We start from the raw sequence: 141,934 nt of genomic DNA, 5'->3' as shown, positions 1-141,934 counted from the left end.
AATAAATTATATAATTGTAGTTTACGCGTCAAGTTTTTGTCACGAACCAAGTTACAAAAATCTTCGAAAATGCTCGAAGGAACTATACACGCTGCTAGGAAATTTTTTACACGGTCGTAATCATTGTGAGACATAGTACCGCGACTTACATAATATTTTTGATATATATCATTCATGCGTTTTACAATAGCTTCGTACATGCATTTAATAACTTCGGCTTGATCATTTAAAAGCTTGAAGTGAAATCTCATAAAACTAAATTTCTCGTTCAGTTTCCCTGCCTCGGCCTTTGTTAGAGTGAATACGCTGCCATCGTCGAATACTATACTCCCCTCCATAACGGTTATTTTTATTTTCAAGTTCAAGTAACGATAATTACCCAGGTCGCCAGTCTCCAAAGCTGAATAGATCTCCGTCCACTCCTCCATAAATTCCTTCAAAACGTCTTCCGAGATTGTGAGAATAATCCCGTCCTTCTTTGTCAGAAGTAAGCTTGGCTCGAATCCATTTACACCGAAAACGGCATAGCAATCAGCCCCAAGTCTAACACGGGCGTTCACGCGGTAATCTATGATCTTGGCGGGCATCCTTACGGCAGGTCCTTACGGTTTAAAAGCTGACGACTGAATGATTTTTATTGCGTGATTTTCTTGAGTGCGTACTTGATAATTAGCCTGAGGGTATATTGACTGGTGCTTTTCTTTTTTATTGCCCTTTATGGGCTACATACCACCCCCTAAAGTCGCGATGGTTTAGTACCTTAAAGGGGGGCGAGGGTAAACCTTTTGTATATCAATGGAATCTGAGTGATTTATGACTCACACAAACGTGTTAAGACATTCCATCGGCTTTTTATTTATACGTAATATTTATACGTATCATCGTTCAGACTGGTCTATGGCCATAAAAAGGGACAGAACTTGAACAAAAGAATTTATCCCCATCCGTTTTTATTTTTACTATAAAGACGTGTTTTAATGGGTTTAGGGGTATGGTCGAATCAGTTGTATTGTTATGAATTGAATCTATTTTCGGATTTATTGCTTTGTTAGTCGGTGACTCTTCCTACCACGAAACATTTAATTGTTTCCAGGTGTTTGCCCCTAAGGCATTATCTTGACAAGTCTCAACATGTTATGTCTTTGTTGCGTTACCCGAAATTAAAGTAATATTTTTAAAATACCAAAATGCAAATTCAACTAGGAATACAGTTACGAGGATGAAAGTAACGGCCACTATTTTCCCTGGCTATGAAAGAGCTTCGCGAATTAACGTCTGCTTAGTAACAGCATCCATTACAATCTAACCTTTCATCCCCTTATTTGGGATATAAATAGCGTCTGATTTGGTCCGGACCTCATTTGATTGTTAGACACCGCCAGGATAAGATGAATCGTGAAATTACCCGTCTAGAAACGTTTGGCGCATTTGCGAGTACGTTTGTAAAACCGTCAGAACTAGCCCGTCATGGGTTTTACTATTTAAGTTCGGGGACGGACGCTGTTAAATGCCATTTTTGTGACTTAACGCTACGAGGATGGGAACCTAACGACAATGTTTTCGAAGAGCATCAGAAATTCAAGGCAGACTGTCCACTACTTCAAGGATTACCGACTAATAACATGCCTATATTCATCCAAAACCCATTGTCTGAAGATATACCACCAAACAGAAAGTACAGAGATGTCCCTCAAGAAGAGTGGGAGAAAGAAAAAGTCATTCCGCCAACTCAACCCATACCAACAACACTTACTCCGAATGACGATATTGTACTAAGAATTAAACGCGCGAATCTCGAGAAAGCTATAATTGAAATGTTTATTCAAGAACTTTTGCGACATGAAAGTTAGATCCAATTGTTGTAATATATTCCATACCTTATTACGTTTTATAAATTATAAAAGAACCAATCAAAAAACTTGAAATGTAACTCGAAATAAATATAATTTTTTCCTTAATTTGTTCTTTGTATTGCTATTATATGGGGTTGGGGGGGGGAAAGGGGGGGGGGAAATTGATGACGTCACGTGTTGGTGTTTGCAGGGGGGGGAGGAATTTGGGGGGGGGGGGTTGATGACGTCACGTGATGGTTTTGGCGGGAAATTTGAATTGTTGAGCCACCTGGTGGTGGTTTTCTTGATGACGTCGCGTCTAATTTTTGATGACGTCACTTGGATGATACCTGTAGGGATAGGCTTATGCTAGGCTTATGCTATGGTAGATCCTGAAAGATAGGCTTATGCTAGGTTATTCTAGGCTTATGCTAGTTGTAAAACAATCGGATTTTAAATCAAAAACATTTAATTAGCGTGATAATAACATACATAATTAAGTTAAATTAATAATAAATTGGTTAAATATTTAAAAAAAAACCTCCTTAAACTTGATTCAAGCCGTATCTGAAGATGTTTTTTTCTATACCGGACTAATAAAGCGCCGTTGGTAGGAAGTCGAACCCTGGAATGGAAACTCAAATGTTGTTGAAACAACACAGAGCTGGACGCATTACCACCAGGCAACCACACGGTTTGTTAATAAGCTCCTTTTACACTTTTTTAGTCGCCGTATATGATTTTGAAATTGTTTAGCAATTTTCATATCGTTAATTTTTCGATTTGCGGTAAAAGCTTTTAGGAAAGCTTTCGTACTTTTCTTCTTACTTCTATGAATAAGATAGAGGGCGCTATACTGCCCACATACGCTACTTTCTAACCTCTGAAGTTGTCGCTTACCAAAAGTCCATTTTCTGCAGTTTAAAGATAAAAATCTTGTTATACTAGGCAGAAATGGTGGCAAACCGTAGCTATCGAAATAATAGCCTACACGAGCTCCGTCTATAAAGACCGATACCCAGTGAGACCCCTTTTCATAGTGCTGATCTAAATTTATAATTAACGATGCGGGATATTTGGTAACCTTAGGTAACCTATTTGAGGCGAAAACACCCAAAAAGTTGGGCGTATCTGATAAAGCGAGAATCAAGTCTACGGTGGTAGTTGCTGACATTTTTAATAATCTACAATTACGTTTCTATTTTTATCGATTTGAATCATGCTTTGAAATTCGGCGTATACAATGCAGACTGCGGCTTCGGGCAAAGGTTTAGCGAATCCCATGTCCAATCTTAATTGTCCTTGCTTAACGGGGTTCCAGTGGTTTGTTTCGCTAGCCGATAGGTCCGGTGTCAGATCAAAAGCGTAGAGGGTTAAGCCGTTGGCAAACTCGTTGGGAGTAATATCGTTACCGTCGTCTTTATAATGAATACCCGTGCCCGCGAACAATGTTTGATAAGCTTGTATATACAAGTTTTTAGCGAAATCAGGAGTCAACGGTTTCGAAGGTATTTGTTCGTTATCGAGATACAGAGACAAAAAATTTAAATCCCAAGTTTTAAAGTTAAAGGGATTCAGAGCGTAACTGCCCTTGAACGCCGCGTTGGAAACTATTCCAATAATGACGCGATTAGGCTGAGGGCCTAGATATATATTGTTAAAACTCTCGGTGCTACTTCCGGTAGAGATAGTTTTAGTTTTAAGTTCGGTGCGCGTAAAATTATATTTGGCAGTGCCGTTATTAAGCGCTGCTTCGTGCGCTAACAATATTTTAGGACTGAGTTTAACTTTGCGTACCGCGAGTGCAGCGTCTAGTATCTTCACTTTACAGTTTTTGAGAGTGGCTGTTTCTTCACACATTAAGGCAAACTCGTCCTTGTTGCGAGTAAACACGACTTTAAGGTCCACCCCGTTTAAGAGATATTCGGGAATATTAAACACGTCACTAAACACGGGTGTAAAAAATTCAATCACGGCTGATTTAGCAGTTTTAGCCATTCGAGCGACGAAACCTTTATTTGAAAAGTCGTCGAACTTTCCGGCTTCGTCCTTTTCCCATCCGGCCATCATAAGGTGAGATGTTTTGGCCGAGGGTCCGTAATTTGAGACAGTTTCGATAAAAGAAGTGAAGGCGTAGTTTTGAGCGGCTGAAGAAACTCGGGTATTGTTCAAGAAAACATCGCAAGTTCTCCACAATGCGTGGCCAGCGTTGTTTACGAAAGCTACCACGGCGGCATCAGGAAGATCACTTCCATCTTCGTTGGTGATTTTGACTTTGTTGTAATGCATGGTGTGGGCTACATCGATGTAGCTATCTCCATTGCCCGAGATGAGGTATTCGAGGGTAGAGCTATCACCAATGGCCGCCAAGGGTTTGGCCCATACACCTTGAGCATGTTCGACACTAGTTTGAATCGGCACAGGGGCAAAAATGTCCAATTCACTCTTAAGAGCTTGGAGAGAAAACATGATTTTTTTCAGGAGCTAAATATATCGCGTGGCGTCTGCTTTGAATGACGGTGATAAACTGACAGGCGTTTAACTTTGCGTCTCTTTATCTTTAATCCTGAACCTTGCTGTGCAGCAGTCATGTTCTCATAAGTTTCCTGCAATCTCTTTTTCGCGGCACTTTTCACATTCTGACCTTGCATTACGTCACCAAGAATCTTTTGTCCCGTACTAATGGCTCTAGGTGCCAGATACTTTGCACCTCTAATTAATAAGGGGCGTGCCCATCTAAATAACCCTTTCAGGGCGCTTCCTATTCCGTGTCCTTTTTGGTGTGGTGTCCCGACAAATACTTTTGACACCCCTCCACCCCCTACCTGATCTAAATAATACCTCCTATACTCGCAACGAGACTCTAATGTTTGGGGTTTTGGCATGGTCTAAAGTGTAGTTTACAGGTCGACGTTCCAAACTCGAATGACGCGGCTTGGCCTAAACTATTCCTTATATCAATGTCTATAGTATCAAAGTAACGTTTAGCAACTTTAACGTAATGGGGAGAGTTAAATGATTTAGTTATAGTCGAACCGTGAGGCTTTTCGCTGTCAACGCCTACTATACGAAGTAGCGGGGCTACCGTATCGCCTATAAATTCATTAGCTACTATATCGGAATAAATAAACAATTGGTCGGGAATATAATAATTTAAATTAGCGGGAACAGAGCTTCTATACGATTGGCTGGTTTTATCTGAAGGGCAAGAGAAAGACGTACTTTGGCCTTTTGGGGTTTTAAATCCTAATATCCTTTTCAAAGTGGGAGAAAGAGCCAAGATACCGTTAGGTTGAATAGTTAAAGAAATGTAATCAGAGAGGGGATCCGAATCAAATTTAAACTTTGAACCGTATTGAAAGCCGTTTAACCCGGAAGCTATTTGTTTAAGTAGGGCTTCTAATGATTTGTAATAACCCCCGGGAACTATAAAGGCCTCGGCTTTAACAATAGGCTGTGATTTTCCGTCCCGACCTTTTTTATTTTCATGCGAGACCACCTGCACATGACCTTCCTCACTGGGTATGTTAAAATAGGACATTGGGTACAAAACTTCTACTAGAGCAACCTCCCAGTCATCCCCGATCAGTTCTATAGCCTGGGGCAACTTGGTAGTGTACGAAGACGTCTTGTTGTTGTCATAAATTTTCATGCTAGCGTTGCTGGGGAGCGTTAGGTAAAAGGGAGACTGCATCTTTAGCCGGAATCCAAGAATTCATAGAAGGGGGATAGCCTAGCCACTTTACAAAGAGCTCCTTTTGTCCTCTACTAGTGCGCTTGCGAATTACTTTCTCGATCTTGTACGTCTCGGGTCTAACTACCGACTGAAGTTCCATCCCGTAAAACACCCCCTTTATTGGTTCCCCGTTTAAATCTTCTAGTTTGAATACCGGAGGGCGTCTGTCAATTTTCCCCACTATTTTAAAAACCTCTATTGTGTAAGTTCGCTCGTACCCTTTTTCAAAAATCATCTTATTCCTACTTACTCGGACGTATTCGCCCACCTTTAATTTTTTCCCGTAAACTTTCTTTTCGCTAAAGTACTTTCCGTATACATTTTTAAAAACCTGAAGGACATTGGTGCCAGTAACTTCCAAAGGAGTCATTTTTATCGCGGAATGCACCGAGTTATTGTAAGCCTTAACCAGGTCATCTAGAACATCTATATATCTATTGGTATTCTTTTCTGTAAAATACCTGTACATGCGTGACTTTAAAGTTTGATTTAATCTTTCTACCATACACGCTTTTATATCGTCATTCTCAGTTGTAAAAAATATAACCCCTTTCTCCTTCAAGTATCCTTGTAATTGGGAATTTCTAAATTCAGTACCCTTATCCGTTTGTAGTTTCCTAGGAACCCTCTCTCTAAAGACAGACTTAAAAGCCTCAACCGTTTCAACACCGCTTTTGGATTTTAAAGGTACGGCCCAGGCTTTTCTGCTAAAGCAATCTATTACGGTTAATATGTATTTGTACCCGTCGTTGTACTGACTCAAAGAACGCATGTCGTTCAAATCCGCCTGATATTGATCTCCTATGTTAGTTACAACCACCTTGTTTCTTTTAAACTTTCTAAAAACTCTCTTATGTAGAGTGTACGCGTCTTTTCCCTTTAACCAATCTAGTACCTGTTTCTTACTAATACCCTTTAATTTCACTGCTAAATATAATTTTTCAGCACCCCCGAAACTGGCAGGGTGGGAAGGGTTAAAGTAGATACCTTCTAAAATTTTGGAGATTTTACGTACGCTACCCATTTCGGAGACTCAGTTTTAAGTTTTTTAGCTGCTGTCTTAAGACTTTTCTCAGATTTAAGTTTTTTAGCTGATGCCTCAAGACTATTCTCAGATTTAAGTTTTTTAGCTGCTACCTTGACACTAACTTTGGGAGCTCTAGTTCTTTTGATTTTAATTTGTTGGGGTATTGTATACGAAGTTAGAGGGGAAAAACTAGAAAGTAGGTTTGTAAATGCGTAAAAACCTCTAGGTTTTGGGTCTTTGTTAGAGGAAGGCTTGACAAATTCTAAAGCTATATCTCTAATATTCGAGCCGGGTATTAATGAATCATTAACTATAACTTCCCCACTATCTGTCCACCTAAGCTTTTCAGGGTTAGTTGAAATCTGATCAACGATACTATGTACATGCCCTATACATTTAAGGGGGATATCGTCTAACCAAGCCAAGTTAAAATAGTTGGATGTTGGTTGGGGGACCGTGGGTATAGGTTGCCTAGCGATATTATGTAAATTATTATATCTCTGTACAGTCTGTTCGTATAAGCGCCATTTTGAAGCTTCGTCTAAATCTTTACGAGCTAAAATAACATTCATTTCATTGTCCAATTCCGAAACTACTTGTTGTTGGGGGTGTGGAAAGGGGTCGCTTTTAAAGGTAGAGCTAGGGACAAGGAGCATTTTCTGAGCGTACTGCATATTTTACTGACTACCTCCTGTTATAGCGCCGATAATAGAGGAAACTAGAGGGAAAAGGAAAGAAAAGAAACTACCACCTTCCTGAACTAATATATCACGTTTTGTTTTCCAAGATATTCTCTTATTAGCAATTTTTCTAAGTTTTGCGGAATGCCTAGCTAATCTAGCTTTTTGACTTTTATTTAATTTAACGTTACCGTGTAAAGTATTTTCAACACACTCTGCGATGGCGTCAATTAAGGGCTTCTTGGCGTTACGTAAAATGATTCTACGTTGTTTTCGAGGGGATTTGGCAATAACGGAGAGCAAATTTCTTTGTGACCGAACGGCATAAGGCATAGTGACTAAATGAAGAGATGGCTAAACACCCATCTACTATTATAATTATTTGGGGATGTAAACTTCGCAAGGGTTGTCGGGAAATATTCCTGTCCTAAGCATGGGAAACAAGATGCTCGGCCACTGTTAAGGCGTGGACCGGGTTTTACGTACTCCCCTCTTTTTTTCTCAACCTGTCAATATTTGATTGATTGTGTAGGCTTATAGTTTTGTAAGCTTATAACAAAGGATGCTTCTGTAGGAATAAATTTATAAAGACTATGATATAAAGTAAAAAGTTATTTATTTTCTTTAAAAGTATAGGTTCTAACAATAAGGATATTTTTTCAGTTTTCATTTTAAATTGCATTTGATTTAACCTATAGTAATTTCTTCTATCTTCGTAAGGAAGATGATAAATTTTAATATTATTTGTAAATCTTACGTAAGTCATTAAGTTTTTCTTTGATATACAAAGCGTTTAGTTGTTTTTTAACGTAAAGTTCCAAGACTAATCTTTCGAGATCTGTAGTTTTAACTTTAAAGGTATGATAAATTTCTTCCTTGTTTTCTTGGGGTTTTTCAGGTGTTTTTTCCTCGGTCTTGATTTTGTTATTTATTGACTTGGTGTACGTCTCTGTTTCATCTATGCTAAAGGGTATGTTTTTTGTGTGCCTACCTCTGATAAAGTTGCACTTGGGGAAATGTTTCAAATGTTCTTCGTAAGGATTATCGGTGGGTTTCCAGGCTAATAAAATGCCGTTGCATTCGAAGCACTGTACTAGATCATCGGTATGTAACGAATAAAACCCCGCTCTACTTAAAGCTTTTTTATAGTTTCCATCTTGTGGCCAGGAGTAAAAAGTATGATATCTCTGCAGCTCCGAGTTCATGATGATGAATGAATATGATGATAGAAATATTCGATTTATTTATCACCAATAGTTCCTACCCCTCTCTTTTACCCCCCCCCCCTCCTTTACTTAATATATGAAATAAAAGAAAACAGTATTAAAAAGGTGACACATTTATTTTTTAAAAATACAAAAGAGATTACAAAGAGTATTTCTTAACAAAAGGATTAAGTTATTCGTTACGGGCGCGTTTTAACATGTTTGTAAGATGACGTCATTCTTCAAACAATCTCGTCCAAACTCTGAAACCAGCCAGGGATTAAGGAATTCCAGCATTCCCAAGATCAATGAAATAAATAGTACAATAAGTAGTTTTTAGGGGGTTGATCTCCAAGATCTGGCGTATTCTTGTCAGCCTTTGTGTACTTGCCTCCATAACATATCAAAACATACAATGAGGATGGGGAGCACGTAGCAACCTCCCGCACCTAATGGTAACGGACCCTTCAGCGTGTCAGAGTGAGTTATTTTTACAATCATGCCGTTAACATCTTTGTTGATCTCCTTACCCCCCCTCCCCCCCCCTTGGGTGGAGTATTTACCGTTAAGAAATGTATCCTAAATTCTTAATCGGTGCTAAATTAAAAGTTTTTTTGGTGAAACATAGAGCAATTTTGATAAATTTAGCTAAAATTTATCGAAACGTTTTTAACAATTTGAAATGTTTTTCAAATGACGCTTTTCGTGTCGGTAGAATGTATGCTAAACGACTGATTTCGTTTCGGTGATCTATTCATTTTCCCATGTATTCCTATGGGATTTTAGGAATTTTAAATGCTCAATTTCGTTTCGAAAAAATGTAACGTAGTTGATCAAAAACGTTTCGATTGTTTTTTACTTCGAACACGAAATGCGTTGTGAATGATGCTTCTTTCAATACCGTTTTATGTTTTCCACAAATTTTTGATTACGAGGTTGATAATTTTGATAAATATAGTACGTATTAGGTTAATGCTTCGGTTTAATGATATGTTGTATCTCAGCTAACGCTACAAAAACATAACATGTTGAGACTTGTCAAGATAATGCCTTAGGGGCAAACACCTGGAATCAATTAAATCTTTGGTGGTAGGATGGGCCACCAATTAACAAAGCAATAAATCCGAAAATAGATTCCATTCATAGCAATACAAATGGTACGACACCCACCCCCAAAGACCCTAAGATACGTCTGAACGTGTTTACTTATAAATAAAAAAAAAACAGATGGGGATAAAGGTTTACCCTCGCTCCCCTTGTAATGTCATAAAACCTGGTGGGTGTTCCAATTAAAGAAAGGACAAAATAAATTCCATTGATAACAATACAACTGGTTCGACCACGCCCCCAAAAGCCATTACGACACGTCTGAACGTGTTTACCTATAAGTAAAAAAAAAACACATTGGGATAAATTCTTTTGTTATGAACCATGTTCGACCCCCTCCTCCCCCTTAATGTCATATAACACACACCTGGGTGGCCAAAAGGGGATTTTGTAAACTATAGAGAGTCATTTCACTTCCGAACTCTGGAGAGAAAGGTTGGTGACAAGGTTAGTTAGAAATCACGTGTTTCCTCCTTTGCACCTTACGTAGTATGTAATTCTTGTTTTGGCAAAAATGTCCCTTAAAATGTGTGCTAAATAGAAAACATAAGAGACAGTCTAGCCATATTCGTGTATACTTTACTCGGAAATGTTAAGATCGGTAAAAGTTTTAGCATAATAAGTAATATTCCGGTATATTTCATTCATCTGACCACATCTCTTTCGGTATGGCCGAAAATGTTCATGAAAACCTCAAAAAACTAGGGTATGCCCCCATGCCACGTACGGGTCATCTACATTGCCCTCATTGTGCTGGGACTTTAAAAGACGTGCCTGACTGCGGCCAATTAAATTATTTCTGCACATCACGTGACTGTGCGCACTTCAGACGTTGTGTTTTAGTTCAATCTAAAAACCTTATCCGTATGTCGACCCATAAAGAGCGAAGACATCTTCTTGACGAGCGAAACTTTTGTACTCTGTGCGGTGAGTTTAAATACCGGATTAAGGACTTGTGCCCGTGTTACAAATGGACAGATGATTCACCAGAGATTTAAATCAGGTACGGCAGTGACTTTCGAGATGAAATAGAATTGTGGAAGCATCATAGTTAATACAAATCAACTTTTGCTTCATAAAAAAGGGTATGTTTCACTTTGCATCATAACAATGTTTGTATTTTAGTCGATATTCATGTGTACTTAGTATTATTCGTACGAAGTTCAGTATTAATTTCTAATAAGCAGCTTGTGCATGGTAAAATTGGTGTTTTTGAAGGTAGTATTATATAAATGCCAGTATTTTAATCAATATTCATGGGTATTTTAGTAGTAGTCAGCTATAACGTTTGCATGTATTTTATATAAATCACGTGTAATTTAGTATTGTTTGTAATAAGTTCAGTATTAGTTTCTAATAAGCCACTCGTGCAGGATAAAATGGGGTGATTTTTTAGGTAGTATTATATAAATGCCTGTATTTTAATCAATATTCATGGGTATTTTAGTAGTAGTAGTCAGCTATAACTTTTGCATGTATTTTATATAAATCACGTGTAATTTAGTATTATTCGTATGAAATTCAGTATTAGTTTCTAATAAGCCACTTGTGCAGGGTAAAATTGGTGTTTTTTTAAGGTAGTATTACATAAATGCCAGTATTTTATTCAATATTCATGTGTATTTTAGTAGTAGTCAGCTATAACTTTTGCAAGTAGTTTATATAAATCACGTGTAATTTAGTATTGTTTGTAATAAGTTCAGTATTAGTTTCTAATAAGCCACTTTTGCAGGGTAAAATTGGTGTTTTTTAAGGTAGTATTATATAAATGCCAGTATTTTATTCAATATTCATGTGTATTTTAGTAGTAATCAGCTATAACTTTTGCATGTATTTTATATAAATCACGTGTAATTTAGTATTATTCGTATAGAAAATCGGTATTAGTTTCTAATAAGCCACTTGTGCATGGTAAAATTGGTGTTTTTTAAGGTAGTATTATATAAATGCCAGTATTTTATTCAATATTCATGTGTATTTTAGTAGTAGTCAGCTATAACCTTTGCATGTATTTTATATAAATCCCATGTAGTTTAGTATTATTATTCGTATAGAAAATCGGTATTAGTCTCTAATAAGACACTTGTGCATGGTAAAATTGGTGTTTTTTAAGGTAGTATTATATAAATGCCAGTATTTTAATCAATATTCATGTGTATTTTAGTAGTATTCGTATGAAAAAAACTGTAGTAATATTTCTATGAAAAATCTTTCTTGCTCATTAAATGTTCTAAACCTAATACAATTTCTGATTCTTCCGCCTATACAACTAAAATAACCTAGCATAAGCCAGTGTTTCAGGATCTATCATAGAATAACTTAGAATAAGACTATATTTTTCAGCATTTACCAAGAATAAACCTAGCAAAAGCCTATGTTTCAAGAATTACTATAGCATAAGCCTAAGATTTAGACACGTGACATCATTAAAACGCGTCTGGTCGTGTTTACCTATAAATAAATAAAAAGCCGATGGGGATAAATTCAATTCGTTACGCTTTAGCCACGCACCCTTTTAAGGTTCTAAACCACCTGGTATGTAGCCAATAAAGGACAATAAAAAAAAAAAAATACAAGCATCAGTCAATATACCCTCAGGCTAAATATCAACCCGTACTCTGAAGAAAACCGCGCAAATGCACTCGTTAGACTATGGGCATGAATGTTATGCCGTTTTCGGGGTGATACGAGCCAAGCCTAGTTTTGACAAAAAAAAAAGGAACCATTGTTAGCATCTCGGAAGACGTTTTGAAGGAATTTATGGAGGAGTGGACGGAGATCTATTCAGCGTTGGAAACTGGCGACTTGGGTAATTATCGTTACTTAAACTTGAAAATAACAGTAACCGTTATGGAGGGGAATATAGTATTCAACGAGGATAGCGTCTTCACTCTAACAAAGGCCGAGACAGGGAAACTGAACGAGAAATTTAGTTTTATGAAATTTCACTACAACCTTTTGAATGATCAAGTTATAAAATGCATGTACGAAGCTATTGTAAAACGCCTAGGATCTACCATAGAATAACCTAGCATATAAGTATATTTTTGTAGCATTTACCAAAGAATCTAATACAGCATAAACCTGCCAGGATCTACCATATAATAAGTCTATCTTTTTCATGATCTAATATAGCATAAGCCTATCTTTCACGATTACCATAGAATAAGCCTATCATAAACCTATATTTCAAGATCTACAATTGCATAAACCACCCAGGATCTAACATAGAATAAGCCTAGCATAAACCTATATTTCAAGATCTATAATTGCATAAACCACCCAGGATCTAACATAGAATAAGCCTAGCATAAACCTATATTTCAAGATCTATAATTGCATAAACCAACCAGGATCTAACATAGAATAAGCCTAGCATAAGCCTATCTTTCAAGATATTCCATAGAATAACCTAGCATAAGCCTACCAGGATCTACCATAGAATAAGCCAACCCTAAGCCTATCTTTTTCAGGATCAACAATAGCATAAGCCTATCCCTACAGGTATCAGCCACGTGACGTCATCAACAATTAGCCGTGACGTCATCAAGAAAACCACCACCAGGTGGCGCAACAATGAACAACATGTACCACCAAGGACGCTAAAATATGCCCCCAAAACAACCACAACCAAGGACGCTAAAATATGCCCTCAAAGCATCCACAACCAAGGACGCTAAAATATGCCCCCAAAACATCCACAACCAAGGACGCAACAATTCAAATTTCCCGCCAAAACCATCACGTGACGTCATCAATTCCCCCCCCCCACCTAGAGGTACCAGCCACGTGACGTTATCAAAAAAATTAGCCGTGACGTCATCAAGAAAACCACCACCAGGTGGCTCAACAATTCAAATCTCCCGCCAACACCATCACGTGACGTCACCAATTCCCCCCCTCTCCTCCCCCGCAACACCATCACGTGACGTCATCAATTCCCCCCCATCTCCCCCCCACCCCAGGGATGTCGGTATAAACCAAAAAATTTTACCCCCCCCCCCTGAAAGGGGGGAAAGAAGGGGGGTAAAATTTTTGGGTTTATACCGTCATCCTTACTCTCTGTTGGAGCACTGATCGCCGGTGACTACGTTATGTATGACTTTATCTGGAGCCAAGAAGATGAAATAAATGAATTCAATCGAAAAGTATACCTTGGAAAAGAGATTGTTACACAAACAGTCGGAAATGCCCTATTCAACCAAAGGCTTCCTTTGATTGTTCGTGAACGAGTGAATTACTTGTGAGTTTAAAAGAAACATGCGCAATAGAGCCAATAGGGTAGAGTTTACACGAAAAAGTCCTCAAAAGAACTCACGTGTTTATACACACTTTGTTGAAGATAATTGTTGCAGTGTAGTCCAGGAAAGGTTAACAATTTCCTGCTTAACTAGCGAGTGTAACACATGCGGTCTTTTGAAAAATGAAACAAAATCAACATATTTCAGTCGAGCTCAAGTCCAAAAAACCATTTACAAAAGCAAATCAAATTCTAACATGATGTTGTTAAAAACAATAGAACCATTTTCTGTTTCAAATATCAAAATTTTTAAAATTTTACGTGAAGAAGAGCCTATTCCCATTTTGTAGTAAACTCGTTCCTGTTGCTCGGTTTACGTTATAGTTTTATTTAAGAAATTTCCCTAAATTAAACTTCACATAAGGAAGGATACAAGATTTGAAATCATAAAAGTATCAAAGTTGTATAAACCATTTCAATACTATTTCAGAACTCTACGGTTTGTCGAGACGAGACTAAGTGAACCGAAGTGTAGAGATGATGTTTGGAGTGCCAGAAAAGTAATGTTTGGAGAAAAGTCTCAGCTTCAGAAGATTGGACCGCTCTCCGTTCAATTTCTCTCCCAAGTTTTTGGCATCGTTGCATGTGGACTTTCTTTGTCATTGCTGGTGTTGTTTTGCGAAATTATCGTTAACGCAACTAACTTATCGAAGCGGAAGGAGAAAATTCCACGCCTTTTCGAACTACGATAAAACTTGCACCAGTATTTCATTCTAAATATTCTTATCGGATCATGGGTCAACGTCATTTCACAATTTATGGACCTCGATAATATTTTGCACAATGATTTTATCCGTATGTTTTCTGAAAACATCTCATGAACCTGGCTTTGAACATTCTCTTATTATAAATTTAAATTCTATTTTTTATCAACGTAAGTATTTAAACGTATATTTTACAGAAATATTTCACAATTCTAACGGTATTATCCACACATGCATTATGGAATTGACCTCTAAGTACCCTTGCACCACAACGGCGTCGGGCCGACTAGTTGTTTGGCAGTTTAGCCAACTTTCCACCAACTTGTGCATATTGGGTCAAGTGGAAAACCAGTGCCGAGTTTCAAATGTCCTACCACGCCCACAGTCTGTCAACTTCTTTTATCTTGAACAGAAACAGGGCATTGTCCTTCTCTTAACAGTGATGAAGGCAGGGTGGCAAATAAGAATTTTTTTAAAACTGGACATTGAGCCAGCAACTCCCCTGGTCCGGAATAAATAAAGTGGTCCATGACCATTAACCAGGGAACGTCGTCTGCTAAACTAAAGAGGTGGATAATTAATATAGCTGAGATGTCTGGACTCTGGCTACCCTTGAATTTTATTAGTGGTCAAGTGGACCACTGACCCCCTCCGATTTAATTTTTAAACTGGTCATTTGCCCTATGCCACCGCCTTATTTCCCACGCTGCATGCAGGCCGATGAGAATTGTATTTGTTAAAGGAAAGAACAACGACTTTTGCGTCTAAAATGTGCTAGTAGTTTGTGTTTTTGAATTAATTTTAGTTAATTATAAATTGTAAACCAAATGTGACACTTTCGACACTTCGTAATGCTAGAGACTGAGAACTAGTTGAAGAACGACACGAGAATACATTACATTTAGTTTTGTAGTCTATCTTCCAACTTAGTCTGTACTAAGTCTTTGACAGCGCCTCACCAGGCGTCGTTTTAATAGAATCCATGAAGTTCACCTACGTCTCTCTCAGTAACTAGTGACAAACTTATGGAACATATTGAGATATGAGTAATTAAGTTAATTTACAAGTGGAAAAGAGTTGTTAAGCAAATCCATCCATTGGTACCTTAGTCGTCAAAAGCATATTATAAACCAACCAACGTTATCATCTTATGGATAGGCATATTGGGCTGAAATTAAAATCGGTTTATATCAAATGGCATTTTATTAAACCTTTAAAATTGTTGCCAGCCGCGAGCTGCAGGACATTCCTGGTTAAAGGACGGCCCTTAGTGACGTCACTACGATTTATTTTGTTTTCTATTTTAAATTTTTTTGTCGATATTCTAATAACAATCTAACTTAATAGGCTCAATTTTCACATTTTCCAACATTTACAACTGCTAAAACCTTAGTAGTTGTATTTAAAGGCTACTGTTTCTTTAACGCTTTAATTTTTCCTGTTAGATAGCGCAATTATATTAAACATTTGCGTTATGAGCGTAATACTGAAAACTTAAAACTATTGTTATCAAAAATGAATCACAGTACCGGTTAAGCGCGCCCATTACTAGTCCATGAGATGTGTGGTTCCAGACGAAGTTTCAGTGTCTGGTTGTTAGGTCATGTGTGTTCCAAATGACTTGGAAAGATTTGAGTATAGATACAAAAAAGCATATGTTTAACAATCAATTACTACCTTTTCATATTATTTACGGTGTAGTAAATTGTATCACAGCCGATTAAGACAAAGAAAAACATTGTTGTCAACTTAACGATGCTTCTGTTAGTGGCAACAGTACTCCGGGGCTTACAAAACATCAAGACTCGGATTGCGGCTTGTCGATCTTGAAATCCTATTAATAAAGCAAGGCATTCAGCCATTCTGTTTACAAAAAGAAAGTTCTTTCAATGTGTGTGTCTCTCTCCCTCTCTTTCTACGCGTATTACAATAAATCCTTCTATCGAATAGAAAGTAAACCGTAACAGTTGTACATTTTTCTTCATTTCTCGAAAGCCTTCGTCTAGAGACGTTCTGTCGAGCCTCTCCATCCACGATGATTGCCAGTGGAAAGCGGCAAAAAATTAAGGTAAACGTTTCTTGTATATTTTCATTTCCGTATTTGCTTGTAGTTTCTTTTCACTCTTGCATTTTAAAGCTTAGATCCGATTTTGTTTTTAATCTGCATTGTAAACGATTTCTGACCTAAGTCTGAAACTATGTTCAAATAACTTGTAGTCATATCATTTTCCCAGCCTATTCATTCTCAGTTAAATAAACAAATAATGAATAGTATATGGCATAATTATTTCAAGAATGACTTTGCTAAAAATCTACGGATTTTGTATTTATATTAATATTTATAATTTAGAACACTTCTTGACAGGATAATTATTGGCCATTAAATAGTATAAAACTATTTATAGCTTTTTGCTTGAAAAGTTGTACAAAGACATTTGACAGCTGATTCGGTTCTTTCATACATATTTTAGGGGCTAGATATTCAAAATTTCGAAGGAGGTTATGAATGTTTTTTGAAGTAGTATTGACTTTTGGGAATTTTTAACTAAATTTTGAGATACCAGGATAACATTAGAAACTAAATTTCGAACCCATAAAAAGGTGTGCTATCTTTGATCTCTGGATCTGCTATTGAGATATTTGCGTATACAACCAGCTTCTAGAGCATTATGCTTAAAGGTTTTTTAAGTTTTTAGAGCTGATTTTCACGGTTTTCGCTAGCAATAGAGCTCGATCTTTTCACATGAATTTAAAAATATTGACGAGTGAAGATATAACTTGATCTTGGTAAAAATTTTGTTAAGCCTAATGTTTTCAAACTTGTGTTAGGCCTAATTTTTTTAAAACTTGTGTTAGGCCTAATTTTTCGTATTTATGTAAAACTTAAATAGCAGTCACTGCTGTCAGGCAGTCATAATGACGGTTGTTTTGTGAGAGAACCTCGCGTATTCTAAAATAAGGTGGTTAGGTTCATTCATACCATTTGTCTTCATAAAAAGCATAACGTCAATAAGATCCATTTCCCGTTTGGATGTCTCCAGGTACATACAGTATATAACTTATACCCATTTAAATATATAAATACTGAATTTTAATTGATGGTGGTAGCGTTTCTATCAAAGATCCAAATTCGTTTTGGTCGCGGATTGAGCCTGTTGAAAACCAAGCTAGCAAAGCTACAAGCAGCCACGTAAATGATTGAGCTTGAGCAGAAACGTGTTATTAAATTTTAGTCTTTTAAACCATTTAATTCAAAAGAAGTTCTCGAAATAGGTGTTCCAATGAGAACATTATATAATATATCTGGATATTTAAGAAAAAATCACTAGTGATAAAATACCCCTTTTCCAAATAAAATAGAAAATCAATACAAAGCCCAAAAGTCACCTTTTCCACGGGGAACCCTCATGCAAGGGGAAAAGAATAGAGACCGCAGAAAAGGTTTCAATATCATAACTCAAAAATTGTTCTCTTTGACAGAGAAAATCCAAAATAGCGTATTATTTGACTGGATTGGTTTTTCTGGAGGCCTCGAGGTATTGCGAGCCCGTGAATGAAGCTAACAATGTCATAGAAAAGGACACGGCTCCTTATGTCCATAACGCCTACATCCAAGGAATCTTTTTGGCTCAAGAAGATTTGTCCTATTCATATCAAGTAATGAAACCGGCGTTGGAATACGCCCGTGACACTATTGCCAAAGAATACAAACACATCAATTTCACCGTCGACATTATCCAATCAAGTACTTCTTGTCACGCCAATCTCGCGCCTGGTCAGGCGGCTGCCGCTTATTGTTCCAAAAATATATCAGCCTTTATTGGCCCTGGTAACAGTACACATTTTAATTGCATTGAAACTTCAATATCAAATTAGTCAAATTCCTTAGCACTTATGCGAGAAAATAACCATTATGAACACCGGGAATAAATAAATCTGTCCTTGAAATCTTCAACAAGCCATTTTCTGGGCCTTTCTGTTTGAATTAAATAGGAGTTGGTGTTGAATCCGTCACCCCTGACGTCATACACAATGCATTTTAACTTAGAAGACACCTGACATTGAGGTAGCTAGCGACCTCTGCGCGCCGAACCCGAATGCAAACAAGTTGTTTCTGCGTATTCTGAACGAGTAGACGACGGATTCCCATGTATATTTGAATAACCAATGAGGACTTAGCAGTTTTACAAAGTTTTAAGCCCTTCCCTTTACCTTTGAGCAGATATTTGTATGAAATATGTTGCCCCTTAAAGATTTCATCTATGTATTAATAATACATAGATTAATAATATTATAGTTTAGTCTTACATGAAAAAATTAACTGTTATGGGTTTGTGCATGCGCGTGAGATACATTTATAACACAGTGTTCTAACTATCCGTGTTGTTTATAGGTTGCACAAAAGCCCTTGATCCAGTGGCTCGAATGGCGACCTACTGGAACCTTCCTATTTGCACGGCGGGTGGAATTGACATCAGGCACCTGAACACGTCCGTCTTCCGAACTCTGATCAGAATTTCCTTCTCCTTAGACAGAATGAGTGGCTTTATGCTCAAAGTGTTGGAGTTCTTCAATTGGAAACATATTGTTCTAATCGCGGATTTGACCGAATTCCTTCAAGCGAGAATAGCGGAAAGTTTAGAGGAAGCCTTTACGGAGTCCGAGTACTTTGAAGTTCAAGTTTATAAGCTTCATCAGAGAGAGGGAAGGCGACTGAAATTCCGCAAGTTCCTTATCAAAGGAAAGCAAATGGCCAGAAGTATATTATACATTGTGAACGGTTTGGTTTGTTCTAAAATTATCATAGAGTTGTGGCAGCTGGATGTATGTACAAACGTAAATATTGTTACCGTGAACTAAACAGTCACTAGAGATCTTTCCGAGGGGCTAACCAGTAAGAATTTGCCTATACACTGATTACGTATTCATTGCGTACAATAGTGATTACGCCATGAGAACTATAGCGAGTACGCCATGAGTACAACAGCGAGTTAGACATGAGTACAATAGCGAGTTAGGCATGAGTACAATAGCGAGTTAGGCATGAGTACAATAGCGAGTACGCCGTGAGTACAACGGCGACTACGCAATGGGTACAATAGTGAGTATGCCATGAGTAAAAAGGCGAGTACGCCATGAGTGCAATAGTGAGTAAAATAGAGAGTTGCCATGAGTTCAATTAATTACCCTGATTACGAATGTTTATTCTGAGAACGAAATTATTACTGAAGTACTGCGGTGAGTACGAAATGAATATAGTGTATGATTACGATGAATATGACATTTTATAGTAATGTATTAAAGATGGCCATATTTTAGATAAGACAAAATGATAACGCTTGAGTAGAGGTTAAGTCAAGTTATTACATAATTATTACTCATGATTATGGATGATTTTACTTGAGTACAAATTAAATCAACTAATTATATAATTATTATTTAGGAATACGGTTGGCTTGATGACTTCGCTTGAGTACAAGTGAAGTCAAGTAACTATTTCCTGTGTTCACGTGGATTTTTAACTGATTGTTAATTGTTATTATGCGTGATTACGGAGGATTACAGGATTACGAATGATTACAGAATAATTTCGAATGTGTTAGCAGAATTTTAAACTGATCATGTAATCGTTACACCTAGTGTGAAACTGGTTGGCCCCTCGGTCCTTTCGTCAATTGCCAAAAATCTAAAAAATGTTTTAAGCAAACAAACCAAGCCGTTCATCATATCCTACGGTACCAAGAATTCAGGGTTGTAGCAAAAAATGTGACAATACAGAAATTTAAAGCAGTAATGAGATTTATGCGGCATTTCAATTTTAACTGAATAAGAAAATTATGAACTAGATTTGATTATTATGAGATGGAGGTTATTACGTAATATACTTTGTATCTGTTAATAGTCAAGCCCCTCGTTTGAGGGTACTAGCTGCGCTGTACAGGACCAAAAAGGCTGAAATATCATTAAGGATAATTAGTACTACTTTTACTAGTACAGATTAGATTACATAATTAGCCTGGCTTTGCGCTGTTTTATGAACCTTGAGACGTTCCATTTAGAGTCCCGTCCACATTATAAAAATCAGCGTAACACAAATAACTATTTTGAGACATAACTGAAAATTACAGACAATGAAATCTATATCGCAGTATACCTAGCCCTACAACGTTGAATAGAAAAATATTTATACTATTATTCAATTTGAGCATCTGAACCCGCACATAAGTTTGAAGTTTCCTATGAAAGTAAATTTCACCAAGATATTTTGACTTGAGTTCGATAAGAGGCCTATTTCAATGTTATACTCTATAGCGAAATTATGCCATGGCCATTTTTGTCTCAACTGAAATTAACATGAAAAATGTATAATATTTCTTACATTTTTGATAATATTATTTTTCCGTATTTTTCAGTTTTTCTTCTGGTCGGAAAAGGTGATGCTATACGGGAGCTTTTGTTAGAGGCTTACGAGTTGGGAATGGATGGTGGAGACTTTGTTTTCTTGGGTGTCGAACTCTTCAAAAGCAGACAGTTCTTTGGTGATTTCTCATGGTTTAAAACAAATTGCACGAACAATGATGTAAGTTTGCAATATAATATTAATATTGTTCGTTCAACATCTATAAGGTTGTACAAAGAAGCGATATCTACTTTACTAGGGAGAAGTTATAAGATGCCTAATTATTCGCGCGCCATAGTCCCAGTCCCCTTTCAAAATACAAAGGGGGGACGTAAAAGGAGGCTGGGATATTTTGCCTCTCCTCAGTCGGAAAACACGTAATTTTCGTCATTCATGTCGCGCTGACGTGAGTTCTCAAGAACCAATAAGATGCTGGTTGTAATTTAGAGGCGGGGATTAACTCCGGACCTACGTTTGGACTGGAGATAAAGCTGGAAATGTGGCGAATTTTTACCTTCTCCCTAGTAAACTAGCTATCGCTTCTTGATTGTACCCAATAAATATCACACAACTTATAAAGTACGCGCATGGCTATTACTCCTATAATTTCATTGAAAACCCATAGTTTTTTAATTCGAATTTTTGGACAAGCTAAGACGCTTAAGATATTAGTTGAAAAGGTCTCAAATCTTAAATGCTTCATTTGTAGATTGCTAGAAAAATGTACGAAGCAATGATGGTAGTTTCGGTAAGAGTTCCAACTGGAAACGCCTACGATACTTTCGTGAAAAACGTTATTGATAAATCTTGGGAGTTATTTAATAAATCACTTGATGAAACAGAGGTGAGTTCTCCTTAATTATACTAAACTTGCCTTAAAGGGATTGTAGCTTATAATGTTCCTTGAATGGCCCATGTTTGGAGAAATATCAATCGTAAAAATAGCTGATTTAAAATCTATTGCGACATCCTAAAACAAACGACTAAGTTTCGTACGATGTCGTCTGGTAGCTTTAGTTATAAGTTTCTAACATCCGACAGGCACGCTCTATGGAGAGTTAAATTAACAACAAAATATTCGAATTTTATTATAAGTCCAAGATTGGCCAAATTCGAGTCATGAACTACAGATCGTATTCACCGGAAGACGACACAGTTATGACGATATCAGCCAGATTTTATTTTCCATTTTTGATTTTCAAATAACAAAACTGAATATTTTGGATTCGTTTGAATCACATTTTCAATTATATAAAATCTACCAAAACCATATGTAGTCAAATATTAACCTACTATCCCTTTATTTATACAATGACAACTCGTCTATAAAAATAACAGAATTTTGTTAAACCTTTCAATAGGTAAATGTAATTGTAGCTGGTTTTCACGATTGCCTTTTACTCTACGCTTGGGCTCTGAATGAGACGCTTTCGGAAAATGGGAATCCGTACAATGGCTCAGCGATAATTGAGAAGTTACTCAACACCACGTTTAATGGCGGCAAGTCTTTCAAATATAACTGTTAGAGTGAGGTTAAGTTTTCTAATAGGGGAGGGGAAAAGAATTTGGAAAGTGGGCCACAAGTGTTTCTTGAAAAAACTATTAGACAAGTTAAGGAACATCTACATGGTGTTTCTGATAAGTCTGGCATAAATTAAGAGGGATGTTCTTTGGGCGATTTTGAGTCGAAAATGTTCAAGTTAAGTTTGAAGTATTTTACGGAAGACCCCTTAAATTTAACTAAGAAACATAAAGACAAATCTAATTTAATCAAGGGGTCATCCCTAAAACACTCAGTCATAACTCGAAAACAGTGACCACCCTTATCACAATCCAAGGGTGGAGGACGAAGAAACCACTACCACCCTAACTCTACCACCAACACCACTTCCATCTCATTACAAACTATACCCACATCGTAGATATTGTGCGTAAAAAGCTATGAAACTTTGAAAATGGAATCAAAGGGTTATTAGTAAAACTATAGAGGTGACGCAGGAATAGGTTTTATCAAAATATTTTTGTAATATTGATATCCTGCTGGAAAGATGCTAAACGTCACAAAGTCACATGATTTAAAGGTATTTACAGGATAGAGGAGATAAGAATTCCTATGTCATCTCCATAATTTACCACTATTATTTGAGTACATTTATGTATCAGGAAAAGACTGACCTTTAAATGATATGATAGCAAATGTCTTGCTTAATGTAATTATTAGGTTTAACAGGACCAATCTACATTAATGAAAACGGTGACAGAGAAGCTGACTACACTTTGAATGATTTTGACTTGCCGAGCAATTCAATGAAGGTATTCAATCTTCTTATTAGTATGGCGGAATAATATATAATTGCAATATTACAAGATAACGATGAAATTATGTCTTCTACCATATTAGCCCGTACTGGTTTACAGTGGAGCGCGTCAATTGTTAAGCACTGTAAATGGTAGCGTTATCGTTTGGCCTGGAAACCGAGCATATCCACCTCCAGACATTCCACCTTGTGGTTTTACTGGGAATGAAGACGATTGCTTAGTTAAAGGTACTTATATTTTATGAAAATATCTTCTAGCTTTGATTTACAAAATTAATAAATTATGTTCATGAATTCAACTTTTGCAGAAGCCATTCCAGTATTCTTAGTCATAATTGTAATTGGATTCATCATCATTTCATCAGGCTTCGCTGTGGGAGTCATAGTATACAGGTATAATTTGAATACATTTTTGAACAGTTAAAGGGATACTCTAGGCTAAAATATTTAAATTTTTATCGAAAGACTGTATAATATAAAGAATATTTCAATTGAAACCATGTTTCTATCTACAATATTAAAGAAGATACTAGCAATTAAGTTTCCTTAATGAACACGGCGCGTCACGCTCCCCCGAAGCACTTGGGAGTACTCCTATTGGACGTCAAATACCACCTGAAGGATTCACCCAATAGGGGTAGTCCCAGTGCTTCACGAGAAAGCTTAACATGTAGTGTCCATTACGGAAACCTAATTGCTTATACCTTCTTTAATATTGTAGATATAAATTTGTTTCCAATTGATAAATTTTATTTTATACGCTCTTTTGATTTAAATCGGAAAAAAAAATTCTAGCTCGTTGCATCCCTTTAAAGGTTAAATCAATAAAATGTGTTCGACTATAAAGGGTGAGACAAATAAGTCGAACACTGATTTTGAGTTAAGTGTTGCTGATCAGCGGACGGAATAAACATTGGTATGATAAATGTCACACCTATGAATCAGTGTTTGAAGTTAGAGATAAGAATAACGAATCTGATTTCATAAGCAGTGCAGCGACACTACACTCATAATAAGTGTTCATCTGATATGTTCCACCCTGCAGAATTTTCAACGCTATGAGACGATATTTTTTGGAGTTACTCTTAAGCACATGAAGTGATATTAAAATCACGTAATTGTAATTGAACAATTGTTTAAACTGAAACAATTATTTATAGGCCTACGTGTACTATGTTATTCAATCAAAGTGAGACATTTTTCACTTTCTTCGGTAACATCATTCTCGATTGTGATTATTCAGACGGCTAAAGCTAGAATCAGAACTGGCCAGTCTTTGGTGGAAAGTGCGATGGCAGGACATAACATTCCATGAAAAGCTACCAAAATCGGTGATAAGTTTGCCCAGTACAGACGAAGACTTAACTAACGTAAGATATTGAAATTATTTCACTTCACGTTGGACTTAAATGTATTAGAAAGTAGAAGGAAATTTTTCCATGTCGAAGTGTCTCGTTAACATTCGGTATGATTTGTAATGTGTTTCTTACATTTTAGAAGCAAGACAATGAATCTGCTTCAAGTACCACAGTTGAACCCGTTACTCCTGGAACCAGAGCAGCCGTTTATAAAGTAATCATTTAAATTATCTCTAAAAACAGGAACAATATCTCCCCATATCCACTGTCTAACGGTGATACTTCGCGATGGGGGCGGGTACTTCTGTAAGTCCACCAAGCTTGATGCCAATGTTTGAAGCTCCTCCCTTATCTATAAAAATCATAGCTTAGCAATGAAAATTTGGTGTGCCAAGCCCAATTCTCTCATTTTCTACTGTTATTTATAAACGTAGAAAATTTTCAGGGAATGAGAGTGGCTGTAAAATCATTGAATACAAGAAGAGTAACCGTCTCTCGCACCGTCCTGCTGGAAATGAAACAGGTAAACCAGAACGTTTTCCTACTATACTGGTAATATTTTCAAAATCTGCCTTATTTTCAGCTTAGAGATCTTACTCACGGAAATCTCATACGATTTATCGGCTTGTGCATTGACTTACCAAATGTGGCTGTCCTCAATGAATACAGTCCAAGAGGGTGCTTACAGGTAAGTCTTGTATGTCACTGTTTCCCACACAACTAATAGCACCCAGTTTTCCAGCTAATGGATCCATGCTAGGCTTACAAAGTACCAAGTGTCATACTTATAAATTAGTGGTAATTTTTACTTCACGCACTATGCCACACCGATTACTTTGGTGAAATTAACCATTCATTGTTCATTCATTTCAGGATCTTCTTCTAAATGATGAAATTAAAATGGATTGGCCATTTCGTTTTTCCGTAATCGGTGACATTATTGAGGTAGAACCTTTTGATCATGAATTCAAAAAATTTGTAAACTAGTTTAAAACATAGAAAACGTTATTAAACCCCATAACTGTTAAGACCTTTATAAAACCATTAAAACTTGTATAATAGTTAAAAAATCATAAAACGTGTAGACTAGTTTAAAAAAAACCCATAAAACTTGTTGACTAGTTTAAAAAAAACCATAAAACTTGTAGACTAGTTTAAAAAAACCATAAAACGTGTAGACTAGTTTAAAAAAAACCCATAAAACTTGTAGACTAGTTTAAAAAACCCATAATTTTGTAGCGTTGTTAAAAATCCAGAAAACTTGTAGATTATTTAGAAATCCATTAAAATGTGGCTTGTTAAATCTCCTGAAACCTGTAGACTAGCTAAAATTCCACAAACCTTGTAGACTACCAAAGAGATCTAGAACCTTATGGTGTACTTAAAATATCATGACACTTGTAGACTAGATTAAACATGTTAAACATGTTAATTACAAAATAAACAATGCAGCGTTTTAATCCAGGGAATGTGTGTTTTACACGAAAGCCCTCTTGGATTTCACGGCCGATTGAAGTCAACTAACTGCGTCATTGATGGACGGTTTGTCGTAAAACTTACAGATTTTGGCATCCGATCACTAATGGATCAGGTTTTACCGGATGATTCATTTAATCCAAGTAAATACTTCGTAAAATTATGAAATATTCAAATTTGAAGATCAAGAGTAAAACATTTAGCATTAGAAGTCCATTTGATTCATTTATTGCTTCCAATTGAAAAATCTACAGAAGCATAGGTTTATAAGATATGTTCCATAAGTATGACACTTCCTAAACTTCGTAATGCTTAGAGACTTACTGAGAGCTAGTACGAGAACGATGCGAGAATTGACTACACTCGGTTTTGCAGTCCATCTTTCTATTTAGTCTCTACTAAGAGTTTGACAGCGCCTGACCAGGCGTCGCTTTACGAGAATCTATGATGTTTCATCTACGTCACTTTGTGACATGCTCTCAGTAACCAGTGACAAACTTATGGAGCATATCTTATGAACTTATGATAGAAGTAAATTGGTCGTGTCTCAGAACAGAGTTATGAGGTTTAGAAAAAGGTTATTGGAGTAGCTTATTCGAATACGTACAAAACTACTGGTTTCCAAATTGGGTTTTTATAAAGAATCAAATAATGTTTCAAAAGTAATCACTATCAACCGCACGTATCTATAAAAAGTATATGTTATACCTAGAGTCTCTCTTTTGGACTGCACCGGAACACCTTCGTGAGTTTCGACCAGAACTGAGAGGATCTCCTAAAGGAGATGTCTACAGTTTATCCATAATATTGCAAGAGATTATAACTCGATGTGGACCATTTGAATGCTCTTATAGACCAACAAGGGTCCCAATGGAAGCTGAAAGTAATCAAATTCTTATAACATTAACTCTTGTTCAAGCTTCAACTTTCGCTATTTTTTTATTACGCAAATAGATATCCTTGAGCAGTTAAGAGTTGGTACTTCACCACCTTTTCGACCAGAGGTCTCGCCCGATGAATGCCCTTCGGAGATTATTGAAATCTTACATTTATGCTGGGAAGAAGACCCGAACGAAAGGCCAACTTTGTACAACATTAAACAGTTACTAAAGAAAGTTACAAAGTAATTTTTCCAATTGGAATACTGATAATATTTTTTGAGGATTTTTCTAAAGACCCGTTGACACTTGCAGTTCAAGTTTTAATAGAGGGGGTTTCAAACTTGCCAAACTACCTATCTCAATTTTCGGAAATGGTGGGTGCCTCAGCGCCGCTATTCATCCATTGAGAAAAACTAGCTCATGAGTTTGAAAAAAAAAAATTTAACTGAAATTACGTCATGTCAGTAACAAGGCTTAAAATAACACGCTACTTCGACGTGAAACTTTTTAAGGCTGCCCGGAGAAATGGGTTTAAACGAGGGTCTCAAGCAAATTAGGATAAAAACCCTAATAAGGTCAAAGCTAATTTAGTTTAGCTTTGTTATTCTAGTAATTATTTAGCCTAAAGTATCTGATTTTAAAATTATCATCCCTAAAAATACACAAAGGGTATTCATTCCATAAAAAGGACTCGTGCCCAAAGATATCAGCTAAACTGGACCAGATTTTTGTTACCTTTCCGTTTTGCCTTAATAATATCTCAGATGTTACGATTTCTACGCTATGAGATTCATGTTCTCTCATTATTTGGGCCCATCTAGAAATTAATGTAATCAAATCAAAAAAGAACTCTAGAATTGACTCTAAACCTCATGAAATTCACAGTAGGTGTAACTAAAAATTATCACCGCTTTATTTCACGGGAAGTATAGTTAATGAAAAAACTTCAATGTTCGTACAAGCAAACGAATATCTTGGAGTTGGTGTGAGAGGCCCTCGTGCAAAAATTAGACGCCTTAACTGTTTACAATTTTTTTCAGAGGAATGGGCAGCAAAAACTTCTTGGATAATCTCTTGTCAAGAATGGAACAGTACGCTGATAATTTGGAACAATTGGTCGAAGAAAAAACAGCCGCTTTCTTAGAAGAGAAGAAAAGAAGTGAAGAGTTGCTGTATGAAGTCCTGCCAAGGTATTATTTCCAGGAAAAGAACATTCCTCAAATAGTAGGTGAAATAAGCTTATTTAATGAAAAATAGGGTAAACCTTGAATGAAATGGAAGTCAAAAATGACACTTCAAAAGTTCAAAGATAAAAACAAAAAGTATACTTCGTTCTTAGTAAAATGAGAAGCAATCGACCCTCCTCTCAACACCTACACAAACCAACCAATCAGAGAAGAGTTTTTTTAGATCGAACGTTAATTCTTGGTACTAGAATGTGCTCTTATTTTTCTTTCAACCTCTTTTACATTACCAGCTTAGTAGCTACCTATAAACGTACACTAGTACTAGATAAAGGCTCATTAACGTCCTAAGAATGGAGGCTATTGAAATTGTTTAAACAAGATAGGCAGGCTGATGTATTTTACTCCCCATGGGTTAATTTCCATGTTTGGGGGCCCGTACCTCCGAAACTAAATGTTTTAGACCCCATATTCTTCGACACTTTTAACTCAGTCCGACCCAAAGAACACACCCTTTCATTTATGACATACTTATCAGAAACACACTGTTTATAGTAATAGTTATTGACTCTATTGGTCTGGTTCCTCTAACATTGTACGGAGCAATTGGGACTGCGCTTTTAGGAACTACTCTTATGGCTAAAACTATTTTGCTTCACCACCTATAGGTACGTAGCTGAGCAGCTGAAAGCGGGAAATCATTTCCGACCCGAAGCATTCGAATGTGTAACAATTTACTTCAGTGATATAGTTGGTTTCACCGAAATATCTGCTAACAGTACTCCAATGGAGGTAATTATTTTTTCTATCAAAGCTCAATCTAAAACCAAAGTACATTAATACTTTTTTTTGTAAGGTTGTGGATTTATTGAATGATTTATATACTTGTTTTGATGCTATAATTGGAAATTATGATGTTTATAAAGTAAGAAAATGAAATCTGAACTTTTGAAATCGAAGTTTCCTACCAAAAAATTAAAATGGTTTCAGGTTGAGACTATAGGCGATGCTTACATGGTTGTGTCTGGTCTTCCTATCAGAAATGGAAATGAACATGCCCGGGAAATAGCTAGGATGTCTCTTTCTTTACTGAATGCTATAGGACAGTTCAAAATTCGACATAAACCAATGCACAAACTAAGACTAAGAATTGGAATTCACTCTGGTACATACACTATTACATATTACCGATGTTTAATTTGTCCGTTTTAGCTTTTGAGTATTTTATCATGCCTAGGGTTTTCAAAAGTACTGCATTTATTCTTTGTAGCTGCCTGATCACGAGTCGCTTTCATAGGTACCTTTGACTAAACCATTACATTTTACAATTTTTCGCCAGGTCCTTGCGCAGCCGGAGTGGTTGGCTTGAAGATGCCACGCTACTGCTTATTTGGTGATACGGTCAATACAGCCTCGCGAATGGAAAGCACTGGAGAAGGCATGTAGTTCCAAAAAAGATTATTCACATCACAGTTCTCTAAGATTGGAGTATTTTACGGATGACCCCTTAAAGTTAATTAAGAAACTGAAAGACAATGATTTCTAATTTAATTAAGGGGTCATCCCTAAAACACTCAAATCATAACTCGAAAACAGTGGCCCGTACGGCAAAATATCATAAAACATTTTCGACTTAAAATCGCCCAATGAAAATCCCCTTAATTTATGGCAGACCTATCAGAAACCACTGAATATCTCTTAATGTTACTTTCCTTTTCAGCTATGAAAATACACGTTAGTTGGGTAACGAAACGTATTCTTGATAAATTTGGCACTTTCCTGTTGACATTACGAGGCGACGTTCAAATTAAGGTGAGCTTAAATGTCTTATGTCTTTCATTGGCTTGGGAATACTTTGTTAGTGATGAGGGTAATGCTATATGCAGTTTTGATTAATATTGTTGGGTACTATACAAGGCCTCCGAGAATTTTAGTTCCATGATTAAAGTTATTAACTTCCGGTATCAGTCGAATGGAACTTCGCTTTGTGCTCTAAATAAAAGATACACGCTTGTTTAAATGGAATATTAATAGAAATATACAGAGTTTTAATGCCTTCTTGCCTGACACAAGCAACAAACTAAGGGATTTTCATACAATTAATAAAGTGATTTCATTTTTTTAGGGGAAAGGATCGTTTAGGACATATTGGTTGGATGGTGAAGAAACAAAGTAAATTTCACCAACAGAACAAAGAAACGTGCGATTCTTCTGCCAGTCTCACATTAGATTAAATAAATGTCATTATCTGTTGAAAACAAAAACTCTTTCGAACCGTGGTCGTTATCGATAGGTCTACTCTGTACAATTATTTAGCTAGACTTAATTTCTTTAGTTTGCCTTTAAAATTTAAAAATTAGCATTGATGTTTAATTTTTTGGTGGCTAATTATAAAAAATTCAACCTTAGACTCTTACTAACGTAGAAACGGATGTGATGTAACAATAGGGAAATTAAATTAATAGTTCAGCGTAAAGGGTGTTTCTAATAAGTCTTCTACGAGTTAAAGTGTGTGTTTTCAGACTCAAACTGAGTGAAAGTGTCGAAGAATTACATGGGGTCTACAAAATTGAGTTACGGAGATATGGGCTCCCACACATTTGCCCCTAAAACGTTTGTGTACAGTCTTCAATCAAAGATGAACTTTTATTTTGCAGAAAAGTGCTATTAAATGGTTAGAGGTTTTGCGTACGCTGCAAAAGAATTACTCCACATGTTTGAATATTCCCTTGTTTAAGGTGCAAATGTTTGGGAGCCCGTATACCACTGTAACTAAATGTTGTAGACCGATGTTCTTTGACAATTTGCCCTCAGCTTAACCCAAAGAACATACTCTTTAATTTATGACAGACGAATAAGGAACCACCTGTATATAAATCTACAATTTCGATACCTATAACAAAAGTAACTTAGTACGTTAAATTTTTGAAGTATATGTAACACTAATAAAATCTTGAAAAAATTTAATGACGAAGTTTAAATACCAATAGACCCAACCAACAAATAAACAAGTTGGCTTCGTCTAGTCTCCATCTAAGGGATAGGATCACGTGACTAACAAAGTTGACTGTAGTACCATCTGTCGTTGAGCGACGAAAATAAATCCCTTATTTTTCTGATTAGTTTAGAGTCTGACTCCTGGCGTAAAACGGGTTCTGCGCATGGCAAAATCAAGCCAATCAGGTTATCCCTTTCTCACCACCAAACCCGAGCTCGAGATCAGAGCCGTTAATTCAAAAGATTTGTTGGTTGGGTCTATTGTCAACAATTATTTATTCGTGTGTTATTACAAGCTATTTATTTCTCAATAAATAATAAATATCAATGGGTTAATTGGTGAAATATGTTCATTTATAATCAGATAACATGATTTAGGCTGACCTTTATAAAACGTTCATGTTCAAAACGTGTTTCGAGTCTATTGATGTTGCGAATTTGTCAATCCAATTGCAGAGCTTTTCAACTTGAATTAACTAACAGCGTAATTAACTTAATAACAATGATGGTTCAATTTAATGGTGTATTGGATTATTTATTATTATTATTTCAATTTAAGGAAAGTGAAGTTATGCATCGAAGAGAGAGCACTGGCTGACCTTAGTAATATAAAGGACCCCATTTATTCTCGATTTCTAGTTTATTCATTTTATATAACTCTTTCTATTTCTGTTTTTCAAATCAGTACATGTGGGTGTTCAAAATAGAGACAAGTGTTTTCAGTTGAAACAACTGTACTGTATGTTGAAGGTGAAGTAGAGACAAATTTTCCCTGCTCTAGGTAGGCCATACACAGTGTTTTTGTTATCGCGTTCGGAACGTTACTGCTTCGGTCGTGAGTACAACTAGACTAATATTTACAAAGAATAATTTTTATCAAAAATTATTTTCGAGAGAATTTTTTCTTGCTTTTAGGATATTATTATTCGAGTAATGAAACTAATGCTCAGATTCATTACATTTAAAGGCGATGTAAAAATATATTTGCTTCATTTCTCCTATTAATATAAGTTTCAGATTTCAGAGTGTTGCCAGTCTTTCTAGTCAAAATTCAGGAAAACAATTTTAGGCTGACTGAGCAATATGATGTTGGACTATGGCACTGCCGAGTTTTCGTTAGAATCTTCAAATTGCGTATCCAGTATACCAACTTCGCCCGGCGAAGAACGAAAGAAAACCAAGATTGTTCTTTTGATTTTGTCACTTTCAGTTTCGCAGTATTTCAGCTACCAATCTTCCTTCATATTATCTTCATTCTATCCCCAATATGTAAGAATAATTCGGTTTGAACTATGAACTACCCATCTTTCTTTTCAAAGGCAACTCTGCAATTCGCACATAAACACCCTAAGGTGACTAAGGATGATGGTTGATATTGATACATGATAATTGTTTTCAGTGCCAGGCCAGAGGAATATCGGGACTTGTAATTGGTTTTGTCATTGGAGAAAGTCACGTTTTAGCCATTGTTATGGTATATGCTCAGGTTTGGTTGGTAAGTGATAAAATAAGTTAATTACACGAAGTATAGATCTATTAGGCACTTCTCTCTTACATCCGAGTCAGAATCAACCTCTCAATTTAGCATGTGATAGCTCTACTTCTTCCCTATCCAACGTTGTAGTATTTGAGATTACAACAATATAAAATCGCGTAATTAAGCAAAATAGCAAACAATGACATTTAACCTCTGAAACCCAATCCTTCGTCACAAGTTGTGTACGTCGTTTTGTCCCATATCACTGCCTCGTTTGTCAATATTTACGACTTTCTTTAATTAACATTAATCTAATTAAAGATGAATTACGTATCGCCAAAAAATCAATTAGTTTCCGGGATGTTTATTACTGGACTCACCTCTTTGGCATTTGGGTATTTACACTAGTGATTTAGAAATCTAAACAATGTAAATAATCATCCAATTCCTTTCCTGACACAGTTTCACCGATGAAATCGCAGACAACACTATTTTCATTTGGAGTTGCGTCGTTTTAAGATTGCTTCAAGGATTAGGTATTGCGGCTACTGATTTATCCGTATATGTCATTGTCAATGTGGAAACTCCAATGAAGCACCTCTCCACAGCCCAGGTACGCATCTTTATACAAAATATGGGTTAACGGTATTGAACAAAAGTTATTTTAAGGCCATTTTAGAAAGTCTGGCAGCTGTCGCAATCGGCATTGGAGCTCCGTTAGGTGGAGCTCTTTACGAAGTAATGAACTGCCATGAATGCAGGCTTTGAAATAAGGATTTTTTCCAAACTCGTGATCCAGGCTTGTGACCCCTGGTGTCTTGGAAAAATTACACACTAAGTTGAATTTTTAAGTAGTCCTTGGGACCAGTGAGGGACGGGGTTTGAATTAAAAAAAAGTGGTCCAACGAATTAATGAACTAGTTTTGGAATTATAGACATGTCTTATCTCGAAGCCTGCATGAAACCATGCCAGAACGTTTCTAGTTAAGCTGACGTATTTTATCATTCATTAGGAACATCACTTTTACATACCGTTCGCTGTCTCGGGCAGTTTGTGTTTAGTCCAAGGTGTATTCATGGCTTTATTCTTAACCAAAAAAGGTAAAGGTCCTCATAAGTTATATAAATTTATGAAATTATCAATATCCATCAGTAAAGGGACCCGGTGTTGACCGTTGAGTTCGTAGGTGACAAATCGGAGCAAACGTGTTCGCAGAAAGCAATTTTGGCTAGTATTGAGAAGTACGCGGTGATCGGCTAGGGTTACGAGAAACGCTAGCCCCCCCAATAGCAGGGTTTCCACCAAAGGTTCACGCAACTGGGGGTTTTCTTGTCAATTATTGTGAATCAGTCGCCTACCCTAAATTTCCAAAATTTCCAAAAATTGTTAAATAAACCTCTCCAAGTCGAGACGAGGGCTATCTACTTACTTAATTTTCTCAATGTGCTATTATCGCTATCGTAATAGGATCATATTTAAGCGAGCTCTGTTGGGATCGTAAAAAAGCTCAACTTTATAACTTTCACAACTAGAGGCTATGGCAAAAGCCTGATACGTTAAACTTGTTGTTGTATCATTCCCTTTGATTTCTCGTCATCTTTTAAACTAGCAGCCCGAAAAGTAATAAATTTTCCCAACAGGCTGACTGGCAACGTTGGGTGCCTTTGATGCAAGTGTATCTATTTTTAATAAGGAGTTTTTTGTTACACTTGCAGACCATAAAGAAGAATTTACAGTATGTGGCCTTCTCTCGAAGACATTCGCTGTATCATTGATACCCTATTTGTATCACATGACTTTGTGCGGTTCGTTAATTGGTTTCTTTGGTGGAATAATCGAACCTCACTTGAGAAAGGTCAGAACTCTTAAAGCGGATGAATAGATAGCTACATTTTATTTCTAAGGATTAAGTAATAATGGTTCCAGTTTTTACCTCTCCGAGTCACGATGATGTCACGGAGAGGTATCACACTGGACGTGTCTGTGTGTGTGTGTGTGTGTTACCGCGTTCGCAGCTGGCAAATCGGTGCAAGTGTAATCCCAATATCCGAACCGTGTTCAAAGAAAGAAATATTAACTTCTGCTCCATTATCATAGTTAGTGTTAAAATGTATGCGGTGATCGGCTAGGGTTACGATAAACATCTAGCCTCCCAATGGCATGGTTTCCACCAAGGTTTCACGCAATTGCGGGTTTTCTTATCATTTACTGTGAATCAATCGCTTAATATACCCTAAATTTACTAAAATTTTTAAAAAAGTGTTCGCTAGAAGTCAAACGTTAAAAAGAGATATGTTTAAAATTATTTTAGGAATGATGTTTCTTAAAACGACTTGACTAGAATTAAGGTTAACTACTGACGATTAAAATAATTAATATCAATCATGTTTAATTAATTATTTAGGTATATATATATTGGTTTCCCAACTTTTAAGAATTTAGTTTTCACTAGTTTTGATTATTTCAGTTCAATTTGACTCCAGTCGCTGTTGGAGGCATAATTCTATCTACAACTGGGGTTCAAGCCTTAACATACCCTGTGTGGGGTATCATATCAGACAAAACAGTGAGTTAACCAACTGAGTCCTAAGAAAATGATTATATTTCATCAGGGATGAGTAGAAAAGGCGCCGTACTGTACTTTGGAGTAATATAGTATAGACCTTTTGGATGCAAAAAGAGGGTAATACAAGGAGGTTTATCCCTTGCCGCCTCTGTGCACTCTGATGATCCCCCCAAGCCTACAGTGCTAGCGCCAAAAACCGAGATGGAAGGCAATGTTTTACATCTGTGTCTTCCACTATTAGTTACATCGAAGGGGTTAATTTGGTTGCTTCTTGTCACGTGGGTTGCTGTTTGTATATTAATTGAGCTACTACTTAGCGCTCTCATTCAAACACAAAGTGAATTGTTTTCAAAACGTGTCGTACTGAGTGCGCAACTAGAGCCAACGGACTTTTTTCTTTTCAAGATTCTCGCGAGAGGGCAGTTCGTACTAGGAATTTTCGGGAACTCAAATGCCTCGATAACCAAGTTTTTTCATCCTACCGTTGTGGGAGTTAAGATTCACGGTTGACAATCTAAAAAGCACGTACAAACACCTCATTTTCTACTACTCCCTGATTTTATTAACCAGTTCATCGAACAACTTTTGTAAAGTCAGTGTTTCGTTATTTCCATATTCAGAGAAGGTATAACACAATTCTGTTTATTGCATATGGTCTTATTCTTTGTGGATTAGTTCTGTTTGGACCATTTCCTGGACTTCCTAAACAATTAATGTAAGTGACAGCCATTGAGTAAGAGAAGACGCTTGGACTGTTCTGAGATCGCTCGCGATTTGTACCAGAGAGAATTTATAATAGGGAGTGAAACTGAGGAATATTATGTAGCTCAAAAATCACGTGATCAACAAAACTGACCAGGTCTATTTCCGGTGCTATTTTTTGTGGCCCCTCCCTCTAGAGTGGGTCTAGAATGTTGCGGGAGGGTCTAGGGGAGATGGACACTACCTTTTTAGGGAAAGGCAAACATCTGACTTAAAGAAACTCCAAATGGCGCCAGTGGCACTCGAAATCGCGAACCCTTATTGGGTAATTGTACAACCAACAGTGATTGAGGGCAAACTTTAAAATTAAAGGAGAATCATGTGACCGGAAATTTACCTGGCCAGTTTTAGCGTCGCAGCCTACTTGTTTGAGCTACATTGTATTTAGCACTGTCAAAGGCAAGAGCTTACACTTACTATTATAAATTCTCTCTGTTTGCACTATTTCGTCATCAAAATCCGACAAAAAGGGATCAGATCGTGTTCAATTCGATCTTGAAGAAAAATAGGCATTATTTACAGAGTTGTTTTAATATAGGTTTTTACTTTCGCAAGCCATCTATTGATGGGGCAAAAGCTTTATTTTCATGAACGGGAAACGTAAAGCCAGTCGACCGTGCTCGCGTTTCTATTGAAATATACGGGGCCCACAAGAAGGAATACCGCCTTTGGATTGCTGACGTCATGGTGTTTCCAAGAATCTTATACCCATACGCGAGCTCTAGAGGAAAACATATCTGTAAAATAAACGCATCCAGCTATAGTTAGAAGGCCGACGTGGCATCACTGCGTTTTGTACGGTGGAACCACGGGTAGTGAGTTCGAATCCAGCCGAGGAAATTAGTTTTTTTTCTACGAAAGTTTCATTTTAATTCAAAATGCTTCAGCGAAATTCAGTTCTAAACAATGAGTGCAAAGTTAGAAAAACAATAAAATTGGGATAAACTATGAAAATTAATTAGTTCCGTGTGGACTGACTAGTAACAGAAGCCTATTAGGCTTTACACACGAAGTACGTAACATGTGCCTTGGGGAGCTACACGATATTCTCTAAGCTCCTAGGAAAGAACCTCCCCTTACGCGGAGGGAAATAGTTCAGTAACGCGGCTCCTTCGGATCAATCGGATTCTTCCGCCTAAAGAACCGATTTACCACGTACCTAAATTCGAGAACTACTATAAAGACTGAGTAGGGTATGTAAAATATTCTTTAGATAAAACTGTTCACAATACCAAAGATTATTTGGGAGTAAGGCGTTAAAATGTTATCAATCTGGGTAACTTTTGCTTGGACTATTTAAGACGCCGTGCATCTGTTTTTTACGAGGAATGTTTTCTGTTCTCGCGGTTACGGCGAGCTCAGCCGCCGGCGGCTCGGGAATCGGGATACCGCTGTTACCTAGACAAGGCCTAGTGTAGTTTTAGAGTCTATTATTATTCGCAGAGCTATTTTTCTGTTGAAATTAGGGAACTAGTATAAATATTGAGTAGAGTGTCTGAAATATTCTTTAGTTAAAACTATTCACAATACGAAAGATTATTTGGGAGTAAGGCACGAAGATCCTATCAATCTGGGTAGCTTTTGCTTGGCCTATTTAAGACGCCGTGCATCTGGTTTTTAACGAGGTATTTTTCTGTTCTCGCCGTTACGGCAAGCCCGGCCGCCGGCAGCTCGAGATGCGCCGCTCGGCCTCAGCCGCTGATATCTAGCCAAGGCTTAGTGTAGTTTTCGTGTCTAATTTTATTCGCAAAGCTATTTATCTGTTGAAATTTAAAGAATATCTTATCATATTTAGTTGAAGACTAAGTAAATGTCTCAAAACATTTCGAAACTTGAGCTTTAAAACGTTGAATATTTTATAACGACTACGGAACGGTACCGCAAATTCGCCTTCCGGGCCTCCCGGTTATGTCGACGGCGAGGTCGAGTCGAGGTCCCATGCAAGAAAATAGTAATAGCCGTCGCCTATTGGTCTGGCATTAAAGAGGTTATCTATGGTTAGGGGGCTCATGATTGGTTAAAAGCTTTTTTGTTCGTCTGCTTAGTTTTTACTTCGGGAATATCATGAAATCCATGGTGAAAGCTATGGAAAAGTGGGACTTACGTACTTTATGTGTGAAGCATAATCCGCTTTTGCTAGTAATGATTCTAATATCACTACAGATTATTAGCCTTGACAAGTTTATTTTACGATAATAAGAACAGAGTTTCTTTAAAGGGAGAAATTGTCCAAGTCAAAATGTTAGCCACATCATCTTAAAATAATAACTCGACCAGTGCCGTGCAAAAGTATAACCTGTGCCACGCCAGGCACATCTTGTTCCCTCCCAAATGTCTCTGCTGATTTACGGAGCGATCCGTACTGATCTGTATTTTGATACAAAATGGCTCCGAACGGAACTTGAGCCGAGCGTGCGACCTTTGGAAGACGTAAATCCTAGTGTGAGGTGATCTCAATTTAACATACGGACGCAAAAACCATTCAAAATACTCCTAGAGCGCACCAAAAAGTCCATTGGAATTCTTTATAAGATTGTAATATTGTTCTTTCGTTTATAGAATGCTACCCATCGTCATTTTATCATTGGTCTTATGTGGTCTTGGATTATCTGCAATGTCTATTTCAGCATTTATGTTGTGCAAAATTCAGTTACTGTAAGTATCAGACGTGGTTTTAATCGTATATTAATATTTTACGCCATTGACTGATATCAATCAGCCAATATGGAGCAATAATTTACGAGAACCAACTGGAAAATCCCACCCCCTCCCCCACCGCCCAAAAAAAGATAGGAATTATACTGCCAACTGTCAAAAAATCTATTCATTTGCTTTTCATATTATATTCGATAGTTTTTAATTAATTGCGTGTCTCAACAGAAAATCATGTCCATCGGAAAACATGGCAATCTCAGTTGTATCAGCGGCTTACGTTGGTTTCTTTAGTATAGGGTAAGCAATTTTCCTGATTGAAATTACAGACCCTTTAAGTTTCATTGGTTTTATGTTTTTTTTGTTGTACTTTCATTAAAGCATGACGATAGGAGATTTGGTAGGAGGATCATTTATTGATTATATAGGATATCGCAATGGTGCAGCTGTTTGGGCAGTTCTCGTCTTAATAGGGGTAAGTCTAATATAATTTTTTGAATGAATTGATCCTGATTTCCAAAGTTCCGCTGAGTCTGGTGTCTGACCATCATATTGTTTTAAGATGAAAAATTCGGTATGTGGATACAAAGACGTTAGATATGACTTTGGAAGACTGGTAACAATGAAGCCCTATCTTACGTCTTTGTTGTCCACATACCGGGTGTTCCGTTTCAACCCTATATCACGCGGACGATACTGAGGACCCTTCTTTAGAAAAGGGTCCATACATTGTCATACATCAGATAAAATCGCAATATTGCCGACGAAAGAAACGGGTATTGCATGCTGTAGACATATGAAACTGGATGTTTAATTTTCCAGTAGTTATACTGGGTCAAATTTATATTTACAGACAATATTGGGGGCAATTTTCCAACTTTTTAAAAGGAAAATCAAGTGATTTTTTTATCGATTCTTCTACTAATTAGAAGGCCAGTCTGCATAGTGAAACATTCAGGAAATACTTGCGAAACATTTTAAAATTCAAATTAGGTTCAGATAATTTTAAATAAGGACCTCCAACCAATCGCGTGGCACCCTGCCTATTTGTTAACAAAATGCTCGTGGCACGTTCCATGTCTCGCGCCACGGTTACCACATCGCGTGCAAATTTTATTAAGTCTCGCGATAAATTTCATTCGACACTGATCGTGTCACGAGAATTTTGTTAACAAGAAGGTAGGGCGTTACGCGATTTGTCGGAGGTCCTTATTTAAAATTATCCATGAAATTTCAAACTAATTGGAATTTTAAAATCATTCGGTGTTATTTCCTGGATGTTTCACTATGCAGATTGGTCTTATGATAAATAGAAGAATCGATATAAAATCACTTTATTTTCCGCTTCACCCTCCCTTTAAGCGACTTATCGCAAGAGATAACTATCGTCAAAAAAGTTGGTGACAACCTCGTGCCGTCTATGAGTGCGCGAGATCTAAATGTGATTGGTCTTAGGTGTCATCAAAACTTGAACGAAAAGTGGCGGATGTCTCGCGAATTCCCCTGTGCTAATAAAAAATAAGGTGGCCAAATTAAAATTTTACCGTTCTTAATTTTCAGGAGACTGATAACTTAGCAAAAGGGTTAAGTTGGTTGATAAGTTATCGCTCGCTTTATAACTAAAGACGGTAAAGTATTAATTTGACTACCTTGTTTTTTACTAGCACAAGGGGAACAGCGAGACATCCGCCGCTTTTCGTTCAAGGTTTGATGACACCATAAGTTTATAATGCCTCTAAGTAGAGAAATGGCTGCTACTCCTATGGCAATAGTGTTTGTCTGGCTCCCTTTAATGAAACCAGGAATGTATGGAGTGGTTGGAATGGATAAGGTCAAATCCTAATCGGCGTGAAATGATCTTGGAAACAACTGGCGTGGCTTAATTTACGCTAGTGACGTCATAGTCTGACGTAAAAATCGTATTTACCACTTAAATTATTTTCATTCATTCATTGGCTGCCAAAAAAAACTTTTGCTATAATTTTCCACCCTCTACCCTATACTCTGCCTACGCTGAGAGAATCGAATATGAACGCGTACGGCGGCGAATCAGCGCATTTAACTTTAAAAAATCTAAAAGGTCACTTCTGCCATGCCTTTTTTAACGAGTCATGACATTTTTCGCCTTCGGTAGACAGCTAAACAGACGTAGGGGGAGGAGCTACACTCCTGAAAAAAAGGACTCGCCTTTTGTTTCCACCATCAAGGGTACCCCTTAGCCATTCCAGCCCCTCCATACATTCCTGATGAAACCCTATACTCTCTCCGTATCATTTATCACCTCAACTTCAATACAAAATTGTACCGCCTAGCCTAGCGTTTCTTTTATCCCTTTTAGAATGTTTCAGGACTGAAACCGCCTCTATCTCACGAGAGAGAGAGAGGGATTTGGGGTTGCTTAAGTAAAATTCGTTCCCCCCCCCCAGTGCCTGCCTATACGAAACGTAAAAATCTCCTTTATTCCACTGGATGATTTTTTTTTCGTCTCGACCGCTTGGTGGCTGCACCGCGACAGAAATTTCAAAATTTTCTCTCTTCGGATCTTAGTGCTATACAAGTTCTGACGTCACAGTAGCCTGCAGAAGATGCCCAGTTGTAACCCGTATTTGTGTACTTAGAGACATTATAAACTTATGATGACCCCTAGATCTAGCTCTCTCTTAAATCACGCGCGATTTTCACATCAACCCTTTGGATGATTGTTATCATTTGCGATAACACGCTAAAAAAGTTAAAGAATTGCCCCTATGTAAAATTAATAATAAGGGGACAAGGCTTGAAATTTATACGTTAATTGTTTCTACTAAATTGTTGTTTTGAAGATTTTCCTTCAAGTTATTTTCAACATCGTTGCTAGACGTAAGGAATAAGAAGATTTCTGTAACCGTTTTTTAAAAATAAACATCTATGCTCCAAATGCTTCTTCTGTTTTGTTTGTCCTATCGCAAAGATTTGGGAATATCGAAATTACCTTATCAATCCAAAACCATTGTAACCCTCCTTAGAAAATTACTAGATAAAGGGAGATTCTCCCGAGGGCCATAAAATAATTAAAGTAGAAAGACAACTTACTGTTATATCCAATGAATATCAATAACTTTAATTTAATACTGTATAAAGGGATAAACCCGTCGCGGTGGTTACAATTTAACTCCTTCTTTGGAGAATACAAAAAAGGCACTGGCCCGCGAGGTACAGGAGCAAACTTCAACTGATTACGACTGACAAATATTCCACCAGAGAGAATTTATAATAGGGAGTGAAAACTGAGGAATATTATGTAGCTCAAAAATCACGTGATCAACAAAACTGGCCAGGTCTATTTCCGGTACTATTTTTCGTAGCCCCTCCCTCTAGGGTGGGTCTAGAATGTTGCGGGAGGGTCTAGGGGAGATGGACACTACCTTTTTAGGGAAAGGGAAACATCTGACGTAAAATAACTCCAATGGCGCCAGTCGCACTCGAAATCGCGAATCCTTATTGGGTAATTGTACAACCAACAGTGAATGAGGGCAAACTTTAAAATTAAAGGAGAGTCATGTGACCGGAAATTTACCTGGCCAGTTTTAGAGTCGCAGCCTACTTGTTTGAGCTACATTGTATTTAGCACTGTCAAAGGCAAGAGCTTCCACTCCCTATTATAAATTCTCTCTGGTGTTATTCAGCCTTATCCGGCAGGTGAAAAAATTCGGCCAATCACAGCTTCTTTGCTATTGCTACGGTCGACGGTTTCTTGGGAGTGGGGACTGGAGAAACGCCGGAGCGGTGTGGTTCACAACCAATCACAAGGGATATTAACCGGATGCGAGGAACCACTTTATAATTATCAAGAATTAGTTCCTCTTTGACGCGTTTTACATCAGCTGCTGACGTCAATGATTGAAGGGGGATGACTTTTCTAAACTCGAAATCCCTTAGACGACGTGAATAAGTTAATCACGAATTAACAGCACCATTTATCAACATAAATTTTTTCATGTGTTTTAAACTATTTATTTCTCGTCAAAAATATCGCGTTAATTGGTATAAGATGTTTATCGGATAACATGATTTGGGCTAATGTTCATAAAACGTTCATGTTCTAAACGTGTTTTGAGTCTATTGATGTTGCGAATGTCAAAACAAATGCAAGCTTTTCAACTTGAATTAACTAACAGCGTATTTAACTTAATAACATTAATTTTTAAATTTATTGAAGGTGAACCGAGTGGAAAAACTGGTACTATTGATTCGGGTTTCTCATTCAATATCGAATTAAATTATTTCAATTTGAGGAAAGTGAAATTATGCATCGAATAGAGTGGCTGACTTTAGTAATAAAAATAACCCCATTTATTCTCGATTTCTAGTTTATTTAAGCCAGTCGACAGACTGGCTGATATATACGGGTCGTTCGAGTTTCCTGCCTTTGTACGGGCAAATTTTTGGAACGGGAGAGTAGATAATTTTGACGCCAGAAATGGCAGGCCTATGGCTTCAAGCGAATAAACGCCAATTCATTTTTAACCCTTGTGTCGCAAACAGCCCCCTTTAGCGTAAGTATTTCTGAGGTGCAGAAATGGCAACCCTACGGCTACACGCGAATAATTGACAATTCGGTTTTAACCCTTGTGCTGCCACGAGCGTATAGGTCGCGTAGGTCGCGTAGGTTTTTCTCGAGGGTGGGCTCTATCTAGCTCTTAGGTCGCGTAAGTCGCGTAAGTCGCGTAGGTTTTTCTCGAGGGTGAGCTCTATCTAGCTCTTATCATGGTGGGGGATCTTTTAACGACGTACTCACAGGTTTACAGGTTTACAGGTTTAATTGTTCGCCGTACAATGGTACGCCCTTTTGAAACAGGGCGGCTCCCTACAATTGGGGGAGCGCAGCAGAAGTTAATAAGTCCAACAAAATGCGCAAATGTTTGTGGTGGCAGCGGGGGACGGAAGTCTTGAGACCTATCGGTCCAGATAATGTGGTATGGACGAGTCAGGGTGGGCGCGTCGCCAGGCTTCATTTTTGGTCCACCAGGTCGTGAGGATGGCCCGAACGGCGTCGTGGTCCCACACGGAGCCCTCCAGACCTAGGACGACTTCCAACGGGCTACCACGATTGACATGTCGCCAATCGGAAGTCGCGGGGGAGGCACATGTCTCTGGACACGCCATTAAGACGTGCAAGACATCTTCGTCCTGGAGACCACAGAGGCGACAGGTGCGCTGGTAATCGCCGAAGTCGGCGCGGCGGACACCCGTAAGCAGGGACCCCGTCCGTGCCTGGAAAAGGAGGCCTCCTCCGTGAGAGCCATCATAGCAGGCCTCCACGGAGGGAAGCGCTTTAGCCCCGTAGTGCCGTAGGCTTTGCTTGGCGGAGATTGCGGAGCGCGGAACCTGAGTTTGGAACGAGCTGAGTTCTTATCATGGTGGGGGATCTTTTAACGACGTACCCGAGTTCAAAATTCTTGTAACTCCAAGGCATTGAGGTTAAAATGCACGTATCTCCGATTCGTTTATTGAGACTTGGACTCTCTTTGAGTTACAATGCACGTATCTCTGTCGTTCTCCGATTCGTTTCATTATCAGTAAGACCAAGCCTTTCTTGGAAGGGACACATAAATATCCATTCCGTTTGAAATTAATCATTTCATATTTCATTATTAGTAAGACCAAGCCTTTCAAGGAAGGGACACATATTATAAAAAAACCGTTTTTACAAACGGAAAAAACCTGATATATACTACATCGTTCATTTTGGGTCGCCACTCACTGTTCTTGTCACAGCTTCTAAGGGACAGATATTATTTATTCTAACCGTTTCATATAACACCACCATTTATTAAAGCGGTAACATTGCGTCATGACAATTAATATCACATGTCATGACAGCACCAACTATTAAAGCGGTAATATTACGTCATGACAATTAATTTCACATGTCACAGCTAAAAACTGTCGATTCTTATCAGGGGCGTCAACTTCATTATCTTAACACATTTTCTTTACTTTTTATTTCGGCTGACATTTTTACCATAACTTCGTTGTTATGGTAAAAATTATTTATTTTTAGCTTCAAAAAATGTCAGCCGAAATAAAAAGTAAAGAAAATGTGTTAAGATAATGAAGTTGACGCCCCTGATAAGAATCGACAGTTTTTAGCTGTGACATGTGAAATTAATTGTCATGACGTAATATTACCGCTTTAATAGTTGGTGCTGTCATGACATGTGATATTAATTGTCATGACGCAATGTTACCGCTTTAATAAATGGTGGTGTTATATGAAACGGTTAGAATAAATAATATCTGTCCCTTAGAAGCTGTGACAAGAACAGTGAGTGGCGACCCAAAATGAACGATGTAGTATATATCAGGTTTTTTCCGTTTGTAAAAACGGTTTTTTTATAATTCATTTTATATAACTTTTTCTCTTTCTGTATTTCAGAGCAGTACATGTTGCTAATCAAAATGCAGGCAAGTGTTTTCAGTTTAAGGTACTCATAAACGCTAGATCTCTAAAGGGACTGGAAAACGGGATAGATTTCTCTCTATAGAACGTTTGCTTTATAAAAAATAAATAATAAAACGGGTATGGCCTAGGTCGTTCATATATTTTTTTTTTTCAATATGTTTATGAAGAATCACGAAAGACCAAATGGCATTGAGTGTTCCCAAATTCACAGCCCTCATCCCTTCCCCCGATGCTATGCTAGAGAGGACTCGGTTTGTACATTGGAAAGCGGGTGTTTTCCGGTCCCTACCTGTACTGTAAGTTGAAGGTTTAGTAGAGACAAATTTCCCTGCTCCAGGTATATGGAACGATTCACTGTGTTTTGTTATCTCGTTCGGAAAGTTACTGCTTTGGCCGTGAGTACAACTAGACTAATATTTATAGAGAATAATATTATTTTCGAGATATTTTGTTCTCGCTATTGGGATATTATTCCACGAGAAATTAAACTAATGCTCAATTTCATAACTATTAAAGATGATGTAAATATTTACAGTAGATTAAAAACTATATAACCATAAGCGGATAATGTTCCTTTTAAGTGACCATCATTAGGTCTTCTCTCCTGCCAACTCCATTACGTGAGTGAGTTAGTGAAATCGGGCACCCGAAATACAAAAGAGATTTTTCTCTCCGTGGTAGCGCCGCTCGTGGCTAAAAGAAGTATACACAGTGCCATCTTAAGGCATGGGCTATATGGGCTATAGCCCAGTGCCCCTCGTGAATCGGGGGCCCCAAAGTTCTTGTTCAAGAAGTAGGCAATACATAACTCTGACCGTCACGCTTCGAGGAAATATTAAGTTGGGAACAAACTTTCTAGCCAAAATCTCTGCGAACCCCCTTTCAAAAGAGGTTCAAAGCCTACACTAGGTATCATGTCTACAACTGTATACATGGGGTGGCTAGACTCTCTAGAGTGGAATTTTTAGTTTACTGATTTACCCGAATCACACAACTCATACTCTACTGATTTTAATAACGTCGAAAAAAAAAACAGGACACAATACGAACAAGTTTTTACCACTGTTTTTGAAGCGATCGCGCACTTGAATAAACAAGAAAGCTAATAATTAGCAGTCATAATATTGATTGTTTCTGTTTAAGTTACCATTTCGTCTCACTGACGAAAATAGTCCCACTTTTGAGGTATTCAAGGAATTCGTTAGGATATTTTGGATCCTGGAGTTGATCATAGATTTCATAGTACAAAAGAAGTAAATGTAATTCGAGTTGCCTTCGTTCTCGCGTATAACTTGTATTTATATGCAAGATTTCCCCAAGTATAGCACGTGGGGTTGGAAATATGTTTTCCGACTCAGATGCAACGTAAATTATCTGCTCCCTCCTTACTTTCTTACTATCTGTTATTTCTATTTGCTTTTAATAATAGCTCTTGGTGGAGGAAAGAGTTGAAAATTGTAGGAAATCTTCCTCTAATGAATATCAACGCTTAACGAGATATAGACAGAAAGAAACATTTTTGGAAATGCAATAGATTTATTTAAGATTGAATAATATTTTACGTAGCCGAAAGCTTACTTTTCGTGATATGAACTGAAATAAATAATTTTCCCTTGTTAATTTCCGGTCTTTCTTTGTTAAAATTTAGGTTGGACTGAGCAATGAAATTGGACTATGGCACAGCGGAGTTTTCGTTGGAATCTTCAAGTTGCGTGTCCAATATACCAACTTTGCCCGCCGAAGAACGAAAAAAAACGAAGATCATTTTCTTGATTTTATCACTAGCAGTTTCTCAGTTTTTCAACTTCCAATGTGCCTTCATATTAACTTCATTCTATGCCCGATATGTAAGGATAATTCGGTTTGAACTCTGACTTACCCATCTTTGTTTTCAAATATAATTTGCACATAAACAGTGGTCGAGGTTTTTTCCTTGGAAGGAGAATGTAAAAGAGGGGAGACTAGGAGTCAGATAAAATGCGCGTCGTCTCCCGTTCCTAAAACGGTACTGTGCCGTTCCCCGGTTACCATGGTTACCGCTACTCCCTCTCGGAAAGAGAGCGTACATTCTCACGCATGCGTTCAAGCCTCCTAGCTCTAGCCTCATGAGTTTGTTTATAATTTTGACTACGCCTCGTTTCCAACAACGAACACGTGACGCGCGCCTTTACCGACTGCTTGGGCGTCCAAGTAGCGCGCCACTGTATGCGGTATCTGCCTCTATTTTTTTATCTCCCCCTTTCCAGAAGGAGTCTCCCCTCTTATACATCCTCCTTGCCTAAGATGACTGAAGTCGATAGTTGATATTGATAGTAGATAATTGTTTTCAGTGCCAGACCAGAGGAATATCGGGACTTCTAATTGGTTTTATCATTGGTGAAACTCAGCTTTTAGCCATTGTTGCGGTATACGCTCAGGTTTGGTTGGTAAGTAATAAAATATGTTAATTAGACAAAGTATAGATCTATTAGGCATTTTTATACGACATCCGAGTCTCTGTGATAGCTCAACTTCTTCCCTTTCCAACGATGTCTAGTATTTGAGATTACAACAATCAGGACTCTCGTAATTAAACAAAATAGCAAAGATAACCGCGCATTGTTACCTGCATTTCATTCCTTACTGCCGCTCCAATTTGGAGTGTCATAACTCGGGTTATATAAGAGAATTAGGAAATTCCCTTTTCAGTGTGATAGATCTACTTTTTCCCTTTCCAACAATATAATATTTGAGAAAACAACAATCATGACTCGGGTAATTAAGCTAAATATAAAACGATAACATTTAACCTCTGAAATCCAATCCTCACAAGTACGTCGTTTTGTCCCATACCACTGCCTCATTTGTCAGCTACCGATATCCTGTACCACATGTAATGAACTTCTGATGACCTTGTAACCGATTACCCAAAAAAAGGAGGTAATGCGATAGGCAAAAACAATAAGAATCTTATAGATTGCTTAAATCAATTATTTAATATGCGGTTAATTAAAGTACAAACTTAAAAAGGTAAAGGATTTTGGGGGTTTAGCCAACGATAATAAAATATAAGAAATAAGGGAAGCAAGGGTGCCAATTCACCAGGGTGTGAAGAGCCATTCGGTGTCGATTCAAGGTCCACAAACGAAGCACGAACTGAGGAACGAAACGCGCGGACGTAATAATATAGTACTAATTAGTAAAGTAACCAGAAACCCTTTACTTTAACCCGCAACTTAAGAAGGTCTAAGCTTAAGTGGAGCGCAACATAAACAGTACGTAGATGGTCTACTGTCCTGCACTTCCAATTAGGTCTCAACTTAACTCCTCGCACTAACTGAACTCGTTACAACGACTGTCAAAGGTTTTTATACGCCCGCGCCCGAACCTACTTCCTACTAGGGCAAAGTACTAATCACCCCCTAGTCCGCTTAAAAGATAAGAGTAGGCCTACAGCGAGGTCTACATTAAGCCTACAGCCAGGCCTATAACCAGAGTAATTGACTGAGCTCCTGGCCCATTGGGCCGAATCCCATTAGACCGAATGTCCCATTGAACCGAAGCCCGTTGGACCGCATATAGCCAAAATGTGCGGGTTTACTATCTTAAAATTTTCATTGCTATTAAAAGATATATTTTTAACGCCGTAGTTTAAAACTGAATTAAAAAATACCTCTATTGGTTTAAATAAAATACCCTTGTCCTTAAGCTTGCGTCTATCAATACACTTTCCTATATAAATAATTATACTGTGATGGTCAAATCCCAAGTTTAAAAGGATGCCTCTATTGTAACCGAGCCGAATCAAAGCCAACGTGAAATTACCCGTAAAACAATCAATATTTTGGAAAAGGCATATATATTTATTGTTCAAATAACTTAATAAATGCAGCGTTAATTGCTCCAGAATCTTTTTAAAAATAATTTGTTGGAAAAGGCCCGCATTTATTATGCAAAGATCTCAATGAAAATAAAAATATTATGGAAAATCGGTTATCCAACCCAACCTAAACCTAACCTAACCTAACCTAACAGTAATGTTTTGGAAAAGGCATATTATTTGAGAAATTAATGAAGCTAAACATCAATATTTTGGAAAAGGCATATTATTTGTAAAGTCAGGAATACATAGATTTACTACTTGGAATCTTTAAGAAGCCATTTTATGGGCCTGGGTGTCTGACTGAAAGGGGAGGAGGTGTAGAAACCATCACCGTTGACGTCATTCATAATTTATTTGACGTATTTTGCGTCCTGCGCCGCGACTCCCGCGACGTATGCGCGGTGAACCCGAATGTAAACATGATACGTCGTCTGAACAAGTAGACCTAGGATTACATCTCTAAAAAAAGGCAAAAATACTTGCTTTCAGTTAAGAACTCGATATTACTATTCTGACTGGGTGGAGTAACAATTTAATTCCTTCCACTCTTCACCAAAGTTATACAAAAACAAAACATCAGTATCCCTATGCAAAGACTTAGGGTTTAAGGGGAGGTAAACATCATCTTTTCTCGAAATTATTATAGCTTTCGTTTTCAATACTGAATTTCGAGCTACACTAACTTCTAAATCGTCGACTGTAGTTACAGTTAGAGAAATTTCCGCCTCAAAAACGTCGTTAACGTCAAGCTGTTCCAAGTTCTCGCACTTCCCGACCATTTCGGAGCCGAAACTGATGCAGACGACAGCTTAAAAGGTCATGATCTCGATTCTGTACCACACATTCGCTTAACCAATGAGACGCGAGGAAGGAGGAGCAGGTGGTTTAAAAGTTTTTAGCGCTTCCCCTCACAGTCAATCAGTTATTTGTGTGGGGGTCTATGGCCTCTTATAGATTCCAAGTATTAAATCTATGTATTCCTGGTGAAGTCAATGAAGCTAAACATCAATATTTTGGAAAAGGCGTAACATTGTTAAATGATTTATAAAACTAATATACTTTCGGTTGAAGGGAATTCGTTCCAATGGGATTCGATGGGATTCGATTGAATGGGAAAAAATTCCCTTTTTTATAGAAAACCGCCATTGGGCTAGATTTTAAAATACTGGCTAGAAATTTTCGGACGAATGGGATTCGTTCCAATGGTATTCGGTTGAATGGGCAGACTCCATTGACTGAATGAGTTATCAAAATTTCTGACTTTGTTTAATTAACATTAATCTAATTAAAGATGGATTACGTATCGCCAAAAAATCAATTAGTTTCCGGGATGTTCATTACTGGACTCGCCTGTTTGGCATTTGGGTATTTACACTAGTGACTTAGAAATCTAAACAATGTAAATAATTATCCCATTCGTTTTCTGACACAGTTTCACCGATAAAATCGCAGACAACACTATTTTCATTTGGACTTGCATCGTTTTAAGATTGCTTCAAGGATTGGGTTTTGCGGCAACTGATTTATCCGTATTTATCATTGCCAATGTGGAAACTCCATTGAAGCACCTCTCCACAGCTATGGTACGCATTTTCATACAAAATACGCTGTATTTAACTAAAGTTATTTTAAGGCCATTTTGGAATGTCTGGTATGTGTCTCTGTCGGCATTGCAGCTCCGTTAGGAGGAGCTCTTTACAAAGTAATGAACTGCCAAAGAAAGTAGGCTTCGAAATAAAGATTTTTTTTTTTTCAAACTGGTCCTCCGGACTTGTAACCCCTAATAATTACACTAGACCCAAGGACAAGTTCCCCTTAAGCCTGGTTTTCACTGGCCCAAAACGCAGGAAAAACCGCGTTCCGCGCCGTTTTTTTAGAGGTAACTTGCCGCAAAGTATCGCGTTTTCTGTGCGGCAAGCACGGATTTGGTTTTCTATTTTTCCGCAAATTTTTACGGAAAGGAAAGCGGTGGCCAATAGGAATCGACGAATGCGTGACGTCATAGGCTTGGTTTTGGTCAGCTCGCGAGGCTTTTTTTCGACGCCATTTTTTTATTTTCAAGGCGCGCTTCTGTTGTCAAGTTAAATGTCTAAATATTTATTGTTAACGATTTGCCAAAGAAATTTGGCTTAATCGTTATTTATATGATAAAATTGAACGTTTTTACAAAGACAATAAAGTCTAAGAAAATAGATAGGTTGCTATTGGTGCAGATAAGCCTTGGTCTCCACGAGCTCGCACTCTTTCATATTACAAGTGAAAACGTTTTGCCGCCGCTTTTTAAGGCCCCTTCTGAGTTTGGGTACTCCGTCGATGACCTTGAGGTTTTTACCAAGGAATATACAGTTTTACTTGATATACTATGTAGTCCTTGCAGTTCACTTTCGCGAAGAAGTAAGTGGGAGAGAATAGTAATAAAAAAGGGAGCTCTTAACAACCCCATACCCCTAGGGCACGGCCACCTTTTGTCCGGTTGTCCCGCTCGTCGGAGCCTTATCTAAACATCAATAGATTCAGTATCTTTCTTCCTTCTAATTTTCAAGAATAGCGAAAGTAGTTTTACTACAATAAACGAGAAGCTAAATTACTATAGAGCATCCTGCATGTTTAGACGATATGGGACGAGAGAAATTGAAGCACTACTTTCGCTGATTCACCGATCTGTGATTCAAACGAAATAATATAATTTGGTATAGTTGCAGATCCTAACTTGAAGTTGAGCCAGTTTCAGTAATATATAAATAAAAATAATTCAATGTGTATTATTCGAGCCGCGTCTAGGTAAACGTCACACCCGATATTTCACTTCACAACTTAGTATCACTTTTAGAGGCTTCTTTCTTTAGTTTCAGTTTATTTTGGGCCTCGATTATGTAAAGCGGATCTTTACAAATCTGACCTTTCGGAATTTGTGGGTCCAGAATTTCAGGCAAAAGGCAATCGTTAAAAAAAGCACAAAGTTTAGGAAGCATTACGTTTTGCCATAAATGCCCATCTCTCTCTATCTCTTCCACAAAAATTGGGTTATTTTCGTCTATGTACACAACGAAGAAACACTTGTTTTTATCAGCGATATTTAATTGCCCCTGAATTTGATAAAAATAGGCGTGTGATCTCTTCAGTGTAATGTTGGTTTTCCCGTCCTCATCGGTTGTTAGGTTTAAAAATTTTATTTTTTTGTTTTTTATGGCCTCAGTTAAGTTTAGGCCTATTGCTGATGGTGCCGTTTTCACTTCAACCAAAGCTTGTTCATCGTCTATGACGCCTGTAAAACCGAGACATATTTTTAAAAACCCGCTGACCAACAAATATTCCTAAAAAATTAACATACCATCAGGACTCGCTGCTAGGTATCCGTGTTTCAGGTCAACGTACAGACCGCTTGGTCTAACAAAATAGCCCGTTTTGTCCATGAAACATCTAATTGCCACAGTTTCGTTGGTTTTTCCGTATTCCGTACACTCTGATGAAAACGTTTGCTTATACAGTATGCTCTTGACAAGGTTGTGACACGATGTGGTCGCTTTACGTTTCATGCAAAAGCCAAAAGTGGAGGCAGTAAGGCGATGCTCTCTGTGCGCGACATAGACTGGGTTTGCGTGTTGACCGCGGGATATCTTTTCGATTTCAATTTGTTCAGAAATTGTAACCTGTAGAATACGTAATATACATGAAATATTACATTTACGTGAAAAATGTACGCCACCAAAGCTTTAGGGTCATTGTTGACCAAATTGACCTACCTGAAAATTCTCCAGTCTACTGGCTTTCTTTGCCTCAAACTGGTCCAGAGTTAATGGCACCGTATCCGCTTTAGGTCCATAGTCTTTTTCAATTGGTAGTAGAGTGGCCATCACTTTTCTGCGTTTCTCTTTTGGAATGTCTTCTTTTTTTCTGTCAACTTCTCTCTTTCTTTTTCTCTTCTCCATGAAGGTTTTGAAATGAGCTCCAGGACTCTTTCCCATAGCGTTCTTCCACGGACTTCCGTGCCAAGAAGAACCTTTCTGGTAGTTGAGTCCAGATAGCAACGATCTTCTTTGGTAGCTTCCTTTTTGAGAAAAGTTAATTCTTTTTCCCGAGTTAATTTTGGCTAGGATGCTCATAAATAGCTCGGCTCGATTGCTCGTCTCGTTGGCGTATAGGCGGTCAGCCTTCGCGGCCAAGGAATCGACCGACGCCATTATAAACGGGAATATCCCGTTCTTCTTTAACTCGGGTAAAATGTTTTCTTCTCCTTCTTTGTCACCTTGACAGAAATAGGGACGACATTTAGCATGATCGCCAAATACGTGTGCAGGTCCATTATGTAGGTCAAGACGTAAGTTAGCCACAGACGAATCGCCTTTTGAGTTGTGCGTGATTGCTCCCCGTGCGGCAGCTGTTAGTTTGTGTATTTTACCTCTCAACCTTTTTCTACCATTGCAAGGAAGCTTTGTGTTGAGGCTAATTTTGTGCAGTGCCTTAGTATAATTTTTAACCGCGTGGTTGGCACACTCCAGTTTTTGCACTTTGCGTCCGTAAGGCACTTTTTCGATTATTCGACACTGAACGCTGGAGTCACCATCAGCTATAAATTTTAGGTACCGAACACCGTGCATAGCCTCGCTACATTTAAATCCTTCAACTACGATGTCGGCTTCCATAGCTGAGGAAGATTTGTCCCAGTTTCGATAGCAAAGGTGTTCTTTAGGCGTCTCATTTCTGTTGGCAGATAAGGCGCAGGCATAGCAATATTTATTACGTACGCCTAGAAACAGAAGCTTTTTCGTCGCTCGTCCAATAATACAAGCCTTTCAAATTTATAAATGATTAAATATGATGCGAGTATTACTCTTAATTGTAGTATTTTAATTATTACCACGCCAGAGGCGGCGTTGTAGTTATGACCGTAACTTCTTTTGCACCAACCACCATCAAGATAAACCGTTATACATGGAACACCATCATCGTCTACGTGGTTTTGGGCAAGAGCTAGCTCCCTTTCGTCGTTCCCAGCTTCGGTCATGGAACGAAGTAAAGATTCTTCCCAATACTTGGCAATTATACGAATGGTTTTTCAATTTAAAATTAACCAATGCGTGGAGTAAGAATTAGTACCTTTTCGAGGAAGCGTTCTTGACCAGAAAACTTATTCCAAGTCATGGATGGAATGTCCATTATTCCAAACCATTCGTCAAGTTGGGAGTATCCGTTACCAACTGAAAGAGTGGCCCAAACGGCTTTTGAATTTATGTCAGTTTTCTTTCGGGTGGACATAGTTTTTTCATTGGGCGATTCGGATGTTTTTAAAAATCGTTTTTTACAAGTTCGGCATTCGAACACGAATGTGCTTTGAATGCCACGTCTCTTTTCTTCTAATAAATCAAAATACCCCAGAGTGCAAATCAACCGATGATCGAAATTTAGCTTGAGACACCAATTTAAAAAATAATCTATTTCAACTATTCTATATCCTTTAATAATTGACTTTTCATTGTCTTTGCAAGGGCTACCAATGACTAACTGGTAGTTGTCGAGATCATTATTTTCCGGTCTAAAAGATTTAATTAGTTTTACAAGCCTTGCCTACATTTAAATTTATTTTAATTACTTACGATGAAATTTCGATTCTCCTCCTCGCCAAGCTTTTCGCTGATGATTTTGGCGTGCTATGAATTCTTGATGAATTTTGACCGACGGAACAGATCGCGCCTGAATTATCTAAATCATCACTAATCACTGAACACGACACGCAATCAGAAATCGTTTTGCAACAGTTGTAACATGTCTGTGTCGATGTGGACACGAAATGTATTGGGGAAATGATTTTGTTTTTACTAGAAAGTTGGGGGTCAAGCGGTTCTTCGAGTTCTAATTGTTTTCTCTCGGCGAAAAGTTTTCTATGCGTTTTAGCGCGTTTAGTTTTAGCTTTCTTATTACGCAGAGCTCCTTTGCTATTACCCATTTTTATGTTTTAGCGAAAAGGTTTTTTCAAAAATAAACAGACAAGCGATGCAGTTCGTTTCAAAAATAATACTGAGCCTCTGAGCTTGAAAAGATGTAGGTCTATCTATAGATATTCGTATTTCACCCCGTTGTCTTGAACATATTTCGACGAAAAAAAGTCAGAAACTGCATAGGGTGTTATAATACGGTGGAGTGATATATAATGTGAAACCCCATAGAATTGGTATACATTGGCTATAGACGGGCTGGGGAGACGGCAATAGCTTTTACGACCTGTCGATGAATCTTTGTTGTGCCGCGGACCCATTAGGCTGGGGGTGTTAAGGGGTGTCATAATTGGTAACAGAGGCCGACGGATGCCACTGATTTTGAAACTACCCCCCTTTATTTTTTTTTTCTTGACGTCATTTGTGGGTCAGCGACGTTTTTTTGACAACGGCGAACGCTTGAACTTCTTTTAATTGAGGGGGAAAAGATCATACAACTTGAAACCTTATTTACTTTCAGTAGGAAAGAAAGGGCGGAACAGGGTTAACTTTATACTTTTCAAAGAAAAGGCCTTTGGTATTGTTGGCGCTGACAGGCAACATCAGTTCTTGAATAGAATTTGTATTACGTTGGATTTAGCTCAATAATTTTTTGACTTAAAATTTTTTTGAAAATGATATATAAGGAACAAAAGCATTTTCTATGGGATATGAGGTTCTCAAGAGGATCGGAAGAAAAAATAATGTTCTACGGTCAAAAAAGCAAAACAAAAACACCTCGAATTACAATTAAATGTCTGTTAAGTTCATAAGTTTTAAAACTAGAAATCTATAACTTTCAGAGGCCGTAGCTCGAAAGATACTTCAAATTAAGACACTTTCCCTGTTGAAATAGGATTACTTCCGTAGGAGATGTTTCCAACGGAAACTTTTCAAGTTTGAACACTTTATAATTAATTTATAAAACAACTAACCCATTAAATCGCGAGTCGATTGTTTTATACGAAAGAGAAATTTGTTTTCTTCATTGGGTAAAATTCTTATAGCTTTTCATAACGATCATCGACGTGAAAATATGATTTTGGTTAAAGTAGTTTTTGAGTGAATTTTCGACCAGCTTGTTTTTTTATTCTCAGAAGGGGCCTTAAGGAATTTTCCGCAAATTTTTGCGGATTTTTCTTTTCTGTTCCGTGAAAATTTCGGCAGTGAAAACCAGGCTTAACCCATGAACGCTGGATCTCTAAAGGGACTGGTAAACGGAATAGATTTTTCTCTATAGCACGTTTGCTTTGTAAAAAAATAAATAAAAAAAAAACGGGTACGACCAAGGTCGTTTAAATTTCTTTTCAATAGGTTTATTCAGAATCACAAAAGACCGAATGGCCTTGAGTGTTCCCAAATTCACAACCCCCATCCCTTCCCCCGACGCTATGCTAGAGGGGACTCGGTTTGTACAGTGGAAGGCGGGCGTTTTCCGGTCCCTTTAGAGATCCAGCGTTCATGCCCTTACCCTATGCGTTTAATTTGAATTTTAAAGTAGTCCTTGGGACCAGTGAGGAACGGGGTTTGAAATAAAAAAAGTGGTCCAACGAATTTATAAACTGGCTTTTGTAATTGTAGACTTGTCTTATTTCGAAGTCTGCATGAAACTGTACCTGAACGTTTTCAGTTAAGCTGACGTAATTTAATATTTATTAGGAAGATCACTTTTACATACCGTTCGCTGTCTCGGGCAGTTTGTGTCTAGCCCAAGGCGTATTCATGGCGCTATTTTTAACCAAAAAAGGTATCGTTTTACAAAAATCCTGTCCCCACAAGTTATATAAAGAACGAATTCAGGATACCATAAGAACGTTGAAACAAGGCAATGCTGGCGCCATGAAGTCATACTTTTCATTAAGGTTTCCCACAGTTCGGTTCAAATCGGTTTTGGTCTAAAACTGAAACTGAACTGAAACTTTTCAGTTAAGATTTTCAAGAACTGAAACTGAACTGAAATTATCAGTTCGGTTCAGCCAGGAAACCGAACTGATCAGTTCAGTTTCAGTTATAACTGAACTGAACCGAAAACCCCTTCAGAGTCTATCAAGAAGAAAAATACGGTGTCAGAGGCCCAAAAGTAACTATTAACCGCTAACATTTTCTACTACTACTAAGTATTTTGGAATCGTGAAGTGCCATACCTTGGGAGTCATGTTTATTTCACTAACTACTAATTATTAACATTGAACAATTTAACTTTGGACTAATTAACTAATTATGATACCCTTTTTAGTTACAAATTATTGGTATTCTTTTAGCCTGTGTCTCTCTGCAGAGGGTTCAAGCTAATCACGGGACTTAAATTAATAGCTTATTTCTATGCATAATTAAATATACGCGACATAAATGATGAAATATACGCGACACTAATAAGGTAACTTTACGCGACACATCCCCCAAAATATCATACAGCATGCATTGGTCGGCTTCTTTGGTGGAATAATCGAACCTCACTTAAGAAAGGTGAGAACTCTTAAAGGGAGAGATAGTTAATTTTGGTTTTCAGAGATTACGTAATAAATTAATAATCGTCTCAGTTTTAAGAATTTTTTTTTTTTTGATGTATTTCAGTTCAATTTGACTCCAGTCGCTGTTGGAGGCATAATGCTATCTACAACAGGGGTTGAAGCCTTAACATACCCTTATTTTGGCCTTAGGGGTAAACTAGCCAGAGAGGTATTACGCGGAACGTGTCTGTGTGTCTGTCACCGCGTTCGCAATTGGCAAATAGGAGCAAACGTATTCGCGATATCCGGAACGCGTTCGCAGTTCATGGAAAGTAATAGTAGCTTATACACCTTTACCATCGTTAGGGTTAAGATGTAGCGGCGATCGGCTGTAATGTTACGAAAAACGTCTAGTCTCCCAATGGCAGAGCTTCCACCAAAGGTTCACGCAAATGCGCTATTTTTTACCACATATAGGGAGTAAATCGCCTTATAAACCCTAAATTTCCAAAAATTGCAAAAGAGGCATACCCTAGAATTCAAAGGACATCAATAGCTATGTTTAGAATGATTTTAGGAATAACGTTTCTTAAAACGACTTAACTAGAATTAAGGTATATTACTGACGTTTAAAATAATTAATATCAGTTACATTTATTTAATTATTTAAGAAAAACCTCTTAATTGGGTAGATAGCCCTTCTCTCGATTCGGAGAGGTTTATTTTCGTTTCCCAACTTGTTATTTCTATTTTCAGAAAAGGTATAACACAATTCTGTTCATTGCATATGGTCTTATTCTTTGTGGATTGGTTCTGTTTGGACCACTTCCTGGACTTCCCAAGCAATTAATGTAAGTATTGATTAAGAAAATACGCTTTAGTAACTGCAGAAGTTTATGACTTCTTATCCTGGGAAGTATTGGACTCTAACCATATCCGGAACCATCTCCGTTAGCCAACTTCTTATTAGGTCCGATCACCACGCCACCAATCGGCGTTAACCTCATTTTGAGCTGGCAGGCTGATTTGCGCAGCGGGCAAGTAACGAAACTTTAAGGTGTGTCCTGTAGTTTGAGGTAACGAATCAGAAACGGTGACAAGAACAGCTGTTAATAGTGTTTGCTAGAAATTCCGGTCAGACTAGTGTGGGGTCCTAGGCCCACGGATTGTAATGGATATAACGCAGCTTTATATTCATAGTTATATGGATTCATGATTAGAAGATACAATGCTCAATGCACTATACTTAACAGTTTTCGAAGAAACAACAGGTGAGCTCCCACAGATTTTCGTAAAAGATTGTCAACTGAGAACTGACTGTCGTTTTAAGGTTTTCTTCAAGGTGTGAGACGAGAGCCACCGCCACGATAAACAGGATCGAAATTAGCCAAATACTTGAATCGAAGCCTTGTATCAATAAACGTTCAGCATCGTGGTTGTTGTCGGCGTTCACGGTAGTGATTACATAATATAGCGCATGTATAGCGGGAGGTGATACGTGATAGAGTTGAGGATAATTTTGTTTTAGAATGTAATAGGCCATAGCAGCGTCGGCAATCTATAAAATTAATAGCACATTATAAGGTAACCAATGGTTTTCCTTCACCAAGCATTTTTTTTTTTGGAACCCTACGGAGCCCTTGGGATCATTTTCTAAAGGAACAATGTCACTATATTTCTCTTTGCCACAGCCATATAGGAAACGAAAAATCTTACCCTAAATCGTACTGCTTGATACAAAATTGATCTACTCGCTTTATTTGTTATTCTATGTTCGTTATAGAGAATCGATTTCACATCGCGATACTTCAACAATTTTAGGCTGAAAAAATAAACCGGAAATGAGTTATTAGTAGAAGTAGCGTAACAACATTAAGTACGACATTCAATATACATTAATGAAATCTTCTATATCTATATAAATCAAAGTCCTGACTGACTGATAATCAATGCCCAGCCCAAACCACTTGCCCTAGAAGGCTGAAAATTTGCAGGAACGTTACTCATAAGTAGTAAGCGCGTACTAAGAAAGATTTTTCCAATCCTCTGCCATCTTAAAAATGGCGCCCAGAAATGTAAAAAATCTTCTCTATGAAACAAAGTCCGAGCGTTTCAACCGATTTCAAAAATATTTAGTACACTGGTTTCCTTTAGATGGGCTGAATGGTCTTTTGCACTGATTTGTTGCCATCTTTTTAAATGGCGGCCAAAAACTCAAAAACCCTTCTTTATAGAATAATCTCCGCTGTAACGTAATAAAAAAAATGTTCCCACGGGCTGACGGGCAACGCCGAGTGCCTTCGCTCCAAGGGTGCTGCAAAAATATTGGTCATCAGTAAAATCTACCCATTCTTTATATCCTTTTGATGAAAGTTCTTATTACACGCGAGCGACGCCGCGGGTAACAGCTAGTCAATATATATTTGCGCATATTTCAAGTACCTGATCTCGCAGTATAAAATAACACTAAAAAACTGTGATTTTATTTAGTAATGCAACTCACGTCATGTTTGGAATATTTGTAAAAATGTACGGAAATTGCGCGTATAATTGCGTTTCATAAACATCAATTGTTTTGTTGTGATGCAAAATATCTCCATTGTCCGTTATCCCTATGTCATCCTCCTATTTAGAAAAACGAGAAAAATATACTTTTTTTAATGTAGTATTCACCGACAACAACTACAGGGTAGGTCAATCCACAGCATACAATGTGGCTAAAAATTTAGGCCTGGAACAAGAACAATGATATCAGAGATGTGAGTCGGTGATTTGACGACGGTAAATATAGATTTTTCTATCCGAGAGCCAGATTTATCGGTATCCTCCCAATGGACCGAATTCCCAATGAACCGAAATCCCATTCAACCGAAATACGCCAAACTAGATAAGAAACTAGCGGAACGGCGGGTTTTCGAACCACTGGGATTTGCGTAAGATAAGGAGATCCCATCGATTCGAATGCAACGGGGCGACGTTGATTTAGGACAGGTTAGGTTAGTAATATTTTATAAATCATTTAACAATGCTACGCCTTTTCCAAAATATTGATGTTTAGCTTCATTGACTTCTCAAATGATATGCCTTTTCCAAAACATTACTGTTATGTTAGGTTAGGTTAGGTTTGTAATATTTTATAAATCATTTAACAATGCTACGCCTTTTCCAGAATATTGATGTTTAGCTTCATTGACTTCTCAAATAATATGCCTTTTCCAAAACATTACTGTTATGTTATGTTATATTAGGTTAGGTTAGGTTAGGTTAGGTTAGGTTAGGTTAGGTTTGGTTAGGTTAGGTTTGGTTAGGTTAGGTTTGGTTAGGTTAGGTTTGGTTAGGTTAGTAATATTTTATAAATCACTTAACAATGCTACGCCTTTTCCAGAATATTGATGTTTAGCTTCATTGACTTCTCAAATAATATGCCTTTTCCAAAACATTACTGTTATGTTATGTTATGTTAGGTTAGGTTAGGTTTGGTTTGGTTTGGTTTGGTTTGGTTAGGTTTGGTTAGGTTAGGTTTGGTTAGGTTAGGTTAGGTTTGGTTAGGTTAGGTTAGGTTTGGTTAGGTTAGGTTAGGTTAGGTTAGGTTAGGTTTGGTTAGTTTTGGTTAGGTTAGGTTTGGTTAGGTTACTAATATTTTATAAATCATTCTTCACTCGGCGAAAGTGAATATTCTTGATAACACACCAACGGTTAGCCCTCTGGTGTCGGTTTCAGAATTCCCCCTTCAAAACGTGAGACGCTCGCGGTGCCAGACGGCCGAACTAGATTCAAGCACCCGCGTCCGGGTTACGCGGCTTTAGGTTGAGGGGAAGGGGGTAAGAAATGTTTTTGGAACTCGACCAATTTTTTTCTCTCTAGTGTAGGCGCGATGGAAGCGGCATAAAATCCTCAAATTTATTCCCTAGTGCCAGGATCTACTACCAATGCTAGAGCCCTTCACTTCTAGTCTCATCTCACTTCTGCTGTTATGTTATGTTAGGTTAGGTTAGGTTTGGTTAGGTTTGGTTAGGTTAGGTTGAGCGACGTAAATGTTTCGTACTTTTCATGAAAATACCATTGGAAACTTACTTTAGAGTAACATTAAAGAAAATGTTACGGTTTACGGGTTATTTTAGCTTTCCCTTAAATTAACATAAGCCTTTAAAACCGATTCCACGGTTAACTCATTGCTACTTCGTTTTTATCGGAGATAACTAGACAGTGTACACTAACGTTAAGTGCAGCCATTCATGGCTATCTCCACTTTTCGTAAACCGCCCAAGGTGCGGGATTTCGGTGCAATGGGACCTCCCTTCTTTGGTTTCGGTTGAATGGGATTTCGGTCCAATGGGAGGGAATCGATTTATCCGGGGTATACATTACAACGGATATCTCAAACTTAAGGCCAGAGAAGCTGAATGTGATACTAGCCACTTTAATTGATTTATAACCCACCGATGGCGCTAAAAACGGATTTCAAGGCGTTACCTAGAACGAAGGCGGTAACGGTTTTCGAAAGAAGTATGACTTCACGGTCATACCATTCCACGTTCTTATGATATCCTGAATTCGTTCTTGTATAATTTAATGGATTGTAGGTACAAGAAAATATAAATTACCAAAAATTACCGACTGAACGGTTATTATTGTTTACCCGGTAAACACTGTTTTAAAAAAAAACGTCAATTTCACATCTCCAAAAGTGGGGGAGCGTGGTCGAATGGGAATTCGGTCCAATGGAAATTAAGGAACCGAATATTTAGGTTAGGTAATTTACGTGAATTTAAATTCTAGGTGATAACAGAAGTTTAAGTCATTAACTTCTGGTGATAATAAAAATAATAATATTAATCTTGTTCTTGGATTTCACTCTGCCGGTAATTTTACTTATGATCTTGAGCTTTATACGTTACGTACTGGTGCCATTAAAATCCTCAACGTCTGGTTTCTGTAAATAATTTAGTAATTTCATTAGAACGTTTGTTAGTTTGATTAGAAATGCATATACTTCTTCTATCTACACTATATTACCAGAAGTAGGATAAGGGACTAGAAGTATCGAGGTAACCAAATTCTTCACTCGGCGAAAGTGAATATTCTTGATAACACACCAACGGTTGGCCCTCTGGTAGCGGTTTCTAAATTTGCCCTCGAAAACGTGATGCTCGCGGTGGTAGACGGCCGAACTAGATTCAAGCTGTGTTTAATGGTCTTAGATTCAAGCACCCGCGTCCGTGTTGAGAGGAAGGGGGTAGGAAATTGTTCTGAAACTCGACCAATTTCTTTCTCTCTAGTGTAGGAGCGATGGAAGCGGCATAAAACCTTCAAATTTGTTCACTAGTGCCAGGATCTATTACCAATACCAAGAACGGATTCATGCTGATAAGAACATAGGGCAATAGCTCTATCCTCTGGTACCATCCTCGCATACTTGGTTGAGAAGATTCGTCTGCTAATATTTTTGTCACGTGTCTAAAAGCATACATTTCTATAATCTATTTAGTTGCTGCAGACCGTCATAGATGGCGGAATGAAGTGACGCGAACCTACACCAAGTATGCTAGGACGGGGACAGAATATCTCGTGCCCTATGTTCTTATGAGCATGAATCCGTTCTTGCCAATACACCCTTTCGGCAAGTCTAAGAGGGAAAGGCGCGGGGGTAAAACTCTGCCTTCCATTTCGATTTTAGCGCCTGCGCCGTAGGCGTTTTTGATCTGAGAGTGCGCAAACCCGGCACTGGAGCAACCCCCTTGTAGCCCCCGATACTAAGGGTTGCCTACCCCCCTTTTCCCGTCGAAAAGGTGTATGCTAGAGCACTTTAATTCTAGTTCCTTATCCTACTTCTGGTATTACTGGTTTGCTATATGGTTTTTTCGTGTGTGTTAGAAGGTGGATTGAGTTCTGAAACGTTTCTCTACAAAAATCTAAAAGAAATATAAAACAAGTTGGGAAAACCGAAATATGTACATCAGGGATGACATGGTGTGAAAGACCTTACATTAGGGCTACGTTCAGAAACTCACAACGGGGGAAACCCGTTTTTACCTCTCCAAGTGACGATGACGTCACGGAGAGCTATTACACTGGACGTGTATGTGTGTGTGTCTGTCAGACGATTAAAATAATTAATATAAATTATATTTATAATATCAAAGTCCTGACTGACTGACTGATAATCAACGCCCAGATCAAACCGCTTGCCCTAGAAGGCTGAAAATTTGCAGGAACGTTACTCATAAGTAGTAGGCGCGTACTAAGAAAGATTTTTCCAATCCGCCGCCATCTTAAATAATGGCGCCCAGAAATGTAAAACATATTCTCTGTGCAATAAGGTAAGCGCGTTTCAACCGATTTCACAAATATTTAGTACACTGGTTTCCTTTAACCTTAAGACGGGCTGAATGGTCTTTCGGGTTCAATTTGTCGCCATCTTTTAAAATGGCGCCCAGAAATGTAAGAAAATATTCTCTATGCAATAAAGTCCGCGCTTTTCAACCGAGTTCACAAATATTTAGTACAATGGTTTCCTTTAACCTATTGACGGGCTGAATGGTCTTTCGGGTTCGATTTGTCGCCATCTTTTTAAATGGTGGCCTAAAATTTAAAAACCCTTTATGGAATAATGTCCGCGTGAAAAGTAATAAAAATATCCCGACGGGCTGACGGACTGTGCCGAGTGCCTTCATTTTAGATGTAAGTTCTTATTACACGCGAGCGACGCCGCGGGTAACAGCTAGTATTTTATATATCGTAAATAGGCTTATTGTTGATTTGGCTAAGAAAGTCGTTGTATTGGGGTGTGGGTAGTAGGCCTAGTTTTGGTGTTGTTGCCCGAGCTAGGATGTTGCCGATCGAATAGAGGAAGTAGTAGTTGTGAAGGGATGTGTATTTATTGATAATATGCCTAACCATTTTAAGTTTAATGACGAAGAAATTGCTAAATTGCATTAAGTGTAATGCAAAAATACCCGAGGAAACATCTCTGAAAAACATGTTTTCCTTGGCTATACCGTTATAAACGACATTTGTATTTTTGAATGACACAAACGCTCGCCGAATATCATATGTGACTTGCTGATTGCGTGTAAGTGAGCGTGTTGAACATTTTTCTCCTCTATCGCCGCTAGCTCCCAGTGTTCTCAAAGCGAAATATTACAAAGTGTGGCTAGGCTATTTTGTTGGCGTAGTTGGTGAGCTTCGCGTAATTAGCTATGGCGGGCGAAGATTTTTGCCTAGTGCGAACATAGCTTAACGGTTCCCGTGAGGCATCGTTAACCGTACGATATGCACATGATAGGGGGCTGCGGTAGTCTGGTTCCCTACTCTCGGTTTTCACAATTAGGGGAGTTTTTGTTGACGTTGCTATGACGACGGATTTGTCATGACAACAGATGGTAGAAATGTAAGATCTAAAGCCTAGGATTAAGCACATATTAGGCCATATAGACCATTACCGTAATTACTTGTAGAGAAACCACCGGGCAGGCATGGACCAACCAATGCTGAAGGACGGATGGCAGAGGGAGAAAGTTGAAAAATACTTGTTAATTCGCCATCTAGCGGCAGATAGTAGCAAACCGGATAGTGGGGGGCTTATGGGGGAATCAATGTTCTAAAGAGGGAAGCATCTAAGGTCTTATTTTGTCTAGATGGCGCTAGCTTTTTCCGGGATTTGACTCAGTATTTTTCATAGCCCCCCTCCACTTTGGGGCTGAAAAGGGGGAAGTAAGCTTAACATTGATTGTTTAGGCGCTTAGTATGGGGCTCTATGGGCTGCCATCGGTCCTTCAGTATTGGTTCGTACATGGGGCAGGGGTCTCATCCGACTCGTCAAGAGGCAACGCCAGATGGAGCCAGAGTTCGCTACACGCGGGAGGCTAGCCGACTCGCACTTCCTCTGGCGGTACTTGTTGAGGTACCTCTAAGCCCTGTAAAGTTCTCTTCACCCATTTCAATAATGGAATGGTCTATAATTTCGGAAGGGAATTTATACTATATGGGGACTCGAACAAGCATAGTAGTCCATTAAAATTGAAATTAATTCTCTGGAATTTGGAATGTGACAATTTTATGGATTTTTGCTTACATCTATAGTATTTAAATGTCGGCGTATGAACATTAGATTCACAGAACCTTAAGTTTTGCGAGAAATGAATTCACACTTGCATTTAAAATTTATTTAGAATACACCCGACAATTATAGATGTATACGTATTATATTTTTGAAATACTGGCGTTCTATAGGTGGGAATACGCTGTTCCCTTTACTATTATCAAACTTTCTATCAATTCAGAAAAAAACGGAGTATTTCGACCGAACAAAGTTTGATTATGTAAAACATTCATTGTACAATATAGGGCCGAAGTTATTTCTAATGATTCTTTATAAACCGGACACTAATATAAATAATTTAGTTGTCAAATCCTTTCATCTACATCCAACCCGTAAATGTCCCAAGGATGAAAGTAACATACCCGCGTAGGTAAAATAGTGAATTATTTTAATATGCTGAAAAGGGCTTAGCTAGAGTACTTTAAATTTTAGGTGTATTATGCCTCTTTAAAAGTAATGATTAATGCCTTGGATGTTCAAATTGTAATGTATAATTTAAATATCTGAAACGTCTATTATTGCACCAGAATTATTTGCGTAGAAATTATGCTGTTCATTTAGTAAATGAATTCATGGTTGAATTGCATTTAAAAGTTACTTTTCATGCAGTATAATAATAAATTCAGCTAGCTAGCTAATTGGACCAAGTCATCTTGCGACTTATTGCCACTTATCTAACGCCTTTACAATGCATAGAGGGGTGGTGGCTAGCCCCTATGCCACAGCTAACCGACAGCGCCCTATACTAACTATTACCGTTAAAATACATGCACGTCATGCAGCTGTGACGTGAAAATTAGGCGTAGTTATCATTGAAGTAGAAAAGCCATCGAAGCACAATACCTTTCATGACTCCAGTAGTTAAACCCTGTACTTTAAGAGAAAAGTAAACAACCACGCCCCCAAAATAAACAAGTGTCGTGTTAGCGAGCCCACCTCCCCGGGGTAGATATTTTTCCCGACTATAAAGTATGCATTTTATATGTAAAACAACAACACCGAGAGGATCTTAGTCGACTATCTATAATAACCTTTGCTCCTTCATGTTTATTTAAGCGACGTTCGAGATATATTTACTTCCTGAATTATGTAGCTTGTAAGATACGAGTCCAGTTAATTTTATTAGCCAATCAGTGATCAAAAAATGTCGTAGGTATTTGTACCACAATATCTTTACGTCTAAATATAATTACTTCAATTTCTTCTTCTTAACTATGTGATAAACAATACACAAATGTAATATTTTAGATTCATTTAAGAAAAATACGCATATAAGTTCAAATTTACTGTTAACATTATTCAACATGGGGAGAAACCGCGCCGCAGCGCGCCGCTGGGGGTGAAATGGTTAAATACTACTACCCCGACTATAAAACCTTCACTCTTTCACCATTCTGACTCAGTATTCTTCAAATCTCTTAATTATGGAAGACTCGTTTTACGTCACTTTGCCCAGTAATGCGTCTATGGACGATTTCCCCGAGAACAACCAATCATCTTTTAAGGTGAAGTTGCCGCAACCTATTAAACTCTTATCAAACTGGAAGGTTGGTTTGGCTGAAGTGGTTTTACCACCAGTTTGGGATAATGTTACTCAGGGTTATGATAGATTTTTAACCATGGCACCCTCTATCGACGATGATGCTAATTGGTTTACTTACAAGTTAGAAATACCACCAGGTGATTATGAGTGCAAAAGAACGAAAAAAGGTCATACGGTTAAATATTCTTTACATAAAACTTTAATTGATATCCTGCGCGATCAAATAAAACCCAAATATAGAGATTTATTGCAAATGAAGGTGGATCGCCATCCGAATGTCGTTGGTCGAAAATCGGAAGAAAGGTTTCTTTTGATGAATATACACCCGGATGTGCAAGTAAGAATCCCGGAAGGACCTCTCTCTCTCGTGCTAGAGTTTCGAGAGAAAAATTTCGTCTCGGGTCGGTACGTTTCCCGGTTCCCCTTATCGCGTCACGCCAAAACTTTATCCATTTCTTACAAGGATAATTATATCGAAATAAGGTCCAGAAAAAAGGATTTCAAAGCCGTAAATCTACAAAGAACGGGAAGCGTAGACGATGAAGATGACAATCCGATTAATGCACCCAAAACTGTCGATGACGAGCTCAAAGCGATTGATATTAACGTAATACCAATTAGAAATAGAGGTCTTAGAGAAAAAGATGTAGCTCTTAACGATGCAAAAGGTGATCTACCTGATGATCATCCCTCTAATGATCAACCCGCTAAAGAGGGTGATACGTTTAAGGATGAATTACTTGACGATCAGCCTATGATGGATTCCAGCGACGACGATTTGCCAAATGATCAAGCCATCAAGCCAAAGATTAATCAATTGACGCATATCATACCCGCGGGTGTTTATCATGATATTGAAGATATTTTAAGAGCTATGAAAAAAACAATTCCCGATGCTTATAGAGAAAAATTTAGATTTTTCGTTAATGAAGACCAAACCGTTACTATTTGGTGCGACAAAGGGTATAGCCTGGCTTTTCCCACTGGTTTTCCGGGTCTTGGTTTAATGTTAGGCTTCGCGAAGAGTCAACTCGGGGTTCAGCTGAAAGATCATACTACCGGAGAATACATTGCGGATTTAAACAGAGGTATCGAAGCCCTGTTCGTGTATACGAATATTATTCAATACCAATTTGTGGGTGACGTCGCTGCTCCTCTTTTACGAATCGTTGCTAGACCGGATAACGCTGACAAGAAAACGTTCATTCAAACGTTTACTAATATTGATTACTATCCGCTAAGACTTAACGAACTAGAAATTATCGAGGTAGAAATAAAAACCGACGCAAATTTACACGTACCATTTAAACTAGGTAAGACTATCCTCAAGCTACATTTCGTAAAAGATGGTTCAAAGGGATAGTTATCTACAGTATTACCTACAGCAATCAGGTAGTGGAAGCTTTCCAGTATTTTCAGGACCTGTTTTCCAACGCGGGAGGGGTCTTGGAAATTTATTTCGCAAGCTAATTAAATTCATTACACCAATTGTAAAACCCGTGGCTAAGGCCGTCGGACGCGAGGCTTTAGGTATCGGTACCAGAATGTATACCGATATCCAGTCTGGAGAAGACCCGAAAAAGGCTTTTAAAAAGAATCTAAAACTAGCTGGAGGTAATCTTTTACATAAAGCTGGTGATCACGTAGCTAGTTCGCAGTTCGGTTCTGGTGCTCGTCGAAAAAGGAAAAGAAATTCACAAGGCGGAGCTAAAAAGAAAAGTAAACGCGTTAAGAAGAATCGCACTAAGAGAGATTTTCTACCATAATCAAAAACCATGGAGGTGAGAGAGGGGATGCGTAACGAGCTAGACATTTTTGAAATTCCAACGGAAAACAGCAATGTCATATCGTCTACCGAAGTAACCTATCAACCGATTAGCGCGATTACAGACTCTGGACCGATAACCTTTTACGTTAAATCGAACGAAGAAGAGTATATGGATCTTGCCGAGACAAAGCTTAAAGTCAAAGCTAGAATTCTTCACGAAGACGGAACGGTACTCGAACCTAACGAGGTTAACGTTGGACCAGTCAATCTGTTTTTATTCTCCCTATTCAGTCAAATCGATGTTTTGGCTCAAAATACACCGACTCAAGCATCGAGCAACTGCGCTCAATACGGACCGCTTATTGAAACAGTTTTAAGCTGTTCCGAAGATGCTAAAAAATCTCAACTCGGTTTACAATGTTATTACAAAGACTCGCCAACTTCCCCGGACGAAATGTTTACTCAACAAAACAAAACAAATGAAAACGGAATGTTGAAAAGAGCCGCTAGAACAAAATTATCAAATCAAATTGAAATGATTGGGCATTTACCGGCAGATTTATTTCGTACGAATAAGTACATGCTTCCTGGAGTTGACCTTATGATTCGACTTTTCCGATCTCCTAAACATTTCCCTATTATTTCCAAAGTACCCAATAAGACGTACCATGTTGTTATTGATGAAGCTTTTCTCATAGCTAAATTGGTTAAGGTACGCCCTGAAATTCTTTTGGCTCACGCTAAAGTTTTAGAGCAATACCCAGCTCGATATCCGATTAAGCAAACGGTTATTAAACATTTCCCAATATCTAAAGGCGAAATCGATTGCACTAGGGAAAATGTTTTCATTGGGAGAATGCCCGATCTTATGATAGTTTTCTTCGTACCCACGAACGCTTTCAGCGGTACGTTAGATACCAATCCTTACCATCTCACTCATAATGATTTGAGACATATGTCGGTCGCTATTGGCTCGACAAATTTTCCAGACATTCCTTTCGAACCCAACTTTGACAAAAGACAATATACCAGAGAATATGCCTCACTGTTCGACGTGTTAGATATACTAGGTAAAAACAAAGGCAATTATATTTCTTACGAAGACTATGGTAACGGTTATACCATATTCGCGTACGATTTAACAGCTGCCGGCGATTGTCAAGGTGATTTTATCAACCCTCCTAAGCAGGGAAATCTTCGTCTTAGTATGAAGTTTGCTAAACCACTCAACACCAACACCACTTGCGTAATTTATGCTGTATTTAACAAAGAGCTCTACGTGACCAGAGACAGAAGCGTTATTTATCCACTTGATTAAAACACAGATGTCAGCATCTAATTAAGAAAATAGCGACTATAAATGGAAAAATATCTCGACCAACTCTTCATTAATCTTCAAGATGTTCGTCAGTCACAATCTTTCCAGCGATCTGGAGATCGTGGTAAGGAATATCGTCGATCCTTACGTTACCATTCGAAGACGAGACAACGACTCGGAAGTTTCGTTTCATCATTCTATTTGGAACGATCTTTGGAAGGTGCAACCCGAAATTGATTCTCACTTCGATGGGGAATCTGAAAGATTTCACACTTGGATGAGTAAAGATAATATTCTGCTAGAGTGTCTCACCGTTGGAAAAGAAAAGCAGTTGGACCTTAGACAATACGTTCGCGGCGCGAATCATAACTATCACATTATGTACTCTTCCGCTCGTGGATTCTCCCTGAATCAAGAATCGTGGAAAAGTTTAAAGTCTTTGAAAAGTACCATCGATCGCGAAGTCAAAGTTTTACTCGACGCTAAGGATGTTATGAAAAGGATCGTTTTGGAAAAATTGACGAATATACTTTATTCAATTACCATCAAATGCGAAAACAGTTGTTGTCATCACAAGTTAGCTCACGATATTTCCTGCGGAGCCGATAATATCAACTGGTGTCAAGCGGTGGAACAGAATATCGAACAAGCGCTTCCGCGGATGAATTACGACGAGGTTTTGGTCGAATTTTACGAAGAAATGGATGGAACGAAATTAGAAGACGTGTACATCCTTTATAGCGATATTATTAATAATTTAACCAATTTGAAAACTATGATTGTTTACGGATAAATGTTCTGAATAAAGAAATATAAATTTGACCTGATTGAAAGTTATTTACTCATTTCCCACACCAATGTCGAGACTCGATGAGTTGGCGAAGGTTTATTACAATCTCTCTCACCCGGCTGGGTTAGGAAGTATAAAGAAATTACAAAATAGTGTTAAAGGAATTTCGAAAAAGGAGACTAGAAATTGGTTGTTAGCTCAGAATACCTACATAACTCACCGACCTAGAAAACTCAAATTCCCCAGAAATCAAGTCTATGTAACTTCTAAAGATGAACAATGGATGTGCGATCTTATGGATTTCAACCGGTTTAAGCGGTATAATAATAAAAAACGCTACGTATTAACTATCATCGACGTGTTATCGCGCTTCGCTTGGGCTATCCCTCTTCGAGATAAAAAACCGGAAAGTATTGTTAAAGCTTTCTCTAGTATTTTTAAATCTCGCAAACCTTCCAAACTCACTTTCGATCAAGGCGGAGAATTTGTAAATAAAAGGTTTGACAATTTTTTAAAGAAACACAACGTCAGTTCATCGCTTTAGTAAATGATACAAAAGCGTCCTTAGTAGAGAGATTCAATGCTACACTGTCGTCAAAGATATACAAATACTTTACCAGAAGCGGGAAGTATGATTACGTTAAAGTTTTGCCAAACTTGGTTAAAAGTTACAATTCGAGCGTCCATTCGACAACTGGTTTTAAACCAAAAGATGTTAATATCAATAACGAGCATTTAGTTTGGTTTAGATTATACGGAGATAAGAAGAAGGGAAAGAAACCCGCTCTCAAACCAGGCATGATAGTTAAATTAGCAACTTCGAAAACTAGATTCGAAAAGGGAGGAACTGCCAACTGGACCAAAGAGAATTTCATCATAGATAAAGTCCTGCATCGGAGTCCTCCAGCGTACAACGTTAAAGATGGTCAAGGTGTATCAATCAGAGGCGCTTTTTACGAACCACAATTATTACAAGTGAGGCTATGAATACGCAACAACTCTCCGAAGTCTTGCACTGCGATCCTCGAACTTCACCATTTTTTATCGGTGTTTTTCCTTCGGACAAGCTACCACCACCCCCTCTAGAGAAAAATGTTTATCTTTTCGTCGTTAATACTTCACCTTCTTATATCGCCGATGGACACTGGGTTGCTTTCTTCATCAACCGAGAAAGAGCGGAATTCTTTTGCTCCTTTGGAAGGAATCCTACCCATTACGGATTTGATTTGACCCCCTACGCTTCAGAATGGATCTACAACGATTGTGTAATTCAGCCTATCGATAGCGATTTTTGCGGTTTGCATACTTTAATGTACTGTTTCGCCAAATGCGAGGGTTACAGTATGAAAGAAATAATCCAATTGCTTTATAAGAAAAACCTTTATTATAACGATAGCATATCATTGTTAAATTTGTGTACACATTTGTTAAATCACGAGTTTCGATATTGTAATGAATAAAATCAAAATTCTAGCCATTTGTTGGGTTTTTTTCCTTTCTCTCGCCTTAATTCATACGGGGATCTCTTGACAGTCCTTGGTGTTTTTATCTCTTTCAGAACAGGAGACGATTTTGCTGCTTCTAGAGATGGATTTGAAAGCTTAATTTTCTTTTTCTTCATCTTTTGAGAACGTCGAACTTGATAATTACTTCCAATGGTCTTTTTAACTAACACAATTTTTTTTCGAGGTTTCGTTTTGACAATTACTGGAACCGGTGGTTCGTACGATTGTCCGGTATATTGGTGAGATTTTAGATAGCTTGATGAAGGCATGGATGTTGACGATACAGGCGTTGGCTGAGGAGCTATTCTAATTTCGGGAGGTTCAACCAAGTTTTTCATTGTAAGGTATTGTTGAAGAGATTTTAGATATTGTCTGGCTTTATCATCGGGATTCCCAGGTTGGTTGAGAATGGTGGTAATTTCATTATCCAACGAAGAAACCTGTTTTTCAACATCGGTCATAATCGAGGACGCCGGAACTAGAATCATTTTCTTCATTCTCCACCGGTTATAGCTGACAAAAGAGTTGGAATTATAGCACCAATCAGGCTAGGTAGAAAAAATCCTCCAGTCTGCTTGTACAACAACTGTCGAACCTGATTTGGGCTACGGCGTTTATTAGATAGCGATTTTATAATTTTTTCGTACCGCCTCAAATTTCTTTTTTTGCTTTGCGGAAGAGCGATGGCGTTTCTTTTCAAGTTGTAACATATAGTGCAAATAGATTTTAACTGATCTTTGCTAGATAATGATATTAAAGTTTTCCTTTGTTGAGGATTAATATCTCTCAGTAGTTTAAGGTAAGGATAATGTTTACGAAATGACTTGGATGGCATCTTTCACTACAATGAATTGAATCTCCACCAGGGACTTTGTTTTTAAAAAAACTATTTATTATTCCACAAAAAATATCATGTTTCCTTCATTGGGAAGTGCATTTGTTCTTAATCTCAAAGAGTCGTCGCAAGTTTGGCGCAAATCGCAAATTATGTAACTATACGGTTTGTCAGATGTAGCCATTTCATACGCTTTTGACATTATTTTTTTACCCGGAAATATCTGTCTTTCCAAGTGGGAAATCTGACTCCGAGACCTTAAATTTTTAAATATTACAAAATAAGATGTATTCAAACTTATAACTCTAGATTCCTTCCCCATCGAGAATAGATTATGAGTAATTAAAATTAAACTTAAATTTAAATGATGACAGCCAACCGTAAAAAGGTAAGAAATGAACGAACTAGCATTAGCAACAGGGGCTAAATCGTCCAACACTAGCAGGTTATTAACTTTGGGGTTAAAGAAATCCGTATCATCAGGCGGCAATCCTTCCAGGAATTCAATTTCTGGTATTTCTTTGCGTATTTCGTGAAACTTTTCTTGAAATAGAGAGTAGCAATATACGATCCTGTGAGGGGGTGGGTCTATCATTTTTTGACGATTTTTCAATAACTCCAAAACAAAATTCGTCTTTCCGCTCATAGACGCGCCGGAAACAATCATTTGAAAGGGTGCTACGAATTTCAACCGACAGGACATTGTCGACTATGATTCTTTTAATTTTCGTTCAAAAATTGGTTTCAAAAGGGTGTTCAAAAGAAATACTCTATCTTTAAATCGCGCGGCGGTGTACAGCCACTCGTTCCTTCGATCTTCGCTATCGGGTAGCCAATGAACTTTAACAATGTGATGAAAGGTAACTCGCTTCTTCTTCTTGGCAATAACTTGCTTCTTCTTCTTGGCAATACCCAAAGGGTAATGTAGTAAAGTCATCTAGAAGAATCCTTTTAGAGAAGGTGACTCCAAATTGTTTTTTTAAGTTTCCTAAGAGTAAAGTTAAGTCCCGCTTGCGTCGAACAACGTTAAACGGGATATCTACCGTATACCGTTTTTCTGGATTTTGTAAGGAGTCTACCATAGATTCAAAATTTATAATTTTTTTATTTTCGCGAGAAAGCGTGATACCTTTCGACTTCACCACGCATTGATTGTCTGATGTTTTATAAGCGTACGATTTCGGTCCTGTACTAACAAATTCTGTTATATGCGAAGCGCCTATTTCTGATTTCCACTCTCCCAAACTACTTCCTTCGGGAGGGATCCAATCATCTTTCCCTCCTTCTAAAAATATGGCACCATCAGTATCGATATAAAGCAAACGTTTCCCAAGCTTGTGAATAACGTTAAATAGCTCTATTCGAGCGTAGGTTGTGATAAAACCTCCAATAACAGGACTGCCACTTCGTAAAGAAGGAACGAAAGGTTTCTTATGTTTGTAAGTTAGCAAAGCCAAAGAATCGTTCAGAGGTCGAATATCTTCCAGATCTTTAGTCTCATCGGTTAATATAGCCACTAGTTCTTCGTATTTATCTATAATAACAGTCTTTCCTCTGTCCAGATTTTGACACATTTTACCGAAAAGCGAGTTTAACGTTAGCTTGCATATATTCCTTAAAGCTGGATTGTTAGTCACTTCTTCGATTGATATCGAGATGCCTTCTTTTTCGTAAATGGATTGTAAATAATCCTTTTTCTGACTTTCAGTCTCTACATTTTCAGGCCAACCGCTATTACAAATTTTCAATTTCAAAAACTTGTCAATGTAATCCCCAAACAATCCAGAACTTTGGTTTTTCACGTATCTGAATCGCTCAGGGTAATGCCAAACTTCGGATATAGAAATCAGCTCGTAACCGAATTCCATTGCCAAATAAATTTCGGGAGTATTGAACACACCTTCGAATATACGCTGCTCTCTCGAATGCTGACAAGGGCTTGATAAGCTTTTTTCCGCGCAGGTGCGACATAGACTAAACAATAATTTTGAATTAGATTTAAATGCAAGAATCGGAATGTATAGTTTTTTGGGGGCTAAAACCTTGCATTTTAACACGCCAAAATATTTATCTTTTTCTAAACTACAATTTCGCGTAAATATAGTAGGGTGCCCTTTTGGGAAGTCTTTAAATTTCATGACGAAACTATAAAGACTGCAGACGTCTCGATACAGTATCTTTTCACCCGGTTGACAGATATGCAACAATTTGAAGTTTTCTACCCTACCCCCGACAATCATTTCTCTCGATCCTATAGAAGAAGGAAATGATACGGTATCGCAATAAGATTTATCTTCCTGATGGTTTCGAAGATATTCTTCAAAATCGCAACTCCACATGGTTTTAAATTCGGCATTCGGAGCGGCGTTTTTGATGTATTCTTCAATGTCTAGAGTTCTTTCGTATAACGCTTTGTTGGTTTTTCCAAGAAATGAATTGAAGCTAGACTGCTTTGTGTGTCTAACGCATCCGTGAAAAAAATCATTATGATATTGGAGAATAATTTCAGGATCGGGACAATAAGCATCGACTGGGAACTTTCCAAAGTATTTTTCACCCTGGATAGAAAAAGTAGTTTGGAAATTTACATTCCTTTGTTTAGCCTCGAGGGAGATCCATTTCATAGCTTCACGACTTTGATTTTGATGTTGGTATAGGTACCCATTTTGCGGCACGATAGCTAAAGCGTATTCTTTCAAGTATGTGTGAAGGAAAAAACGTAGACAAGCACCCGAAATGGATATAGCGTTCATATTGAAAGGGTCGAAATTGGTAGCTTTTAGAAAAAGATTTTTAAATTTAACCATCGCTTCCTTTAAAACGGAAACATCCATTTGACAGTATTCCTCCAGCTCCTTGTTCATATCGTACTCGGTCTTACGCTTTTCTTCGTACCAAATTTCGAATTCTTCGTAATCCTTAGTCTTCATTTTTTCAGGTTGAAAATAAGATTTGTCAGGCAATTTTCCCTTATAATTCATCGTGTCGTGAGTCAAGAAAATATACGGGAAAAACTGTTTCTTACATTCCCCCAGTTCAAAGGTTTTATTCAAAGATCTAAGAGAGCCGGCGACGAAATTCATCGAGTCCAAAAACTTGATATTTTGGTTTTTGATAAAAACAGCTAAAGCGCGGCTGCCGTTGAAAATTACTTGAGGTTTAATAAAGTAGTGATTAACTAAAGTGTTTAAAATCCAATACGAGTCGAAACGGGAACCGTTATGAGAAAAAATGACGTAGTTCTCAAATCGCGGTTTAATTTTCTTCATTCTTTTTGTATCATGCTGAACAAACGATTCCTCTGTTTGAAACAAGTAGTCCAAGTACTGTTTACAACAATCTTGCCCTTTGAAAGTCTTAAATTCGTATGTTTCGTCATCCATCTCCATAGCACTGACAAGTAGGATGGCTACATGTTCTTTAGAGTCGGAAACGTAGCTTTCGCAATCGAAAAATCCATATTTCACGGGAGGATATTTTTCTTTTAAAGGCATAACGTAACACTGGTTCTTTTCATGCACAATCAAGCATTGCTTACATTTTTTTCGCATTCGTGAATGCTATTGCTCAGAGTTTCAATTTCTTGACCGCATTGCTGACAACGTTTTAGTCGATCGCAAGTACCATTCGAAATATGTAACGATAAACACTCACTACCTTTAAAATAACGATTGCAAGATTTACACCTGATAACCTGAATTTCTTTAATCTCATGGAAGACGTTAAGTGATGAACATCTTTTACAATTTAATTCACCCTGCGAACAATGGTGGGCCCTTTTTTCGCTAGACTTATAAAAAACAACAAGGCATTTTGAACAATAACTTTCGCCGCCAAACATTCTCGAAATACTCTTTATCGCTACAGCGTGGTTTTGTAAAAGCAAAATAAAAATTTCTTTTCTACTCCATGGGCCGACGTAGTACTTTTGAAAGTTATCTTCCGCGTTGTATACAATAATTTGATATTCTCCTTGCAAATAATTTTGAAACCTTTGAATACCCGCTAAATTTACTGGACCGGGTAGTACACGAGCGTATGTAATCAGTTTAAGAGCTTCCACCTTCTGTAATGAACTCGTGGAGCTTTTCATTTTAACGAAATAGGTATAAAGATCCGATCTCTCTTTCGATTTACAACATCTCAAATCCGCCAAAACTTTCCCAATCACTAACGTCCTAGCAAAACAAAGATCGTCGCTATTTTGGAGAGTGATAAAATTTTTGTCAGCTTTAACAAATTTTTCCATTTCTACTATAGTTCTATTTCTAACACTTTTTCGGTTGGAAAGCCCGGATATCTCAATATCGCAGTCGAGGAAAACAACATCAAATCTTAAAGAACTATCTAAAATAAAACCCCTTCTCGATTGTGCTACGTGCTCAATTGCAGCCAAAACGCGTTCGCTAGTTAGCGAATTTAACGCCATTAATTTTAGATTTATAGGAGATTCGAGCTCCTCGGATTGAATGCATAAGCGAACTCTATCGTACGTTGGGTATTCATTTTTGATTTCCTTTAAAACACAATCGAGAATGTTTTGCAAATCTTCGTACATATGCGTTAATCTAATTTCGTCCGTGTTTTCGATATCAACGCGAAAATTAACCTGGTTACACTTGTATTTTCTAGAAGTTTTAACTGAAAGTTTCTCTATCTTGTAAAAATGTTTATAGTCTCGAATGGCTTCGTTTATCGAAACCATTCTGGGTAATGCGAAATATTAAATGCGCTCGAAAGAAAACAACGTAAGGTTAAATATTAAAAACCGTCACCATTTACCTATAATATTAATAATACGAAAAAATAATCTGGTAATGCAAAAAAGTATTTAGTCGTGCGATTTTGCCTTTTTAGCTTTGACGATATTTAAGATTTTCTTATGGGGATTTTCTTTTATCTTTTCTCCGAGCTTTTTCATTAAAATTAGAATACCTTTTAAATCATTTTCGCTCAAATCGCCTATGTACTGTACGCGCTTTGAAGGCGCTGTCCAAACATCCTGCTTGGCACACCGTTTTAAATCTTTATATTTAGTAGCTTTAATATCTAGGTAATATTCACCCTTTTTCTGCGGTATTTTAACAATCGAAGCGCATTGGTTAGAGCTTCGAGTATATACGCTTTCTAAACCACCTTCGTCATCCACGCAACTAACTTCAAAACAGTCATCATCGGAAGATTCATACTTTTCATTATCTAAAGATAAATATTCAGACTTGCCAGAGCGTTTTCCCTTGCTAGAATCCATTTGGTTTTCTTCCTTTCTTGATCCAAACGCGGTAAAGACTTGATCCACTCGAAGTGAAGATTCATGTAGGAATGGATTTTGGGTGTTATCCATACCAGCTTTTATACACCATTTTTTTTTTCATACCCCATTTTCGGTATTATGAAATTTGATTTCATAAAATGGTTATCATAAATTTAAGAAGACAGATTAGGCAATAGAGGGAATTACCGTCATAATTACTTGAAATACCATGTCAAGATAAATTGCGGAATATATGTCAAGGAGAAAATTCTTGCATAAATTTATGCCATGATGAAATACCATGTCAAAGAAGACCAAAAAAAATTTCAAGAAAAAAATTAAGGCGTAATTCTATACCATGATAAATTTTCGTGTCTAAAATTGAGTAATAGAAAATCATTTTAAAATTATTAAGCAAGAAATGCTAAGATTTTATTAAGCAAGAAATGCTAAGATTTTTTAAGATAATATACAGATGAATGTAAATTGAGCAACGCTACACCCATTTGAGAAGAAATTTATCTGGTTAGGCGTTATTTAAATCAACACCCTGTTTCAAATAAAAAATAGTTAACATAATAACAAGGGCAAATGCTAAACTTTAACCTCGCATACCTCCAGAATCGGATTAAAAAAGGTAAATAAAAGTAAATTTTAGTATAAATACCCCAAAGAAAGTCACTCATTCCTCACTGAGAGTTTCCCCAGGATCAACGCAATGATTTTCTGCGGTAATAATCAGCGCGAGTAAAAATGTTTTGGCAGTCTTTCTTGGTGCTGTTTTCTTGGTAAGCCCCACTATATAATATTTTAATCACTACATTTGAGTAAAATGGTCGGAAAAGAATTAATATGGGTTTACAGGTAATCCACATTCATATCAAAGTTTGGAGTAAACTACAGTGACTTCTTGGTGCCGGATCGGTAAGCCCACAGTCTTGAATGCGTTATTTTAATCAGTACATTTGAGTAAAATGTTCGGAGAAAAATAAATATCCAGGACTGTGGGTTTACGTACAGAATGCAAAAACACTCACTGTGGCTTTTGAATTCATTCTCCAGCGCGGTAGAGTAATGTTATTGAGAATTATATTATAAACTACTTGAACTTAAATCTCGTCTCTTTTACAGAGCTTTCGCCATAAAAGTTCCGTGGCGCGTTGAAATTCCTGTTTGGAGATAGTGAAACTCTACGTATATGGTAAACCAAACTTCTTAATTGTATTAATCTAATCAATTGTGTTCCAAAAAAACGCTTAGACGAACGTTAAATTAATTAATAAGTTTGGTTTACAGAAAAAACACTCACCGTGGCTTTCGAATTCTATTCTCCAGCGCGTTATAGCAAGAAATGATATTGAGAACTATATTATAAACTAGTTGTACAACTTTTTTTCTCCCTCTCTCACTGTTATATAGCCCGCCCGCCCTACACCTCCGCGGCGGCTAAACTGGTTTAGATGACTTTCGCTTTCTCTCCGAGAGAGCGCGTGGGAGGATATCTCGGTTTAAAAGAAAATTCTTGAAACCATGTATAAATTATCAATAAAAAAAATGTTTTATTTTTACAAAATTACTTATTTGATTTCGGTACAGAGTAAAAATTCATACGGGTGACATATTTATAATACTCGTGACTTAAACAAAATAACGATTCGGCTAACCAATACGGTAACAAAATTACTTTCTTTAATATCTCGTAGATGATGTGACAAATAAATAATAATGGCGAAAAAAATACGAGTAGAAAATATATATCGTTTGTTAGCAAGGCTATTACGAATGATATAGGGATAGTAATCGGCATTAACAATACCAAAAACACAGCGATAGGATACTTTGACGGTGTGTTTAAAAGCATAATTACTATAATACCCACGGATATTAATACATGCTCAAAACAAAAATAAATTGGAGCATCTGGTGAACCTTTCATCTTGTCCTGTTTTATCGATGAAATGAGGCTTTTCACCAAAATCCGTCATTTATAGTCAGGAAAAATATCTACCCCGGGGAGGTGGGCTCGCTAACACGACACTTGTTTATTTTGGGGGCGTGGTTGTTTACTTTTCTCTTAAAGTACAGGGTTTAACTACTGACTCCCAGCCATGGTCTCCTGAAGTGGTACAGCGACAGCGCAAAAAGTTAGAGCAATCGTGAAGAAATTCATCTCTCAAAACTAAGGTTGAGTCTACTTGATTTCTCTGCTCCTTCGACAATACTATTTTAATAAAATATTTTACATGAAATTTAATGCACAGAAGTCCGGTTGAAATTAAACCACGTACTGCTCTCTATCTTTACTAATATCGACTAAAGGGCTTAGTTTAAACTTGGAGCCGTTTAACATGTGTAAAGGGTTAAAATAAACGTATCCTCGCATGTAATTATGTTGCGTTATGGATATTTTCCCTTGGACATTTAAGTCACAAACAAGTATTTTTAGCTTGTTCTCCCGTTGCTTTCAACAGTATGCGTGCAAGGAATGATTATTCGGGCTTGATTAATCTGGGAATACTCTTCTCTATGCGTGCAATCAAATGGTTATTCGCGCTTGATTAATCTAGATATTTTCCAATGTATGCTCATAACAGTGGCGTCGGTAGGCCTTTTTTCAAAGTTAGCCCAATCAAAATAATCGGTAAACCCTACCAAAAAATTGCTCTTAGCCCCCTAAAATTCAGTAGAAATATAGTGTATAAAAATTATAATGATAAGTTCGTTAAGTTTCATCATTGAAGAGATGAATTTCAATATCTAACAGTAGTGGGGACTAAAAGCGAACGAAAACTAACCTTCAGACGAGTGAAATTTTTTCATCCACAATTGTCTCATAGTCAAAAACTCGGTTCCTTACTCTTTATCAATAAAAGTTTGCATATCTTCAGAATACGTATAATTTCACGTTCACACAAATTATCGGTTAGTTTGTTCCAATGAACCATCTATGCAAAATCTATCAAATAGTTTGCCCCAAATTTCAAACCCTAGCAACGCTACTGGCTTGTAAACAAACTGACAAGTTTTACTTACGTTAGTCATGAATCTACCGATTATGTATTTTACCGAAAAGATATTTTCAACACGATAAAGTCGTAAAGATTCAATAGACCCAACCAACAAATAAACAAGTTGGCTTGGTTTAGTCTCCATCTAAGGGATAGGATCGCGTGACTAACGAAGTTGATTGTAGTACCATCTGTCGTTGAGCGACGAAAATGAATCTCTTATTTTCAGATTGGATTAGAGTCTAACTCTTGGGGTAAAACAGGTTCTGCGCATGGCAAAATCAAGCCAATCAGGTTATCCCTTTCTCGCCTTAAAACCCGAGAACGAGATAAAATTAAAAATATTTCTTTGTTGGGTCTATCACAATTATGCTCACGTGCTCACTGCGGAATGATAAATATACTAGCAGCAAAGGCACCCCGCGTTGCACCGTCACGTAGTGACATTATTTTTAATTTTAGAGTCCCATTTTAAAACATGACGACAAAATGAAAACAATTTGATTATATTTTGAAAAAAAAGGGGCTCCTACCTTCTAAAGTACTAACTTTTAATATTTATCAATTACTTAGGTGCACGGACGGTTTTAATGGAGTATTATGCGAGGTTAAAGCAGAGACGATATATACGAAAAAATATCTTTCGAGTAAGTCATAAAAGAAATCAGGAATTGAGTATTAAAATATCTGCTGAAATAATCATAATTACGCATTTAAAGCCGCGGAAACAAAAGTCATAATTGTGGGTGGCGTATTAGGAGCAGTTCTTCTGCTAATGATCATCATATCAGCCGTTATTATTCGAATGTAAGACTTCATCGTACCAAAAGCAAATAGAAATGACAGAAAAATGAGGTAGTAAGAATAGAACAGACGACGTACGCTTCTCTCTCCTCTGATCCAGCGGAAAAAAAAATATTTACTGTCTCCCCCGCGGTATGCTAGGGGAAAACTTGCGAATTAAATAATACTAACCCTAGTGCGCGAGCAATTCTAATTAGATTTACGCCAAGAACGAAAAATTATCTAACGCCCCGACTGCCTCAAAATCCGAACTACTTTTTTTTTTAATATAAAAAGTACTATTATATTTTATAGCTGATTAATCGAGCAAACGAGCGTGACTATTTCACCCAAATGTCTCACTTTCTGTATTATTCTATTTGTCTTTGATCGTACGCTTTCATGTGGAAAAATTGTTAACGTTACATTTTTCAACACAGAATGAGGGGAAAACTTGACAAAAATTATAGAAACAACGTGACAATGGACGAATTTAGCGTAAATTAATGTTTTCAGTTACTTTCATTAAAACTTGAATAATTAAATATTCATATTTAATTTTATAGATTCGTCGAAGAGGCTATGATAATCCGGTTCATTTGAGCTAAATATTCGGTTTTCGAAGGATTTACTTGTTAAGTTTAATTAGGTTATTGTTGTATTAGCTTTAAAAAAGAACTTCATAATTTTGATAAATACAAAGGAATTTATAAAACTGTAAATAATTTAATTAGTTTATTACACCATAAATAATCATAACAACAAGAACTATACCTTTGTTATAATGCTAAATTTCTGAAGATTTTTTTCTTCAATGTTTTACACATAGGACTTCACGGTCAAGTTTACAAGATATGTTCCATAATTTATTTCGAAATGACAATCTACTTTGTTGTGAAGCCAAGAAAATTAATATGATGAATACAAGAATAAAATTTCGATATAAATAATAACACCATTATAATAATAATAATAATAATAATCTAAGCTTTGTCTACGAAGGGATTTCCACACTAAGCCTCTATCTATATATATTGTTAGGCATATACCGTGGCAAGGTAAGGGTTTAAATTTAAGCAAGATCTATGAAAATCCTAAAATATAGTCACTGCCAAATTATTTATGATTGATAATCATTAAAAAAATGCGAGGTCAGAGAACGTATTCCTACGCTCTACGCGGCCCTATTTTTTGTTACCTTGTTTACGGCCGTATAAGTGCGCGGGGACATTCGCGGTACGAAGAGGGCTCGGGAAAAATTCGCCTTTGTATACTTATATTCTCGTTTCTTATATTACTTTTGGTAGTAGTAGTCCTCTTGACTCGGAGAGGTAATATTTTGGGTTTTCCAACTTTGAGCTATTTCTTCAACTGTATATTCGGGCTCAAACATATAAGGTATAACCGAAACTCCATCCACGATTCTAAAATAAGATTATATTTAAAATTTTTGTATTGCCAGAAATAGGAGAAAGTACTCACATTTTCTCTGGTTTCAGCGGTCTGCTTGAGAATCGCAAAAAAAAAAGAAAAAAAAATAGGAAAACAAATAAATAAATCAGTCTCTCGGCCTGTGAGGAAACATTTACCTAATAAAGTCTTAACGTTTGGCTTACCGTACTTCAAATTGATGGTTAATCTTAGGCCAAAATTTCTTAAGGTATGCTCTGATTTGTACGTGGTAAGCCGTTGTTAATTGCGTGATTTTAATCTACCATTCTTTCATATTATTCAGACACCTCTTTAAAGCTTCTAATTCCATGTTTGTTGATTGGTACTCAACCTCTGACGTCTGAACTAATTCAAAATGAATGCACTTGTCTGTTTCCATCCATTAATGTCACTGCTCAATATTTGGCTTTCCACGGTCGATCATGCCCGTCTAAACAGCTAAAGTTAACCGAAATCAAACTTCATTTTCAGACTTGGTTTTTGTGCTTTCATCAATAATTTTAGTGCATTCTTTAACTTGACACTTTGCACGGCAAATTAATTTATCTAACTGTTTTTCAAACACAATGTATTTCTTTCAGTTTAGCATTTTCACAGGAGTTGACTGGGTAAATCGGCTTGAGTTACCTTTGGATGCGGCTGACGTAGAATTACCATTGATTTCTGGTGGTTGAACTGCGTACAAATGATCTTTTAAAACTGCTTTTTTAGGCTCGATATTCAGAGCTTCCATATTAGAAAAAATAGTTTCTTCTGAACAAGTTTCAGTTTCTAAATCTGAGAAAAATCACAATATTGTCGACGAAAGAAACAGATATTGCATACTGTAGACGTGTGAATCTGGGGTGATTAATCCACCAGTAGTTATATCGGACCATGTGTATACTTACAATGTGAAATTAAAAATAAGGAGACAACGCTTGAAATTTATCTGTTGCTTTTAATACAAATTCGTGTTTTGTTGTTGTGTTGCGGATTCTCATTCAAGTTCTCTTCAACATCGTTGCTAGACATAAGGAATAAAGAGATTTCTCGAAGATACTTCATGCGCGTGATCCAATACCATTTACATAATGTGAAGTTTTCCTGCGCTATCACCACGCGTAACCTTACGAGACCGACTTATCCGCCGGCCTCCTTTGAACCAAACCTTACCCGATAGCACAAGCACAAAACCTACCCAACCACCTACCAAACCTTATACCCTAAACACGAAATAATGAGACCATGGTTGGGGTTCACTTATTATTAAATTTTAATGATTAACATTTCAGGACTCATTAATATGAGTACACCAGTACCAATGCCATTTAACTATATTTACAATTATACAAAATATTTACATAACCATGCCAAACATTATAAAACCAATAAAAGTACTTAACGTTCTTGGGGTCTCCCGTTTGTTCTTCAATGCGCGCTTTACCTGCACCAAACCGGTTTAAACGTCTCGCGTTCTTATACGACGCGGCTTTCGACCGACTCCTCTTTACGAGTTATATCAACGATTCGCATTGTCACGCGTCTTCTTGGTATCTCTTTCGGGCCAAAGTCCGGGGAGGAACTTATAGGCCTTGGACCCTCTCAGCATCTTCCTCTCCATAAGTCTGAGAATGTCGGAAGAGTCTTCCAATCTTACGAATGGTTTTAGAAGTGTCCTTTCTGGCCACTACACTTGACCAATCGTTATAGAGGTCTTGATTCGGGACCCCAGACGTGACCAGTCTTATTGGTTCCGTTTGGAGGTGGTCACCAATAACGAACCAATCGGAGGTTAAGGTTTCTATCCCCCTTAACCCCTCGAAACCCGGTGACCTCTGACCTCCCTGGTGACCATCAGTCGCCACACCGTGTACCGTGACAATCCGTCGCCACGAAACGACGCACACATCATACCTTTGGCAATGGTGTTCTTATCTTTTAGGCATCGGTACATTTCTTATTGTGAACCCTTTTTAATTTTACACGGAATTTTATTCCGTTAAAATTTAAGAAACGGCACCAAAACCCCTGTCCCTGTCCCTGTCCCTGTGCCGGACGAACGCTTACGATGAGAGAGAGAGGGAAACCGGTCGCGTCCGCGAAACGTACGCTTACGATGAGAGAATCAGAGAGAGAGATCGCTAGCGTACGCGTGGCGATACGAAGCTCCGCGTAGAGAGAGAACTGCCTGCCTGGTATATTAGTGAGAGTGGGAAGAGGGAGAAGGGGCAACCCGCTCGGAGAGAGAGGAAAGAAAGGTAGTTTAAATCTCGCGGGCTTTTTTGAGTGAAGGGAAACAAGATGATAATTTTCGTGCACTACTGCACTTTGTGCGCGTGATACATCAGAGATTATGCTGGATGGTTAGGTTAGGTTTCGTAAAATAGAGGGGACGGTTTACGGTCATAGTGATTTCTGGTTTAGGGGATCCAGGATTTTGTTTAAATACATTATTTGATTCGTATGGTTTTTAAAAATTATACTTTAGTGGGGTGCACAATTTAGTTTCATTAATATTATTTGAAATGTGACGTTATTAGAAATTAAAGGGATACACGATTGTGTTTCAGAAATGTTTTTAGTTGTACGATTTATTGGAGATCAACTATACGGGGGGTAACGTGAGCCGTGTAAAATTACTATTAAGGCCCAGCCCTTGGGCCATCTTGTTCTACCTTATTCTAAATATGAGCGAATGAACAAAAACACGGTGGAGCTGGACTGAGTATATATGGATAAACTTAACCGTTTATAGCTGTACCTTAGTTCAGTGAGTAAAACTTAAAAGTGTGGGATCTGGTGAGCGGCGCCGGCCGGACGCCGTCCAACAATACCCCAAAGAAGTCTAATCACCTCCCCTAACCTTGACGACCAGCGTTCCCAGGCTCAAAGAGAATGACCGAACTAGAAATGAGCTTGAAATAAGTTTTACAAAGAAGAAAGAAACTGTCAAAGTAGCTAGGTAACCCCGACTTGCAGTCGCCGGACCTTATCTATAATAATCTCTAACCCTTTTTCGAAGAAAGAGAAAGAACCTATTGAAGCAAAAGAAATAACCTTAAACTAAATTCGAATTAAAATTGTTACTATACGTAAGTTATGCGTTACAATCACCTTATTGTAAACAGTTTCTTAGAACTAAAAATTTATGCGCGAAAGGCTTCCACATTTTGATAGCTTAATCGCGAAGATTTGGAACTATCGCAATTACCTGATCAATCCAAAACCACACCTTTATGTTAGGCAGAATTTCACTGTAGTATCACTTAAATCTCAGATGTTTTAGTTTGAAATGGTCATTTACAACAAAATGTCAAAATGGGAAACCTCTTGTAATATGTAGGTGGCATCTTCGGTTTCAATCAGTACTATTCACACTTTCCATCGAGTAAAATGATAATTAATAATTTATACGCAACGATCTTTTAGAACTTAAGCTTTAATTTGACTAATTGTATGAATAAATAAAACTAGCCGAAACTGGTCCTTTAATTAAATAATAGGATTTTATTTTCGTGTCTGTAGTGAAGAGACATTAACGGTTCAGAGTGAGCCAAAAGTTGAATACACATTTAAACATAAGTCTATTATGTGAGGTCCTTACATAATAGACTTATGATTTAAATAATCAGGTTTCGATTTTATAATAGAAAAAGCATCATGGTGGCAATCAGACCAGTGAAAGGTCTAGCCGCAAATTAGCTTTGGTATTTTGTAACGTTAAAAGTCATTTAGGCAAATTAAGAATATCGTTGAGGTGAAACGAGAGGATAGCGTTTACACTGCAACCTAGTTGTGAATGTAGCTTTGATCGAGGAGGGTATACAGTTGAGGCTTAAACAATTGGGCCTTTACAAACACATAAAGGTAATATCTCTCCAAAATTTATACTCTTAACTTCCTCTTCTTTCCCCATTGATTGATTTCCATGTGTACAAGACACATCCTAATTGGATGAGAAATTTCGTCGGCTTCACTGTATATTCGCTATGCTTTGAATACTGCTTTAATAATTCATAAAATAGCGTGTTTTCGTTAATTCAAAATAAATTATCAATGTTTCAGAATAAAATGTCTGTTGGATAATTGCATTTACAAAATTTAACAATTTAAATCTAAGATAGGGTATATTTATTAACCAAGACCTTACATTTTCCAAAAATAAGAAAATGCTCGACAAAATATATTTAAAAATTGGTAACAAAATGTTTAAAAACCGTCGTTTCCAAAATAGATTAGTAAGAATAATAATATTAAAAATTAAACTTTTTTTCAAAATAAAGGATGATGTGTAAAACCACTCTATAAAACTTTTACCAATCTAGACGTCGCTCTTCTATGTCTTTTAGTGTTGGACTGTTCGCTGAATAGAATTGGGCAAACCATCGCCTGTATTTGGCCAACAAATGATCCTCTTTTACAATAATGGGAGTCTTCAAGAACCTCTTGTTATTCCAAATCATGATGTCCCTCTCAACCTGAGATGAAAGATTCAATTTCAAAAACGCGGTCGTCGCTAATACACCATTTATTCATTACTAGCAGAGAAACGCAGGCACAGGGGCTGGGCCACCCTCTTAGGTTATTTCCCTCACGCCAATAATCAGCACCAAACTGAGGACGAATTCACTAAAATATAGACCATTCGATCACGCGCTCAACGATTCAAGCTAAGAGCGCAATCAGCTTGCATCGCTGAGTTCGTGATTGAGTGGGCAATGGTTCACTACACGCGGGAGGCTAGCCAACTCGCACTGCCTCTAGCGGTGCTTCTTGACGCGAGGGAGATAACCCACGAAGCGGCCCCGCCATTGGGGTGTTTGCTCTTCTTCTGCAATTGACGGAATGGTTTGTCTATACTATCGAAATGTTTTTCTATTAACGGATAAAATGGAAATCTTCAAATGGCGACCACTTTTCCACAGACTAAAGAGGTGAAGCGGATGTGCTAACCTGAATTGCTTCCATAGTTAAGTAAAATTTCCCAACGATTGATGGTACTTTCCAATTGCAATAAAAGGCGTGCGTGATTCGGTGTTGGTACGGGCCTTCTGGCGTGACGTATTGAATATAGGCACCCTTTAGAAATGGTTTCGAAAATCGAAGATACACAAGTGCGGGTCCAATCTGAAATTATTTTTAATCATTACTGCATGGTTTGTTATATGTCTCCATTGTCACCGTAATACAGTGCAACAACCAAAGTTCAAGCCGGTGCAACTTGTTTTGAAGTTCCCGTTACGTGACGGCGTAAAGCTTTTGGCGTTGGTTTTTAGTGTGATACTCTGCGAGAATGATTTTGTTAGGGTCTACTGCCACGAGAATTGAACTGATTCGAAGAAAATTGCCCAGGATTTCTTTCGGTATGCCTAAAGTACATAGAATAACCCAAAGTGTCTAACAGGCATTTTAGTTTGCCTTTGCTAGCGCCTGACATTGCTTTGTGACACGAGAATCGTTTTCTTCCAAATTGGAAAAAATTCAAGATTTCAGGTCTCGTGGTAATTTTTGAAGATTTTCATAAATTTTTAAAATCTGCTAATCAAAACCAAAAGAAAAATATCCAGTCATTTCAACCGAATCTAGGAGAACGAAGAATTCTGAAACTTTTGTGTTTTAGCATACCCCAATTTAAAAAAAAAAAATTCAAATATACATGTATGGTTTACTGTTTTCTCATCATTCTCCACCCTCTTGGGCAACGGATTCTTCAAAACTTTACTTGAAAGCATTTTCGAGTCACGAATATTTCAGATATATAGGAAACAAGTACAAACAAATCGTTAGAATATATGGACGAGACATAGGAGCTATCCAATATCCGAATTACAAAAAAGTTTTGGAAGAAAGTTACTAAAACTTCAGGTCACATAGGGGTGTGCGAATCGAGAAATCCAATCGCCGTTGTCAAGTTCGACTTTGAGAAAATGGCGATTATTTGAAATTGACAAATTGTCAAATATTCAATAAGAAATCATATAGTTTTGAAAAATGTACAGCTTCATAATTAACATTTCAAATAGTGGATATTTTGTCGATTGACCTATGAATTCGTGACTATTTGAAAAATGATTATTTTTTCCTCAGGAACCCCGTTTCGAATAAGGATTAACTATCCGAATCGTATTCTTAAAGAAGTCAACCACTATTCGCACACCCCTGCGATAAAGACAAAGCAGAAACTAGAAAGTAGATGGACTACAGTCTTGACTACAAGATTCATTCTTCGGAGCTATTGTGTTCGAACCAATGTAAAGTTTAGAAAGATTTCATCATTGTTTTGATAGTGTATAAGTTAAGTTCTGACTTGCAATTAAAATACTGCGTGCATTGCGAACTTCTATGAAATCAGGCTAGAAGTATCTTTCGGTTTATGTGCATCTGCTAACTGGTCTATGGTCCGAATACCACCGATAAAAAAGGTAAGTTAAAATATACCCATGGTTCGAAAACAGACGCCTAATCTCATTGGAATAAAATAAGGGAGTGTCAGTGCATAAATAAAATCAAGGTCAGAAAAGATACACTTTTCCAGGAATATATTTTATGGGAGTTACGGGCGTTTGCAGTGAAAATTTGTCGGAAGCTTCCTTTTTAGTGCATATGGGGTTGAAAATTATGTCCCCTTCTAAAGTCGTGAGGTGACGAGATTATATGAAGGATTACTTTTAAGGGTATTGAAATCACCACAACTATATCCAATCAAAATTCAAGCTTCACCCGTCCCCCATGATCCCTCATTGGCTCTCACAAAAATTACCACACCCCTTTTAGCTAATGAATCTTTTTTCCGGCAGACAAGAATAGAAAATTCCTCAGATGCTGCGACATAAAAATTCTTTGCAAACGCCGAGCTGAGAGAGGCTTCGAATGTGAACTTCGGTGCCGATTATAAGCTTCTGCTTTTGGGGGTAAAAAGGTTTTTCAAAGTTCAAATTTTATTGTAGCTATAGAAAAACAACGGAAACACGAAGCGGACCAGTAGAAGGCGGAAACTTCAAAGTATAATAGCGCCTAGAAAAGCCCTGGTGGTGACTTCGGATTGGATGCCAGTGCATAACCAGGGGATAAAAACGCGTGGTTTCACTGTGTTGTTGACTTTTCTCAGACATATTTCGACTTCGCTATACCGAGATTAGAATGTTTCAGCCAACGATAAAGGCTAAGAAAATCGTCAAGTTCATTATCTATGGCCGCTTCTAACCCGATCCGTTGCAGTCATCACGGAGATTCGTGGCTGGATTTACTCGATACAATTAAAACGTATCATCTAGCAGTCAATTACACTGAACTGCGTATCGAAGACGGCGATGGAGCATTGTTATACAATTTGACTAGAGAGGTCTACGGGATCCTGGATCCTGAAACGCTTAGTAATAGAGATATTGCCGTGCTGTTTTTCTATTCGTTAGTGGTGGGGGTTTCGCTTCTGGGAAACACGTTAGTGTGCCACGTGGTATTCCGTTACCGAACGATGAGAACAACGACAAACGCCTTCATCGCTAATCTGGCAGTGTCCGATCTCTTGATGACAGTCTTAAATATTCCGTTCAACTTAGCAAGATTGCTTTTGCGAGACTGGCCTTTTGGTACTATCATGTGCGGAGTCGTACCATTTGTTCAGGTAAGTTTGTTTCTTTACAATATAAACTTGATAAATGCCAGGCCAATTCAATACTATTCTCAATCAATATTTAAACTAACCACAAACACGCACTAACAGATCCTAATCGCAAAAAGCGACTTAGTCTTACAAAGTAGTAGACTAAAAGCTATTGCCACTATATGTACAAGGTATTTCTGATAAGTGTGCCATAAATTAAAGTGAGTGCTATTTGGATTAGACTGAGTTAAAAGAGTCAAAGGACATGGGTTCTAAAACATTTAGTTTCTGAGGTACGGACGCCCAAACATTGGCCCCTAAAACAGGGACATTTGCTCAAATGAGGAGTAAGATATATCAGAGTGCTCATCTTGTTAGACAATTTCAATAGCCTCCAATCTAAGAACGTTAATGACCCTTTATCTAGCATAAGTTTACTTTTAAAGGTAGAAGCAAAAGCGGATTATGCTTCACACATGTGTAAAGCCTAATCGGCTTCTGGTTGAAGTGTGCCTAAGATGGTAATGTAAAGTAGTTCAAATTGTAATAGCTCTTTGCTTGTTTTTTGAGCCATAGTTTGGGGCCCGTACTTCTGAAATTAAATGTTTTAGACCCATGTTCTTCTTTCAGAGCTGAGTTATATGTAGTATTGTGGATTCGTCAACCAGCGCAAAAAAATTAATTTGAAATGATTTCTGATAAAAATTTATTAAAACATTAATTCCTAATACTATTTCATTTTGTTTCTACTAAGGTGACATCAGCTTACGTATCAGCGTTCACTATGGCATTCATATCCGTGCATCGTTACAAAGTTATAACTGACCCGTTTGCTTCTCGATTGTCTGGTTGTAGATCCATAGCGACATCTCTAGTTTCAGTTTGGATCATAGCCTGCGTTCTATCTCTTCCTCATGGTAAGGTATATAGTATTTTGGCTATTCAGTACCGAATGCTGCTGAAACCTTTGCTTTTCTATTATGTATATAGCCATTTTCAACACGCTTGTAGAAGTCTTTACGTACAAGAAAATAATTCGTTGCCAGGTAAGGTTTTGTGCAACAGCACGCAAAGATCCCTGAAACCTACTATACATTAGAAAAAGGCCGTTATGTTACCTGAACCTTTCCTTTAAAAAGAAAGGTTGTTAATAGCTTATTCTTTGGAGATTCTTTTAAAAATCCGTTATAACTTCATCACTAACGATTAATTTTGAGATATTTTCACCACAGGATGTGGTAGTTCATTTTAGCATCATTTGCAACCGGCATCGAAATAGGCTTATTTTTCTGAGTCTAACTTGTCATTGATTTATACCATTTCAGTCTATTTATCCACAACCTGAAGACACTATTCGTCGATTCTTAACTATCTTCACGTTCGCGTCCCAGTACATTCTTCCACTGACCATCACGGGAATAACGTATGCCAAAGTAGTCCGTCGTGTATGGTCAACAGAACCAGTCGGAGCCGTGACCGAAGAGCAGGCTTTCAACAGAGCCCAATCGAAAAAGACAACCATCAAGATGCTAATCTTAGTAGTGATAGTCTTCGCCCTTTGTTGGCTTCCTCTAAACTTGTACCACGTCGTCCACGAATTTGACCACTCCCGTTTATACACCGTCGAGTTCTTCGTCTGTCATTGGTTGGCTATGAGTAGCGTTTGTTACAACCCATTCATTTATTGCTGGCTAAACAAGAACTTCCGTTCGGCCTTCACCAGCTTATTCTGTTGCAGAGGAGCCCCGAACACCAGTGCCACGACGTCTTTGTCGAGTTTTCAAAGTAGTCGCCGATTCAAGTACTCCGTAAGAAGGGCTTCATTGGATGAACAATGCGATCCCCTGGATTCTGCAGCTCCATTTAATCAAGATCCAACTTCACTGAATGTTAAATTTACTCCGATTTATTGTCGTTCCGAAACGAGACGGCAGACGCCCGACTTCGATGACGTACCAAAGAAAGCTGAAACAGTTCAGAAGGATTCAAAGCCGAAAAAATTCAAATATCGAGACCCGGGAAGTTCCTCGTGGAGGGCATCAAATAAATGTAATATTAATGGTGATGAATTAGCCATGTACAGAAAAGAAATTCAAGGAACTACTATCTAAGTTGAATTAAGTGGGCTATTAGCAATCAGTTGTCGCGCACAAAACGTTGCTTTGAACGTTAATCCTTGTTATCTAATGTACGGTGTAAACTACAGACTCGGTTTGGAGAATGTTAACTAATGTCGGTTAAGCTAAATTCTCGATGAAACCGAAGTGCTGTTGATGAATTTATGGTGCGGGTGTAAACAGATATTTCATTACTTGGAGATGTCGCTGGGGGGACTGGTCTATTGTCTTACTACAATAGACCATTAAATAATTACTTGCAAAGGAACCAACACACAGGGAGAGGCTGCCAGCTTAGGTTATTTCTTCCGCGCCAAGAAGCAACCCTTTCAACACCTTGAATGAAATGGACCATTTAGAACGTAAAACTCTGCCTTCCATCTCATTCTTTTGTGCATGCTCTGTATGATTTTTGATTCACATATCGAATTAGGGTTAGCAAGCCCCAGCCAGACCGGTTTTAACGATGGAGAATAAGCCATGGTTTTAGAGATGGCACTAGAGTTTAGACTGAGAAGCGACGAATCATGGAGGAATCATTCTAAAACCTAACTAATATCATAAAACAAGAGTTTCAGAAACCAAAACGAAACTAAAACTATACTGTCTGCTAGAAAACAGTAAAAGTATCTTACGAAGGTTTGATTCCGTCTTTATACTATATTTTTACCGGTTTAAACTTAGGGTAAGCCTGTTAGTAATTCATGTTAGTGGATAAATGCGTTGTAGTAAGATGAAAATTTTGTCAATCTTACCTGTTGTATCTTGAGAGCTAAATCTAACAATGGCAAATCAACGTCAAACAATGAAATGTGAGTGTCCAATTCCAAAAAGGCCATATGTCCATTCGGTGGATCTCCAGAACGCCATTTTGGAGTCCACTTATGCTTAACGGGTGCCCAAATCCCTCCCATCTTCGTCCTGAGATCGCTGCCGCTCATTACCGATTCCGAATGTACTTGGCTGAAATGAGCCCAGTCGGCGCCATTTTCAGGAATTTCCTGCAATAGTTAAATTAAAATAGTGTTATCAGATGTCAAACATTAAACACAAATGCTACCAAACATAACTCTTTCAGTTACCTAACAATATTCTAACCAGCTGGACCCTATCAGAAAATCCTGCACTAAGAATTCAAAAAGTTTTGTCTTTGATAAAATCATTTATTTTAACCAGCATTTAATTTTCGCTCATGTAGGTCTATAGTTAGTTCTAGAAAAGTATTTCAATTGTTTAGTGGAACAATTCACTTCCGAATTGTTATCATTGTTAACAGTTAAATGCATGGCAACAGATGTTACCAATGCAGTCAGTTTTAATCTTACTTGTAAATGGCAAAAAGCGGTATGTTCCGTTGTTCCCTTTTCGTTCCAATCACCGTTTACAATCTCTTCAATTTCGGGTATTTCCCAATTGGGAGCTTCTCCTTCAGCGTGATACCAAATGAATATGAACCCGGTCTTCTCACAAGTGGGCCAAGATCGAACTTTAGCCGTTAATAGTGCTGAAATTAATACTTAGAATATCAGTAACTTATGTACAATCCGTTATGATAAGTGCAGAAAAATATTTGGCTGAAGTACAGATATTAAAAATTTCAGTTTTAATAACATGATTATAAAACATTAATTATTGGAAAATATTTGCTTATCTTAGTTTTATTCATGAAAATTTCATTTGAATACCCATAATATCATGAAATTTCCATTAATTGTTTTTAAAAGCGTACAATGTAATGTGTAAGGCTGCTCATTTATACATTTTATATTCACTTATTGAAAAATAACAGTGAAATGTTGACTTCGATCAAAGGTAGAATGAAATGGACAGAAAGTAATTCTTAATCGATTAAGGCAAAAATTCCAAATTCCACAGAGAAAGTTAAATTTGATCCATTCTATTTAACGTAAAATGGTATTCTAAATAAAATTAACTCTTACCTTTTTCGCTATACGGTATGGATACGCATGAACCATCTACGCCACTGAATTTCCATCCGTGAAACGGACACTGTATACAGTTAGTATCCGTAACTATGCCACCAACTCCTAAATTAGCCCCGAGGTGAGGACAATAGGCATCCACAACAAACGCTTTGCCATCTGTACCTCTGAACAAAGCCAAATCTTCTCCTAGCAACAAATAAATAAATATTACTTGAAAACGAATTTTAAATTTCTTCATCGTGATATCGATTACTTCTATTATATTTCAGCAGAACTAATTGAAATAATATTTTTGAAACCATAAGTTTATAAGATATGTTCCATATGTATGACACTAACTATACTTCGTAATGCAAGAGACTTACAGCTAGAGCTAATTCGAGAACGACTACCCTCAGTTTTGCAGTCCATCTTACTATTTAGTCTGTACTAAGCCTTTGACACGCCTCATCAGGCGTCGCTTTACGAGAATCTACGACGTTTTACCTACGTCACTTCATGACAAGCTCTAAGTAAGTTAGTAACCAGTGACAAACTTAAAGAGCATATCTTATGAACTTATGATGAAACTAACCAACACAAACTTATCAATGATTATACTCCAGGTACTTGCCTAGCACAGTAACAGCGATGCTTTTCCCAATGGCTAACTTTTTAGAAGCCAGTATTGGTATCCAACCGTTTGGGAAGACTGGGTACGAATCAGATGCTCTGGTTCTTCTTTTCATAATGTCAAAAACCATTTGTTTTCGTGAAATCTTTCGGTTTGAACTGAATCCGTCAGATAAGTGACCAAAACCAACGATGTATGGATTCTAAGAAAAACCAATAAGAACATACATTTAGGAAAACCTTAATTTCATCACATAAAAGTATTCAATTAAATAACCCATAAATACAACGTGTTTCCAATAAGTCTGTCATAAATGAAAGGGGTTGTGTCCTTTGGGTCAAACAGAGTGGAAAGTGCCAAGGAAAAGGGGTCTACAACATGCAGTTGAATTGGAAGGTTAGTTGAAGAACAATCAAATTTTTTACTAAAGAACAAGTTGGGAAACCAAAACTTTACCTCTCCGAGGCGAGTAGAAGACTGACTACAATCTTATTTACCTAGATCATAAGAAAATAATATATAGCTCCCTATATATTATTTTCATATGCCTAGATATGTTATTATTCTTCTCATTAAACAAGCAACTACAGAAGTTAAAATTATTGAATTATTAAGCATAATTTAAAGCTATATTCTCAATTAGGTTGAAGTGTAAACAATATCCTCTGTTAATGTTTGTCCATAAGAAAGTTGATTTACCTCTCCGTGATATAAGATTTTTAATTAACCTCCTAAAGGGTTGAAAATATGATTTTTCCCCCTTTGTCGGTAAAGGTTTTGCACAAAAATGCGTTTTTAAACAGTTTTTGTGAAAATATTCTTCAATTTAAAGTACTTTTACGAAGTTTTACAAACATGTTTAGATTTTTTCATATTTTTTAGTAGGATTATTTGTAACGGACAGGGATATCTATCCCTGTAACGGATAATATAATTTTCAGTTAAAATAAACGATTCCATTAATTACTTGCAAGGAGGCTGCCCCTTAGGTAATTTCCCTCCTGCCAAGAGGTAACGCCAGACGGAGCCCGAGTTTATTACACGCGGGAGACTAACCGACTCGCACTCCTCTAGCGGTGCTTCTTGGCAAGTGGGAAATAACGCAAGAAGGTGATCTACCCGCCCCTGTGATGTTTGCTCCTCTTCTGGAATTAATTGAATGGTCTATAGGTTATAAATTAGAAGAAAAATGCATAAACTATTCAATATTAATTTTCACTTCTAACCTTCTCTTGTTTAGTGTTAGGACTTTTATATATTCCATATTTACCCCCTTTAAAGCAAATAAATTATGTCGTTTGAGTGTTTAATATTCATAAATTAGAATAAAGAACGGCTTTATATGGAGTTTCTTTATAATGGGTTCCACAAGTCGCTTGCTCGAAACAAAAATTGAAAAATGTTTACCTGCGAAGATTTTTTACAGAGGTAAAATCCAGATTGGCCTTCGGAGAGGGTGAGCCAGCAACTTTTGATTGAACCCTTCATATATATATGTTTGGGGGCTTGCACATTAACCATAGCCCGTTCTATTAATTCCTCTAGAGAAGCAAACACTGACTGGGGAAGCCACCATCTTTGCCTATTTCCCTCGCGCTAAGAAGCCCAACTAGAGGCAGTGAGAGTTGGCTAACCTTCAGAGTGTAGTGAACTCAGGCTCCGTCTACCATTGCCTCTTGTGTTAAGATGGCAGTCTCCCCTGTTTGTTGGTTTCTTTGCAAGTAACATTTGAAATGCTCTATATGATTACGACTACATTCTACTAGCACTACAACGTCACCCATAATTATTTATACCAACTTATATTATTTCTTGTTAAAAACCTTCATATTTAATACAACCATACGTAGCGAAATACCCACATTTACCAGATAAAATAGTTGGTTATTACAGGGATAGATTTAATTTTAGAAATAGGAATGGGGAACAGAGTAATCTGGACGCGCGTCAAAGTCCCGGACCCCCTTCCACGGGACGGAGGGGTATGAAAGAAGAGGCGGGTCATAGCGACAGAGGTAAAAAGGAATTTCATATTTTTCGCCGTCCCAGTCAGCAACGTCATCAAAGCGTAGTTTAAGTGAGCCAATAAGATAATTTAAACTTTTCGTAACGTGTTCGAGGGAGGGGCTCTATACTGGGCTAATGAGTCGGACTGAAGTAAATACTAACCGTTCTCCATTTCTACTTCTAAAATTAAATCTATCCCTGGTTATTTAAACCATTCAACAGAAATCACGTGATTACGTCTTCTAATTTTCCATATCAGTATATAAGATCAAAGCTATTATATTTTCAATGACTTACATTGCTTTTTCATACACTTTAGCTTTATCTTATCAAGAGCACTTGAAGGCCGAGTTCCGACGGAAAGGGTTTAAGTGAACTGAAAACCGAGCAACGAAACTTATAATGGGTGACCCAGAGATTTTAGAGTTGAGGGGCTCTAGCTAGCTAAAAGCCCAAAGCGAAAGTAACCTCTATGGCAACGATCTCCTCCCAGCATCCTTAGCGTTTTGGTGGGGTCGTACGGTACGTAAACTTCAACGACGCCCCCTGTGTCTTAAAAATAAAAGCAAATTCATGAGAACCGGCTTCTGTTTTTAAATGGCTCTACGAAGCAGCACTAGAGGCGTGCGCAAGGTACTCTGGGAGACTTTCATTGTCGCACATGGCTCACGAACAGTCTTGTTTATCATTTAAGCTAGTTCTTGGGACCAGTCGCCAGTGACCCCCCCCCTCCTCCGAGTGTCCAAAATAAGAAACTGGTCCCCTCTCCTTAATTTTCCTATAGATTTGCAATTAATTAACTGGTCCAGAGTACCAGTAACCCCCACTTCTTGAATTTAAAACTGGTCCAACCAAATAATAAACTGGTTCTGGACCAGAGGAAGTGTGCTATTTCCCAGACTGCTTAAGAAAGAACATTCATACTCTACCTCACCTTTGTCCTCCAAACTAGAACCCTTTTCGTTGGAACTTGGTCCTGAACGAAAACCGCGTAAAACTTGCGTTTTCAAAATTTCAGAGCCAACACGCCGTTATACAATACTTTCAAATACAGTTTAATGAATTGAAAATAATTCTCACCCTTATGATGTGATACGGTTTAAATAAAATCCAAATTATAAAAAGCGTAGTGAGTAAAATAAGGCAAGTTATCCAGATGTAAAAAAAGTCCACAAATACTTTTCGTAAATTATCTACCACAACCGTCGAATCCATTGCTCGATATGATATCGCTTTCCCGATTTCTCTTCACCGTAGCCAAGTTTCAAACTCGACGGAGAATGAACCGCCACCTAGACAATCATGCTTCATAATTCACCGTGACAAAGTATCATACTTTAAATGTATTTCGGAATATTGAAATATGACCAACACAGCTATTGTTCGACTGAAGTAGTTTTTTTCTTTTTTTTCCTTTTTTTTACCGATTTTTGTAAATTTAAGTCTAAAATACGAGAAAGTATAGAATGAGTCAAGAATAAAAAACATGCGCTCTATAATGCGAAGCTTCCTAAAAAAGCGGGCGGTATTTGAAAATTCGTCATTTTGCCTAAGATTTTCTCGGTTTCCTTTTCAATTTCTTTCCTTTTTATTACCTCTCCGAGTGACGATGACGTCACGGAGAGGTATTACACTGGACGAGTCTGTCACCGCGTTCGCAACTGCAAATCGAAGCAAACGTGTTCGCGGAAAGCAACATTAGCTTCTGCTCCATTATCATCGTTAGGGTTAAGATTTACGCGGCGATTGGCTAGGGTTACAAGAAACGTCTAGCTAGTTTTCTTATCATTTATCGCCTTATATACCATAAGTTCCAAAAATTCTTAAAGAGGCATACGCTTGAATTCAAACGTCAACAATAGCTATGTTTAAAATTATTTTAGGAATAAAGTTTCTTAAAACGATTTAACTCGAATTAAAGTAAATTAATGACGATTAAAATAATATCAATTATATTTATTCAATTATTTAAGAAAAACCTCTTAATTATGTCTCGACTCGGAGAGGTTTATTTTGGTTTCCCAACTTGTTCCGTATATCACCCCCAACATTTCATTGACAATATCGTGGTTTTATTGACTATTTCGAGATTTCATGATTTTTTCATAGATTTCCATTTAATACTTGCAGAGGAACCAACACCCAGGGCGACACTCCATAGGAGCCTATTTCCCTTGCACCAAGAGGCAACGCAGGACAAAGCCCACTTTCGCTACACGCGGGAAGCTAGCCAACTCACACTGCCTCTTGCGGTGCTTCTTAATTAGCGCGAGAAAAATAGCACACTATGGTGTTTTCTTTTCCTATGGCATTAATGGAATGGTCTATTTCACCAGAAGCATTTGATTTTTTTGTCAAATATTTGTGTGTTTCAGATCGCCTCCAAGACCTCGTCACTAAAATTATATCTGTATATGCATTGAAAACATGAATAAATTCATGAAAGAATAGATGAATATCCTTTCCATTTCAAAGATATTTTTAAAGATATACCTGGGAAACACGATTGTATTTGACGTCTTTATCCATAAATCATTGAGAAATGTTCATTCTCTACCAAAATGAAAACTATCAATAAATACGTTGAGCAGCTAGCCACCCGCGGAGAAAGGAACCCTACTCCAGATAAGAAGGGCATTAGACTATTGAAGCTAGGAGCAAGTAAATAAGGATATGCCTGAATCAGAACAGTTCCCTTTTTGTACGATTTCTTAATAGATTTGAAACTTAAATTTAGGAGCGTGAAATGATTGATTCAAACCGTTTGAGGATTTTCAAACAAAGCAATTAGGCCTAACATAATGCCAATTTTAGCAAGAAATTTGAACCGTATGAGGAATTGCTTGACTTTCAACCTTGATATACAGAGCTTTCGTTTGAGAGGGGGGGGGCTAAGATTCGTGAGATCATTTACACGGCCATATTGATGGTTTCTATGCAGAAAGAAAGCTGGAATCCACCAATATGGCTGCCAGAATCGTGGTAAGACTTTGGAAGTGTAACGTACCGCTCAAATACGTTTTTTTAAAGAAAGTTTTTTAGAACTTTCAGATTGAATAAAACGATGATAAATTAGAGGCAGGGATAGATTTATTTTTTTATCTATCCCTGTTAGAGGTTAATCATAAAGCTCGAATGCCACTCAACCACTTCCCTTAGAGATTTGATGTAACTGATATCAGTCACGCGGTTCAGCCAAAAATTCGGTAAGCAATTGTGAATAAAAAACGCAATAACAAACAAATAACATTCAGAAATATACAAATGTATATTTAATATTAGTATCTGCATGGTATCGGAGATAATTAGACAATAGAAGAAGGCCCGAATACAGGCTAGGAAATAAGACAGGTTTACAGGTCAAAAACCAGTTTATTAATTGCTTGGACTAGTTTTTTAATTCAAAAAGTGGGGGTTACGGGTCCTCGGGACCAGTTTATTAATTGCAAATCTATAGGAGAACAAAGGCTGGGACCACTCCGCAGACCAGTTTATTATTTAGGACACTAGGGGGTCACTGGTCCCAAGGACTAGTTTAAAAATTATCCTTATTTCTAAGCCTGGCCCGAAATGTGAAGGACCCCTTTAAAATATATTGAGGAATTTCAAATTTTCAACGCCGTGGATCCAGGGAGAAATGAAGTAAGATGGAGTGGAAATGATGATGCCTCCTGCAGCATTGAGACTCTCCCAGTGTACCTTGCGCACACCCCTACCATTCCGTAGGCGACATATGCAGTCTGGGAAATCTTGAAGGAGAGAGTAATGGAGTGGAAACCCCCATACCTAAAGCGTTGCCTTTGTACCCCCACCTACGGCACCATAGTCCTCCCATCATCCCCAGCGGTTAGGTAGGGTCGTGCCGGACGAAATTGTAAAGGACGCTCCCTCTATCTCAAAAATAGAAGCTAGTTCTCATTCAAATAAAATGGCGCTACACGGCAGCACTTAGCAATCGCCTACGGAAGGGTAGGGGCGTGCGCGAGGTACACTGGGAGAGATATGGTGCCGCAGGTCGCCCATCATCATTTCCAATCCATCTGACTCCCTTATCCCTGGGGAAATAGCACACTTCCTCTGGTCCAAAACTACTTTAGAGGTCACTGGTCCCAAGTTCCCAACGGAACGGACTAGTTTAAAAAATATCCTTATTTCCCAGACTGGCTCTGATCCTTTTCCCGTTATCGTCGTCTGCTCCTTGTTCGGTTTCTCGAGATTTGAAATGAGCGAGGGAAGTATGAATGATTCCAAGGTTCACGTTCAGTGTATCGAATATTAAAAATTTTAATTACAATTGCTAGAATATTAAGTAATAATGGATCCAAAGAAAAAACAAACCACCCTTTTCGATGTTTGGAAGAAAAAATCTAATAGCACTTCAACATCTCAGAAGGAACTCCAAAATTCAGTAGCCAAGAATGAGAACCTTAATCAAAACACTAACACCAATGAAGATAACGATGATATAGTTATCATCGAAGACAATGATAGTGATATTGAAAATTTTCAAAATATGGATTTTGATGATGAAGAAATTAGTAAAGCTCTCGAGTTAAGTATGGTAGAATATAAAGCCACGCAGGAACGTCTGTTAAATGATCATTGTGAGAGGCGAGGAAATGATCACGATGGATCTTTACCATCAACAAGTAAAGCTGCCAATGATATAGTTCCACCTAGAAAATACCAAGTACCTTTAGAAAAACTAGACGGATTTGACGCTGATTCGGGGCAAACATGGATTTACCCTACAAACTATCCGTTTAGAGAGTACCAATTTAATATTGTACAAACATCTTTATTCAAGAACACGATGGTTGTTCTTCCGACTGGTTTAGGAAAGACTTTCATTGCCGCCGTTATAATGTACAATTTTTATCGATGGTACCCGCGAGGCAAGATTGTATTTATGGCACCAACACGACCTCTTGTTAACCAGCAAATTGAGTCGTGTTTTAAAGTTATGGGTATTCCACAGGAAGACACTGAAGTCATGCTTGGTAAGTTGTATTTTTGTTGCTGGTATATGTTTTGCTTAAAGCAAATGTCAACTCCTGTGGCACCCCTAACATTCTGGCTGATCTTCTACACACAAATTTGACCTTGCCAAGGCAGAAGCCAATCCTATATTATCCTATATTTTTTGAGCCTGTTCCAAATTATCCTATATTTTGAGCCTGTCCTATATTATCCTATATTTTTCAACCTGTCCTATATTATCCTATATTTTTCAACCTGTCCTATATTATCCTATATTTTTCAACCTGTCCTATATTATCTTATATTTTTCAACCTGTCCTATATTATCCTATATTTTTCAACCTGTCCTATATTATCCTATATTTTTCAACCTGTCCTATATTATCCTATATTTTTCAACCTGTCCTATATTATCCTATATTTTTCAAACTGTCCTATATTATCCTATATTTTTCAACCTGTCCTATATTATCCTATATTTTTCAACCTGTCCTATATTATCCTATATTTTTCAACCTGTCCTATATTATCCTATATTTTTCAAACCTGTCCAATATTATCCTATATTTTTCAACCTGTCCTATATTATCCTATGTTTTTCAACCTGTCTTATATTATCCTATGTTTTTCAACCTGTCCTATATTATCCTATATTTTTCAACCTGTCCTATATTATCCTATATTTTTCAACCTGTCCTCTATTATCCTATATTTTTGAACCCGTCCTTTATTATCCTATATTTTTGATCCTGTCCTATATTATCCTATATTTTTGAACCTGTCCTATATTATCCTATATTTTTCAACCTGTCCTATATTATCTTATATTTTTCAACCTGTCCTATATTATCCTATATTTTTCAACCTGTCCTATATTATCCTATATTTTTCAACCTGTCCTATATTATCCTATATTTTTCAACCTGTCCTATATTATCCTATATTTTTCAACCTGTCCTATATTATCCTATATTTTTCAACCTGTCCTATATTATCCTATATTTTTCAACCTGTCCTATATTATCCTATATTTTTCAACCTGTCCTATATTATCCTATATTTTTCAACCTGTCCTATATTATCCTATATTTTTCAACCTGTCCTATATTATCCTATATTTTTCAACCTGTCCTATATTATCCTATATTTTTCAACCTGTCCTATATTATCCTATATTTTTCAACCTGTCCTATATTATCTTATATTTTTCAACCTGTCCTATATTATCCTATATTTTTCAACCTGTCCTATATTATCCTATATTTTTCAACCTGTCCTATATTATCCTATATTTTTCAACCTGTCCTATATTATCCTATATTTTTCAACCTGTCCTATATTATCCTATATTTTTCAACCTGTCCTATATTATCCTATATTTTTCAACCTGTCCTATATTATCCTATATTTTTCAACCTGTCCTATATTATCCTATATTTTTCAACCTGTCCTATATTATCCTATATTTTTCAAACTGTCCTATATTATCCTATATTTTTCAACCTGTCCTATATTATCCTATATTTTTCAACCTGTCCTATATTATCCTATATTTTTCAACCTGTCCTATATTATCCTATATTTTTCAAACCTGTCCAATATTATCCTATATTTTTCAACCTGTCCTATATTATCCTATGTTTTTCAACCTGTCTTATATTATCCTATGTTTTTCAACCTGTCCTATATTATCCTATATTTTTCAACCTGTCCTATATTATCCTATATTTTTCAACCTGTCCTCTATTATCCTATATTTTTGAACCCGTCCTTTATTATCCTATATTTTTGATCCTGTCCTATATTATCCTATATTTTTGAACCTGTCCTATATTATCCTATATTTTTCAACCTGTCCTATATTATCTTATATTTTTCAACCTGTCCTATATTATCCTATATTTTTCAACCTGTCCTATATTATCCTATATTTTTCAACCTGTCCTATATTATCCTATATTTTTCAACCTGTCCTATATTATCCTATATTTTTCAACCTGTCCTATATTATCCTATATTTTTCAACCTGTCCTATATTATCCTATATTTTTCAACCTGTCCTATATTATCCTATATTTTTCAACCTGTCCTATATTATCCTATATTTTTCAACCTGTCCTATATTATCCTATATTTTTCAACCTGTCCTATATTATCCTATATTTTTCAACCTGTCCTATATTATCCTATATTTTTCAACCTGTCCTATTCTATCCTATGTCTTGAGCCTGTCCTATATTATGCTATATTTTTAAACCTATCCTATATCATCCTATAGTTTTAAGCCTGTCCTAAATTATCCTGTATTTTTGATTCTGCCCTATATTACCCTATATTTGTGAACTTGTCCTATATTATCCTATAATTTCATAAAACATCCTATATTATCCTTTTTTTTACTTATTCGAAGTTTTCGTGTAGTTTAGCATGAAATTTATCATAATTTTGCTCTTTTATCGAAATCACATTTGACTGGACACCGAACATGCGAAATAATTTTATTTCAAGGTAATGACGCCCCTGACAAAAGAAAGCAGAAGTGGTTGAACAAGAGAGTATTTTTCCTAACTCCTCAAGTAATGAACAATGACATCAGTCGGGGAGTTTGTCCAGTTGATCTCTTAAAATGCCTCGTGATTGATGAAGCTCATAAAGCTCAGGGAAACCACGCCTATTGCGAAGTCATAAGAGGCCTTATTCAATCCTCTGACTCTCCCTTTCGAGTTATTGGACTCAGCGCCACTCCTGGAGGGGATATGAAGGTAATATAAATGTAGTCATGCCTTAGATGACTGATAATTACTGTCTCTTTGGGGTAAGACGTGAAAAAGTAAGAGATTAAGTTTACAAAAAGGATTGGCTGAAGTGACAGATATTAAACATTTCGTTTTAAAGATATGATAATTCAGGGTTGCCACGGGTCAGGGGAAACCTGGAAAGGTCAGGGAATTTGAAAATGGGACAAAAAGGTCAGGGAAACGTCAGGGAATTTGATTTTAGTGGGTAAAATTTCTGGGTGATAAGTCTTTATTGAGAGAGTAATGGAAGTTTCTCCTCATCTCGTCTCTTAACACAGAGTGAACTCTAGAGTAATCCTTAAAAATGTCTAGAATTGTTTTTATAAAGTAAATGCCTTTAAAAAAATCTCTTGGACTGTTATTTATAGTTAAAATGTTTCTTTGTCATTTTGGTGCAACAAATACATTGGAAAACTTAATGTAGATCGAGTTTATTTAATTAGAAGCACTTAAAAGGTCAGAGAAAATCTCAGAAAAAGGTCAGGAAAAACCTGGAAAAGTTAGGGAATTTGGTTCTGAAAATTCCGTGGCAACCCTGTTTCAGTTTTTACCAAAATAAAATCACTCCTTTCATTTATCACTTGGTGATTCTTCAGGAATCCTTAAAGCAAAGCGCGGCTCCAGTGGTTCCCCTACAAGTTGACTTTCCTTACGAACTCCAGTTTTGGCTTGGCGAAGGCAGGAGGCATTTGTGGGCGGGATTTATATGGGCACTTATAAATCCCGCCCACTAGGCTTTGCCAAGCCAAAACGGGAGTACAGGAGGAAAGTCGCCTTGTAGGGGATCCACTGGACCCGCGCTTTGCTTTAAGCTTAAGCAGTCCTTTAACCTAAGCTCATCAGGTTAGCGCCCAACATTGTCAGAACTTAATAGTGACGCGATGTAAGCAATTATGACGCTTCGGGATTTATGCCTGCTTGTTTATCCAAATTGACTTCCCATTATTGGACTGACCTTAATAAAAAAAAAGTTTGTTTTAATATAAAACAATTATGACTTCATGACATTTAACGTGATTATTTCAAATTATCTTCAAAATCTAGTTTAAATCTGTCTAGTAATTACTGAGAAAAATCGCGTTTTGATGAAATCTGACTTGCAAGTATCTGCATTCTATTCGGTGTGCTTCATTAAAATTCAGCGTTGATTAGTTTTAAATATACTATATAAGGCAATGCCCTAAATCTTGGAAAAAGTGTGGTTATCCGTGATGTAAAGTTTCACTCGTACCATAACTTTCTTGCAGGCTGTGGAATCTGTTCTCAAAAACCTGTTGATTTCGCATGTTGAACTGAGATCCGAAGACTCTCCTGATATTATTCCGTACACTCATGTCAGAACTGTTGAAAAAGTAGTGGTTAAAATGGATCAACAACTTATGAACATAAAAGAAAAATACCTCAGGGTATGTGCCTGGTTATATAAGACAGCCTAAGAACCCATTAAAGAGCTGAGAACGTTTAAAGCAAATGCCGGCTTATGTGACGCCCTTAACATGTTGGCTAATTTTCTATACATCAGTTTTTACCTTGCCAATGGTAGGAACCAATCAGAACTGGTTAACTCCGCACCTCGACTGTGGGATCAGCAAGTGGTATCTGTTTAAGCTAAACCACCATTTAGCGGCATTTGTTTAAACTAAACCGACATCTACCGGAATTTGTTTAAACTAAACCGCCATCTGCCGGCATTTGTTTAAACTAAACCGCCATCTATCGGAATTTGTTTAAACTAAACCGCCATCTATCGGAATTTGTTTAAACTAAACCGCCATCTACCGGCATTTGTCTAAATGAAACCGCCATCTGCCGGCATTTGTTTAAACTAAACCGCCGTCTGCCGGCATTTGTTTAAACTAAACCGCCGTCTGCCGGCATTTGTTTAAACTAAACCGCCATCTAGCGGCGTTTGTTTAAAATAAACCGCCATCTAGCTGCGTTTGTTAAAAATAAACCGTCATCTAGCTGCGTTTGTTAAAAATAAACCGCCAACTACCGGCGGTTGTTTAAAATAAACCGCCATCTAGCGGCGTTTGTTTAAAATAAACCGCCATCTAGCGGCGTTTGTTTAAAATAATCCGCCATCTAGCGGCGTTTGTTTAAAACAATCCGCCATCTAGCGGCGTTTGTTTAAAATAAACCGCCATCTAGCGACACTTGTTTAAACTAAACTGCCATCTAGCGGAATTTATTTAAACGAAACCGCCATCTAGCGGAATTGGTTTAAACTAAACCACGGCCGAGATTTGCTTTAAAGTTCTCAGTATATGGGTTCTTAGAAAGTCGTAAACAAACATGTGAGAAAATGTGAAAAATTTTAAATTAACCCACGACATTTTCGTGTTTTCTCGCACTCGCTCGACTTTTAACCTTAGCACTTGCCTTTGAAAACCAGCTTTTACTTTGTAATTAAATTCAACCATATCTTTCAGGTTTTAAAATATATATTAGTTAGATTGGAACAGAAAAACGCAATCAACAGAAACACGAATCCCGAAACAATGACGCAGTTTGGAATTTTGAAACTCAAAGAGGCTTTTACCCAAAATCCACCTCAAAATCTAACAAAAGCAACGCACAATTTGATCCTTTTAGAGTTTCTAGTTTGCATAACGCTCTATCACGCTTACGAACTCCTTTGCGTTCATGGGACTAGAACATTTTATAAATACATGAAAGGTGTGTGTCATCAACAGATTCCTAGATTTTTCCCGAAAAAATCTCCAATATTTCCAATTAATAGCTAAACCAGGATTGCATACAGCCATAAGTTTATAAGATATGTTTCATAAGTTTAACACTACCTGTACTTCGTAATGCAAGAGGCTTACAGCTCGAGCTAGTTCGAGAACGACACGAGAATTGATTCACTACACGCGGTTTTGCAGTCCATCCTCCTATTTAAGTCTGTGCTAAGCCTTTGACAGCGCCTCACCAGGGGTCGCTCTATGACAATCTATGACGTTTCACCAACGTTGTCACTTCATGACAAGCTCTCAGTAGCCAGTGACAAACTAATTGAACATATCTTATGAACTTATGACAGCATTTAGGAATCATTGTGTAGCCATTTTCTGATCTTATCTGGCGGATTTTATGGGAGGAGCTAGACTAATCATTATGTATGACGAATTTTTAATCGCGAATAATCTATCTTACTACGCCCTTGACCTCGTGTTTCTATCAACCAAAGATTTGAAATCACAGTTAGAAAGACGTCAGATTTTGTGGCGTGACGGATAATACTCCAGCCTGGCCCACACATGGATTAACTAACGCTAGGGATTGTTCACTAACAGTGTTTCCCATGTATTACTATCGCCAACTACATGTTCCGAATGATTCCCCTCTTCATTCCCCCAATTTATTGGACCAAAACGGATGTAGATATAGCGCCATCTCTCGGCAAAATCAATCATTTTTGCGGATTTTAAAGATGGCGACTTCTAATTTAGGCGGGATTTCAATTTTGACGTCATAGGACACGTGATATTTGGTCCAATATTCTTATAACCAGCCTGGGAAATAAGGATATTTTTTAAACTAGTCCTTGGGACCAGTGACCCCCCTAGTGTCCTAAATAATAAACTAGTCTCCCGAGTGGTCCCTGCCTTTGTTCTCCTATAGATTTGCAACTAATAAACTGGTCCCGAGGACCAGTAACCCCTGCACTTCTTGAATTAAAAAACTAGTCCAAGCAATTAATAAACAGGTTTTGGACCAGAGGAAGTGTGCTATTTCCCAGACTGCTTATAACTTCCTGTAAGGGAAAGTAGCTGCTGCTACGGGGCGTTTGGAACATGTATCTTTTAGGGGGAACGTACAATCCCTAGCATTAGGAAATCCATGGCCCACATAGAAAGAATGTAACGTTCTAGATATGGTTACACGATGTTTTCTATTAGATGTATGAATTCCCGGCTAAACAAGTTAAACTGGTTTTAATTCACTTGGACTTGGATATTTCTTTTAATTTTTAGGAAATATGACGGAAGACAAGGGTAATGGTAGAGTTGGAAAATTTTTGGAGAACAATGTGGATTTTGGAGAAATTTATCAGGAGCTTGCTGCAAAACATGAGGTGATTGGAAAACATTTTGTTGTTACATAACCAGGAAACTATAGAGGTGACGCGGCCGGGGAATCTCCATTGTAATTATAAAACTGCAATGTGTTGCCAAGTACTTTAAGGAAAACAAACAGAAAAATCTGTATTTTCCTAATGTTAATTGCCATATTTATTTTATTATCAAGTGCACCGTGGAAAAGGGACATTTTCCTTATGGTCATCCAAAGTTGAAAAAACTTGAAGATATTGTACTTAACCATTTTAAGAAGGCTGAAACTGGTAAGCGTTTATTAGAGATGGTTATCTAAAATATTAGAAACCAGGAGCCACTAGCAGGGCAGGGAATAAGCACAGAATACTGGACCTTGTCCAGTAAAATTTTAAAATGTCAGAAAATTTTTCTAAAAACTAATTGGGTCAACTTGACCAATAAATTTTCCGTAGTTTTGATGGTTACACTATGAAGATGCAACACTAATTTTTTCCCACATACTCCAGTGGACAATGTCCTATAATTTTTACAGTCAAAGAGGGCATCACTGGACACATGTCCTATAAGAATTTTCATTATTTCCGGCCCTGGCCTCTAGTATTGAGTTGAGGCATGGATTAACTAACGCTAGGGATAGTTCGGTCCCTCAAAAAGATAACGCATGCATGTTCCAAACGCCCCCTAGCAGCAGCTACTATCCCTAACAGGAAGTTATAAGAAAGTTGGACCAAATATCACGTGGTCTATGACGTCAAAATTGAAATACTGCCTAAATTGGGCAAAAACGATTTATTTTGCCGAGAGATGGCGCTATATCTACATCCGTTTTGGTCCAATAAATTGGGGGAATGAAGAGGGGAATCAAGGAATAATTCGGAACATGTAGTTGGCGATAGAAATACATGGGAAACCCAGTTAGTGAACAATCCCTAGCGTTAGTTAATCCATGGTTGAGGTCAACGGCATTGCAAATTAACACAGCAACTTATTTCCAATTAATGACATCAGAGGGAATAATAAAATATTCCCTTCTGATGACTGGTATCAGATTTATAATTTTCCTATTTCAATAGCTGGGGATTCAGATTCGACCCGAGTTATGATATTTTCAAATTATCGAGAAAGTGTTGAAGAAATTGTGCAAATGCTTGAAATGCACGAGCCTTTTGTAAGAGCCATGGCCTTTGTCGGACAAAATAGCAAAAATAGCAAAGGAATTTCGCAAAAAATGCAACTTCAGGTACATATTTCAAATATATTTTTAATGTAATTTTCCCCCTTTCCCGATTGTGAGTTTCTGTCTTGCGCCTGATGTAGGTAGTTGAAAGCTTCAGAAGGGGAGGTTACAATACCCTGGTCTCAACATGCGTCGGTGAAGAAGGGCTTGATATCGGTGAAGTTGATCTAATTGTATGTTACGATGCCCATAAATCGCCAATTCGACTGGTTCAAAGAGTTGGAAGGACTGGTAGGAAACGAGATGGCATGGTGATATCGTTGGTCACAGAAGGAAAAGAAGATCGAGTAAGTGACACGCGCAATCCTATTGTAACCTACAAAGTCGATCTTAAACTGGGGTTCGCCAAACACAAAGTGTTAGAAACTGTATGATTCTTGCCATAAGTTGATATGTTCCATAAGTTGTTCACTGGTTACTGAGAGCTTGTCATGAAGTGATATAGTTGAAACGTCTTACATTCTCATGAAGCCACGCCTGATGAGGCCTTGTCAAAGGCTTAGTGCAGACTAAATAGGAAGTTGGACTGCAAAATTAACTGAGTGTAGCCAATCAATTCTCTCTTGTCGTTCTCGAACTAGCTCGAGCTGTAAGCCCGAGGGGTCGGACGTTCGGCATTTTAGTGTACGGGATTTTGAGATTTCAAGATTTTGACAAAGATTTTGAGATTTTGCCCCAGATTTTGAGATTCTGACTCAGATTTTAGAAATCTAGAAATCTAGTCCAAGATTTTAAGATTTCGGGATTTTAAAGGAGATTTTCAGATTTTGAAAGCGATTTTCAGATTTCGAAGAAGATTTCGGGATTTTGTTCAGGATTTTCAGATTTTGAAGGAGATTTCGGGCTTTGGAACAAGATTTTCAGATTTTGTAGGAGATTTTCAGATTTTGAGGAGATTTTCAGATTTCGAGGAGATTTTCGGATTTCGAGGAGATTTTCAGATTTTGATTTTAGGATGAGATTTTGGGATTTTACGTTAAGATTTCGGGATTTCTAATGTGAGATTTCGGGATTTTTGGTGAGGATTTCGGGATTTTCAGATTTTAAGGTAGGGATTTTGGGATTTCTAGATTTTGACGTGAGATTTTAAAGTTTTCAGATTTTGACGTGAGATTTTAAGATTTTTAGATTTTGACGTGAGATTTCGGGATTTCGAGATTTTCGAGAGAGATTTTAAACAGATTTCAAACGAAGTGTACGGGATTTTGACAAACGTCCGACCCCTCGTGTAAGCCTCTAGCATTACGAAGTGTTGGTAGTGTCTTCATACTTATGGAACATATCTTATAAACTTATGGTACCGTCAATCGTCTATGTTGTCCACATGTTTCATCTTAAGACAACAAGGTGCTCAAACACCAGACTCTATTTTAGCCCCGACTTTTGAAAACAGTGATTGTATTGAGTCTTAAGAACTTAAACTTGGTCCTCGGGAAAGGAACAGTTTGTTTTTTTGAAGAGGTGTTCCGCGGGCTACACATGTTTAATAAGTGTTGACCTAGATTATTGAGGATTGATAAAAAAATTCCTCAACATCGAATTTTGCGCTCAATTTTGGTTGTTTGTCATTTATTTTTTAGAAATATAATCAGGGCCAATATAACAAAAACCGAATTGATTGCGCCTTGACTTCCAACGCCGTTCAACAATATCTATATCCCGATAGTCCCAGGATGGTGCCGAAAGGGATAGACCCAGAATGTCATAAAATGTACATGACTGTTAAATCTTTTACTAACCAAAAGGATTTTAAAAAACCTGGCCCTAAGAAGAGTACTGGCGCTGCCGTTGGTGGGAAAAATTCTTCCCGAAATAGTAGCATTTCCAATATGTTCGAGAAAATAAGTAAGTACATCAAATCAGAAGTATATAATACTTCTCTTCTTCGAGAGAAGTGTTGTTCCTTTGATTTTTTGGGAACGTACTTTTCTCAATAGTAAAACGTACTACCCCATTGGGGGCTTTTTGAAAACGTACTCTTCTCCCTTTGGGGGTATTGAAATTTCCTTCCCCCTCAACGAAAGGCTTTGGGCGCCATCTAGCGGCGTAATTTTCGTCCCATAGACGCTAATGTTAAAAAAATTGGAAAATGTACTTTCAAACATCAAATCGTACTTTTTGTACTGAAAACTTTAAAATGTACTAAAAAAGAACAAAGAATCGAGAGAAGTGTACCACCACAAAGCGGCGGGGTAATTGTAACATGATTCTTCCCAATATCATCCCTTAACATTTGTAGTGCACAAAATTAAGGTTACTAAACCAAATCACATACACGATAAATAGTTCCCCTTATCATTAATCTATCAACGCTGCTTAACTATTTGCCAAGGCCCATGCATGCGCTTGTGCGTTTTTGTCCCAGCCGCGTCAAGACAATCAAGGTTTGTTGGTTGATTGGTGAGGATTTAGTAATTATTAAACAGTTTTAGAATTCACTCTGCACGGTGCAATGCCCATCTGAAGTTTGATGAGCGGGGAAGCAAACAAAATGGTGCCATGAGCCCGGGAAGAATCATGTTACATACAACTGAAGTATTACAGGGTTGCCACGGGTCAGGGAAAAGTCAGGGAATTTAAAAACGGGCCGAAAAGGTCAGGGAAAAGTCAGGGAATTTAAAAACGGGCCGAAAAGGTCAGGGAAAAGTCAGGGAATTTAAAAACGGGCCGAAAAGGTCAGGGAAAAGTCAGGGAATTTAAAAACGGGCCGAAAAGGTCAGGGAAAAGTCAGGGAATTTAAAAATGGGCCGAAAAGGTCAGGGAAAAGTCAGGGAATTTAAAAATGGGCCGAAAAGGTCAGGGAAAAGTCAGGGGATTTAAAAATGGGCCGAAAAGGTCAGGGAAAAGTCAGGGGATTTAAAAATGGGCCGAAAAGGTCAGGGAAAAGTCAGGGGATTTTAAAAATTTCAGCAAATTCAGGGAATTTGAATTTATTGGGTAAAATATCTGGGGATAAGTCTTTATTGAAAGAGTAATGAAAGTTTCTCCTCATCCTCTCTTAACACAGAGTGAACTCTAGAGCAATCCTTAAAAATGATGTCTAGAATTGTTTTTATAAACGAAATGCCTTTAAAAAAATCTCTTAGACTGTTAGTTATAGTTAAAATGTTTCTTAATCATTTTGGTCCAACAAATACATTGGAAAACTTAATGTAGATCGAGTTTATTTAATTATAAGCACTTAAAACGTGCTGTAAGCATTGACACTTTCGGCCTAAAAAGGTCGGGGAAAACCTCCAGGGAAAGCCTCAGAAAATGGTCAGGGAAAACCTCAGAAAATGGTCAGGGAAAACCTCAGAAAATGGTCAGGGAAAACCTCAGAAAATGGTCAGGGAAAACCTCAGAAAAAGGTCAGGGAAAACCTCAGAAAAAGGTCACGGAAAACCTCAGAAAAAGGTCACGGAAAACCTGGAAAAGTCAGGGAATTTGATTCTGAAAATTCCATGGCAACCCTGTATTTAGATGATACAGAGTATCATCCTTCTTCTATTATCCCCTTCTGCTAATATTTATCAGAACAAACGCGAACAACCTGCAATTTAAAGCTCTTAATCTAACTTTGCTAATCCAATTTTGCTAATGCACTTGTATGAATATTTTGTTAATGTTTTATTATTATTATTATTATTTATTTTTAAATATTTAATAGATTTAAGTAAGAAGCAGAGAATAGAAAGTGGTTTCTTGAATGATGAAGAAATGGCCGAGTGGACTAAAAATTATAAATGCCCAGATGAAGTCTATTTAACCTTACCCGCAAAATCCACTTTCCTCTCACTTCCTAACAGCACGGCGATTGTAAGCATCATTTTACATTACAAAACTAATCCGTGTCCACTGTTGTCAGGATAGCATTATTAAAGGGAATGCGAATTTACAATTTCATATCATATTTTAGCACGAAAGTGGTGGTATTATGTTACACTTTCGAGTCTCTACTTTCAAAATATCAAGTTTTTAATATAATTGAAATATTAAAGTTTCTATTTTTAAAATCCATTGAAAAATCACGAAAACTCTGCAGTTTCGATATATATCAATAATTTTGTCTTGTCGAACTTGTTCACCCGTTTGAGGACGTCACTATGACGTGAGGGGGAAAAAAGCGCGGGAATCCTATATATACGCGTCTCGAGCTTCTCGCCAGTCTTAAACTCTGGGTCTGATAGCGGAGAGAGTGGCACCATCTCACGTGAAAAATATATCTGTGACGTCAGTCTACGGGAAACGTTTCAGCCTTTTAATAAAAAGTGGATTTCAAATAATTTCATTTGAAGCATTTTCAAATGCATATTGCGGCCAAATAAGCAGCAGAAATCGGAGGGAGAATTAAAAGCTTGATATTTTTGAATTCACAGAAATTAATTTAATTCTATCTTTTGTTATATAAATCAGTGCATGGTTTTTCAAACGAAGCTTCCATAATTCCCTTTAAGATCGTAGTTTTACAAATATTGCCATGTATCGGCTCGCGTATCATTAACGTGCATTTGTTTGTGTGCATTATTTTACATTGCATTTTACATTCAAACACTTAATATACTGTTATAGACGGAAGACAACGATGTAGTCTCCAAAAAACCAACTTACGATCTTTCAAAGTACATTTCATGGCAAGTGACAAAACAAGCTTCATTCGAATCGGGCCATTCTAAAAAAACGGAAGTACTTGTCCATATATTGAACTTCATTGAAAATTCAATTGCATTTCCTGATGAGGACCCCTACAAAAATGATTATGATAATTACCTCGATATGAAAGACGTTTATGACTTCGACGAATTAACCAGTGTTGACAAACAACCTGAAATGTTGACAAAATCCAACAGCAAACGAAAGAAATTGTCATTACTATGTGACAACAGCTCAGACGAAGACACACCCGTAAATGTTAATGACAAACGACTTCCAGGACCAATCAGCAATTACTTTACAAATAATGAAATTAACAATCAGGACACTGAAGAAATTGCATTTGTCAACGTCATTCGTCAACAAACAAACAGCAAACTCAAATCACCACCATCTATTTTGGATTTCGATTTCAATCGCCCTCTTTCACCAATTGATCTTAATGAATTTACGTCTATTTTTGGTGAAAAAATAGACAAAAGTATGCAAGGGCCCCAAAGTGACGCATCTGATGATGGATATAAGAGTGATGACGAACGTTTTTCGTTCCTTAATCCATTTACTGCAATTAAACCCTTGAAATCATTACCTCATGTTGAACATGCTGACATTAACGATGTTTATGATGATGAAGACTCAGATCAGATTATATTATCTACGCCGCATGATTTATTGTTAGAGGAAACTTCTAAAAATCAGGATGTTGCATCGCAACAGTTGCCACAGGGCTTGGAGATGCAAAAGATTAAAACTCCGTTAGTAGAGATACATAACAGAAAAGACGATGATGAACTTTCAACTGTCGATATTGCTAAGAATACTCCTAAAGCCTTAGTTAATCAAAATAACGAATTTTCGAGCCTTAATACGACAGAATGCAATTTTTTCGCTGATATTTCATACTTTCAAAATGACACGCCCATTAATGTCTCGAAAAGTTCGGAAGAAATTTCGAAATTGAAGTCAATTGCAAAAAAACCGTTAACTAGTGATGCAGCTAAATTGGCAAATTTTGGTGTTGTTTCCGATTTGAAAACAATTAGGCCTACGCAAAATAATCTCAAGCCTGATTTTAATCTGAGTAGTTCGGAAGAAAGTTCTTCGGAACTCGTGTTAACGGAAAAACCATCGGTTTCGAACAATGCCAATATGGCCGAGGCTAAAATGCCAAGTTTTGCCGGGGTTTCGTCGGCTTTGAAAGCTGCTACGCAAAATAGTCTCAAACCTGTGTTTGATTTGGATAGTTCACAAGAAATCTTTTTAGAATTAGAACTGGATTCAACCGAGAAACCATTTTTAGGCTTAGGAAATAATGCTAAAACAGTTACCACCAGCGCAGAAAAGGTTTTTGTAGGCCTTGGTTTAAATAATGCTAAAACAGCTACCACCAGCGCAGAAAAACCATTTTTAGGCCTTGGTTTAAATAATGATACAACAGCTACCAACGCAGAAAAACCATTTTTAGGCCTTGGTTTAAATAATGCTAAAACAGCTACCAGCGCAGAAAAACCATTCGTAGGCCTTGGTTTAAATAATGCTAAAACAGCTACCAGCGCAGAAAAACCATTCGTAGGCCTTGGTTTAAATAATGCTAAAACAGTTACCACCAGCACTGAATTACCAATTTTTAATGATAGTAATTGTATGAAAAGCGCTGAAACTGTTCAAAAGAAGCTCAAACCAACGTTTAATCTCGATAGTGACGATGAACTTTCCCAACCTATTGTAGAATCTACATCAACAGCAATTAAACAGTCCGTAGCTAAAGATACTTGCCCTCAACCAATTGTTGACCATTTAGGGTTCGAACCTGAGGAAACTACAATAAACAAACCAGACCCTGTCCTTTTGCCAAAAAAGCTCAAACCTGTGATTTGTATGAAAAGCGCTGAAACTGTTCAAAAGAAGCTCAAACCAACGTTTAATCTCGATAGTGACGATGAACTTTCCCAACCTATTGTAGAATCTACATCAACAGCTGTTAAACAGTCCCTAACTAAAGATACTAGCATTACTTGCCCTCAACCAATGGCTGGACCAATTGTTGAACCAGAGGAAACTGCAATAAACAAACCAGACACGGTCCTTGTGCCAAAAAAGCTCAAACCTGTGTTTGATTTAGATAGTTCATCGGATGATAGTTGTAATACGAATAACGATCTTAATTTAAAGCCCAAGTCTAAACCGGAACCGGAAGTGTCCACGGAAGCTGAAGTTAAGTCGAACTTCGATCTTAATTTAAAGCCCAAGTCTAAACCGGAACCGGAAATGTCCACGGAAACTAAAGTTAAGCCTAACTTTAATCTTGACTCCGATGATGAAGACATTTTCATGATATCTTGTGGTTCGGATGAGGTTAAAAATGGCAGTGACGTAATTGTACCAAAAGAAACAAATTGTAATAATGACGCACCCCAAAACCCGACTACATCAAAAAACATGTCCAATGATGACCTGTGTTTCAATGACAAGGACACGGAAGTATTGGACACTAAAATCGTTCACAGACTAGGCAGTACATCCACGCCTAAAGCCGGGGTTAGGTGTCATTCCAAAATTTTAACCAGTTCTCCAAACGTTTTCCAAGAAAGTTCCAAACAAAAATTAATTATCAGTAATGCGATCGACATATCCGTCGATATTTTTGGCGAAGATAATGAAGTTGCGAAAGTAGATGATGTGTTGCCCAACGTACCATCCAGTAGTTCGAGAATGAATCTACCCGTCAAACCATTTTTTGACTTAGAAATGGATGACGATGACGTATTCGTTCTTACACCGGAAGAGTGCGCCATTATTGATGGAGAATGTGGAAGTGGAAGCGGAAGTGGTTTTAATAGGATAGGTGGAAATAAAGCAACCGTCAATCCTCCAGATGGCGTTGTTTCTAATAAGAAAGATGCGAATAAAACGAACGTCACTTCCGGTTTGAGTTCCGATGAAAAAGAATCACCGATTAGGTTTAACAGGAAAAGGAAAGCTACAGTAATTAAGGTGGGTTCTGGGTACCACTCTTAAATTTTTGTTTAGTTTCTGTTTCATATGAACCACGAATGAGATAGATGCAGAGAAGTATTGAAGGATTGTACAATCCGTTATAAAGGGGCGTGTCAAGAACTATATTTTGAAGTAGTAGTGTTACTCTTTCTTGGAGTAGTGATTGGGTAATGTCACGTGACTGTAAGAGTGGAATGATCCGGCTGATAGATTCAAAGGAATTTCCGAAGCTCATTCCAATGCACTGATAATGTTACGAAATCCACGCATGCCCAGTAGAGCTCTATTTCATGGAAGATTAGCTTTATGTAGGCCACGCCCCTACAATAACGGATTGTACATCCCTTCATGTTTTGTCAAAAACTTCGCATTGTGCAATAACACGGGACTTTTAAAGCAAAGCGTGGGTCCAGCAGGTCCCCTACTAGACGACTTTCCCCTTGTACTCCAGTTTTGGCTTGGCAAAGGCTAGTAGGCGGGATTTATAAGTGCACTTATAAATCCCGCCCACAAGTGTCTTCTGCCTTCGCCAAGCCAAAACTGGAGTTCGTCAACTTGTAGGGGATCCACTGGACCCGCGCTTTGCTTTAAAGGGACTGCAAAGAAGGCATCGGCTGGTGGGTAAAAATTATTTGAAATACGTCACACACATCACGTGGTGCCAAGATACAAAGACTCCTCATGGAGTGGAACTGGACATCTAGTCCTTGTTTTTCGCGAGTTTGCAGCGCCAATTCCATGAAGTGGTGGTTTTCGAAATAAAACGAACTAAGCTTCTTTGAACCACGCCTCTCCTTGGTCACGTGCCTCTGACGTATTTCAAATAATTTTTACCCACCCGCCGATGCCTTCTTTACAGTCCCTTTAAAGCAAATCTCGGCTGTGGTTTAGTTTAAAAAAATTCCACTAGATGTTCCCATAGTCGAGGGCCTAGCAAAAGCAAGTTTTAGCTCCACCCTCTAGGACGAATTCTGATTGGTGTGTACTAGAAGATGAAACAGAATGGTACTGGCGCCACTTACCGACATTTTCTTTAAATCAAAGCTTAAAAACGGTTTCGGAGAGAGCTATTCTTAATGTGACATCTAACGGAAAAGTTTAGCCACACCCTCATTCTTATTGCATGCCATGAAATATGATTTTTTTAAATGAATTATCAACTCTTTCTCCACCTTTCTGTCTGCAGGATGATGATGACTGTGACGTAAGTGTAGTCTTTGAAAAGAAGTTCAAAAGCAATACAGGTAATTTTAAAATTAATAAAGACAATTAATTAAAGCAAATCGCTGGTCACGTGGTTCCCCAACAAGTTGAATTTCCTTATGAACTTCAGTTTTGTCTTGGCCAAGGCAGGAAACCTTTGTGGGCGGGGTTTAGAAGTGCACTTATAAATCCCGCCCACTATCCTTCGCCAAGCTAAACCCGGAGCTAGTTCAGGAGGAAAGTCAACTTGTAGGGGAACCACGTGACCAGCGCGATAGATATCTGCATGCAGGATAAAATATTTGGAAATGTTCTTACTGTGGCGAAGAAGGTTTTAAATTTGAAATTCGGAAATTATACATTTTATTTCAGACAATAGTTTCAACAATAAAAAAACTACGAAAATGATTAATAAGGTAAAAATTATTAAACTTATTGCTAATTTAGAAAAATTAACTTTAAGAAATTTAATTAAACATTAGATTAATAGTAATATATATATTTTGATATTGTTAGTCAAATAGCGCGAAGCAATTTCTTGATCAAGAAGCTGATGTATCTGATATAGTGTCAGATGATGAAGTGGAAGAAATTGATAATGATGAATATGAAGAGAGCTTCGTTAATGATTCCGAAGAGAGTTCCTGCTCTAAAAGTAAATACCTGTGGTCGTTAAAGTGCACGGGGAAAGATATTAATGATGTAAGAGGGGCTTGATGGGTGTGGCTTATTATATATCTCCTCCCCTTTCCCCCAAAATGGCGGTGAACTTTGCAGAATAGAGTATTATCGAGGGAATGTGCTAAGCGGGGACGATGACCTTTAGTATTAGAGATTTTGACCACTTTGCTCACTCCTTATTAAGGGAATGCGAATTTATAATTTCATATCATATTTTAGCAGAAAGTGGTATTATGTTACACTTTCGAGTCTCTACTTTCAAAATATCAAGTTTTTAATATAATTGAATCAAAGTTAATTTCTATTTTTAAAATCCATTGAAAAATCACGAAAACTCTGCAGTTTCGATATATCAATAATTTTGTCTTGTCGAGCTTGTTCGCACGTTTGATGACATCACTATGACGTGAGGGGGAAAAAAGCGCGGGAATCCTATACGCGTCTCGAGTTTCTCGCCAGTCTAAACTCTGGGTCTGATAGCGGAGAGAGTGGCACCATCTGACGTGAAAAAATATATCTGTGACGTCAGTCTACGGGAAACATTTTAGCCTTTCATAAAAAGGGGATTTCAAATAATTTCATGATATGAAGCATTTTCAAATGCATATTGCGGCCAAATAAGCAGCAGAAATGGGAGGGAGAATTAAAAGCTTGATATTTTTGAATTCACAGAAATTAATTTAATTCTATCTTTTGTTATAAAAATCAGAGGTTTTTCAAACGAAGCTTCTCATACCATTTAACTAAGTTGTTTAAAAGTTTAAACATTATTTTACAGGTCCTGAAAGCATGAGAAAAATATACTTACAATCAGTTAAAAGCCCAGCAGCTCGCGGTAACAAATATAAGCTGCAATACAACCCCCAAAACTGCAATTCCATGATTTTTTCGCAAGCCGTTGAGTCCGATGTGAGCGATTATGAAGAAGATAGTTTTTGCGTTGGAAATGATAAAATTGACAGAGAAGTTACGACGCCTGTCAAGAAACGTGTCAAAAAAGCTACACGGAGAATCATGGTTGTCCCGTCATCGAGTGATGACGAGAAATCGCCTAACAAGGGTCACGTGTTTACTGTACCAAAAGAAGTGGCGACATCTAGCAGTAAAAATATGAAGAAAGAGTCTAATGATAATTGGTTGTCAAAACCATCTACTTCCAACGCATGCGCGTCACGATCATCCAGTTCGAACACGAGGTTGCGTGTGCAGGTTGCTTTAGGAAACAGTTCTAATGACATAAGAACAATTTCGGGTGAACAATCTTGTTCCAAGTCCAAATTAAACTTTGAATTGGGTGATGATGATGATGATGAAGGTGATGACGTGTTTCAAATAAGGAACAGCTCATCGGTGAAAGAGCATGCGTCTCATAGCAGAAGCAATTCTTCTGCTGTTAAGACAAATCTGCTTGAAGAAAAGAGTCAAATGGTAAGTTTTAAACTTATCTTTCTTAAGGCTCTTTCAGACGATCCAACTTTTTGACTCAGCTCGATGGGTCAAAAAGTTGTGTCAACTTGCCCAACTTTTGAAGGGAAAAGTGTAGTAAATCCTTCCTTTTCACACGACTAAACCTTTACCGCCAAATAAAACTTTTTAAGCGCCACCTACCTTGTCACCTACGAAATAACCCGCGAAAAAGGCTTTTTTTGTAATTAATTTTGATTGGCTGAAGAAATGAAATTAAAAAGTTGAGTCAGCAAAAATTGGATCACTGGTCCAGTTTTTTCTAAGCAACTTTTTTGGTGACTCAAGTCATCCAGTTTCTATTCACACGATCCAACTAGTTGATTCAACTCGGGTTGACCCATCAAGCTGAGTCAAAAAGTTGGATCGTCTGAAAGAGCCTTTAGTTCTACAACATTAAATATACGCTTTAATGAAGGGAAAATCAAGTGATTTTTTTTATCGATTCTTCTACTAATTATAAGACCAATCTGCATAGTGAAACATTTAAGAAATACCTCCGAATGATTTTAAAATTCAAATTAGTCTGAGATTCCATTGGTAATTTAAAATTTGCACCTCCAACCAATCGCGTAACGCCCTGCTTTCTTGTTAACAAAATTCGCTTGGCACGTTCCAAGTATTCGCGGCGCGATTATCACTTCACATCGCGCTAAATTTTATTCGACATGTTTAGACATTTTAAATAATCCTTGGTAGCATTAACTTTCATAATGTGTTTAACCAATCAGAACTCGAGCACCATACCAGAACTCGAGGGCGGAGTTAAAACTAGCCTTTGCTAAGCTTAACGGGTCAGTCAACTCCACCCCGCGACTATGGGAGCATCTAGTGGCATTTATTTAAACTAAACCACAGCCGAGACTTAATTGCTTTAATCATTATTTGCTCCAAATTTGTTACAGATACAGTTTAATTATGAGCGGCTAAATTAATGTGCATCTGTTTTTGTTAATATCAAGTTTATCCACTGAATAAATTCCGCCCCCCCTTTTCCTAAATATTATTAAATTGGGTATGTTTTTACCCCAAAATATTCTAACTAGCTGTTATCCGCGGCGTCGCCCGCGTGTCATAAGAACTTCCATCAAAATTATATAAACAATGGGTAGATTTTACTGATGACTGATATTTTTGAAGCACCCTAGGAGCGAAGGCACTCGGCGTTGCCCGTCAGCCCGTCGGGATTCATTTTTTATTACTTTTCACGCGGACATTATTCCACAAAGAAGGGTTTTTAAATTTCTGGCCGCCATTTAAAAAGATGGCTACAAATCGAACCCAAAAGACTATTTAGCCCGTCTATAGGTTAAAGGAAACCAGTGTACTAAATATTTGCGAAATCGGTTGAAACGCGCGGACTTTGTTGCAAAGAGAAGATTTTTTACATTTCTGGGCGCCATTTATTTAGATGGCGGCGGACTGGAAAAATCTTTCTTAGTACGCGCCTACTACTTATGAGTAACTTTACGTTCCTGCAAATTTTCAGCCTTCTAGGGCAAGCGGTTTGCGCTGGGCGTTGATTATCAGTCAGTCAGTCAGGACTTTGATTTATATAGATATAGATTATCTTGTTTTATTGTCACCTTTTTGCACAATATTGCTATTTTACTCCATTTCTACCCCAAAAAATATGTGCATTTTTAGCCACCCGTGTTTAATTCCAATATTTCGATTCTTTTTAGGCTTGTCCAAACGAAAAGCAAGTAATTTTTGTCAACGTTAGCGAACTGGCGCCATCTCGGGTAAGAAAATAATATTTTAAAATATATTGCGATTTTCTTTGAAACAAAAAATTCAACATTGCAGCACATTATTTCGTCATTGAGGAATGTACAAAATTTTCACGTCAATGTGATTCATCTTAGAGTCGCGAATTACGTCGTGAGCAGCAAAGTTGGTATTTATCGGAGTACACCGGGTGATATATTTAACAGCGGGAAAAAAGCTGATGTCGAAAAAACTCTCCGTATGATGATTGATTATTATGAAAAACCCGTTCTAATTTTAGAATATTATAAGAACGAATCATCAAGGTGATTTTAAATTTATTTCAATGTCAGCTCTGATAAAACCAAAAGTTCATAAGATATGTTCCATAAGTTTTGTCACTGGGAACTTAGAAACTGTAGCTTGTCGTGAAGTGACGTAGGTCATAGATTGTCTTAAAACGACGCCTGGTGAGGCGCTGTCAAAGGCTTAGTAACTTCGTTGTTTTCTTTTATAAAGGCTTAGTAAGTTCAGACTAAATAGGGAGATGGACTGCAAAGGCTTAGTACAGACTAAATAAATAGGGAGATGGACTGCAAAGGCTTAGTACAGACTAAATAGGGAGATGGACTGCAAAGGCTTAGTACAGACTAAATAGGGAGATGGACTGCAAAGGCTTAGTACAGACTAAATAGGGAGATGGACTGCAAAGGCTTAGTACAGACTAAATAGGGAGATGGACTGCAAAGGCTTAGTACAGACTAAATAGGGAGATGGACTGCAAAGGCTTAGTACAGACTAAATAGGGAGATGGACTGCAAAGGCTTAGTACAGACTAAATAGGGAGATGGACTGCAAAGGCTTAGTACAGACTAAATAGGGAGATGGACTGCAAAGGCTTAGTACAGACTAAATAGGGAGATGGACTGCAAAGGCTTAGTACAGACTAAATAGGGAGATGGACTGCAAAGGCTTAGTACAGACTAAATAGGGAGATGGACTGCAAAGGCTTAGTACAGACTAAATAGGGAGATGGACTGCAAAGGCTTAGTACAGACTAAATAGGGAGATGGACTGCAAAGGCTTAGTACAGACTTAATAGAGAGATGGACTGCAAAACAGTAGTGTAGTCAATTCTCGCTTCCGTCGTTCTCGAACTAGCTCGAGCTGTAAGTCTCTAGCATTACGGTAGTGTCATAGTTATGGAACATATCATATAAACTTGTGATAAAACGATTCAAGTGCTGATAAAGTTTCTGTTAATTATTACAGAGGTCGAACTTTGTACGCTGATAGTTTTTTACGTAACATGTACAGCACTGAGCTAAGCGTTCTTTTTTCGGAATCTCAAGGTAATGATATAGGGATTGACTGTGAGCATGCAGTGCTTTTTACTAAGACCAATGGCTTGGTATCAGAGTTCCGCATATGCGCAGTAGAAGTTTAATTGTTTACTGAAAGCACTAGCTCATACCGGGATTTTTTTTTCTTTTCTTGCAGATGAAACGGTTCAACTTATTGCAGAATTAGCTAAACAAGAAAAAAAACTTGATCTTCATGTTGGTGTAAGAATGGCTGGTGATATCTCCGATGAAAAGAAAGAGGTGATTAATAATATCAGGGATGCATAAAGCTAATTGTTATTTATCGATCATTGCGCGCCCATATCTCCCATGTTAATCTCTATGCGGGTTTTATGGACCAGGGTTGAATTATATCCGTCACACTTCATAATTCTAACGTATTTCAAACTGATATTTCATTGGTTTGTTAAAACGCATCGCAAGGTCAGGCGCCCGTGACGGTGCAAGGTTCAAAATAGAGCTATATCAATTTGGGGAAAGTCAGGGTTCATACAAACCTGGAAAACCGGGAGAACCTGGAAAAATCAGGGAAATAAATAGTTGACAAAAATCTCAGGGAAATTTATAATTTTTAGTAAAATTCAGGGAAATCAGGGAAATTTGCGTCAAACAGGGGCCGAGTAATTGAGCAAAATGTTCATAAACATATCCTCCATAGGATTAACATTACACTAAACTTTGGAGGCTCATAACTCTGGTTATATTAGAGATACGGGGATGTCCTTTGATTGTGTTATAGTCATATTTGCCCCCCCCCCTCCTTCGTTAAAATTTGCTCCATAGGATACTCCATATACGGGAAAAACCTGGAAACTCAGGGAAGTATATGGGGAAAAAACCTGGAAATCTCAGGGAAATTTGTTTTCCAAAAGTTGTATGAACCCTGGCGAAAGGAAAGCTTTTGAGGCGCCTTGTTCTGCGCGAAATGAGCACGGAGGGAGGGTGAAAACCGGCTCCCTTTATTGGCAGGCCCAACTATGACGTTTCCCCATTCCACTGATATAGCTCTATAGGTAGAATTCATTATGCATAATGATTAGACTAGCTCCTCCCACAAAGTCCGCCAAGATATGTTGAGAAAATTCTATACAGTGTGGAATGCTTTTCACGCTCATACTTTATCCATGGTATGGGAGCCACCTTATAGCTTTAGCGCGTTGTACAGCCTTAGCACATCGGAAACCACACGTAGTGTTGCAAAATTATTTTTGCTCTTGTTTGAATCCATAATTTAATGCTCGATTGAAACGACACTATCATTGCATTCCCAAAGGTTTTGAGCTTAAAAACACTAAAAAAAAAATTATAATAAGTATTGCTAAATTTGCGGGTAAATGACCTATGCCAACGGATGGCAAATTACAGACTCGCATGTCCAAACTTGACCATTAATTAATTATTCACGAAATTAATTTAAAACACAAAGTATTTTATTTATTTTTTATTACCAGCTCTTGCAGTTTCTTGCCGATTTGCCGCATGTAAATTGCGTTATTGCACTAAACTTTATCTCAGCATTTAAAACATTGTCAAATTTCCTAAATTGCAGGTAAGTTTAAAATATTCTATATCAATTAAATACCATATTAACCATATATAAGACTCTATATACCCAAATTGCTTAAAATTTTGCAATCCTAAAATTTCTAAATAATTTTTCGAATTTTGATTGAAATAGCAGATTAAATGAGCTAATTAATAATAGACCCAACCAAACAAATCATTTGAATTTTTATAACGGCTCAGATCTCGAGCTCGGGTTTTGAGGTGAGAAAAGGATAACCTGATTGGCTTGATATTGCCATGCGCAGAACCTGTTTTACCCCTAGAGTCAGACTCTAATCCAATCAGAAAAATAAGAGATTTATTTTTGTCGCTTAACAACAGATGGTACTACAGTCAACTTTGTTAGTCACGTGATAAATGGAGACGAGACCAAGCCAACTTGTTTATTTGTTGGTTGGGTCTATTGTTTTCAGAATTTCAAAGCTCCTTGACAATTAATATGTAATTCTTAGGTCTGCGAAAGAACTTGAAGAACGGGGTAAAATGCCAACACAATTTGCACGGAAATTATACCAATTTATTAAAGAGGACTTTTCGTTTGCGTAGTATCTGTTGTTAAAGTATGCGAAAAATTATGGATGGTCAAATTTTTATTTTGTTATACAAAGAAAAAATAAATTTTGTAATATTTAATTAATTTTTTTTAAAAAAAAAAGTATGTTTTGAATATGCGGCATTAATTTTATGTCTAAACCTTGCACTTTCGAGTCTCTAATTACTAGATATCAAGTTTCTAAGTTAATAGAACGAACATTTTTATAGTTTTACATAATTTGACTCATTACCTGATGAATATCAAACATTGGTGTTAACAAAGGTGTAAAAAGTACACTTCATTAACAATTCCCTGCCTTTGGCTGTAGGCGTCATGTAAACTGAGAAGCAAACTATTATCCGCTAAACGGCCTACAGGAGCTGACCAATCAGGGAATACAGGGTTCGTACGAAATTTTTACATCGAAAATCCCTGACTTTTCCATGTTATCCTGGACCCTGACCAAATTTTTGCAATATCCCTAACTATTTTAAGGTGTTTACCAGAGCCCACTTCCTGGCTCATAATTAGCATTGCTCCAAGCATGGTTTGATATGCCAAACGAAATCCCTGACATATACCTGACTTTTTAGGAAAAAATTTTAAATCCCTGACTTATCCCTGACTTTTACTCCTATCTTCCATATCCCTGACTTATCCAGGTTATCCGGGTTCCGTAAGAACCCTGGAATAGTAGTATATGATGTTGGTGATCCAAAAAATTATTGTTAGTAGAAGAATCCATATCCCTTGAAGAAAACAAGTATGCAAAAAAGTATACTTTTCACCAAAAACAAGTATGCTTTTCACCAAAAATAAGCATAATTTTCACCAAAAATAAGCACAATTTTGACCAAAAATAAGCACAATTTTCACCAAAAACAAGCACAATTTTCACCAAAAACAAGTACGCTTTTCACCCAAATAAGTATACTTTTCACAAAACATCTTGAAGCATATCAATATGATATGGAAAGGGATTGCAATACATATGTATAGATGACCCCCACGAGGAAATTCGAAGCACATTGAAGAATTCACTTTCCTTAGCCCTTGTTTTAAGTTGTATCTTTAAATCGGGAACGCCTCTTCTTGATCAAGTGCCTGTGACGTATTTCAGATACAATTCAGATGAAAGAAATAATTCAGAAATTTACAATAAAAAGATTTTTAATGAATTTCAAATTTCAGTTGTCCTACAGCAGTAATATTTTCTCAAAAAATATTGACATTTACTACATGCGCCTTTAAAACGCAACTAGTACTTCGAAGTTCTGTATTTTTTATTTAAGTATTAACAGGAATTTATAGATGTGATGTGAAATTAACAACATGCAATGCATGCCATGGAAAAATTACTTCTACCATAAAGTTAGGAAAGGAGTCCAATTCTTCCCTATGTCTTGCCAATAAGGCTCGTTCTCCCACTAAGTTTCCACTCTGCAAAATTAACCGCCATTTTTCAAAAAGAGGCGGAGCCATCTTAAGCCACAACCTTCTGGCCTCCCCTATAGGCGGTAACAAAATTTAGGGAAACTCAGCTACTTTCTCAATGGAGCTATCTCAGAAGTCTTAGTGTGACGTCAACCATGCTATCTCTCTATAGAGAGCTTTCAGTTGGAGGAGGAGCTGAGTCTCGTGACATAATTTACGCTACCATATTGGTGGGCTTAATGCAGGAATGAACCTGAGACCACCCAACCAATATGGCTACCAGAACATCGGTAAGACTTTGGAGGATGTGACGTACTACTATTTCATCTGAAAGCTCTCTATAGAACCAAAGAGGTACCAAATATGGCCGACCTTCGCCAAAGTTAAGCCTGTGATGTTTTACTTAGGCACTGACGTCACAACTGAGATAGCTCTATTAAATACTTTCTGAGGAACCAACGCACAGGGCCGCCATACTAGGCGAGTTTCCTGGCGCCAAGAGACACCGCTAGATGGCGCTAGGGTTCGCTACACATGGTAGGCAAGTCAACTCACGCCGCCGTTTGTGGTGCTTCTTAGCGCGAGGGAACTAACCTAACATGGCGGCCAATAGAGCTATCTCAGAAGAAGCCTTAGTGTGACGTCACCCATACTATTTGCCAATAGAGCCAAAGTGGTACCAAACATGGCCGCCCACTGCCAATTTAAAACTAAGCCAGTGACGTTTTACCAAGGCACTGACGTCACAACTGAGATAGCTCTATTGCCCTTGTGCTGTTTACTTTTCCTATAGTCTATACCCAGTTGTATATTCCAAGATCATGTCTATAAATTCCTGGTATTAAGATTTGTTTGTATAATCTATAATCTACAATATACAGGTCACCCGTTAATTATCTAATTAGCCAATTAACATTTACCTATAACTACACTAGGCAAGCAATACTCACAGTACCAGTATAGTTGAGGGTAAAAAAAAGGTTTCTACGGGATATACAATCAATCTCTAGGCCTATAGTTATAATAGGTTTACGAGGCGCTATTATAATACATTTCAATTAAGTTTATGGTAAATTTTAGGCGGCTTTGTGTGTCATTAAGAATTAATTAACAGATTTTATTAGTAGTTGAGCCACAATTTGTAACCTGTTTTATTCATTATTATTTTTTTTAATATTATTGGCACAAAATCAGTAATCCTCTTTTATTATGATAGTTTCATGGACTAGTGAAAATGTGCAAGACATGATAAAAACTTTAAGAGCATAATGGTCTATCATACGAACTAGTAACTGTAATCTTGCCATAAACGACGATACAAAGGCTTAAAGGAGTCAATTTAAACGCGTAAATTAAAGGGATGTACAATACGTTGTGTAGGGGCGTGTCAAGAACTATTTTTTGAAGTAGCAATGTTACTATTTCAGGGAGTAGTGATTGGGTAATGTCACGTGACTAAGCGTTCCATAAAGAACAATACAAAGGCTTAAACGCGTAAATTGAAGCGATGTACAATACGTTGTGTAGGGGCGTGTCAAGAACTATATTTTGAAGTAATAATGTTACTAGTTTGTGGAGTAGTGATTAGGTAATGTCATGTGACTCTAAGCGTCAAAGCACTCGGCGGATAGATTCGAAGGAATTGCCGATGCCCATTACCAATGTACTGAATCTGATAATGGTACAAGATTCACTCATGCCCAGTAGACCTCTATTTAATGAAGGATAGGCCCCGCCCCTACATAAGGCATTGTACATCACTTTAATACCGAAATATGGTAAATTTAACAAAATTATCCAATTTTTAAGAAATCCTAGAGAAACAGTAGAGAACTTCAATATTTTTCTGGCACGTTTTGTTGAGAGATTTTCTGAATGTAAAGATTGCTTCTGATTGGCTAAGAGTTTTTTTTTAATACAGTTCATTTTAATCAAAAATTGTCATTAGGTTTAGCAATGTTCAGAAAGTTGGAGACACTTGAAAAATTATTATAAATTAAGGAAAACGAAATTTTTGTCAACGCTTTTAGACAAAAAAGGGTCGCCATTTCATTCTCCCTTTACTGTCATAAAATGGATAACTTATTCTGTACCGCCATCTTGCGGTTTCAGAAAGTATATTGTACACTTTCATTAGATGCATAAAGATCTCGAAATTTATACGAACATACATCGAAATTTTGACCAAAACTTATGGCGTACGATTCAAAAGTGCAATATTAATATTATTAGCCATATTCCTAATCAGCGCCACCTACAAATAGCGGCGACTTTGAGAACTACTGTAATCGGCAAGCCAATTAACCAGATGTCGCTAAAAATCTGGTGACGTCACTGAAAATTGGCACGCTTTAAAGCTCTACTTTTAAAGTAGCGCTACTCGTTAAGCCTTGGCGTGCTGCTTTAGATAAAATAAAGCGGGCTAATTTTTTATCAGAGCCCCGAGAGAGTGCCCGTCAGTGACGTCACCAGATTTTTAGCGACATCTGGTTGGCTTGCCGATTACATTACAGTAGTTCTCAAAGTCGCCGCTATGTGTAGGTGGCGCTGAGTAGGAATAAGACTAAATTAATTAACACAATTTCACATAATTAACCTTTAACTATATTTGCTAAAAAGAATTATAAGTTTTTCAAATACCCGCTTAGATTCTTATAGAGTAGATAATTCTATTTCAGCGCAAGGATACTAACACTAAAAACATGGAGTAATACGCATTACAAGTCAAATAATTCAAATGACAGACCATGAAATAAAAAAAAATTAACATAATTAATTAAGACGATTTAAATAACGTTAAAAAATTCAATTTCTTTTCATTAGGAATTTATCTAAAATTCTAGTTATTTTTAAATATACAGAAGGTGGGAAGAAATTTAAAGGGTAATTAAATTCTTTTTTGTAATACAATATTAGTGATATAAATAATTGAATTCTTTACTGGCAAACATAAATTACCCCTTAGTTTTTACTTTATATATGAATTAAAATTTATTTACAAAAGATATATCGAAAAAATGTTTTTTTTGGACACTGGTTTGTTTTAAGTGAATATTGAATATTATCGATCGAGAAAAGCGCGTTATTGGCTTAAAATCGAAACAGGATTTTAATCCTTTTTTTTTATTCCAGTGATGGTTTAAAAAAGTTAAAGTTAATCGCTTTTTTAAATACTTGTTTGTAATTGTACCTTTAATTTATTTATACCCAAAGATAGTCTTAGTTTCTTGTTATGTAAAAACCATGCGAGTAGATGGGAGAAAATGTACGTTACGTTTTTTTTATAGCTGTCCAATATTATAAATTACCTTAAAAAGGATCGTGAACTCCGAGAACAACGTATTTTTAATCAATTAAATATAAAATTTACAAAAACTTAATCGGAAGTTTACCTAAGGATCTAATTCATATATTATTATGGAGAACATGAGCTAGGCCTAGCAATTGCAGATTTAAATAGAAATGCCAAGAAGCACCTCTAGATGGCGCCATAGGCCTGGGAACTTTGATATGACACCAATTAGAATTGATACTTGGCATTATTTCTGTGAACTGACATGAGCTAGGCCTAGCCATTGCAGATTTAAATAGAAATGCCAAGAAGCACCTCTAGATGGCGCCACAGGCCAGGGAAATTTGGCATTATTTCATCATAATTTTAAAAATGCTGAGATTGCTTTAGAAATCTGATTGTGCGCGCTTTTAGTTCAGTTTTAATTGTTTAACCACAGAAAACCCGCGCTGGCCATTGGACCAAGAAGTAACTCTAGATGGCGCCTGAGTCCAGGGAAATTTGACACCAATTAGAATTGATAATTGGAATTATTTCTGTGAACTGAGCTCAATCATTATTTTAAAAATGCTGAGACTGCTTTAGAAACCTGATTGTGCGCGCTTTTAGTTCAGTTTAAATTGTTTAACCACAGAAAACCCGCGCTGGCTATTAGACCAAGAACGAAAGTACTCTAGATGGCGCTGGAGATAAACCAGAGTCCCGGGAACATTCACGCCATCTAGAATCAACTCTTGTCATAGCTAATGTTTTCTGCGCATATGAATTTCTATTATATAAACTGCAAAACCTAACTTTACTTAACCAAAATTTAAAAAAAAACACTGCAGCTATATAGTTTAGAGATCTAATTGTGTGCGCTTTTAATTTAGTTTAAAACCGGGATAATTTTGCAAAACAGAATTAATTTTGAGTATGAACTGTAGTTGAACTAAGGCGGCCATTTTATGATGTTAAATAAATAACAGACAATAAGAGCCAACTCTTTATCCAGATGGCGCCAGAGAGCAGCCCGAATAACCTACCCTCTCCAATTATATCTAGAATCGATTCCTGTCATTTCTATACCTTTAGAGGCATGTTTTCTGAATGTAGTTTGTAAAACTCGATCAAAACTAAAGTACTGCGGCTAATTTAGAGATCTGATTCCAGATGGCGCCAGAGAGCAGCCCGAATACCCGAGCCTCTCCGAGTATATCTAGAATCGATTCACGTCATTTCTATACCTTTAGAGGCATGTTTTCTGAATGTAGTTTTGTAAAACTCGATCAAAACCGCGAAACTTTAAAGTACTGCGGCTAATTTGGAGATCTGATTCCAGATGGCGCCAGAGAACAGCCCGAATACCTAAGTCTCTCCGACTATATCTAGAATCGATTCCTGTCATTTCTATACCTTTAAAGGCATGTTTTCTGTAAGTAGTTTGTAAAACTCGATCAAAACTGCAAAACTTTAAAGTACTGCTGCTAATTTAGAGATCTGATTGTGCACGCGCTTTTAGTTCAGTTCAAAAATTTCGTAATTTTCAGAACAGAATTTTGAATTTTAATACGTTTTACTAAAATTTATTTTTTAATGAATGAAATTTGACTAAAAATAAGTCGTTCTTGAAGTATATAATAATATCCTTTTAAAGTTTAAAAAGAAAATGCCAAACCTTATAGAATTTAATTAAAAATAGAAAAAAAAAATCCAAAAACAATTAATTAAGGATTGAGGATTAGAAATTAACCCATAACACACACGTACGCAACAAATTGAAATAACACCGGTTTTAAACAATTTCCAGTCTCACTATATGTTCTTTTTTTTTTTCTTTTTAAGTTTTCCCCAATATCACAGCCAGTAAGGCGTTGGACAGAGAACACGCACCAAAGATTGGAAAAGAATAAACGGATTGTCTTCTATTAACTAATTAATTAATCTTTTTTATAATAATAATAATTGTAAAGCGTCAATTAAGACATGACAATGAAGTTTGATTAGAAGAAGATTAAGAAGAAGGTTTGTTTGTCGTAGTATTCTGTTGAGTTTTAGCCGGAGCATAGTTTAACTATAGAAACAAGAACCATCTTGAGGGAGGTGATTATAAAATATTCTTAAACTTCTACATTGTATTGTACAAACTGTATAATTTCTTTGTTTTTTTTTTTTTTTATTCATGAAGTTTTATTATAGGAGGATTTTAAAAGAGATGATTAATCGAAACCTGTTGGAAATTAACGAAGATATGATTAAGAATTGGCCTTATTCCTGATCAACGCCACCGAGGCGTAGCGGCGACTTTTGGAACTATAATAATACGGTAGCCAATTACAGGTGGCGCTGGAGTCGATGGACTCTGTTATTTTCTATGTTTTTTTGATCTTTCTGAATCACGTGAATAGCCAAGGCTTAACAAGCGATATGGTTTCAAAAGTATTAAAAGTTGATTTTACCTTTCTTATTCTGTCTAATATTATGAAATAAGACTTTCGGAGTAAGTTTTCATTCGATTTTGGTCTATTTGGAGATTATTAGCTTAATAATAATTAGTTAAAACATGTTTTTTGAAGTTGAAGCGGTAATAATCAAAACATAGAAAATAACAGATCTCCATCAGAGTACATCGACTCCACCGCCACCTGTAATTGGCTACCGTATTATTATAGTTCCAAAAGTCGCCGCTACGCCTCGGTGGCGTTGATCAGGAATAAGGCCAATTATGGGCTTGTTATGGCCGGGTTTTTACAGAAGTAAGATAAGGCACTAGAAGTACGGAGCTAACCAAATTCTTCACTTGGCGAAAGTGAATAAATATTCTTGATAACACACTAACGGTTGGCCCTCTGGTGGCGGTTTCTGAATTATCCCACCAAAACGTGAGACGCCGGCTGCGGTAGACGGCCGAACTAGATTCAAGCACTCGCGTCCGTGTTCCGCGGCTTTAGGTTGAGGGGAAGGGGGGTAGGAAATGTTTTTGGAACTCGACAATTTTTTTTCTCAGTCTAGTGTGGGCGCGTGGGAAGCGGCATAAAATCCTCAAATTTGTTCACTAGTGCCAGGATCTACTAGCAATGCTAGAGCACTTTACTTCTAGTCCTTTATCTTACTTCTAGTTTTTACAGTAAGGGAATTTTTAGTTGACTACACTCGGTTTTGCAGTCCATCTTCCTATTTAGTCTGTACTAAGCCTTTGTAAATTTGATTATCTATATTTTCTACCAACTGAATCATATGTATTGGGCTTTGTTCTCCTAAATTTGTAATATACCCTAACAGGAATCTATAAGCTAATAGGAATCATTGTGGCCCCATATCGTCCACGTAAATTTCTATGCTGGTGTTGTGGGCGGGGCTTAAGTCCTCTCAGTCACGCGTCATAGTCCTGACATGGATTAACTAACGCTAGGGATTTTTCACTAACCGTGTTTCCCATGTATTGCTATCGCCAACTACATGTTCCCAATTATTCCTTTATTCCCCTCTTCATTCCCCCAATTTATTGGACCAAAAACGGATGTAGACATAGCGCCATCTCTAGGCAAAATAAACAGTTTTTGCGGATTTTAAAGATGGCGGCGCCCAATTTTAGCCGGGATTTCAATTTTTGACGTCATATGACACGTGACATTTGATCCAATTTTCTTATAACTTTCTGTTAGGGATAGTAGCTGCTGCTAGGGGGCGTTTGGAACATGAATACTTAATCTTTTAGGGGGAACGAACAATCCCTAGATTTATTTAATCTATGGTTCTGACGTCATTGCCTGGTCGTCTGCTTATGATCCTGGCGCATGGGCAATTAATTTTAATGGGGATGGATCTGATAAGACTCGTTCTAACCTAACCTTATAAATCTTATTCAAAAACCAACCCGATTTTTACCAAATTAGTTAATCAAGTTACGTTATACTCTGTTTATTACAGACTATATATAAGTTACCTAGGTTTTGACGTCTACCACTGGAATTTGGACGTTTACTGGAAGTGCGTATTCGTAACCGCCTTTTGAGGCCATTTGATTTTGTAATTTATCCAATTGAACATTTGCCTTTAAAGAACATGAATATCACAGTTGTGTAAAATTATTTGAAAGTTCAAACACAAAGTACCAGTTAAAAATACTCACCCTAACATTCATATCTCCTGATCCGACATGCGCAGTATGCCTGAAATTCGTTGGGACACCAATCATAGAATGATCAATCCGTCGTCTTCTCTTCTATAAGAGGAAATATATTGCTATTATTTCTCAAATATTCGGGTTTGTTTTGTAACATATTTGAACAGAAGATGGCGCTACTTATAAACAGAACACCACTCGACAAAATGTGGTATTGACAGAACTCAACTGTTGCAAAATTGGCAAGTTAAATTGATATACTCACTGGTGGTGGCTGTTCTGTTACGCAACACGTGAAGCACTGCATCCACATATCACTCATATCTCTACTGGCTCGATAATAAATATTAATGCAGGGGAAAACTGAAAGAAATAGAAAGCAAGGAACTATTAAAGAGATTATTTGAGAAGTTTAATTATTATACATTAAAGTCTCCTTTTGGAAGTGAAATATCTAAGACTTAAGTTCAAAAAGTGGTACATTATTATGACAAACCCTTTAGCTTGATACAAAACAATTTGTTTTTAAAAGTTTTGTCCACAAAACGTTCTATAGTTTTGACCACAAAACGTTCTATAGTTTTGACCACAAAACGTTCTATAGTTTTGACCATGGATGAAGGATGCGCGTGAAAAACATTCGACGCTCAACAGGATGTGCAACTCCCTATACTAAAAAGTAGACAAGTCGATACTAGCGCCGTCTGGCTACCAGCGCTGGAAACCCTCGCGGGAAAAATAAAAAATACTGGACACGAGAAAAAAACACGCGCTACCGTCTATTTTTTTTCCTTAGCGTCGTCTGCTAGAAGCAAAACAGTTGTTTTTTTCTTATGTCCTGTATTTTTTATTTTTCCCGCGAGGGCTTCCAGCGCTGGTAGCCAGGCGGCGCTAGTATCGACTTGTCTACTTTTTAGTATAGGGAGTTGCACATCCTGTTGAGCGTCGAATGTTTTTCACGCGCATCCTTCATCCATGGTTTTGACCACAAAATGTTCTAAAGTTTTGTCCACAAAACGTTCTATAGTTTTGTCCACAAAACGTTCTATAGTTTTGTCCACAAAACGTTCTATAGTTTTGTCTACAAAATATTCTATAGTTTTGTCTACAAAATATTCTATAGTTTTGTCTACAAAATATTCTATAGTTTTGTCTACAAAATATTCTATAGTTTTGTCTACAAAATATTCTATAGTTTTGTCTACAAAATATTCTATAGTTTTGTCTACAAAATATTCTATAGTTTTGTCTACAAAATATTCTAGTTGTCTACAAAATATTCTAGTTTTGTCTACAAAATATTCTATAGTTTTGTCTACAAAATATTCTATAGTTTTGTCTACAAAATATTCTAAAGTTTTGTCTACAAAATATTCTAAAGTTTTGTCTACAAAATATTCTAAAGTTTTGTCTACAAAATATTCTAAAGTTTTGTCTACAAAATATTCTAAAGTTTTGTCTACAAAATATTCTAAAGTTTTGTCTACAAAATATTCTAAAGTTTTGTCTACAAAATATTCTATAGTTTTGTCTACAAAATGTTCTATAGTTTTGTCTACAAAATGTTCTAAAGTTTTGTCTACAAAATGTTCTAAAGTTTTGTCTACAAAATGTTCTAAAGTTTTGTCTACAAAATGTTCTAAAGTTTTGTCTACAAAATGTTCTAAAGTTTTGTCTACAAAATGTTCTAAAGTTTTGTCTACAAAATGTTCTAAAGTTTTGTCCACAAAATGTTCTAAAGTTTTGTCTACAAAATGTTCTAAAGTTTTGTCCACAAAATGTTCTTAAGTTTTGTCCACAAAATATTCTATAGTTTTGTCCACAAAATATTCTAAAGTTTTGTCCACAAAATATCCTATAGTTTTGTCCACAAAATATTCTATAGTTTTGTCCACAAAATATTCTATAGTTTTGTCCACAAAATATTCTATAGTTTTGTCCACAAAATATTCTAAAGTTATGTCCACAAAATATTCTAAAGTTTTGTCCACAAAATATTCTAAAGTTTTGTCCACAAAACGTTCTATAGTTTTGTCCAAAAAACATTCTATAGTTTTGAGTCTTTTGACCAAAAAACATTCTATAGTTTTGTCTACAAAATGTTCTAAAGTTTATGTTGCATAGATCTGTAAACAGTCCATACTATTAAATTTGCTACTATCTTAGCTTCATTATTTACTAGCAGACCCAGTAATAACACAGACATTTCATACTCTCTTTTAAGGGGAGGTTTAGGGAAGGTGGACTGGTCAAACAAAAATGAATTTTTTTAAGAACAGAACTCTTATAGAGCTATTTCAGTGGGGGAAAAATTTCGTCTGCTACGAAAATTGGGCCTGCCTTTGAGCGTAGGGCGGACATTTTGTGAGGGTTTTCTCTATGGGCAAATAGCATTGGTGACGTAGCCATTACCCCCTCTGAAATAGCTCTATAGAGCATACATTTTCCCCGGGCTCCCATTTATGTGCAAGGAACTAAATGATAATGTATTGTTAAAAATAACATTTTATACTTTTAATTTTACTTTAAAAGTTGGTTATGTTTCTTAACTTGCATCAAGCCTTTTGTAAAAAGAAGATATGGCTTTTTGTTTTTGTATTGTATTTAAAACGCAACCTATTTCATTCCCTTTTATCAGCAATTCCAGTAACGTGATAAGAACACACAACAGTCAATTTGTTTTTATCACTGTGGGAAATATGAGTAAGCTAGAACAGAAAACAGATTTACGTACTTGCCCTTTGGATTTCTTCAACGTCAATACGAGGCCTCGTCTAGTCAGAGTTTGAAAATTCAGCCTAAATAAAGGATTTAATAACTTAATGAAGCTATTTTATGTAATAATGACATTAACAGTTCAGATTTGAAGCTATTTAATGAAAAAATGACATAAACAGTTCAGATTTGAAGCTATTTTACGTAATAATGACATTAACAGTTCAGATTTGAAGCTATTTTACGTAATAATGACATTAACAGTTCAGATTTGAAGCTATTTTATGTAATAATGACATTGACAGTTCAGATTTGAAGCTATTTTATGTAATAATGACATTAACAGTTCAGATGTGAAGCTATTTTATGTGATAATGACATTAACAGTTCAGATGTGAAGCTATTTTATGTGATAATGACATTAACAGTTCAGATTTGAAGCTATTTGTAATAATGACATTAACAGTTCAGATTTGAAGCTATTTTATGCAATAATGACATTAACAGTTCAGATTTGAAGCTATTTTATGTAATAATGACATTAACAGTTCAGATTTGAAGCTATTTTATGTAATAATAACATTAACAGTTCAGATTTCATGACTTCAAAGCTATAATAAACTTTAGCAACTGAGGCTGGGAAAAATTTACTTTCACATGAACTTAACTATGGAAATGGATTAACCAAAATTGGAGATAAAACACTCTCCCCGCGATAATTTGTTACACTAAATCAATCTTTGCATAGAGAAAGTTTTAATCATTAATTCTAAGCTTTAAAAATCTCTAGTAGTCTCCCAAAAAACTACACTTTTCTGTTCTTCACTTAAACCAAGGCCTAGCATGACTACTCAAATATAAAACTACTTCCCATCCTCTAACCGATCCATTTTTTATTTACCGAAAAGAATTGTACGCAATTAGACTACAGGCAATTAGTCACAGGCACTTAAACATAATTATCCTTAACTAATTATTATTTTACTTACGATTAATGTAGGCTTAGGGCGGCCCACAACATTTCACCGTGAGAAGTAGATAGGTGAAAATCCTTTTTCTTATTGAATAATTTTATATAATAATATTGTTCCGGTTTTATTTCAAACTCAATCTGAATTTGTGTTGATGAGAATAAAATCTCATGATACGCACGATACTTCTCACTTATAAAGTTATTATGAATCGCCTAGGAAGTAACTCAAAGAATGGCATCACCCATGACACCCAAGGGGGTAATAGTCTCATAAAAAGCAGACGACTTTTTTTCTGAACTGTGGTAAATTGGTAATGACTCTTCCTGAATTCTGACGTCCCGAGCAGGGATTTTTTTTTTTTTTTTTTTTTTTTTGCTCTGGGTCCGGGACAAGGCTAGGGCTTGGTGCCATATAGCCAGTTTTTTGTAGTTAGATCAGGTGGAGGCGGAGCTTCTGTTTAAAGATCGCCAGCGATGGAGCGGAAGCGATCTCTTGGGGCAGCTTGTTCCAGGGAGTGATGACACGACGAAAGAATGAGAATTTGACAGAGTTTCGTTTTGAGTGGGGGAGATGTAGTTTCAGGGTATTCCCACGCGTGATGGTTGATTTCATTGAGGCGAAATAAGATTGGTCTGGTTGTTGCAATATTTTGTATAAGACCACAAGGTCGAGGTATAATCTGCGAGTTTGTAAATTGGGCCACTTTAAAGCCGATAGGCGGTCAGACCGTTGTAAATCGCGAAGTTGAAACGGGAGTTTGGACGCTCTCGCTTGAACATTGTCAAGGAGAGTGATATCTTGGATGAGGTACGGGTTCCATATACATGAGGCGGACTCCAGTATGGGGCGGATGAAAGTGTTGTATAGGAAGGTGTAGCTGCTCAAGTTTAACCCCGGAAGTTTAGCACGGATCACCGCAATTAAGGAGTTGGCTCGTTTGCATAATGAGGTAACGTGGTTATGGAAATTTAGGTTGGGCGTGATAATTACCCCGAGGTCGCGATGCTCCACTACCCGTTTAATGTTAACGCCAGAGAGGAAGTAGGGGGATGGGTCACTCATTCTTACCGGACCATTAGTGACACTAAGTAGAACAGTTTTGAGTTCAATGAATTTGAGACCATTAAGGCGCGACCACAAGTCAAGGTTAAGTAAGTCTGATTGTAAGTGTTGGACAACGTTAAAAGAGGAAATAGATCGATACAACTTTAGGTCATCTGCGTAGAGACTGCAATGTGATTTTAAGGCCTGAGGGATGTCGTTGATATAAACTAAAAATAGTAAAGGGCCAAGGACACTGCCCTGGGGAACTCCACTTCGAACTGGTAGGGGGTCACTTAAAGTATGTTCGACACGTACCCGCTGAATACGATCCGAAAGAAAGGCCGATAGCCAGACCAATAGGTTATTATTAATCCCATACATTTTTAGTTTGGCCAAAAGGCGATTATGAGGAACTGTATCGAATGCCTTTGAGACGTCTAGGTAAATTATATCGACACGTTTGCCGTTATCGAGAGATTCAATCCAGTTATTAAGGCATGAAAGTAAGTTTGTCACCGTGGACTTGTGTGATAAGAAACCGTGTTGGGCCTCTGTAAGGTGGCGTTGTAGGTGCGAAACCATGGCTTGCCTGATGCATTTCTCCAGAACCTTGCATACTGTGGACGTAAGGCTAATAGGCCTGTAATTTGACGCTACTGATTTTGAGCCTTGTTTTTTGTAAAGAAATGCCCCATAACCTTAGAGAATAATAGTGTTTGTGAGTAAAAATAATGCCACAGATTTTGATAAATAAATATTTATCGAAGTTTCATCTATTCATCTGATTCCCAAACATTTTCCATTTTTCAGTCTTTGGAGCAGTTTTGGACCTTCAATGTTCAAAACTGCTCCAGCTTTGGTTGTAGTGCAACCGTGCAGTCCACAATGACCACTGAATATTGCTTTAATGGAAAACGGTAGGATATGCCCAAGAAAAGGACAACAACATTAAAGCTGATAATATTGAAAGTGGTCCACACTTTCTTTTTTTTTGCTCTTTGTCCGGGAATGGCTTGGGACATATTGCCATAGAGCCATGTAATCTCTTTAATTTAAGTTTTTTTTTTTTTTGCTCTGGGTCCGGGACAAGGCTAGGGCTTGGTGCCATATAGCCAGTTTTTTGTA

General features: G+C 37.3%; 13 protein-coding genes and 3 long non-coding RNA genes across 16 annotated transcripts; 8 read left to right on the top strand and 8 right to left on the bottom strand.

Annotated features, from left to right (window-relative positions):
- Positions 1-10,724: 10,724 nt before the first annotated feature.
- Positions 10,725-13,538, top strand: LOC149678642 (uncharacterized). Its single transcript, XR_016366107.1, has 2 exons — positions 10,725-12,396; positions 13,092-13,538. It is a non-coding gene; the product is annotated as an uncharacterized LOC149678642 (long non-coding RNA).
- A 163-nt stretch (positions 13,539-13,701) lies between these two features.
- On the top strand, positions 13,702-22,517 carry LOC149678641 (atrial natriuretic peptide receptor 3-like). The gene is made up of 7 exons (XM_089835913.1): positions 13,702-13,830; positions 14,318-16,659; positions 18,072-18,420; positions 18,985-19,350; positions 21,005-21,171; positions 21,701-21,835; positions 22,353-22,517. The coding sequence occupies exons 2-7, from the start codon at positions 16,627-16,629 to the stop codon at positions 22,515-22,517; spliced, it is 1,215 nt and encodes a 404-aa protein (XP_089692039.1). The 5' UTR covers positions 13,702-13,830; positions 14,318-16,626.
- Positions 22,518-23,049: 532 nt separating this feature from the next.
- Positions 23,050-30,239, top strand: LOC149678640 (atrial natriuretic peptide receptor 1-like). The gene is made up of 17 exons (XM_089836583.1): positions 23,050-23,304; positions 23,393-23,537; positions 23,618-23,702; positions 24,553-24,679; positions 24,807-24,881; positions 25,113-25,190; positions 25,251-25,355; positions 25,541-25,612; positions 26,133-26,286; positions 26,856-27,026; positions 27,098-27,266; positions 28,065-28,214; positions 28,877-29,000; positions 29,065-29,133; positions 29,199-29,373; positions 29,548-29,646; positions 29,929-30,239. The coding sequence occupies exons 1-17, from the start codon at positions 23,299-23,301 to the stop codon at positions 30,102-30,104; spliced, it is 1,980 nt and encodes a 659-aa protein (XP_089692709.1). The 5' UTR covers positions 23,050-23,298; the 3' UTR covers positions 30,105-30,239.
- Positions 30,240-33,065: 2,826 nt separating this feature from the next.
- Positions 33,066-35,413, bottom strand: LOC149678639 (uncharacterized). The gene is made up of 3 exons (XR_016366278.1): positions 35,112-35,413; positions 33,715-34,042; positions 33,066-33,303 (listed from the first exon to the last, which is right to left on the bottom strand). It is a non-coding gene; the product is annotated as an uncharacterized LOC149678639 (long non-coding RNA).
- Positions 35,414-35,860: 447 nt separating this feature from the next.
- On the top strand, positions 35,861-39,187 carry LOC149678638 (uncharacterized). The gene is made up of 4 exons (XR_016366277.1): positions 35,861-35,964; positions 38,571-38,666; positions 38,892-38,963; positions 39,045-39,187. It is a non-coding gene; the product is annotated as an uncharacterized LOC149678638 (long non-coding RNA).
- Positions 39,188-50,211: 11,024 nt separating this feature from the next.
- Positions 50,212-56,841, top strand: LOC149678635 (MFS-type transporter SLC18B1-like). Its single transcript, XM_089835911.1, has 4 exons — positions 50,212-50,335; positions 50,403-50,553; positions 50,604-50,672; positions 56,602-56,841. Exons 1-4 carry the CDS (start codon positions 50,262-50,264, stop codon positions 56,839-56,841), a joined length of 534 nt encoding a protein of 177 aa, XP_089692037.1. The 5' UTR covers positions 50,212-50,261.
- On the bottom strand, positions 51,257-53,258 carry LOC149678637 (uncharacterized). Its single transcript, XM_089836582.1, has 3 exons — positions 52,714-53,258; positions 52,302-52,620; positions 51,257-52,235 (listed from the first exon to the last, which is right to left on the bottom strand). The coding sequence occupies exons 1-3, from the start codon at positions 53,149-53,151 to the stop codon at positions 51,778-51,780; spliced, it is 1,215 nt and encodes a 404-aa protein (XP_089692708.1). The 5' UTR covers positions 53,152-53,258; the 3' UTR covers positions 51,257-51,777.
- LOC149678636 (uncharacterized) lies at positions 53,178-56,046 on the bottom strand. Its single transcript, XM_089836955.1, has 5 exons — positions 54,565-56,046; positions 54,068-54,503; positions 53,829-54,002; positions 53,260-53,760; positions 53,178-53,216 (listed from the first exon to the last, which is right to left on the bottom strand). The coding sequence occupies exons 1-5, from the start codon at positions 54,912-54,914 to the stop codon at positions 53,178-53,180; spliced, it is 1,500 nt and encodes a 499-aa protein (XP_089693081.1). The 5' UTR covers positions 54,915-56,046.
- Positions 56,842-58,114: 1,273 nt separating the features above from the next.
- LOC149678634 (uncharacterized) lies at positions 58,115-62,863 on the bottom strand. The gene is made up of 4 exons (XM_089835910.1): positions 62,735-62,863; positions 59,896-60,017; positions 59,109-59,214; positions 58,115-58,950 (listed from the first exon to the last, which is right to left on the bottom strand). The coding sequence occupies exons 1-4, from the start codon at positions 62,861-62,863 to the stop codon at positions 58,639-58,641; spliced, it is 669 nt and encodes a 222-aa protein (XP_089692036.1). The 3' UTR covers positions 58,115-58,638.
- A 5,948-nt stretch (positions 62,864-68,811) lies between these two features.
- Positions 68,812-70,122, top strand: LOC149678633 (uncharacterized protein F54H12.2-like). The gene has a single exon (XM_089835909.1). The coding sequence runs from the start codon at positions 68,812-68,814 to the stop codon at positions 70,120-70,122; it is 1,311 nt and encodes a 436-aa protein (XP_089692035.1).
- A 3,972-nt stretch (positions 70,123-74,094) lies between these two features.
- Positions 74,095-76,746, bottom strand: LOC149678632 (uncharacterized). The gene has a single exon (XM_089835908.1). It carries the CDS (start codon positions 76,744-76,746, stop codon positions 74,095-74,097), a length of 2,652 nt encoding a protein of 883 aa, XP_089692034.1.
- Positions 76,747-77,783: 1,037 nt separating this feature from the next.
- On the bottom strand, positions 77,784-78,854 carry LOC149678631 (uncharacterized). Its single transcript, XM_089837189.1, has 2 exons — positions 78,714-78,854; positions 77,784-78,601 (listed from the first exon to the last, which is right to left on the bottom strand). Exon 2 carries the CDS (start codon positions 78,594-78,596, stop codon positions 78,084-78,086), a length of 513 nt encoding a protein of 170 aa, XP_089693315.1. The 5' UTR covers positions 78,597-78,601; positions 78,714-78,854; the 3' UTR covers positions 77,784-78,083.
- A 9,017-nt stretch (positions 78,855-87,871) lies between these two features.
- Positions 87,872-99,247, bottom strand: nvd (cholesterol 7-desaturase nvd). The gene is made up of 7 exons (XM_089836581.1): positions 99,098-99,247; positions 96,011-96,212; positions 95,392-95,583; positions 94,777-94,955; positions 94,207-94,452; positions 88,685-88,858; positions 87,872-88,209 (listed from the first exon to the last, which is right to left on the bottom strand). Exons 1-7 carry the CDS (start codon positions 99,230-99,232, stop codon positions 88,045-88,047), a joined length of 1,293 nt encoding a protein of 430 aa, XP_089692707.1. The 5' UTR covers positions 99,233-99,247; the 3' UTR covers positions 87,872-88,044.
- Positions 90,580-93,701, top strand: LOC149678630 (G protein-coupled receptor 83-like). The gene is made up of 4 exons (XM_089836579.1): positions 90,580-91,355; positions 92,089-92,251; positions 92,325-92,380; positions 92,660-93,701. The coding sequence occupies exons 1-4, from the start codon at positions 90,921-90,923 to the stop codon at positions 93,443-93,445; spliced, it is 1,440 nt and encodes a 479-aa protein (XP_089692705.1). The 5' UTR covers positions 90,580-90,920; the 3' UTR covers positions 93,446-93,701.
- A 2,975-nt stretch (positions 99,248-102,222) lies between the features above and the next one.
- Positions 102,223-127,377, top strand: Fancm (FA complementation group M). The gene is made up of 21 exons (XM_089836577.1): positions 102,223-103,017; positions 105,506-105,759; positions 107,043-107,201; positions 108,228-108,474; positions 109,776-109,876; positions 110,050-110,143; positions 110,930-111,096; positions 111,174-111,380; positions 112,674-112,938; positions 114,743-114,891; positions 115,645-118,719; positions 119,909-119,966; positions 120,298-120,341; positions 120,442-120,580; positions 121,385-122,034; positions 123,756-123,815; positions 123,880-124,106; positions 125,053-125,132; positions 125,281-125,384; positions 126,596-126,693; positions 127,163-127,377. Exons 1-21 carry the CDS (start codon positions 102,333-102,335, stop codon positions 127,254-127,256), a joined length of 6,957 nt encoding a protein of 2,318 aa, XP_089692703.1. The 5' UTR covers positions 102,223-102,332; the 3' UTR covers positions 127,257-127,377.
- Positions 127,378-128,397: 1,020 nt separating this feature from the next.
- Spec2 (CDC42 small effector protein Spec2) lies at positions 128,398-140,062 on the bottom strand. Its single transcript, XM_089836578.1, has 6 exons — positions 139,781-140,062; positions 138,811-138,874; positions 136,342-136,439; positions 136,083-136,175; positions 135,897-136,004; positions 128,398-134,180 (listed from the first exon to the last, which is right to left on the bottom strand). Exons 3-5 carry the CDS (start codon positions 136,396-136,398, stop codon positions 135,897-135,899), a joined length of 258 nt encoding a protein of 85 aa, XP_089692704.1. The 5' UTR covers positions 136,399-136,439; positions 138,811-138,874; positions 139,781-140,062; the 3' UTR covers positions 128,398-134,180.
- Positions 140,063-141,934: the final 1,872 nt, after the last annotated feature.

This window comes from Phalangium opilio, unplaced genomic scaffold (genome assembly GCF_054372755.1).
Source record: "Phalangium opilio isolate 3A_F unplaced genomic scaffold, DU_Popi_V2 ptg000042l_1, whole genome shotgun sequence".
In the NCBI taxonomy this organism is placed as follows: Eukaryota; Metazoa; Arthropoda; class Arachnida; order Opiliones; family Phalangiidae; genus Phalangium; species Phalangium opilio.
The sequence above is the reverse complement of the archived record's forward strand: the minus strand, read 5'-3'. Positions and strand labels throughout refer to the sequence as shown.

Excerpts from the sequence above, each read along its gene's own strand:
- nvd (XM_089836581.1), bottom strand. The coding sequence starts at position 99,232 with ATGGATTCGACGGTTGTGGTAGATAATTTACGAAAAGTATTTGTGGAC. Across the intron at positions 94,956-95,391 it reads CATACCGTATAGCGAAAAAG|CACTATTAACGGCTAAAGTT; the intron begins GTAAGAGTTAAT and ends TATTAATTTCAG. Across the intron at positions 88,859-94,206 it reads TAGCTCTCAAGATACAACAG|ATTGGACCCGCACTTGTGTA; the intron begins GTAAGATTGACA and ends AAATAATTTCAG.
- LOC149678641 (XM_089835913.1), top strand. The coding sequence starts at position 16,627 with ATGATTGCCAGTGGAAAGCGGCAAAAAATTAAG. Across the intron at positions 16,660-18,071 it reads GAAAGCGGCAAAAAATTAAG|AGAAAATCCAAAATAGCGTA; the intron begins GTAAACGTTTCT and ends TCTCTTTGACAG. Across the intron at positions 21,836-22,352 it reads AATCACTTGATGAAACAGAG|GTAAATGTAATTGTAGCTGG; the intron begins GTGAGTTCTCCT and ends ACCTTTCAATAG.
- LOC149678632 (XM_089835908.1), bottom strand. The coding sequence starts at position 76,746 with ATGCCTTTAAAAGAAAAATATCCTCCCGTGAAATATGGATTTTTCGAT.
- LOC149678637 (XM_089836582.1), bottom strand. The coding sequence starts at position 53,151 with ATGGCGTCGGTCGATTCCTTGGCCGCGAAGGCTGACCGCCTATACGCC. Across the intron at positions 52,621-52,713 it reads GTAGACTGGAGAATTTTCAG|GTTACAATTTCTGAACAAAT; the intron begins GTAGGTCAATTT and ends CGTATTCTACAG. Across the intron at positions 52,236-52,301 it reads CCTAGCAGCGAGTCCTGATG|GCGTCATAGACGATGAACAA; the intron begins GTATGTTAATTT and ends TCGGTTTTACAG.
- LOC149678631 (XM_089837189.1), bottom strand. The coding sequence starts at position 78,596 with ATGGATAACACCCAAAATCCATTCCTACATGAATCTTCACTTCGAGTG.
- LOC149678640 (XM_089836583.1), top strand. Across the intron at positions 24,680-24,806 it reads CAGACGAAGACTTAACTAAC|AAGCAAGACAATGAATCTGC; the intron begins GTAAGATATTGA and ends CTTACATTTTAG. Across the intron at positions 29,647-29,928 it reads AATGGAAAGCACTGGAGAAG|CTATGAAAATACACGTTAGT; the intron begins GCATGTAGTTCC and ends TTTCCTTTTCAG.
- LOC149678633 (XM_089835909.1), top strand. The coding sequence starts at position 68,812 with ATGGAGGTGAGAGAGGGGATGCGTAACGAGCTAGACATTTTTGAAATT.
- Fancm (XM_089836577.1), top strand. The coding sequence starts at position 102,333 with ATGGATCCAAAGAAAAAACAAACCACCCTTTTCGATGTTTGGAAGAAA. Across the intron at positions 122,035-123,755 it reads TTGAAGAAAAGAGTCAAATG|GCTTGTCCAAACGAAAAGCA; the intron begins GTAAGTTTTAAA and ends GATTCTTTTTAG. Across the intron at positions 125,133-125,280 it reads TCTTTTTTCGGAATCTCAAG|ATGAAACGGTTCAACTTATT; the intron begins GTAATGATATAG and ends CTTTTCTTGCAG.
- LOC149678634 (XM_089835910.1), bottom strand. The coding sequence starts at position 62,863 with ATGTATGCTTTTAGACACGTGACAAAAATATTAGCAGACGAATCTTCT. Across the intron at positions 60,018-62,734 it reads TGAATCCGTTCTTGGTATTG|GAGGATGACATAGGGATAAC; the intron begins GTAATAGATCCT and ends TTTTCTAAATAG. Across the intron at positions 58,951-59,108 it reads ATCAAGCAGTACGATTTAGG|ATTGCCGACGCTGCTATGGC; the intron begins GTAAGATTTTTC and ends TTAATTTTATAG.
- Spec2 (XM_089836578.1), bottom strand. The coding sequence starts at position 136,398 with ATGAGTGATATGTGGATGCAGTGCTTCACGTGTTGCGTAACAGAACAG. Across the intron at positions 136,176-136,341 it reads TAACAGAACAGCCACCACCA|AAGAGAAGACGACGGATTGA; the intron begins GTGAGTATATCA and ends TTCCTCTTATAG. Across the intron at positions 136,005-136,082 it reads CAGGAGATATGAATGTTAGG|GCAAATGTTCAATTGGATAA; the intron begins GTGAGTATTTTT and ends TGTTCTTTAAAG.
- LOC149678630 (XM_089836579.1), top strand. The coding sequence starts at position 90,921 with ATGGCCGCTTCTAACCCGATCCGTTGCAGTCATCACGGAGATTCGTGG. Across the intron at positions 91,356-92,088 it reads GAGTCGTACCATTTGTTCAG|GTGACATCAGCTTACGTATC; the intron begins GTAAGTTTGTTT and ends GTTTCTACTAAG. Across the intron at positions 92,252-92,324 it reads CGTTCTATCTCTTCCTCATG|CCATTTTCAACACGCTTGTA; the intron begins GTAAGGTATATA and ends TTATGTATATAG.
- LOC149678636 (XM_089836955.1), bottom strand. The coding sequence starts at position 54,914 with ATGGGTAATAGCAAAGGAGCTCTGCGTAATAAGAAAGCTAAAACTAAA. Across the intron at positions 53,761-53,828 it reads ACAACGCCGCCTCTGGCGTG|GCTTGTATTATTGGACGAGC; the intron begins GTAATAATTAAA and ends TAAATTTGAAAG. Across the intron at positions 53,217-53,259 it reads TACATAATGGACCTGCACAC|GTGACAAAGAAGGAGAAGAA; the intron begins GTATTTGGCGAT and ends ATTTCTGTCAAG.
- LOC149678635 (XM_089835911.1), top strand. The coding sequence starts at position 50,262 with ATGGATTACGTATCGCCAAAAAATCAATTAGTTTCCGGGATGTTCATT. Across the intron at positions 50,554-50,603 it reads AGCACCTCTCCACAGCTATG|GCCATTTTGGAATGTCTGGT; the intron begins GTACGCATTTTC and ends AGTTATTTTAAG. Across the intron at positions 50,673-56,601 it reads TAGGAGGAGCTCTTTACAAA|GAAGATCACTTTTACATACC; the intron begins GTAATGAACTGC and ends AATATTTATTAG.